The sequence below is a fragment of the Haliotis asinina genome, chromosome 2 (assembly GCF_037392515.1).
Source record: "Haliotis asinina isolate JCU_RB_2024 chromosome 2, JCU_Hal_asi_v2, whole genome shotgun sequence".
Classification (NCBI taxonomy): domain Eukaryota; kingdom Metazoa; phylum Mollusca; class Gastropoda; order Lepetellida; family Haliotidae; genus Haliotis; species Haliotis asinina.
In genome coordinates this window covers 22,644,117-22,788,295 of record NC_090281.1, presented here as the reverse complement: position 1 = coordinate 22,788,295, position 144,179 = coordinate 22,644,117, and the positions used below count along the sequence as shown (strand labels likewise).

Genomic DNA, 144,179 nt, shown 5'->3' with positions numbered 1-144,179 from the left:
CCAGTTCGGCAAACACCGACAACATCGAGTACGACGGTTTTCGAAGTAATTGTTCACATTCCATACATGGTGTTCTCTGTTTGGAAGCGGTTCACCGCGAAGTTTCAATTATCGCAAGTCATAAGGGATAGTACCTCTTTTACTGCATCAACAGGAAGCTAAAGAGAGTGCATATGACCCAATATGTATAATATAGTCACAATATTGTCGAAAGGTGAGAAATTGTGGGGAATTCGTGGGGACGTTTTTAGCAGAAATCCTATCAACGCTTCACCTATAATTTACACTTCGTGTTCAATTTTTTTTGTTTTTTAGAGGTTCTAAACCGTACACTGTCAGACCTATAAAGAACCTGCAAATTGGGTTTTCTATTTGAAAGATAGTAAAGCATGACCTATCTAATTACGTATTCGTGCAGAGATTGAGAGTGTCATTGTCTAATGGTACAAGGTCAAGGTCATATCGTTCGTCTCATGTAGGTGCGCCGTTTGTATAAACTGCTGATAAGGTGGCACGTAGTTAAAATGGGTTTTTTTCCCATTTTTTCATATTTATTTTATTTATGATTTGTGTCGACATGGGAGGCGTGTGTTCCTGGACTTCGTAACTGACTGTCTTGAGTTGCGTCCCTTAGCTGTCAGCATACACGAGTTCCGCACATGCTCAAGTCTGGACTATCTTCGGTTTCCTACGAGTGACATAATATCCACGTGATATCATACAATCATCAGGTTCACAAAAGAAAAGGGCGTTGGGGTAGCCTAATAGGTAAAGTGTTCGCTCGTCAAGCTGGAAACCTGAGTTCTATTCCACATATGATTAAAATGTATGATGACAGGTGTCCCTGTATAATACGTCTTGAACTATTGCTAAATTAGGTTAATTCCACATTCACGCACTCATGGACTCTGTAAATCAGGAATATTTTGCGTCGTGACATTTATGGGACTTGCCTAATTCTCAAAATGAGATTGCAAGTGAAAGTTCTACCTAATGGAAATCCACTTACATATTACAGGTTGTCGCTAAACTGACCTCAGTAGAGTACTTCCTTGTGTATGCAATCAGTGATCGAAAGCATATTCTACATGAGTGAGATCAAGCAATGTTTCCTAAACATATCAATCTGCATCATGTTTTTTGTTGTTGTTGTTGTTGTTTCATGCGGCATTAGCGTTATCACCGCGGTTTGGACCAGACGATCTAGTGACTGACATCGAGAGCACCGATCCTTGTAATTTGGATGCGGTGGGTACAGGGGTACTATGTGTGAAGGCCATTTCTAGTGTCAATCACCGTGGTTTTGCTGAAATATTGCTAAAAGCGGCGTAAAAACCAAACTCACAGTGAGTGCGGCAAACAAACATGTATCTTTGTAGCCATATTTTATTCATTACTTCTGTTGAGCAGTTGTTACTTCAAGTGTCCACCTGATTTAGTGGTGGTGACCCAAGTGAAGGCCGTGGCCGTGAAGGTGAGCTGTCTCCGTCAAAATCTGAAATATAAAAATGCCCCATCACTTCTATGTATGTGTACAAACATAATGAACTTGGTGTAGAGCAGCGAATATGTCAGTATTTCCGCTGAATGCCGGTGATATAGGAATTGGATTCTAGTGATTGATACAATGACAATGAACAAATATCTACCCAGTCTGGAGTATCTAATCACAGTAGTTTTGTTAGTTTTTAGTTGAGAATCGTTTCTGTGACAAACATCACTAATCCGTCTCGATGAATGTGATGTGACACTGAAGCGATATATTTCAGTCATTTTCGTTTTGCAGGATGTTTGTTCATGAAGATACTGGAAAATACTGGTTTTCTGCAATCTGTGCAATTGGGACTAACGGAATCGGGTGGTCAGGCCTGCCGACTTGGTTCACACGTCATGGTATCCCAAATGCGTATATCGATGCTCATGATGTTGATCACTGGATTGCTATTCACTGATCCTGATTTGATTGTTTACAAACCGCCGCCATAGAGCTGGAATATAGCTGAATGATGTTTGAAACAACAAACAAACAAACAAACAAACACGCATAATAAACGTTTCGAAATATGATACCAGCCTGCAAGTACTCATGTAGTTACAGGCCAACCAGTGATGGATATTAACAGCAAGAAATGTGATTCTGGTTTAACACCGAACTCGGCAATAATCGGTATAGGTACAGCAACGCGCAAGTAAGGAAATCAACCTGTCTGACCACCCGGTATTTATATTAATCCGCATTAATAGACATGCCTTGGCTGCTAGGATCGTATCGTAATCTCTAAGTGGGTTCCGGAAAGAAAATGGCAACTTACAAAACGAAAGAGAGAGAGAGAGAGAGAATTAGGCAGATAGATAGATTACCCGCATCTTAGATCAGACACGCTCACTTCGTAACTGAATCTGTGAGCACACTTACTTTCATCCAAAACGCTGTAAATTCCGCCTTTGAGACTTCTTTGTTACCTGAAAGAAAACAAACACTGAAATGACATATTCAGTGGAAGCTGCCTAAACTGACACTCACAGGGACTGAAGAAATTATCCAGTTTAGACAATGTGCCGGATTGTAGAGCTGGTGATAAATGTACAAGTCACAGACTTACGGGACTTTTACGCCGGGCGTGGACAACTTGCCGGATTGGACAGATGTCGGTTTTGACAGCTTCTACTTTATTCTGGACCCTACGAGGGGTTTAGTTTCTGTATTCCATAGGAGTGTACAGGGGGTTGAAAAAGTGTTTCTTACTTTATCCGTTTGCGTCACCTTGGAGTGGGAGATGAGCTCCAACTTATGTATGTTTTCTACATTCCACATTACCAGCTAACAACTCCTGTTCAAAATCCTCTGCCTGACACCTTTTCAAAATCCTCTGTTTGACATGTAAATCTATGCACGAGCTATTTCCTTCATACAAACAGAGCGCATATCAGCCTATGTCCCGGCACGGGAACTAAGATCTCAACACCACAATTTACTGACAGTACCCTAATACAAACTCTAGAGCTTTGGTCAGAGATCTTGTGAACATTATTTCCCAAAATGTGGAACAGAAGCGGCATTGAGTTCACGTGTATTGAACCTGCTTAATCCCCATTCTACCTCATGTGTATTCGTCTACATTCCCTGTCACGCCTACTTGTCACAGACGCGTTTACTGCGCAGGGTCATCTAATGTGAAGAAGCAGTTCTTTGAATCATAACAACTTTGACGTTTCATCGGTTTGGGGGATCTGTGGAATCTTAAGATGTTTTTAATGTATTCCGTTTCAATATATCAGTCGTCTGTTCAGACTGAGTTAGACAAAGTATTGATTGATCAAGGTCAGGATACAAGGACCCACCATGAGTATTTTAAAATAACGATATCTAAAACAGAATTACTTCACATTTATTCCCAAGACTAACTTCCATCTGCCAAATAATGATTGATCACCCTGGGCATATTATTGATCTGACACAAAGGTTTGCTCTTGTGGAATAGTGGTTGTGGTGCAACCTAGTGGTTAAAGTGTTCGCTCGTCACGCCGAAGACCCGGGTTCTGTTCCCCACATAGTTAGAATGTGTCAAACCCATATCTGATGTCCTTGCCGTGATATTGCTGGAATATTGCTAAAATCGGAGTGAAACTATATTCACTCACTCACTTACTCGAACACACTCACTGTGTTGCTGTAGAAGCCAGTGTTAAATGAAGGGGAAGGGAGGGATATTCAGCATTATATGAATATTTCATCGAAGCACGTCATAGTTGACGAGGGTTAACGTGTGTTTTACCGTCGCTATCCATTTTGTTGAAGACGAGATCGATGTCTGGTGAGTCTAGCAGATCGTCGTCGTTGGCATCGAACTCCTTGAAGACGGCATGACTGAAGTCCCTGAGGGGTGAGTGGGGAGGGACGGAGTCCATGTATTCGTGGTAGGTGATGATGTTGTTACCTGGTGATAAATACAGAAGAGATTACACTGTACACCCTGACCCACACATTAATGCTCTTGTCAAAAGGAGATATATCTTTCATGTCTGCTCCCGAAACGATTCTTTTCGTTTGAAGGAGCATTATCCCACGAAATACTGCATGCGCTTTTCTTGAAGCTGGCACAACACATTTTTCCAGTTATATATAAAAAAAGACACATGTTGATATTTTCCGCATTCGGGACAGACTATCCAGTGATTGTCGTTAAGAACACTGTACCACCAACTCAAAAACGCATCACATGCGCGGGCTGCGTGTCGGTGTACAAGACAACCTTAGCACTAAGCCTACCTTAGGTCTATGTTACGGTATGTGAGTTACGGTCACCTTAGCGCTAAAATATCCCGCACACACACACATTCATTCATTCATTCATTCATTCAATTGTTTTATTCAGCACGTGGGGCCTCCAGCCCATATTAACAATGAGTGAGTTAATATTTAACGTCACGTCGGCAATATTTCAGCCATATTGTGACGAGAACATTTAATACTGGAGTGAAATGTCTGCCCCATATAAAGATGAAGCAGGTTGGTCTTAGTATGTTACAGACGTGGACCTCTCAAAAGTGCGTAGTAAACATGATGTTGTAGTTTAATAATACCGTTCGTGTTAGATTGATGATCATAGATCATACGCTTTCATTAACTTGACATTTCAACTTGTCGTCATCGATATCATAACGTAATGAGAACACTGCGACTGTGGAAAATGTGTAACTTATCCAGGATTGGAAATGAATTTCTCTCTCTCTCTCTCTCTCTCTCACACACACACACACACACTCACACACACACACACACTCACTCACACACACACACACACACACTCACACACACACACTCACACACACACTCACACACACACTCACACACACACACTCACACACACACACACTCACACACACACTCACACACACACACTCACACACACACACTCACTCACACACACACACACACACACACACACACTCACACACACACACACACTCACACACACACACACACTCACACACACACACACACACACACACACTCACACACACACACTCACACACACACACTCACACACTCACACACACACACTCACACACACACTCACACACACACTCACACACACACTCACACACACACACACACACTCACTCACACACACACACACACACACACACACACACACACTGATTCTGATTTGATTATTTACAAACCGCCGCCATATAGCTGGAATATAGCTGAATGATGTTTGAAACAACAAACAAACAAACACGCATAATAAACGTTTCGAAATGTGACACCAGTCTGCAAGTACTCATGTAGTCTCCTTTGTCTCCCACTTCCGTGGCATCCACTGTTAGACCAATGACATGCTCTTCATCCATGTCTTACCATTGTCATCGTAGTGAGCAAAGACACCGGTCAACTCATATCTTTCAAAGATGCCGTCGCCATTAGCGTCCGAGCTCAGCCAGACATCTTCAATAACGTTATTGTAGATTTCATGGCTGTTGTGATCATGGTGTTGGCTGGATAATTAGAAATAATATTTTAAAAACATTCCAGTCAAAATGTCAACGCCTGTCTTTCATAAGTTCGAGCAAAAATCAAAAACCTTGTTGAACCTTTCTATTTGTTGCAAGATTCTGAAACAAATAAATACTCTCTTATTAAACTTCATATAGAAACAGTAGTTTCCTTTGATGATCGAGTATTTTTTTTCTGGGTATTCTTTTTAACATAACCGCAGACTAATTGTGAAGATGAGGTCACTGTTTTCAAAACAAACTAGTATTTGAGTGAGTGAGTGAGTTTTACGCCGCACTCAGCAATAATGCAGCTACATGACGACGGTCGGTAAATAACTGATTCTGGACCAAGCAATCCGGTGATCAACAACATGAGCATCGTTCACGCAATTGGGATACGATTATAAGACATCAACGACCATACAGCTGTGTTGTCATTCCTGTCAGCGCAACGACATGCATTCTTATCCCGAATTCCTGAGGGGATGAGCATCACTCCGTGCGGGAAGGGAAATATGTTAGTCGTCTTATTGTCATATTTGCATAATCAGGTGTGTCTGCCTTTAAAGCTGTTACCGCCTAAGCAATTAAGAAATGCAGGCTCACACTGTTAAACAGAACTTTCAGATGCTACATGTTACTGCGATTCAAATTCTCTTACACCTGCAAACCCGTGAAGCTCAAGGTAAGAACTGACCCCTAGTAACCCAAATTGGGTGTAAGGGGCGGCAAACGAGATCCGACTGCAAAAATGTTATACACATCTTCCATATGTACATGTGTTCCTAAAGGCCACTTTTAGCAATATTCCCCAACAATATCACGCGGGAGGCACTAGAAACGGACTTTACCCATTGTTTCCATGTGGGGAATCGAACCTGGGTCTTCAGTGTAACCAGAGACCATATAATAGATTATATGGTCTCTGGTGTAACGAGTGAAAGCTTTAGCCACTAGGCTTCCCCACAGCCACCGGTAACCATATTTTAATGCCAGCCTTCTTTTATTGTTACATAAGGGAGGGAGGCTTTCCAGACATTTGCACATTGGAGTGAAACATTTAAAAGTGAGATATATATCAACACGGAGGCATGTAGTAACTTACCCTGAAACACCAACAAGAAGGACCGCGGCAATGAAAAAGGAAGACATTTTGAAAGCCTTCTGTACTCGGAATTCACGGCAAGGAGTAGGACAGGGTAATCTTATCTCCCATGTCCTGCTGATTAACACCTGTTATGTTATACTTGCCTGAATCATCACCGTTGGCATAGCGTTGTTACCCTCCGCATCCAACAATCGTCCATGATTTGAGACCCGTGATGATCAGGGCTAGAACATCTTGTCATCGTATCACAATGGTGTACATCGATGCTCAGGAAGCCAGCCATTAACTTGTACATTACATATTGTATTTAATGACCGGCGGAATATTGCCGAGTGAAATCAAAAATCGGATCAAACCAAATAATGAGTGAGTAAGGGAGTGCGTATATATTTTTTATAGCAAGCATCGAAGCCATTGCGACTCTGAAACAAAGACTTATAATAATACGGACTGTCAGAAGGTTTGTTTGATTATAAAGAATGTTCATTATATCTATTGAGTCATGATGGCATATGTATCTTAAGGTAACGAAGCTATGTGCTAATTGCAAATCGTCAGTGAGTGAGCTATAATTTACCGTCTGTCATACGACACACACACACACACACAGACATATATATATACACACACACACACACACACACACACACACACATACGCCGCACTCGTATATATATATTAGAGAGAGGGGGGGGGGAGAAAAAAGAGAAAGATGAATATTATTATCAATATCAAACGGGTTGGTGGGGTTGGCTAATATTTGAACCGACCGTTCGTGGCGCCAAAGGCTCAGGTTCGATTTTCCACACGCGTAAAACCCATTTCTGGCGTCCCCTCCGTTAGATTGCTGAAAGTGCCGTAAACCCATACTCACTAACTCCCTACAGTATGAAATAAGCTACATCAAGCAATTAGTCATACATTATACACAAAAGCATCAATTAAGCACTACCTGAAAGCAAAGGCATCTATTAGAATTTTGGTCCAAACAAACCCTTGAATATTGGAAAGCACTTGCTTCGCGCACAGTCTCAAAAGCAATGGGTCGGATGTTCGCGTGCTGCCAAGAATGAGTGAGTTTGAAGTCGCTTTTAGACAACAGAATGAGGCTTCACACATTGTACCCAGGTTAGGAAACGGTGGGCCTTCAGACAGGTGACCATGCTTTCTAGCAGTGTTGATATTCAGATCTTTGTCATTTACTCTCAGATTGCAAGTGAATTGTTACCAAACTTCTGTTTCAGTTTATGTGACGTAATATATGTAAAGCACTTTATTAAAATAAAACATCGTAAACCCATTCTTCAAACTTTATTAAAATGTAAAACTGCGTTGAAGTTGTTTCTTGTCCAAGAAAGTGGTTCTATATTAATGGACAAGAGTATACCTGCAGTTTATGACGCAGACCAGTTTCTTTCAAGTAATTTAGAAGATACAAGCTCACACGTGTGAACAGATCTTTAATTTAGATTGCTTCTTGGTACTGTGTTTCCCGTACAACTGCAAACCCGTGAAGATCCAGGTTAGAACTGATCTCCAGTGCCAAAGCTAGTAATAAGAGGCGATTAACGGGATCGGTGGTCAGGCTTGTAGACTCGGTTAACACATCCTCATTGCATAGACCTATGCTCATGTTGTTAATCACTGGATTGCCTGGTGCAGACTCAATTATTTACAGACCGCCCTATATAGCTCGAATATTGGTGAGTGTGGCGTTGATTAACAAACAAAGAAACTTTCACAGTTGCAAAGGCCACATGATGAAACTAACTATATCAAACTAACATTCCGTAATATGTCTTTTAGAACACTAAGGGCGAAAGTCTCATTGACGGTGCGACACACTGCCGTCTCGCAGACACTTAACAAACATTACTGACACCATGATGGGCAGCATTGCAAAAGTTAACAGCTGATCGGGAAAAGGTATGTGGCATTGAGCGTTTCTCTTCAGTTTGTCGACTTGGGATCAGTTAGAAAGTGCTGATAGGCAGCGGACGTGTCAAACTACCAATGTAAGTAAACCCATTCTTCAAACAATAAATTATTATATGATAATGTGCCTCAGCGAGTGCAAAATATTTAGTATGACATCAGTTGAGGTAACCGATGACGAATAGCTCTGTTATTGGTTGCAACCATCCTAATCAGGGGCATAGTCTAAGAATGGTAACACAAGTGTATATAAGGCATCAAATTCGTCTCGTCAAACCTTTAGACTCCGTAACCTGTGTTTTTTGTCTGCAGCTGGAAAACTGCTGAGTGTGACGCAACACAACCAGCAATCAGAACAGAAAGTGATTGACAGGCGCAGCGAGTCTGACGAACCAATGCCGTTAGTCGCATGGTTCCAATAGATCACTTCTGAGTCTGTCTTATTTACAAAGAGCTGGAAGCTTGCTGCGAACTGCGTTAACAGCCTGGAATTAACCATCAACAAAATTATTAACCATAAACAACTAACTAAGCAACTCTACCGTATTGATTACCGAGTGAAAGTATTTATCCAACCACAAATATCTAAATAAAACACCCTTAACATTTAAATAATCACTTTTTCACTGAGGAGGAAAATTGTTTAATTTTTCAGACATACGGTAAATTAACGTTGTCATGGTAAACCGTGACTGATATGATGTTTATTAATGACTGCAAAGTGCTGTTATTGTTGTTAAAACATTATTAATGTTTCACAATCATCTGAACATATGTTACCGGATGTATAAGTAGCCAGCTGTCGACCAATAACATCCAATAAGTTGTTTTATACAACCAGGGTCAAATGTTAGCTGTAGGACATGAAGGGCACGCTTCCCTTTCTCTAAATATACGCATTTGCTTTGTCGATGCTTAACTACTTACATGTACGACTCCGTACACATGCAAACATGAAAAATTATTGCAAACCAAAACACAGAGGAAAATGAACAGGTTATTGAGACAACCCGATGGTGGATTAACGGAGGTAGGGTAACGTCGCACTCGGCAATGTTCCAGTTTTATGGCGGCGGTCAGTAAGTAATCAAGGCTTGACAAGACACCCCGGTGCACAACAGCATGAGCATCGATCAACGCCATTGAGATATGTGGCATATGCCAACCAGCCGATCCCCTTAGGCGCCTCTTAGACAAGCACAGGTTGCTGAAGACTTGTGACACGAGCTGTCATGACTATTTAACTTGTTTCGGCATTTTGGGAAACCTTACTATTGTCCTTCGCGTTATTTTGACAAAAACCGCGAAAAGGGACTGTCTTTGATGGCGGACTCATGTGCAGCAACTGTTAAACCGTTAACGTGGAAAATTTTCTAAAACAAACATGTCAACAACTGCGCTTGGAAGACCACTGCTTATAAAATGGAAAAAAAAGCATTTCTCTAACGGATGGTTGGTTGCGTGTCCAAGATTCGATTCATTTCTACCAGAAGATGTTGTTGGGGAACCGGACAATGTCTTTCTAAAAAGTGCTCTTTTTTAAAATCACACGTGAAATTTAGATAAAATTTAAATCCCAAATTTCCGGCTTATAGAATCAACTTTCAAAAGTGGTTACTCGGAAATAACAAAAATGCCAAAAATCTGTAAGTAGCAACACGCACCAGGCTCTGTTTCATATATGTAACAATGTCTGTTGAAAACTATTGAATGGGTTTTAAGATTTTTGTTATGCTCCGGGGATGAAAGGATTAGACAGACAGACGAAACATTGACTATGTTCCTCCGCATGATTTTGAAGGCATAAAAAGTAATGGAGGAGTATATAATGAAAGTAACGAAAATAATTTGAACAGAAAAAAAACAGTAAACGTATTTTCGATATAAACGTGGCACAATTAGATGTTTGTCGTACTTGTTGATGGACGATAATGTCCTATTTTGTCAAATCAGATGGTTCTGATTGTGCCAAGCTTCACTAACCTGTACATAACCACATTTCATTACACGATGAATATATAGTATTGGAGAAAGACTGAGTAAATGTAATTAAACGCACTCTTCAACATTCTAATTTAATAGTGTGCCTGGGTACTTGGTTTATACGAAATTAATGGCTGTTATTCAATGTTGTTGGTTTGTTTTTCTGAATAGTGCGAATTTTCTCAATGACTGATTTCCTATTACCTTACTGTTTTAACCTGGAAATACCACGTAGCAGGTTCTGATTAATTATTCATCAAGAAATGATAATATTGTTAAAAATAGTTCAAAGTTTACAAATCAGAATGAGTATATTGCAATGCCGTGGTTAGGCGAGGACGATTATTGACATTCTCTGTTCACCGCTAATGCGGCACATATGTTGCTGAAAGCTATTTATATTAATAACATGCAATGTAATTGTGGTATGAATGATGGAGTTAAAATTTCGTATCACCTGAACATGAACAGAGACCATGTTTATAAACTGACGTGCAAAAGAAACTTCCTCATGCGTTTTCAAACCATAAGTAACAAATACCTGAACACCTTCCAATGCCAACGTTTTATCATGAAAATATTGTATATTTAACATGTGGAAAGAATTTGTAAAACATAATTACACTTTGGGACAGTTTTACAAGATGATCTGTGGAGTAGGGATGTAAAGTCCAGTATCCGATCGTCCGTCAAAATATGAACCACACTCGTGGGTGATGAAAACGGCCTAATGTCGGGTGTGACCACCTCGTGATGCAACAAGGGACCTAACACGACGTCGGACAGAGGTTGTAAGTCTAGTCACATGAACAGGGATCTGGCGCTATTCTTCCTACAAAGAAAGATTCAAGCCCTGAACCGTCAATGGAGGCTGTTGACGTTGTCGAATACGACGCCCGAGGTAGTCCCACAGATGCTCTATCGGGGACATATCCGGTGATCTTGCTGGCCATGGCAATACATGCACACTATTAGCGTGTAGAACGTTCCCGGTTATGACAGCAGTGTGAGGGGTGGCGTTGTCTTGTTCATCGTTCTGGGATTCTGCCGAAGGAAAGGAACAACGACGGGTTGCAGAACCTCATCAATATACCGACGTGCTGTCAGATTACCAGCTATAGTAATGAGATCAGTCTTCCTGCTCCCACCAAATCACCGAAAGCAGAGGTAATAAAGGGCTTTTATTAAAAATAAGTATGTCATGCCGAAGTTTAAAAATAATGGATAAATATGTAGCCTAGCCTGTCATTTTCAGGTTGTACTGGCAATTCAATTAATACTCTACTGTAGTTTTGATTATAAATCCAAAAACCCTCTTCGCGCTATATCTATCGGTAGTAAAATGTATGAAAACAACTGAACACTAAAAGTGGTTATCAACTCATCTGAGAGATCGGTTTTCGCTATTTGGGTACTGCAGGGAACGGTCCTTGTGTCCCCTACATTTTACAACATATATACATATAATATATGATACGGATGGGAGTGAAACTGATCTCAAATTTCACTTTGAGCAAGAAAATTAGGACGCTTTCAATCCAAATAAGAGACAGTCAATGTTATAAAATATACACATGAGCATTAATTAAGCAAAAATAATTGTCGATTGTAACAAAAGAGATCAAAACAGAGAAGGCAACCAGTTATATCTAAATACACATAGAGTTAGCATAAAATTCACGTACTGATTCAAATGCTTGCTTTTCATGCTAACTTTCTGTCGTGGTACGAGCGACTAAGGGGTATAAGAAGGTGAAATGAAGTATTCTCATTGCTTTCTTATCGACGCATCAATAAGCGAACAGTGCTGAAATTGAACATGTTTGGACATGCCGATGTGAGGGTTTCTGAAAATACCAGATGGCAGATTACTGGTATGCATGAAGCTGGTTTGTCCTGTCGCAGCATTGGGTCCAGACTGAATATCAATCGCACTGTCATTTGTCGCCTTGTAAGGAAACATGTGGCCACTGGTTACGTCAAGGATCGTCCACGATCTGGAACGTCGAGAAAGACCACTCCCCGTGATGACCATGCCCTAGTTCGCCTAGTGAGAGGCAGGCCCATGACCCGTGACAAAGATCTCAGAGAGCAATGGAGAGTGGATGTTCGTCGGTCAACTAGCACAATCCGAAGGAGGCTCAGGCCCACTGGACTGCGTGCACGTCGTCCAATCAGACGCCCCTTACTCATTGATAGACACAAGACTGAACGTTTGGCGTGGTGTAATCAACGGCAAAACCACAATCTGAGGACATGGCGCTGGATTCATTGGTCCTATGAAAGCCGTTTATTCTTCGTGTTACTGATGGCCGTTGACGAGTTTGGTGAAGGGGTAATGAGGCTTATCAACAGCGGATGATCCATGCAGATGAACCCTTTGTCGGTGACTCTGTAATGGTGTGGGAGTGTATCTCCTATGACTGTAAGCTGAATTGTATCACCATTCTAGGGACGCTCAATGGTCAGAGATACCAACAGGAACTACTGGAAGCTGCTGTTGTCCCGCATTTAGATACTCACCCCCAGGCCAGTCGGCCAGTATAATGCTAGGCTCCATCGTTCCAGAGCTGTTATCGCATACTTGCAGGACAACGCAGTGGACAGATTACCTTGGCCTGTGAGAAACCCTGATCTCAACCCAACTGAGCATTTATGGGATCATCTGGGGCTTGAAGTTCAAGTAAGGGATCCGCCTGTTCAAAATCTACGGGAATTAGCCTTGGCTCTTCGTGAGGAATGGCAGAGGATTCCAATGATGCGCATTCGGCGTTTGATTTCCATCCTGAGGTGGAGGGTCGCAGCAGTTGTCCGCGGAGGATACACCAAATACTGATGTCACCATTACTGTTGGCTTAGGACTGAAAAGTGAACGTTTTTTCGAGAACTTTGTGTACCTTGGTCTGTGCGACCATAGTTTTGGACATGATGACGTTAACGTTTCTAGTGCCCCCATATGACCGTCAATAAATTACAGCCGAAAGTAGCAGCAGTGTTGGTAGTTGATGGCTTGACACTTTTGATGGTTCAGTTAACGAAATTATAACTATGTGTTTGATTTCCATATCATGAATGACCAGTGTGTTGTGTTAAACACAATCTTATAGCATGAAAATGGGTGCTGCTTAATTAACGCTCGTGTGTATACATTTTATGTATATAATTTACAGTCAAATATGGCAATATTTCAGCCATATTTTGACTTGAAAGTTATAATTTTATATTTTTCTATAGAGGAAATTGTTCCTGCTACGATCATATTTGACTGCAGAGTTAACAAGTGTTCAACTGTCAAAGTTAGTTTTAATGTACAATGTATGTTTTAGGCCAGTAGAAATCGACGCCAATGTAGAATAAACTAGACATTTGTCGTAGCAATCTAATTATTGCAGAAAAAAAGTTCACATTGTTCTGGTTAAAAATTTGCAGGTGACAAAAGGTATAAGAAATCCCATCTGAACCAGCAAAATATAACACAGACAAGTCTAAAATATTCAATATCCTTGTATTGAGTAGAGAACACGATACAAAGATTTACAACAGCGGTTTCATGTACAATACAACTGAGTCAAAACTAAAGTAAAGAGTTACAAATAAAATACCAATCACCAAAGTCTTGGTGTGAGAGTGAGAAACAGTTATACTGAATGTAACACGGTGAGCGGTCGGGCAGCGGTCATGTAGGTCAAGCGTTCACAAAGGCAGGCAGTTTGATGTACTCCAGTTATCCGTGTGTGTTTCCGTGTGTCAGCACAATAACCAGCCTAACTCTAAAGAACTACCTCAAAGACCTGCCGCTAACATCTTAATAGCATTGAACATTTATGATACGAAATGTGACCCATAATAACTATCACACAAAACTTTAAACATTGTGACACAATAATAATTATCAATTAATCAATAATACTGTCAACGGATATTATGTGATCGGCTCGGGGCGAATTATCTCATGATTTTAATGAACATTACGTTAACGGAGACAAATGCATACGTTGATGAAAACGAAGGCATAGTTTAGTTAATCAAACTTCTTTAGTTGGTTTCACAAGACATGACAAACAAGTATACATGAATGAGGTGAGCTCAACAACAGGGCCTTTCCTGCGAGCGGCATAATCCTGCTCGCGGTCGTCCCTACAAAGACAGTCGGGATGCCGGCCTCCACACTCACATCTCACATCTAACGTCTCACGTCCAGCATAGATGTGAGCATACATATATATAGTTTTTAACAACAATAGAGGCAAAGATTCAACAATGGACAGATAACGAAACTAATAACACTTCCTTCTACAGTTGATGTGATGACAGACACAGCCAAGGGGGGTGACCAATAAAGGCCATAAATGTCATTTACAGTAATTAATGGAAGTGACAAAGAGGAACAAGGTAGCTGACAACACAATGCACTCTGCGGTAGTGATAAAGATCAAGATTGCAGATTGAATAATATTAACTAAATATCATATAGCCTGGCCACATAGGTTTTTGTCTGTAGAAATATTTGGACATGGCTGTCCTGAAGTAGACACTGTAACAATACATCTTACAGAAAGTACACTCTCGTAACAACATGTGTTAATTTATCATTTATTTATTTTACCTGCATTTCATTATTGTGGCCATGTCTGGGAGAATTACACAAAATGGCTATCCCACCTCCGAGAAATTTTCCATCTTGATACTTTGATAAGCCCTCCCTTGGAACAAGACATTATATAGCATATGAACGAACAACTTTTATGATAAAAGAATTGTGCCTTGTCAAATTACCAACAATGTTAAGCCTGACTACCTTACTAGTCTTAACAGTCGTTGAATCCAGTATGTATAACTATAGGAATCAATCCCCTAAACAAACTACTTTCCCACCAGTATACCACCTCTTTTTTCAAAGAACAATCAAAATGAAAACCAAACCTTGAATAGGTTTCTGATTAATATGCGGATGTCATGTCTGCCAAATCCCGATTCCCAACCACGACTCGGGTGTCGTGATCAAAACGCCCATACGTCTGGAAGATATGTTTCCGGGATTCCAACCTGCTCCTGATGTTATCAAAAGGGAGATGTTTCTGAGATTCCAACCTGCTCCTGATGTTATCAAAAGGGAGATGTTTCTGAGATTCCAACCTGCTCCTGATGTTATCAAAAGGGAGATGTTTCTGAGATTCCAACCTGCTCCTGATGTTATCAAAAGGGACATTGCTGTTATTGCTTTCTTCATTTGTCCCAATTTTACTGAATTCAGAAATGACATGTACATCTTATATGGTCACTTAACAGTATTCTTTGGGCAGTATATTTATATATCCTACATTTCTTCCACTTTTCCACCTCATTAACGTGCAGTACAAATACACATCATATGTATAATTCGTTTTCATCCAATGAATAAAACGTATGCTTAAATCAAGTGTGAACGTACAAAGATGACACAGCTTATAGAATGTTTCACAGATGATCGATTGTGCTGTTATTTTGTACTAACATAAGCAACATGTTCATGTCGTATAGTGCTTGCAACATTTAATTCTCATTTGTATGAACAATTTTTGGATTATTAGTTGTTTTGAGAAATGATTTGGTTTCATTATTGTGATCAGTGCGTGTGAGATAATATTTATCATAATTTTCCTTTTTGTCAGTACACATTTAGAATAATAAGCTTTAATTATTTTGGTCACGTGTTCTTATCCAAATACGATGTGTATTAAAGGAACATGTAGAGTCATAATTCATCAGATGAATGACCAGTGTAATCCAGCTTTCTGCATCGAGCAAGAACGTAGGCTGTCACTGTCAGTTCCTGATACAAGTCGACACCAGCAGAACCAAGGTACAAAATACTGAAGGGTTTGGACTAACCACTATCGTTTAACTCACTCCATTGTTTCTTTTTTAAGCCTCACTCTACAATATAAGTAAAACTATGAGGGCGTTCTGTGAATAATTAGACCGTATCAGATTACCCTGTGATTAAGGTTATCAGCATCTGTTACCTGCTCGTGTATTATCAATGGTTATGTAAAACATAAACGTTTAAACACCTGAAAACACCAAAGAGAGGAAATGAAGATAATAACTTCATCTGTTTAGATTGGTGCTAATGGCATTGTTAGGATGTTTTTTCTTTATCCTACCTTTCGACTTTCCTAAAAGAAATACCTTAAATTTTGAATCCAGTGACAGGTGTGTTTAAGCCTTGCCACCAGCTTATAATCTGTCTGTATAATCCCAACTATTTTATAAAATAACACATTTCCATGTTGTGTCGTTTGGATTTCCTGGGACAAAAGAGACAGACATGTGCTTAATATTGTTTGAATATAGCATGATTAACAAAAGGTTCAAAACGTACGAAATAATCAAGTCTCAAAGTTTCCGGAAACTGTACTCATTGTGTGTTTGTCAGTACATGTAGGATGGTCCGCAGTTATTTGTCTTCAAACAAACATTGACTGGTCGCTTCAAAGTATGCATTCTATGCTATTGTAAACACAGCAGGACAATAAAATTGCTCGATATCTTTGAGGACCAGTGTGACCTTGTCTAGCTAGCTTATAATATGGTCCGGACATACGCTGATTAGGTTATAATATGGTCTTACGCTGATTTTCAAGAACACAGTGACACTGTGACTCTCAGTCAGATAAGTATACATCTCCTTCAGTCACGGCCAGGCAGGTTTACACAAATTTTCGGCACAACTCTGACAACTGCAAAAAGATCTTTCTCGGAAATTCAAAGAGGCAGTTCTACACATATCATTTAAATTTGTCAGAAATTTGTCTCCATAGATCGATAGGAACCGATGGTGATGTATGAGATCTTTCCTTCAGCGATTTCACCTGACAGTGTGAAAACCAGGAGTGAAAAATAGCAGTGTTAAGATTAATTGTTCATGAATTAATGAAGAGTACAAACAATGGTCAATTACTGTTGCAGATCAATGTCTCAGATAAATGTCTCCTTCGACTATTTACGACTAACTATCTGTGATATATCTGGAAAGTCCAGAGGAAGGGTTGTTCATTGCCGCCATGCCGAGCACACCTGTAGAACTGGAGTCACAGTAGGAGTAGGTATGTTTTGTCATCTGTAACGTTATCCGTTCTGTGTTGAAACTGTAAGAGGTTTGGCCCTCGGTAACCGATGGAGGTCTATACATATTGGATTTAGGGGAAAGACTCAATAGTATGATGAGTAATATCATTGCCCGTTCCAGACATTTTGTTATATCTTCATTATATAGCTGGATTATTCCGTTAAACAAAAGAGAATGCTTAGTTTAGTTGCTCGGCGCATAAATGAGTATCTTGTCGAACTTGGAATTTTTTTAACCTATGGTATTCTATGGCAACAACCAACTGGCAATGAGCATCATAACCATGAATGTTTGAAAAAGCTGTATTGAAATAAAGATACTCATGAGTCAATAATCAATATCCATCATTCTTGCAGGCGTTCCTAGGGCACTGCGAAAGGGTTATGGCTTTGTAATAAGTCCCGACCTCAGCACAATGAAGAATATTGCCTGGGATGGGGGTGAACAGTACAAGGTGGCTGAAGTCATATGCGATGCATATTGGTTGAAAGACAAGGCACCTGTTACGTTTTTTCCGAGGTATGCTGCTCAACAACAGCTTCAACGATTGGCAGACAATGGATACGCAATGTTATCGGGATTTGAGATGGAATATATGTTGTATTATAAAGGCGAACCTGCATCGATGAAACACCGAATGTATCATTTGGACCACACTCAACACAGCGAATTCCTCTTTGCCTTAGACAAAGGCATGCGCAACGCAGGTGTTGATGTTGAGAACTTCCATACAGAGTGGGATGCTGGACTCTACGAAAGCGTTTTGAAGGCATCCAAAGGCATCACCGCCGCTGACCAGGCTTTTACTTTTCGAAATGGAGCCCTTCAAGTAGCGAGTAAGCATGCAGATTATGAAGTTAGCTTTAACGCAAGACAAGAATCGGGTGAAGTCGGAATGCATTACAATCATTCATTATTGTCGATGGAAAGTGGTGAAAATATTTTCAGTGATTCAAGCAAGCCCGATGGTATATCAAATTTGGGAAGATGTTGGCTTGCTGGACTGCTGAAACACTCACGGGCTCTTTCAGCCTTTTGGTGTCCGACTGTCAATTGTTATGATCGACTCCACCGCCCAAGGAGACCAGGGAATATCAACTGGGCGTGTGAAAATCGTCTTACATGTTTCCGCGTTAAAGCTGATACTGATAAAATAGGCGTCTATTTTGAGAATCGGATTCCAAGCGGTATCAGCAATCCATATCTGACTGTAGCTGCCACGATAGCTGCAGGTTTAGACGGGATATTCAATAACTTGGATTGTCCTCCTGAATGTCCAGACACAGAAGAGACATCTTCCAACTCCATGGCACCTGATACTCTCCCAGCCTCCCTCCCCGAGGCTCTGTCTGCCCTCCAGGCAGATACTGACATGGTGAATGTTCTCGGGAAGGAGCTGGTGCATTGGTTTGTTGCAGTTGCAAATAAAGACATTGCATCAAACAGCTGAGCTGATACTTTACGTCTAGAAGTAGCAGATAAGTGTTTTCAGTGGTTGCTAATATTGGCTGAGTTAGGATAATTGGTTAGTGTATCCTTGGTTCATTCAAACCGTTTACAATTAGCATAGCCTTTCTTAGGTACATTCTGTATATGACGTGTATCCTATTTTGTCCACTCGTATGCTACCATTAGACCCCCATATAGCGATGTCTGTCTCCAAATAACCCGATAACATTACTAACAACAAATCGGCAGTAGAATTAGTGAGTGAGTTTAGTTTTACGCCGCTTTTAGCAATATTCCAGCAATATCACGGCGGGGGACACCATAAAATGGGCTTCACACATTGTACCCATGTGAGGAATCGAATCCGGGTCTTCTGCGTGACGAGCGAACGCTTTAAACAGCTAGGCTACCCCACCGCCCCTGGCAGTAGAATTAGAAGACTGACGATGAATATATACAATTTCATACAAACAATGGATTGCTTACATGTATAATATATATGGAAGACAATACTTCCCATGTGTAGACTATGTATAAACCTTTTTGTATAAACAAACGACGATATCATAATAAACAGACTTTGAACTAAATGTGTCTGAATCCTGTTTTATCATCTACTTTTGGAGACTACATTAACCATTCTGACAAGAGAATATTGAAACCTCCCCCAGACTGCGACACGATCAAAGAACTGATAAATCTACTGTGACGCCATTTTTCTCATATGGTGTTAGAAAATCAACGTTATACATGCAACCGGACAATGGAGACAATGGATGAAAGCATGATTTATGCTCAAAAGCATAAACAAGAATACAAATGCCAATGTGACACCCTATGTGAACATTCCTATCATTTTTTATTGGATGTCCATTTCTAATTCCGCTAGGAAAAGGAGTGTATATGCATGTATGTTGAAATCAACGCGTTTTAGTGAGCAATGCACTTGTACACGTTTCCTTCCTGTCGTTAGATATATTGATTGAATATTAAACATTGATTGAAACTGTTGGAAAGAGAGTTCTAAGTTATGATTAAATGTATTCAATCTTAATGTTTTGCGTTACTACACAAAAGATTGTGCATGCGGTGTTTTCACATTTCATTGATTCGTCAACGTGAGCCAGTATCTCTATTGATTTTCAATTTTCTAGTAGAAGTGTGACTTCTCTAATGCACTGTGTGTAATCAGACTGAGAATGTGTATTCCACAACGGTAAACGGTGAATGACATATTTCACTATAATTGAGTGAAAAGAGATAGCCCTAATATTCATAGTCTGTGAGTGAGTGAGTGAGTGAGTTTAGTTTTCTGCCGCACTCAACTATATGGCGGCGGTCTGTAAATAATCCAGTGATCAACAGCATGATCATCGATCTGCATAACTGGGAACCGATGGCATGGGTCAGTGAAGTCAGCGAACCAGACCACCCGATCCGGCTAGTCACCTTTTACGATAAGCATACTATAAGTGATTTGTGGACTTCTGACACACGTCTTTCTGCAGTGATAAGCTGATTGTCCCCGGAAGGGCAATCAAGAACACAAGTCCACGCTCCAGTTGTAGACATAAATACAGGTTTACAAGTGTGGATCAGAATTGTTCCCGAGCGACTGAAGATCGTCCGAAGAAGCCACCCAATATTTCCTGTGGTCAGGTGCAGTCATCTTGGCCATTTCAAAGTACCCCGTATGTTCAAACATTGTTCCTGGACTGTATGGTTTAGAATCCATTACTTACAGGTTGAAATCCTGTCGCTTGAATATTGGATGCAAAATATACGTTTTTCTGTATATGAAGGATATGAAAATATATATTTCCAAAATATGAAGGAGCGTGATGTTTCTACAATGACCTCCTTATTTACCTCCCAGAGTAATTCCAGACAGTCTCTTCATCATTGCAGAACTCTTGAAAGAACGTCGGGGAGAACTACCGCACTAAAGTAATGAGATACTTCCTGCTTGCCAAGATTGGTTAGAAAGTGGTAAACCACGCGATTCCACCTCTCATGTATCTGAATCCTGTTCAATATGTGCTCTTTCTTCACACACCTGTGAAAGTCCAGATTTCAGGTTATGTTCCTTAAACACATAACTGCCGCAAGAGGCAGCTAGTCCTAGTTGGCACTCTCCTTTTTTTTTAAGCACAAAACTTCAGTAAACTATAAACACACTGGGATATTCTGCTGAGTTACTGTTCCTGCGGCGATCATATTGCTAACACTGACGCTACGGTTAACCCAGTGCATTCTGTTATGGTTATGTTGATATCGTCTAAACCGTAAAAGGTTCTAAACAATGTACGAAAATTATATTTTACCAGTATTTGATTGTTCTTCACATCTGGGACAATTGTACTAAACGACAGAAAAAATTATGAATAAATAGACAAATTATGTCGTGATGCCCAAACCAGACTTAAAGCAGTCCGTCTCACAAGTCATGAAATAATAAACAATGTATGAGGACATATGAAGAACTTTATGATAAGATACACTTTGTTTTATAAAATTACCAAATCATTAATTATCTTAATCTACCTTCAGTGGTATAATCCACTTTGTATATCCTATAGACCAGTTCACTGCACAAATTATACATTGCAAAGAAACTATCATTAAAAGTCATAGGAAATCTTGGCATGATTGTGTGCATCGAACTTCATAATGAATGTACTAGCTGTCCTTTGTTCATGGGTTTGAGATAATGTCAAAATGAATGTATATGGCGTTGTATTGTATTTACATGGCCAAGAGTCCATGAAACATGACATATAAATTTTGCTCGTGTTAAATACACGATAGCATCAGAAAGTCTCAGTTTTGTTGCATAAAGATGAGATGTCTTCAGCTCATACAGCGTATAACAGATGGGCGATTGTGCTGTTATATTGTAACATATGCACCTTGTTTGGTATTATAGTGCTTGTAAAATATTCATTTGTGAGAATAGTTATTGGGTTGTTAGCAATTTTGTGGAATGATTTCATTATCGTCATCAATGCGTGTAATGATAATATTTGTCATAATTTTCCTTTTTGTCAGTTTACATTTAGAGTAAGCTTTAATTAGTTTGGTCACATGTTTTACCCAAATACGTTGTGTATTAAACGAACATGTCCAGTCATGACTCTTCAGCAGAACGACCAGAGTAATCCAACTTTCAGAGCCGAACGAGAAGGTAGGCTGTTTACTCTCTGCTCCATACAAATCGACACCAGCAGAACCAGGGCACAAAATACTGAAGTCGGGGCTTGGTTGTCACCAAGCTACTTCGTACCTAGAATTGGGGAATTAGCCGGTGGGATCTCCACACCTTGATACAAACAGAAGTGTTCCAGGGTCAGACTGATGTATGTTTCAGACCCTGGTGCTTATATAGCTGAACCCTCTGCTTGTACGGTATAACCAGTTTCCCTAAAATGGAGACGACGCTTTGTCTATCTTTTGAGAAGTTATGGCATCGAGATATTAGTCAATTTTGGCAGATAGCTTTCGAGATTTTAATTGCTTTGGCCGTGTGTTGTCGGAAAAGTTAAGTAATAACCAGTAATGTACGTGGTTAAGCCTCCACATCTACATCTGTCTAATTTGACAGCGTGTACATTCGTGAATATTTGACCATTAAGCTGTGGTCGGAGCGGTCAGTACAAACACTGGAGTGTATACTCAATCAGGCTTTTAGCGGCATGGGGTGATGCCAGTAGCATAGACAGCTGTCAGTTACGCAAGTTACCGATAACAAGTCTGCTACAACGTGAATACTTTAACAAAATGTACGAAATATAACATTGACTTTGGTGAGAAATATCTGAATAATTTTAGGTAAAAATATGCACATTTTGCAACTGTTATAATACTGAAGGGTTCGTACTAACCACCATTATTGTTTAACTCACTCAGTTGTTTGTTTTTAAGCCTCACTCTACAATATAAGTAAACTATGAGGGTGTTCTGTGAATAATCAGGCTGTATCAGGTTACCCTGTGATTAACGTTATCAGCATCTGGCACCTGCTTGTGTATTATCAATGGTTATGTAAAACAGAAACGTTTAACTCAACATAGTTTGTTTACACTTTACAATAAATATTACGTCCTCACATAATGATCGGATGTTATGAAACATAAACATGTATGCACCTCTAAACACAAAGTACCTGTAACACCTGGTAAATACGTTTGTGTAGATGTTGCTAAATGCATTCTTAGGCTGTTGCTAGTGTCTTAGCGTACGAGAGAGTACGTGGGTTTAGTTGTACGCCGCACTCAGCAATATTCCTACTATATGGCGGAGGTCTGTAAATAATCCAGTCTGGATCAATCCTGTGATTAACAACATGAGCATTGATCTGCACAACTGGGAACCAATGACATGTGTCAACCAAGTCAGCGAGTCTGACCACCCGATCCCGTCAGTCGCCTCTTAGGCTAGCATAGTCGCCTTTTAGGGCAAGCAGGGGTCTCTTGGCTTATGAGGTTCCTTCCAGAAATACTTTGGAATCCATAGACAGTAGCGCTTACAACTAAGACATCACCATTTAACACTGTGATGACGCCAGTGGCACGAGTAAGGAAGGATTCTAAAAATTAAAATTGTGTATGGCAACTACAATCATTATCTGTTTGTGAGTAAGTGTGTGTGCCTATTTGTCAGTAGTTGTGTTGGAGTGACGGAACAGGGTAAATGTGTCTGTGGGTGTCTTCTTAGAAACACACACAGACTGGTACCTATTAAATTAGCCGTTCATACTCTTGTACCCAATAAGTTCTCAAACAAAAAACGTCAATTCAGAATGTGTTCCTCTTTACGTTCTGTACTGCTAGACCATTGTGATCCTTGCATCGGTTTACCCCAAATGTACCAGTCAGATACACTGTTCTGACTAACGCTACCTTTCTCAGTCATCGCCAGGCAAGTTTACATAAATACCTTTACTCGGTCAACTGAACGAGCCCACGACCTTTCCCGGAAAACCATTAATACTTAAGTCACAGATTTAGATGTATGAAATATACAAAGATTAAATTCATCTCCATTACTCCATAGGAAACAACGGAGAAGTCAAAGATCATTTGCCCTGCGAATTATATTATCTGAATGTGTTCAGGCTTGAAATTTTTTTTCAGAATTAATCAACGTTTCTTGCAGAAGTATGTCTCAGATGAAAGTCTCCTTCGACTATTTACGACTAACTGTCTCCGATATGTATGGAAATTCAAAAGGAAGAATTGTTCCTAGCCACCATGCCGAACAAACTTGTAGAACTGGAGTCACGGTACGAATAGGTGTGTATTGCCATCTGTAATGGGTTTTTTTTCATGTTGAAATCGTACGAATGTGGTCACTGAGCAACTGGTGGAGGTCGAAACTGAGGGGATTGGTTGGGGAAACTCACTGGTAAGGTCAGCAACATCAATGTTCGTGGCTGTTGCCCATTCCAGACACATTCATACAGCTCCATCAGCTTGTATATCACATTAAAGAGAAAATATGCAATGTTTAGTTCTATCGCTCTTAAGCCCATTTTACTAAATGTGGTCATTTTCCTTTGTTGTTTAATGTGGATGTCTTTCTTGTTCTCTTTGTTTCTTTTTGTTTCAACTGGAGGTGGGTTGTTTAACTTCTATTGTTTTTCATCCCGGCTGAATTTGACAAGGTGAAACTCAATGCAATGCCTTTGTTTATTTTCGGTTACTTGCGCAATTCACTTTTCCAACATTTATAATCTTAGAGCGACGAATGAAAGAAAACACACCTTTTTGCTTTGACAAAATGCCGTTTTTGTGGTTAATCAGGAATACAGTTTTTTGGGGGGTCCACAGTATTCTGTGGTGGTAAACTACAAACAATAACAATAACCAGCAATGTTAGGAAAAGCTGCATTGAAATAAAGATACTCGTAAATAAATTCATCTTGTCTATAATTCTTGCAGGCGTTCCTAAGGCACTGCGAAAGGGTTATGGCTTTGTAGTAATTCCCGACCTCAGCACAATGAAGAATATTGCCTGGGATGGGGGTGAACAGTACAAGGTGGCTGAAGTCATATGCGATGCATATTGGTTGAAAGACAAGACACCTGTTACGTTTCTTCCGAGGTATGTTGCTCAACAACAGCTTCAAAGATTGGCAGACAATGGGTACGCAATGTTATCGGGATTTGAGATGGAATATATGTTGTATTATAAAGGCGAACCTGCATCGGGGAAACACCGAATGTATCATTTGGACCACACTCAACACAGCGAATTCCTCTTTGCCTTAGACAAAGGCATGCGCAACGCAGGTGTTGATGTTGAGAACTTCCATACAGAGTGGGATGCTGGACTCTACGAAAGCGTTTTGAAGGCATCCAAAGGCATCACCGCCGCTGACCAAGCTTTTACTTTTCGAAATGGAGCCCTTCAAGTAGCGAGTAAGCATGCAGATTATGAAGTTAGCTTTAACGCAAGACAAGAATCGGGTGAAGTCGGAATGCATTACAATCATTCATTATTGTCGGTAGAAAGTAGTGAAAATATTTTCAGTGATTCAAGCAAGCCCGATGGTATATCAGATTTGGGAAGATGTTGGCTCGCTGGACTGCTGAAACACTCACGGGCTCTTTCAGCCTTTTGGTGTCCGACTGTCAATTGTTATGATCGACTCCACCGCCCAAGGAGACCAGGGAATATCAACTGGGGATGTGAAAATCGTCTTACATGTTTCCGCGTTAAAGCTGATACTGATAAAATAGGCGTCTATTTTGAGAACCGGATTCCAAGCGGCAATAGCAATCCATATCTGGCTGTAGCTGCCACGATAGCTGCAGGTTTAGACGGGATATTCAATAACTTGGATTGTCCTCCTGAATGTCCAGACACAGAAGAGACATCTTCCAACTCCACAGCACCTGATACTCTCCCAGCCTCCCTCCCCGAGGCTCTGTCTGCCCTCCAGGCAGATACTGACATTGTGAATATTCTCGGGAAGGAGCTGGTCCAATGGTTTGCTGTAGCTGCAAACAGAGATATTGAATTAAACAGCTGATAAATACTTCCAGCGAATGCATTCCAAGCATCTTATACACTAATCTCTGAAAAGAAAGGCGGACAGCTGTTTCTAGTGGTTATAATATTGGTTGACCTAAGATAGTTGGTTTGTCCCTTTAGTTCATTTAATAAAGTTGAGTAGAGCCTTTCGTAGGTGCACTACATACGTGGCGTATAATCTATTTTGTACATCGTATGCTACCTTAGGCCCGCCATGCTATTAATCACTGGATTCTCTTGTTCACACTCGATTATTTACAGAGCACCGCCATATAGCTGGAATATTGTTGAGTGTGGCGTAAAACGTTACCTCTGTGCACGAACATATTCTAATAACGTAGAGCATTGGAACTGCTCATAATACACACTACTGGAATAAAGTAATTGTGTATTATTTGATGTTATGGCATTTTTAATGCGAAAAGGTAATAACATGAATGTGTTTTCATTAATAACTGTTAACTGTTGACTATATAATCTGTATGGTTTGACACTCAATTGAAGAGAGTTGTTGTTAAAAGTGACAAATTACTCGCCGGCGTTGATAAGGCTTAACGACGACGACAACGCATAGACGACACTTAGCGAAAGTTTGGGGAATGTCTGAACAAACACTTGTCCCAATTCGGCTAACGTCAAAGGCTGATTCTTGGCGTGACGTAAACATCCCTCCATTTCATCCCAAGGGAACAGGCCCAGAGAAACGGGCCATGGGAGCACAGGAATGTTCTTTAGGAACCATGTCACAACACACGCGACATGTGGACGGGCATTATATTGCTGATTGTCTCTGTCCTTGAATGAACGGCTGCACGAGACTCGGTGATGTAATCCCTGTATCCTAGACCTGTTAGACTGCCACCCTTTGTCCGATCCCTCACGTGTACCATTCTAATCTTATAGGATATTGGATTTATATGATTGATAAAATGGAAAAAATGGAGCGAAGGAGATGATGCAGAGAAATAAAGGGAATAATATAATAATATATATATATACCTGTAAACAAGATTTCTAATGCCAGTGTGATGCACTGCATGAAAATCCATATCATTAATATGTCCATATGTAAATCAGCTGAAGACGTAATAATGTACAGTGTCACTCTATTGCTAATTGTGAAAAATTACGTGTACTGCTAGTTGGAAATGCAGATATACGTGTACCTCCTGTGATCTTTAAGAATTTAGGAAGGTCCATTGATTATAAGTTGTTTACTGGTCGCGAGGGGACCATGGGCTAATGTACACTCGAGGTTTTTTTATGTCCAAACCTCGAAGGCACATGAGCTCATAGCGCCCGAGGGACCAGTGAACAACGTATTTATCTTACCGACGACCTGAATTTTAATTTTGAATTGTTTGAAGCATTTCTGTTGAATGCTCGGCGAATCGCCATTCTGCAGACGACACAAGGTAAACAGATTTAGAGTTATCTCCCTTCCATCGATTTTCAATCGCAAAACATCGGTAATTTCCGTGCTAGATGCGTGATTCAATGTTATTCGAAATAAAACAAAAAATACTTCCATGAAGCACCAGAATTCCCAGCGGTGTACACTGAAAATAATACATCGCCTGTAAGCGGGGTACATTGAAAATAATAGAATAGTGCTTAGCCAGTCAGAAAGTGACATTCATGTGTGAGGTACGATAAGTATAAATGTGCGCACACACATTGATGAAAGCGGTAATGACCACTTTACTATATCTCCGTTTGATCAATAATTCATACCGATACTTGAGTCTCATGAATCTATTCAGACAATCACTTACTTTCTAGCCGATCCGTGAAAGTGAAAATAGACATTACAAACCGCAGGCGCCCACCGCGGGTCCGAAAATCGATAAACTAAGTCCCGGTTTATTATCCAACTCCCTTACTATATACCCCGTAAAGGTGCATCACCAAATCATGGCGGTGTGATCGAAAACCGGATAATCACGCACTCGTCATTGAATATATCGTATTCTAAAAGTCTCACGAGTATCAAAAGCTTCTGTCCACATTTCCGATGTGTGTGGGAGGCATATACACAGGCCTTTCGAGGGGATACACTTGTTGTTTTATATTAAATTGCCAAAGACCGAGTTGCTGTACCGGAAGTATACAAAACTAGGTCGTCAGCGACGGGCTTTCATTGGTTAATAATGCAAACTACAACTTAACCGTGGGTGAAAAAAATTGGAGTATGTTTTGTACACAAAACTGTTGGCCAGTCAGATTGCCGGAGATCACAAACGTAACCTTATTACTGTCACCCATGACAACGCTTTTACGTCTTCCGCACTGTCACTAACTGTAACGTTATACAAATGATGGCGACAAAGCTATTACAGCTGTGCGTCGCCTATGACAACTCTTAGTTTTCATTATCCTCCTTCGCTTATAAACGTTTTCCCATTGGCAAAGCGTCCTTCTATTTTCAATCAGAGTGGTAAACTTCAGTGTACTCCGCTACGTGGTAGTACTAGAATAACATTAAATCACGCGTGATGCACGGAAATTACCGATGTTTTGCGAATGCAAATCGATGGAATGGAGATAACTCAAAATCTGTTTTCTGGTATCGTCTGCAAAATAAAGCGATGGCTACGAAATGATTTGGCAAAGAAAAGATTTTAAAATCTATCCAAAAAGCACCCAATTATACTACCGACAAGAAATAAGGGAACTAATGCTTTAAATATCCACTAAATCAATTTTAGGCGTCAAGTTCAATATCTGGTGTGTCCACCATGTTAGGCAACACATTCACGGCACCTTGATGGCATGCTGTTAATCAATTTCCGGATGGTTGCCCGTGGTATTGCCCGCCATTCCTCTTGGAGAGCTGCACCAAGCTGGGCCAGGTTGGCGGGTCCTGGGTCCCTGGCGTACACCCTTCGACCAAGAACGTCCCAGAGATGTTCAATTGGGGACAGGTCTGGGGACTTAGAGGGCCAGTCCAATGTCTGGATACCTTCTTGTCGGAGATAAGCGGAGACAATTCTTGCCCGATGTGGTCTGGCATTATCATCTTGGAATACAAAATTTCGGCCGATAACTCTAGCCAATGGAGCCACAACAGGACGCAATATTTGGTCAACGTATCGCTGACCAGTCATGGCTCCGTTAACGATGACCAAATCTGATCGTCTGTCATGTGTAATCCCACCCCACACCATGACAGTACCACCTCCATATCGATCATGGTCAAGAATTGCTGCACTGGCATATCGCTCCCCGCTCCGACGCCAACAACGTTTTCTGCCATCTGTGAATGACTCAAAACCTGCAAAACCTTGACTCATCAGAGAACATGGTGTAACGCCAGTGGCGCATAGCCCGTCCCTGATGCTGCCTAGCCCATGCCATTCTTTGTCGCTTATGGTGAGCTGAAAGGGTGACACTCTTAAAAGGCCGTCTTGCTTTCAGACGAGCTTGATAGAGTCGGTTTTTAACGGTTGAGGTTGAAATGCGTCTTCCAGTGAGTGTGCGGAATTCTCTATTGATGGCAGGGGCCGATTTAAACCTATCGCGTAGAGCAATTAACGTAATGAGACGATCCTGTCATGGTGTCGTTGATTTTGGTCTACCACGCCCAGGTCTCGTTGCAACCCCACCCGTTTGACGGTACTTATCCCACAGGCGTGAAATTACACTTTCTGATTTACCCATCTGCCGGGCAACTTCACATAATGATGTCTCCCCCTCTATCATCCCGACAATTCTTCATTTTGTTGCTTCACCGAGATACTACCTCGGAGGCATTTCTGTCAGTAAGTGTCAATCTCTATTGCATTAGTGATTGCGACTTCTCCAGTACATTTACAGGAGTTAACTTCTGTATGCACGTGTAGCACGTGCTGGGCATGCATGATGCGAAATTCCATTGTCATTGGATGTTGCGTTTGGGAGATACGCCGCGATAACCGTGTCACAGTCAAAGTCAACTACATTCAATTTCTTGATTCCCTTATTTTCTGTCGGTAGTATGTTTTCATTGTGTCATTAAGACGTGTACACATTTTGCATTCGGTGTTACTTTCGTGATTTCCACACTTCCACACTGGCACTTTGCTTCTACAGACATAAACTAAACTGTTAATGACTGTCACAGCATAAGTCGCCACAGATCCAGAACACGCGCCCACGCTTCAGTTCCAGAAATATTAAATACAGGTTTTATCAGCCTGGATTAGATCTGGTCCCACCGAAGAGGCCGCTTAATATTTCGTGTGGTCAGGAATGGTCACCTCGGTCAAGGCATTTCAAAATATCCCGTATCTACAAACATGGTTTCTGGACTGTTTGATTTAGACTCCATTATTTACAGGTTGATGTTATGTAGCAAAAGTCATTTTACATCACTGGATCAGTGTGAGAAATAGCCACTGGTCCGCTGTCCCGTGGCTAGTACAAATCCAGTCCGGCCAGTGAATCTTCACACTGACTGGCCAATGAATGTTCATGAAGTCATTGTGTAAATGCATCACTCTTTCAGACTTGTTACGTTATAATAAAATTTTTTAATCATAAAAGATTATGGTTTGAAAAAATGTTCACCGTATTGGCAACTTAATGATGAAATCCGTGTCTACATTCAAATGTTGGACAAGTGGATTGTTTTGTGAGCTAGTAAATTTAGGGCATGGCTAATAAAACGTGGAAAATATTTGGCACACTGCACTGGAATATAGACGCCGCATGCGTCTTATTAAGAAAAACATGTGACAAGTATACTCATGTTCTTGTGTACCATGGCTTTATGACGTCACCCTGAGGTACGTGGGGAATACCCGACAGTATCCATCTTGAACTACACAGAATCACTCATCGTACCACGAGTGCCATGAGATCTGCACACAAACACTTTCCCTTAATACACACCGGGAAAACACCACGAAATCACATGTACACGCATTAGACGTATATAAGCCTTCTATATACTCGACAGACTCAACTGGCAATATTACATGCAGGCACTCTCGTACACTCTCTTTTGTTTGTTTGTTTGGGGGGGGGGGGGGGGGGCATTTTTTTTGTTTGTTTGGGTTTGTTGGGGGGTTTGGGTTTTTGGGTTTTTTTAAGTGTTTAGGGGGTTGTTTTTTTGGGTGGGGGTGGGGGGAGAGGGGTGGGGGGAGGGGTGTGTGGTTTGGTTTGTTTGTTTTTGTTTTTTCTGTCAAGACTGTGTATGTCTTTTATTGAATGCATGTTAGTTTTATTATTTCCCTCTTGCTGATATAATTTAGAATATCATGGATGTAAGTAAAAATATGCATATCATAGCACTGTAGACGTTCATCGCTCGTGAGCGTAAATAAATAATCAGAGTGTTTATAACCCGCCTGCTCAAAGGCACACAACATCTTTTCAGTATTGCCCCTGATAACCCAGACTGTCTGTGAGGCGCGAGTAGGTTATAGTCTCACGACTTATTTCACCGGGTACCCATTTTTTGCCGTGTGAACAGAGGCAATTTTGAACAAACTCACTCGCCACATGGTGAGGCCACCATGTTTATCACATGTATTTCATTACTGGGCATGACTGAAGCCCTAAAAAGTCAAACTGCCGTACATGGTCACCCATCCAAAGACTCACAGCACCCAGCCTTGCTTAACTATACCCGGATGTCACCGGAGCGCTATGCACAGGACCACATATCACTATTAGAGGAACCTGTCTGTGAACAACACTCTACTCAAATACATGACAAATGCAGTCAGTGCTAATCATTGTTTAGTTTAGATGCCACATTCAGGATATGTTACGTTTTCATGCATTTGTATGTGCCCTAAATAACCATTTTCCAGTATAGGTGAACAGACACATATATTCATCGCATTTGGCTTGTGGAATAATCCATATGTATGCAGTCACATACACACATACATATATATTATAGCTCGTAATTTTGGAACTAGTTAGCTGGAGACGACAGCAGTGGCAACAGTAACATGGCGATGACGACAGCTTCATACGACTACGTACGGTTTACATTTCCCGATATTCACGGACGGTCGAGAGGTAGAGTTGTGCCTGGTCGTCATGTGGAGCGTTGTCTGAAGACGGGAGTAACTATTGGAGTTGGTGAGTGTACAAACATCTTTCCTCAATTTTCCTCAGTTCCCCCGTTGCTTTATCAGAGATATAGCTTCATGAGATGTTCTTGGTGTTAACGATACATTCGGCAATCGCCCAGTCGTGTGACGTCGATATGTAAACAACTGACCAGGCAACCCCGTTAGTGATCTTATTGGATTCGATCCACGCATTTGGAACACAATGGTAACACCAACCAGGTCAGTGAGCCTGACCACCGGTATGAGTTACTGATCACCAGTTCTAAACTGGAACCCGTGAAGGCCCGGGTTAAAATAGGTCTTCAGCAACCCTAAAAGGCAACTATGCTTGTCGTAAGAGGCGACTAACGGGGTTGAGTGGTCAGGCGCACTGACTTGCTTGGCACATGTCATCGGTTCCTAATCGCGCAGATCGATGTTCATGCTGTTGAACACTGGATTGTCTGGTCTAGACTCAATTATTCACAGACCACCGCCATATAGCTGGTATATTGCGGTGCGGTAAATCTAAACTCACTCACTGACTCACTTTAAACTGGATCATCATCTCTTGTTAGTAAATTCAGTTCAGCTGTTTAACTGTGAAATACAGATAATACAGATGTAAATAACACTACAATTATTGAAGATGAAGAGAACCAAATACCCACCTAAAATATTTTACACACAAAACATATATTTATAGCAACATTTCCCACCTTCTTCACAGACATGTCGTTTTTTGTCAGTAAGATATTTGAAAGAATATTTAAATAATATGGTGAGAGTGAATGCACTCACGAAATATAAGAAAGATGTAGCCAATAAAGTCAATATTATCTTTAGCAGCTGGTCGCCAACGTATAAACCACCAGTCAAACAGTTCGTGAATCAGCTGGCTCTATATCTATGAAAATATTATTCCGAAGTGTTATGGTATTTCTTCCATGCACGAAATAAGCAAAAACAGCAAACAGGTTAGGCTAGAGATGAACGTCCTTGGACAAGGCCCGTAACAACAAGATGGTTAACGTTCTGTGTTGTTATGGTGCGTTACCAGTGTATTATTCTACTGAGGAGAAAGTGCTAAGTTGATGGGATGTTGTAACGATGGTTACAGTTAACAGGGCTCTATAAAGTACTGATTCTTTACAGTACCTGTTTCAGATGCGCTCATGCTCGGGAAATGGCTTGGAAAGGTGCATACAAACCTGGTCGATAGAAACAAAACATGCATAATCTGTATCCCTGACCTTTCAACTTTGAACGCCGTTACGTGGGATGGTGATGAGAAGATCAAGGTTGCTGAGGTCATCTGTGATGGCTACTGGTTAAAGGACAGAACACCGTTCACTGTTTGTCCTCGGTACGTGGCCAAGAAACAGCTTCAACGCTTGTTGGACCATGGATACAAAATCCTGTCTGGTTTTGAAATGGAATTTATGCTTTATAATGCAAGCAACCGTCCCATATCCAGCATCGACCTTATGAGTCACAGACTTCACTCAAAACACAGCCGCTTTCTCTTTACTCTTGAAAATGGAATGCATCATGCTGACGTGGATATTGAAAACTTTCACTCTGAATGGAATGCTGGTCTCTTTGAGGCAGTCATCAACGCCTCCTTTGGCATCAAAGCTGCAGATTCTGCATTCAAATTTCGAAATTGTATTCACGAAATTGCCGATAAGGAGGATTATCGAGTGGACATGACGTCCAAGCAACCTACAGGAGAAGTTGGAATGCATTTAAACCATTCTGTCTGGTCTGTCCAAAAAGGTGAGAATGCTTTTAGTGAGCCGAATTGCCCAAATGGATTGTCTGATTTTGGAAGGTGTTGGCTTGCTGGACTGATGAAACATGCAAGAGCACTAACTGCCTTTTGGTGCCCTACAGAAAATTGTTACAAGCGGTTACATCTTCCGAGGAAGCCAGGGACCATTGACTGGGATTATGACAACCGTTTGTCTTCTGTGAAAGTCAAGACAGACAATGAAAACCGCGGGGTCTACCTGGAGAACCGCATCCCAAGTGGCATGAGCAATCCTTACCTGACACTCGCAGCCACTATAGCTGCTGGCTTGGACGGCGTCTTCAAAGGACTAGATTGTCCTCCTCCTCGTCCTGAACTAACATTTGACAATCTATCCTCAGGTACACCTCTACCGTCCTCTCTGTCGGAGGCACTGCATGCTCTAGAAGCAGATAATGATATGGTAGACACCTTGGGAAAGGATCTTGTAGATTGGTTTGTTCTCCTTAAATCTAAAGAAGTCAGTATGAATTAATGAATTACTCTATGTCGTGATGAGGCCCCAGGCATTTACACAGAATCTAGCATAGCGAAGTATTACAGAGACACAGGAAGCGCCTGTAAAATCAGAAATGCAGATCCAGTTGACAGGTGGGGCAATGACTGTCAATGGTAGACTTCAACATGCAAAGTAATCATGGTGATAGAAAGTTATTTCACAACTGAAATGCAAGGCCCTTTACGCAGAGTAGAACTTGTCGGAATGGTACAGAGACACAGGGGGCGGCAGTAAGATAAAAAATAAATACAGTGGCAGTTGATGGTAAATGCAAGGTCCTTTACACAGAGTACAGCATGTCGGAATATTACAGAGACACGGGAAGCACGAAGTAAAATCGAAAATACAGACGACAGTTGGCAATAGAGGCAATGACTGACAATGGCTAACTCCAACATACGAAATAATCATGGCGATGCAAACGTATTTCACCATTTACATGTTAGATTAATTGTTATTTCATTATGACATAACATCAGCCGTTTACACTTATCGCGAGATGGAAACTCCCAGAAAAATTTGGAATGAGATGTTTTCTGAGATCATCGTAGAATGAACAACTATCTAGTGGGGAGTGGACCTCAGTTTCTATTACAGGAATAACAAAAAAGGGGGTACAATCTCTGATCTCTTGCAAGTCCTAATTTACGACCTTATTCAATCATGAGACTGTGGCTGGAGCATCTACGAGACCACAACAAATTTCAGTACACTTTCACTGGAATACTTGTGAGATAGCTCTCAAACTGGACGGTATTTTTGATGGCCTTATGAAGTCTTGATTTGGAGAACTTGTTTAGGTTATCACACCATATCTGTTTATGAATATCAATACATCTTTGTTTAATAGTTTGAAGAAAAAACTGATTATTTATAGTGTCCTGGTTGATCCATGCCAAGCCGAAGCCGTAAGAAAAAAAAAACTTGTTTACTTTCAAAGCCCACGACTAAAAGTCTCTTTTCAGGCAAATAAACATGCTTAAAAAAATATTGCTATCCAGATAGAGGAGTCTTACCCAATAGCTGATGTGTTTTTATGTTATGGTTTACTTTTAGAAAGTAACGTCCAAATTCACTCCGTTCAACCAAAGTCGGAGCTGACCTGTTCAAATACAAATGGTTTTATAAAATCTATCAGAGAGGTTTTCAGTGTCTTGTGGAAGACGTGGTATCCGTGGTAACGTCACTTCCGTAAGTCATTATAGGCATATACTTTTCATATAAAAAATGTGGAGCTGAATATGAAGTCAGCTTGTGACAGTATTCAACATTAGATGTGATGCACTGCCGAGCTTCATTAGCTTGGAAAGTAAGTGTTGTGGGAGGTCTTATACTCACGATCCAGAGCTGTATATGTCGACACCAAGGCATTTGTAGGAGGATACTATTTCATGGGTCTCACTTTTGAAATAGATTTTTTTCACATTTTCTTATTTGAAATAAGATTCTGTGAATCAATTTCCATAATGTCGGATTAGAAGAAGCACCAGCGATATGTTTGTAAACGTGTAACAGAACATCAAACTGACAATGTATGCTGTGCATTCCATTAGTTGTGGCCGCCAAGACTCATATTAACTTCCATCCTGAAGGCCATATAATCACTGAAGGCCATATAATCACTGAAGGCCATATAATCACTGAAGGCCATATAATCACTGAAGGCCATATAATCACGGGTGAGTATCTGTTGTTAATCAGAACAGTCTCATGAGATGTTCAAATATTGACCAAAATATTGCAGTACAACTCTGAAATCATTCTGGATGTTTTCGAAACATTTGTCAAAATGGTCCAAAGATCAGACTCATTGTCTTCTTGACCAAAAGTTGTTTAATTAATCATTTCATATGGAGATTCAAAAACACATACAAACAGTATAGTATCAAAAGTGCAATCATCTGATGGATGAGGAATTTGTTCTGTCGAGTATTTGTTATGCATGAACACATACAAGAAATATGGTATACATCCTCGAGTCCTCATGGCTATGGATGATGAAATAGGTTTGTTGTTGATACTATTATGCATGAACACATACAAACAATACAATAAGACTCGTGCCGTCACCTTATGTGTGGGGAAATAGTTGCTTCGTTTATATAATGTATGCATAAATACATATATAAAAATCTTACGGATGATAAAATAGTTTTGTCATTTATAGTTTGGGGGTATTATCACAGAATCCCTCATTTACTCAGGAAACCAGGGACAATAGACTGGCACCATTAGTTTTTGTTGTACACATACAAATACTGTAGTAATCTTATAGATGCGGAAATAGTTTTGTAGTGTGTATTTGTTGGCATCATCACAGGATCGACCAACTTCATGATCAGAGTGACAATACAGCAACTAGCAACAGCAACAGAGATGGGCACCTGTTCTGTTTGTGAAACGGCATCAGTGTCTCTCTGGGGGCGTGTCCATATAGGAAACATGGCTGGATCCTTGTGTGACTGTGGATGCAATGGCTGTGCACGTGTCCATTCAGTCGCCTATAAATAATCCTCAGAATGTTGTGTATATGAAAGTGCACAACTCTTCGAAGAATCCAGTAGCAAGCAATTTTCTTCTCAGTCTGGTCATCTTCCACTATTATGAATTAGCGTCATTTTCACACTGGGAATTACATTTATTTTGCCGTTCTGCCGACATCCTCTTTTTGACTATAAGCGCTACGGGATGCAACCTGTTGCTTAGCTTTCTTGTGAGAATTAATCATGGATCATGACAAACACAATCCCCTTGATATTTCCAACACAGTATTATAGGTTAATCTCCCTTACAAGGTAGATATTTGAATAATAAGGTCTGCGAGGGCTTTGTTTAAGTAACTACCTTAGTGAGGGTGATTAAACGGTCTACACCACGAGTGTATACTTATTTGATACGCTTGTAATGTATAAGGTATGATGAGGTGGGGGGGGGGGGGGAATAATTGCCCTATTTCACTATAATCTGTTATGCTAATATAACACTTCCGAGAACAATGGACATAACTTTCCCTAGTGTTTGAGCTGGAATTACTGGTCAACAACGTCACCCGTCTCAGTAGTGGTTTGCTACTGGTGGACGGTGGCAGGAATCTCTAAATCTTTACTAATTGCCTGATTAGTCATAACTGATAATAGTGAGGTGTCTGTGTCTGTGCATTGTTCTCACCTTGAACACAAACATATGAATACATATCATACGAATCCTAAATTTCTTCTTCTTTTCGATCCCGAATATTAGACATAACCCTGTTCATCTACATACAAATCTTCCAACTAATGCCGTTCGTTTGACTCGGCAAATCGGGTATATTGCATTTCCCTTCTTCTTCTGATATTCAATAATCTGGTCTTCCAAATATGTATGATCAGCTTCCAAAACCATGCATTACCATGGTGATTTCAGCGGACACACCCTGCTGACTTTAACCTACGTGTAAATGGTGATGATTCTGTCACCTATATACAGTCTATATTCCTCCAGGGAGACTATATACAGATGCAGATTATATCTGATTCCTCTTTCGTGGCATAATGCAAAATCCTGGTCGGGACCACACCGATCCAACAGGTAACAGATTAAAAATATCCACTCCCCCACCCACTACCTTAGTGAGTGAGTAACTACCTTAGTGAGGGTGATTAAACGGTCTACACCACGAGTGTATACTTATTTAATACGCTTGTAATGTATAAGGTATGATGAGGTGGGGGGGGGGGGGGGGGAATAATTGCCCTATTTCACTATAATCTGTTATGCTAATATAACACTTCCGAGAACAATGGACATAACTTTCCCTAGTGTTTGAGCTGGAATTACTGGTCAACAACGTCACCCGTCTCAGTAGTGGTTTGCTACTGGTGCACGGTGGCAGGAATCTCTAAATCTTTACTAATTGCCTGATTAGTCATAACTGATAATAGTGAGGTGTCTGTGTCTGTGCATTGTTCTCACCTTGAACACAAACATATGAATACATATCATACGAATCCTAAATTTCTTCTTCTTTTCGATCCCGAATATTAGACATAACCCTGTTCATCTACATACAAATCTTCCAACTAATGCCGTTCGTTTGACTCGGCAAATCGGGTATATTGCATTTCCCTTCTTCTTCTGATATTCAATAATCTGGTCTTCCAAATATGTATGATCAGCTTCCAAAACCATGCATTACCATGGTGATTTCAGCGGACACACCCTGCTGACTTTAACCTACGTGTAAATGGTGATGATTCTGTCACCTATATACAGTCTATATTCCTCCAGGGAGACTATATACAGATGCAGATTATATCTGATTCCTCTTTCGTGGCATAATGCAAAATCCTGGTCGGGACCACACCGATCCAACAGGTAACAGATTAAAAATATCCACTCCCCCACCCACCCCACCCCCACCCCCCACCCGTCTGCTATTACTCTGAAAGCATTAAGCATCTCATTTTTATACATTTAAGGGGTTTTTTTAAAAACACGCAAACAGAATCTATTTCACAACGGCAGGGGACAACGATGTCTCTTTTGGAGGCTTTCGAGACGGGAATCTCAGAGGCCACACTGATAGAAAGGAAAGTGATTTGGGGTCTTTGCGATTTTACTAACACACAATGTAGGCAGAAAATTCTCAGAGGCAGAGTAACCGTGGTTTGATCACGGATAATCAACAACAAACTGTTAGAGTCTCACTGGTTTGATGAGAACATTACAATTAACTAAAATGGCCGTAAAATATTCAAATACGCTTAACATTTCAAGGAGCTGGCAAACTCTCCGAAACAACTAGAATTATTCAAGCTGAGAGTTGAAATTCGGTAGAGAAATGTTGACACGCCAATAAGTTTATATTCAATTTGCTCCAGGCATTTTTATATAACAGATTGTAGTTTTCATTTCCTTAGAGAACCGTAATGCTATTAATGTACTCTTGTAAGGTACAGCAGTATTTGTATGAGTTAACATACCAGTGTATTGAAGATGCGGTAGGGGAACCAGTGGTGGATAATATGAGTAACTGCCTAATCCACTGAAGTGCCGTTAACATACAGTCTGTCCGGTCACACAATCGTCATCCCGGATTCCATTTTCTGACTGTTGTAACAAAGATTGGAATATCGTTTGTGAAGACACCTGGGATAGCATCGGAGATACCTGTGTGTCAGAACAAAGGTAAGAGGCGCATTTGTTGATAAAATCGTTTTTCTTTGTTCGATCACCTACAGCGATACGGCGAAGCATATTCGTCAACAGAAAGCTGCTTGATGATAGCGCACGTATTTATACATAGGTCTGCCCTTTTCATGAATCTTTATTTCTTGTCCTGAAATACGCCATGTCTACAGTTATATAAAGTAAACATGCAGACAAAAATACATTTTTAACAAGGAAGTGAGCTAACTGAGTACTTTGAAGTACATTTATAATCCACTGTTGCTTGCGGTTAATGGTAGTCCGGTTTCCTCTGTGCCTGTTCTGTCCGTGTCTTAAATAACAAGGTCTCGCGAGATTTCATGTTGCCGTGGGGACAGCGGAAGTGTCAATATGGCGCCGATAATTTGTAAACATGAAATGATGCTATAGATGCAGGTTCTCGTTGACATCTTAGACACGTGTTCTTACATAATTGTTAGTGATGTGGATTATTAAAATATGTTAGTGGCCGATTCAAAATATAGGTGTTAAACTGTCCCAAATTCTTATCGGCTGTAGTCGGAGATACTAAACAAGATGCCGACTGATCTGAAGATGGCAGAAACTAGAGCAATTCGCGTTGTGCCAAGCGGAAAGGTTTACCGTCAGATGTTTGATGCTCAGGTAAGATTTGTTTCCCGAACATTTTTTTAGAATAAATTAGCACCGATTAGACTTTTCCAAATAGTTGTACAGGTTTCTACTCTAGTGATACGCTCTACCAAATAATTCGACATATTACCAAGTTCTGCTGAGGTTATTCATTTGGTCTGTTTGTACAAAGATGTGTAAATGGTAAAGGACTTCCAATTATACACAGCTGACATTTGCGTACTTATGGTGTTATGTTCTTAATCCCATCTATAAGATATATTAACCTGACTCACGGAAACATGCTTAAGAAATTCAGTAATAAGCTGAATGATTTGAAGTCAAAGCATGTCTCAGAAAATGGAAAAACATAATGGGCCAAACATAATTAATCTAGATTATTCAAACTGTTGGTAATGAGTATATAGAATGCTGGACGCCTGCATGAGAACTGGATGAATAAAATGAATATTCAACTCAGCTTTATTCAGGAGCATATTAAGATCCAAGTATCTCTCATAAATTTATCAAAGCTGAATTATAGGTGCATTCTCCAGTAATAATACATTGTATTTAAATACTGAGATCTGTATCATAATTTTAAATATGGATGATTTTTCAAATGATCTTGAAGTACTTAAAGTTTGATCATGTTCATGACATAAAAGCCCAGAGAGCATGGCAAATAGTACATAACACAGAGAATAACTTCAAGTTTTAAAGATATCTGAGAATTGTATAACAGCCAATACATTTAACATGCACATCACTATCAGTGGTGTCAAACATATTTATGATGACAAATACCGATATAATACTATCACTGAGTAGATTGTTTACACATTTGTTGAATGCTTGTGGGTTTTCACCCAGTCACCAATATATACAATCTGTGTGATATTCCTTTTCCTATTATAACATGTATTGTATGTAGATCTGGGAAGTCACTAAAGCTGTTAACTTTATTCTAAATTACAGTTACCTCATTTCAGATCAGGTCAGTTTGTACAACAGGGGGTAACTTTCATCATAAATGTCCTGCGAACATTTTCAGGTTTGGAAACATAATACAAATCAAAGAAGAATGTTTCTGTGGACATAAAGAAAATTGGTGATATCATTAAATATTCTTTTTGTAGCAAAATCACTGAAGCCATGATTGCAAGGGCTTCAAGTCTCTCAGATGTACTCTTACACATTAATTACATCATGATGAAAAGTCTCCCATAACTGTTTGCTGTTCCCAGGTACAACTTAACAAGAGTCTGAGCAATGTACAAAGGAAAGAGCGCGTACCACATCCCCCAAGAGAGGGCACAGGGATCCCTACAGTACACTTGAGTCGTGATGAAACACAACATGGAATACTTGCAGATCGGCAGAAAACCTGGGTGGAGAGTTTCCCAAATGATCCTCATATGGAAAACCCTGTTCTTTACAAGTGAGGAAATGACTTTTCTACGTTGAACTGGTGTTTGCTTCAGACATCAAGTAACTGGATAATAGATACATGCTGTCTGAGTCATTGTGATGCTCTGGTAACTGTCAATACTTTGTATATACTTCATTGTTGAAGACTAGTGTTGGGAATTGGTCTAAATCTCATAATTGATGATTTGTTCATTACAACCAATCAATCATCAAAAATATTTGTTGTCATTTATCAAATTTCCCTGTGATGTTTGTTAATGCACAAAAAAATAATGAAAAACATGTAGTTCTTTGGGCTTTGTTTGCAAAATATATTTGCAAATTTGACATCTTTAAAGATTGACTGGTATCTGAAGAACATTCATTTCCTGGATTCGTTAAGATAAATTCAATCATGACTTTGAATGAGACTGTAGTGCTTATGAAATGTAAATTAAAACACCGACAAAACCAACTTTATTGAAAGATATTGTTAATGCAAACAAGTGTTCCGAAGCTATGTTCAGTTATGAAAAAACGTGATCAATTGCTTGGTCTTTTCATCACTGTGACCAATAATTGATTATTTCAAATAATCGGACCACCACTGTTAGATACATTAATTAGTCATATCCAACTAGTCTGCAGATGTTTTTACAGACTCATCCTGTGTAAAAATTCACTAAATCTGGGAATGACACAACCAGTACTTGCTAGCACTTGAAAGTTGTACGGTAAACTCAAATGAATTTGGCATGTTTGTAGGTGTTCAATCTTCTTGTTATGTAGGGGTCATGGGGAAAAGTGTCGTAAAACCTCACTCACTCACTCACTCACTCACTCACTCACTCACTCACTCACTCACTCTTGTCATGTAAATAAAACTTCCTACAATATAAGGAAATATTGTTTCTACTTTCAGACAATTCACCGAGTTCGTAAATGCTCGTCGTAAGGAAACAGAGGGCAGCTTGGCCAGCAAAGAAGTCCGAGGATTACCAGATGTTGTCGGTGAGGTTGCGTCTCTGTAGTATTGTGGTAATACGTAAAGCTGTACTAAATTGGGTACATTTACACTTTCAGCTCTTAGTTCATGTTACACTTAGAAAAAATAACCAGTTAAATCCTTCTTTGAGTGGCATTTAGAATTTGATTTCTGTAAAGATGATGTTTGTTCAAACAGTGCCAGCGAAGGAGGAGTCTGACATCATTGAAAGAATATCGGCCAGCAGGAAGGAGAGGTAAGACTGAAGCCATGCTGTGTGCTGGGGCAAAAGAAAGTTTGATAATACAGTGCAGTTGGCAATTTAATGTTTTGATATACTCTCTCATTAAAACTTTGCTGAAGTTTTATCTTGGTGTATACTGAACCAATGCTTGTATGAACCATACAGGAACATTTTTCAGACACTATAGGTAAATACTGTGGTGTTTTAGTTGGGGTGACTATTGATGGAAAATAAGTATTGCGATAATGACAGTCTATTGCAACATACTGTTGCGATAGTGATAGTCTGTTGAGGCCAACTATTGCAATACTATTGCAGTATTTTTTTCTCACGCAGTTGTCTCATTTGAAGTCATTCCCCAAATGAATGTATGATTTATATGAAATAAAAACAATCTAAAGTAGTTTCATGCTATTCTGATAACTGGCAAGAAACATGAAACCTAGATCAAGTTTGTTTAAGAGGTACCAGGGGCAGATACCTCTTTATCTAAATGAATAAATCTGGTAATTCCATATTTTGCACTGTGCATTTATCAGTTGAAGGCAATTGCAAAACTATCGATGGTCACACATACAATCGATGCATCGGTAGTTTTTTGTTCATCCCATCGATAAATTTCTATTGGAGACTCAACAGTTGCAATTCATCGATAGTTCGATGCATCCTTACAGTCGTATGTTTTAGTGTATAGTTAAATCTGTCCATGAAAGACTCTGTACTTGCTGCAGGTTATGGGTATATTGTAAGTTGTTTGTTCTGATACGCATCAACTGATGTATTGCAGACATGAACCCATGAAGGTCAAGGTTAGAACCGATCTTCAGTAACCCTTGCTTGTATTAAGAGGCACCAAACAGGATCGGGTGTTCAGAATCGCTGACTTGGTCGACACACGTCATCACATCCCGATTACATAGACTGATGCTCATGATGTTAGCCAAGGGGTTGTCTGGTCCAGACTCGATTATTTACAGACCATTACCATATGCTGGAATATTGCTGAGTGTGGTGTAAAACTTAACTCACTCACTCATTATTGCAGACATGAAGCAGCAGTGGAGGACATGCGTCAGGAGCTGAGTGTCATCAGTGCTGTGAGTATCATCACTAGTACTGCAGCAGTATTTCGATAAACCACTTGTCAGTTATAACATGTAGTTATCTGAAGCAAGGTTTTTATTAGTTTTAAGTGTCCTTGCTGGCATTACGTGGGTCTTGTGAAGTAATTGTGTAAAGTCATTGTAGTCTTGTGGAGGAGGACACTGGGAATTTTTTTCTGCATTCTTTACATTGTGCATACTAGGTGCATATTCGAATGTCAGGTAAAACCCTGCAGTAGTCATTTCAAGTGCTGTCTTGGTCTCACTATGCAGTGTGATAATTCTACCTAGCTAGACAATAAATAATCAATCAGAATTGTAAGCCCCACCACAAAACACATGACATCACACAAACATGGCATCATTTAGTACCATAATCAAGAATCCAAATAATTGAGGATACTTCCTGTTGAGATACATACACGTTTTTTGCTCACATTTCAAGCACTAGTGATTTTTCTGTCCAAGTGTGACACATGAGACACTTAGTTGTTGTCCACTTTCCATTGGACCCCCCAATGCATTTACATACTTCTTAAATTATTTGTTGAATGGAAATCAGCTATGTATGTTTGATCCTAGAAAATTAAAATATTTCATTTCACTGTCTCATTTAGCATTAATATATTTTTCAGACTATCATGATTTTACTACTGAGTCTTTCTATCTCCTCTTTTTCACTCACCACGATTTCCTTCTAACAAGGGTTGACCTGTTTTGGGGGGTACATGGCAGAGAACTTACTTTGCATCAGATGATATGGATCATCGCTTGCTGGCATGATATACCTGGCATCTTGCTGATTGCAAACTCTGGTAAACTGCATTCATAAATTAAGTCTGCTGATGAATATTTCATATTTGCAAGGCAGGTTATTATCTCAATGTTTATTCCGTATCAGGAGCTGGAGCCCCGTGTCCTTGAGCTGAGTGAAATAACCTTGGCCAGACTGGAAGAGGATGATGCAGAAGTTGCCAAACTGTTAGCTACCATTGAGAAGGATGAGGTTTGTCATGTGTCCTCATATCACTTCAGCATGAGATAATAATGGGCTATAGTAATTCTGCAGTTGGAAATCTCTACCCTGAAGAGAAATTTGCCAGTACCCCACAATGATTGTCAGTGAGTGAGTCAGTACTTATTTTAGACAGTATTTTACATTGAAAAGAAATTATGGTTCAACAATGTCACCAAATAACCATCCAAGTAGTAATCTCTTTGCAGTAAATCTGAATCAGTGTAAGTGAAAACATTCCGGCGCTGTGACAACATGGCATTGTATTTTTCAGGATTTGAAACTCTTCAGCCTGGAGGACCTGTTCAAGCTGTGGGAGGATGTTCAGCATCACACTCCGATCAGGCAGACCTGGATCACGGAGCTTGACCACAAACTGCAGAAGATAGAGGATGATAGAATGGACATGGTGTGTATCTCATGTTGTAGCTCTGGTTATAGCTCACTTTACATGTAGCAAAGGCTATGGCTTATTTTATATGTAGATATAACTCACTTTATATGTAGCTGTGGTTATAGCTGACTTAATACGTATGTAGCTCTGGTTTTAGTTCACTTTACATGTAGCTCTGGTTATAGGTCACTTTACAGGTGGTTATATTCTTTTTATCTATAGCTGAGGTTATAGTTCACTTCATATGTAAATGAGGTCATAGCTCACTTTACATGTAGCTCAGGTTAATGCCTGCTTTATATGTAGCTCAGGATATATCTCACTTTATATGTAGCTCAGGAAATAGCTCACTTTACATGTAGTTCACTTAGTATGTAGGAGAGGCTATTGCTCACTCTATATGTCCGATTATAGTTCACTTTATATAGCTATAGTTATAACTCACTTTATATGTATCTTAGGACATAAACATTAACATCAAATACCACACTGATTTATTCTTTCATAATTACATCATCATCATGCTGTCATAAAATCTGAACTTTATATGTAGCTTTGGTTATATGCACCTTATATGTAGCTGAGGTTATAGCTCACCATATATGTAGCTGAGGTTATAGCTCACTTCGTATGTAGGTCAGGTTATAGCTCACTTTGTATGTAGCTGAGGCTATAGCCCACAATATATGTAAGTCAGGTTATAGCAGCACCCTGGTCATTATTAAATTAATGAGTTTCTCCTCTAAGCTCTCTATATAGATTGATGCAAGTCAGTTTCCTTTATGTGTGTAAGAAACATCTCGGTGTTTGGTGTGTTATAACTGAACTATGCTGGAATAAAGTTGCATGTCAGACATGTTTGAGATCACAGGGAATGATGAATATACATGTGTGGTACAGCCTGATTCACATTCCACGTAGTCATCTTAATGCTACCACAGTTACTCCTAATTTTAATCCATGATTTTAACTGTTGTATCTCAAAGAGTGCATGTATGCAATAGTCCTGGCTTCTAATATAAGTCATGGTCACATATTGTACCTTGTATTCACAGATTCAGAGTGTGTTCCAATCATATTCCAAGAGTCTGGAAAAAATAGCTCATCTAATGTCTCCGGACCTGCAGAGATTTCTGGACAAGGAGTCACAGGTAATGTCATGTCTCAAGGACCATGTACAAGGCCGAAAAATGCACTTGTTAAAATGAGATCTTTTACTGATATTTCTCTCCTCTCTACATGAGTTAAATTTTCTAATCTGTCTATCAGCATTGATCTAAATCTTTGTAAGAGCGAGTGAATTTAGTTTTATGCTGTTAGCAATATTCGAACAATATCTTAGCAAGGGACACCAGATATGGACTTCACACATTATACCCATGTGGGGAATTGAACCTGGGTCTTTCGTGTGATGAGCGAATGCTTTAACCTTTAGGCTGCCCCACCACTCCTTACTAAATGTGAAGAGTAAGAATGAGTGAAATGTTCCAAGCAGTGAATGTGATATCTGTAGCTTGACAGCAAACAGAAAATGTTGAATGTAAATAGTAGTAAATAAGACAGTCGCTCAATAATATGCTAGATATTATGTACACTGTGTTGTTTCTGAATTTTGTGACCTCACCCAAAAAACATTCCCATCTGTGGTATGTGTGGTTGTCTTTTGTTGAAATCTAAATGTTTGAATCAGTTATAAAGATGAAAAACTAAATGATTTTAGAAATTTACATCTCATCGGCTCAAAAAGCCAAACAGCTTTCATTTTCACTAGGTGATATGGAGGCTATGAAATTCACCTTGGATTTACTAAATACCAACTTCTTTGAAGTGATTTTCATACACATCGAACATAGATTGTTTCAACCAAAGATTCACTTCTAAATCAGTCCGTGGACTATGTAAACAACCCATGATATTAAGCAAAGAACACTTCCTGCACGGCTTCACCATCTTTGTGCTTACATGCTTTGATGCGGTGTTTTTCATCCTGTGTTCATCCCAGTTCACTGACAGAGTGTTTAGTCTCTGAATATTTCCTTCAGACAATCAACCAGACCATGCTGAGCAACAAGCGAGCATACGCCGATCTGAATGTCCGTCTCCTTTCCTCCGACATAGAGCGAGAGAAGATGCAACATTCGACATGGCGGAGACGTGTTGAGGATTGGAAGAGGCTCAACATTGATCTTACTGTCTCCAAGTTTCAGTGAGTTTTATGATGGTATCACAGTCCTGCTTAGTTACACAAAGTGTCAAAATCTGTAAAATGTTAGTTATATTAAATCTGCCTGTAACTCTATCATGATACATGGGGGCCTGTCATCTAAGGGTGCCACAATTCACTGTACAAACCACTCATCCTGGGTTTGAATCCCACTCTCCTGTTTGAATTTGTAGGTTTGTGAATATGATACCCATGACAGTGGGTTTTCTCAAGATGAGAGCATCTGAAAATTGCATCACTTTAGCGTCCCTCTCACCTTAAGCTGATACGCCGAGATATGAGTGGAATATTGTGAAATCTAGGGCCGCAATGATTTATTGCTTTCATCAAAAACTAGTTCCAATTTTCAATAACCATTATGACCATTTTGATTCAATATTTGAATACCTATTTAAAATATTTCCACACAGAACACAGTTTTGGCAAAAGGTGATTGGTTGATTCTTTGCTAATTATCCACTTATAATTGTTGTTGATAGACATCACCAAGTTGACAATGGATTTCATGTTAAAAATGGCAAATCCGAGAGTGAAATGAAATTTAGTGTTTTTCTTTTATGATGAAACTGTCTGTTTCCTTTGATGCCAGTTGTAGTTGGTGCATAAAACCTTGACAGATATAGAACTTGTAAACAAGACTATCATATTGTTTATCTCACCATCACATTCTCTTTATTTCCAATTATATTGACAAGTGCATGTTCGGCATGATCACCAGAGATTGAATACAATATGATTTCCTAGTGAGTTTCTGAAATCCACATCACTTAGTTACTGTACGAGACTCGTACATTGCATGACAGCTGTCTATGTACAACACCTCAGCATGGATCACAACGCATACTGTCACCACCAGGTGAGTGCTTCTTTTTCAACATATTTATCCTGCATAGATTAGAAATACAGATAAAGTCACAATTTATTTTTGATTTCATGAACAGTTTGATTATAAGTTGTTGTGCAGTTGTCTGGGAGAAGTGAGACTGACAATGTGCATGTCATGCATGTTTCAGTTTTCCAGAGATGATTGACAGAGACACGTGGAGACATTCTGAATACAACCATATCCTACAAAACCTGGAGGAGGACTTGGCGGAAGAAAATTATGATGAAGAAGAGGAGGAGGATAAAGAAGAGGACTGGGATAAAGAAGAGGAGGAAGAAAAAGAGGAGGAAGAAGAAGAGACAGATTTTGAAACAGAGAACTAAGAGAAATAACGATCTAGCCTTTGTGATAGCTATACTCTTCATCACAGATGTTGTAGAATAAATCAGATGCACAAATGTCTTTGTGTTCTTTCTCATGCTTCTCATTGTATGCAAATCAACCCCCTTTCTAAATTGGGTCAGTATGTTGGAATGAAGTTCCAGTCACTTGTCTCACTTGCCAGGTTGCTGGATAAACATTAGATTTGATGATAGAATTCATCATTTAAGGAAATATTCTTTTCAGTACATATTTCACTATAAAGAAAAACTTACTTTCTTTGAAATAGGAGAAAGTTGTTCAGTTTATTCAAGATTTCTTGTTAAGTTTGAGCAAATAATGTAGTCTTCAGTGGTCTTCAATAAGAGTTTCATGATGTCAAGATTTGGTCAAGAAATATGCATTATGCAGCCTTTTTTTCTTGGCTTAGAAAAACATGAAAGTTGGAAGATCTCCATCTTCAGCAAAGATAACGGCACTATTATCGATTATAATGTTCATGAGATTGTGATTATGGCTGAAAGCTTTTGATCTTGAAATACGCATTCTATTGTGTTTTCCTGGCCTTAGGAAATTGTGATTTGAAAAGTTGGAATATCTCCATTATCAAAGAAGATAACTAAACTGCAGTGGATTGTTACGTGCATGAGATTAATCATGGCTAAATTCAGCCAGACCACAGGACTGGTTAGATGTAAAACCTGCCACCCCTGACCAAAACCTACCTGCCGACAAAATATCTTCATATGTATACATGACTGTCTAAATTTTAACGAAACCGTCTGGAAGGCAAATTTGAGAATCTGGCAGTCCATGTTGAAAATAAATAGGCAGTCAAACAGGCTGGTATTTTGAATGCTGATAAGTTGGTTTGGTTAAGAAATATGCATTCTCCAGCCATTTCCTTTGACAAAAGAAAAACATGTGATTAGAAAAGTTGGAAGATCTCCATCTTCAAAGCAGATGACTTAACTACAATGGATTTTAATGGGCATGAGACTGATCATGATCATGGCTAAAAACGTTTGGTCAAGAAACATGCAGTCTACAGTCTTTTTACTTGACATGGAAAAATGTGACTGGAAAAAGGAGAAGATCTCTATCTTCAAAGAACATAACTACAATAGATTATAATGAGTATGGGATTTATCAAGGCCGAATATTTCTATTGATGTTTATATGTGTTTCTGTGCTATGCAGTTATATTCCCTACCTGAAGATTGTGCGTACCTCTTGCTTCAGGAACTACATGAACAGTGATGCTGTCACTAATCCACCCGGAGTAGAGAAGGTCTTCGAGTTCATGGTTGCAGAGCAGTCCATCATAAACGCCAAGCGACTTGAACTCATTGAGTCCATCGGGTCAGTGAACACTTCTTGCCCGACTTTCTTCTGCAGTAACGTTCACCTACAAAATGATCCTGGTATTGTTTAATATACAGACATGTCAGCCAATACAATTTTAGTGGGCTCATCACAATATTTTGTACCATGTTTTGTAAATATGAGGTCCAGGTGAGTATATTTTGTGTGAAATTAGCAAACGACTCAGAATGTGCCAGGGCCTATATTGTTAAAGCTGTCGTAGCACTAAGATAGTTGTAAGACAATGTATGGCACTTACAACTATCATACTGCTAAGAGAGTTTAAAAAATCTGGGCCCAGTTATGTTAACTGGTAGTACTTGCAGAGAATGTTTGTTTGGTGAGGTGAGAGGGTGATTTAAGTTTATAATTAAATAATAACTGGTTTCAGCATGAAGATTTAGATGATTTGAGGGTGATATATTTTAATTTCAATTTGGAGTTCAATGAATATGTTTTGATGATGAGACATATTCTTTGATTTATCAGTATTTGAATTGAGTTTCCACAGATATACAACATGGTACAGATGAAATGTATTCCGGACGTTTAAGTTTGTTTACATTACGTCTATTTTCACATTTAAACTTTGTAATTTGTGTGAGCATTGTGGCTAAATTATGGCCCCTGCAATGGCTCCTGGTATGGCTCCTGCTATGGCTCCAGGTATGTCTCCATCCATATCCTTTGGTATGGCCCATGCTATAGCTCCAGCTGTTGCGATTTGTTTCTGTTACAGGAAGGTGATGTAGCCATGTATTGTCTGTTACAGGAAGGTGATGTAGCTATGTATTGTCTGTTACAGGGAGGTGAAATAGTCAAGTTTTGTCTGCTACAGGGCAGTGATATAGTCAAGTTTTGTCTGTTACAGGGAGATGCGACCTCCGGCTTCCACAAAGACAGCTGTGTATAAGTGGAACCAACAGCTGCAGATAGTTACAGCGGAAATAGGTGGGAGTTTCATGTTTGTTCTTTCCAGTGCTGTAGTGGCCTTTCAGTTCCTGCATCCACTGTTGTGTAAAAGTTGCCGTGTTCTCTGGCATCACTTGTCTTGATCAGTTTCAGTTTATGTCTCTTAGCCTGTGGTCGAATGTTCACATGAAATGGATGACTCTGCATTTTATGATTACCATTCCCAGGATGCTGTAACCAGATGTATCTCTTAGTGTATGGTCAGCGTGAAATTGATGACGCAACATTCTATGATTACCATTCCCAGGATGCTGTAACCAGATGTATCTCTTAGTGTATGGTCAGCGTGAAATTGATGACGCAACATTCTATGATTACCATTCCCAGGATGCTGTAACCAGATGTATCTCTTAGTGTATGGTCAGCGTGAAATTGATGACGCAACATTCTATGATTACCATTCCCAGGATGCTGTAACCAGATGTATCTCATAGCCTATGATCAAATGGTCAACATGAATTTTATGTTGTAGATGCTGTGAACCAGATGCACATGAGCAAGCTCCATGAGGAGTATGAGAATGTCTGTCAGGCCTGCCTGGATCATGTGGAGTCAGTCAAGGTATGCTGAAAACTCACTCACTCACTCACTCACTCACTCACTCACTCACTCACTCACTCACTCACTCACTCACTCACTCAAAAAGAGTCCAGAATCATCTGTCATCACACATTTTAATGATTTCAAATTCAGTTATCACTAGACAAGACATGAGAGGCAAAGTGTGCTACTTCTTGAGTACCTTGTGGGGAATCAAACCCATGTCTTAGGCGCGACAAGCCGACACATTAACCACCAGGCTACCCCACCAACCTACAGCTGCTAGAGCTAAATAGGCAATGTTTATAAGACACACTTAGTAGTGTCCCAATAATGTTTCTTGGAGTTTCAGTTGCAGGCAAAATGCAGATATCTCCTAATGGATGAATGTATAACCTCATTCATTTGTCACTTGTATCTAGCTGGTGGATGATAAAGTACATCACTTGTTTGTTTTTCTGGTCAGAAATCCCTGATAGAATCTGGAGTGTGCACTGAAGCCAAGGCAAAGCAGGTGGTCGAGACCAAAATGTTACCGCTGGTGGGCGACCAACAGAGGGTCCTGGAATCAAACCTGGAGACTATGGAGGTATATTGTGCATGTTCAGACATCGCCATGTGAACAGACGATGATATGTTTATTACAAGTTTAGAGCAGCATTTAGAAGTTGGAGAAAGGAAAACAATATGTGGATGAACAACTTCTTTATTACATTGGGAGGTTTGTTTCGGTCACCATTATCAATCACTTTCTTCATGTGTATGTTGTTACCTGCCCTTACAAGTGTGTACATGAGTTGTTTTGACAACTTGTTGTCACAAGTAATTTTCCAAAGTTGAACGTCAAGCAATGACAAAAAATTTTATTTGTTCACTGGTCATCAAGTGAACATGGGTTGTTGTACCACTCGGTGTTTGTTAATGTTCGCCAAGCCCAAGGAAAACATCGAGGGTACATCAATCCAGTCCCTTAGGGACCAGTGAACAATGTATTTATCTCACCGAACACCTCAATGTCAATTTTGAATTGTTTGAGGCACAGGTACAAAACATTTTGTAGCCATGACTAGATTATGCAAATGACAAGAAAAACAGATTTAGAGTTATCTCCCTTCCATCGATTTGCATTCTCTAAACGTCGTTATTTTTCATACATCATATGTGATTCAATGTTATTCACGATAGAGTATTACTACCATGATGTACCAAACGAGTTTGGCATTCCCATCGGGGTACACAGAAATGTCGCTCACTTGTAAACTGGGTACATTGAAAATAATAGAAGTGTGCTCAGACAATAAGAAAACAACATTTATTTGTAAGGTTAGATAAAAGTATTTGACATCTCCTTTGAAATGTGAATAGATTGGTGATGTGAGTTTTGGGAATAAGTAGTTATGGAGATTTTATTCCGTTGGTGTATGCTACTACTTTTAAAGTTAGTGTTGTACTGACAGAAAGCCATTGAGAATCACAACATCAAGCTGGAAGAGAAGACCAAGTCCCTGTTCAAGTTTGCCCAGGGCGCGGCTCACATGTGGGATGTCCACGAGATCGGACTGGCCAAGCAGGAGAGGGCACTGCAAGAGAAACTAGAGGCTTGCCGCCATCAACACGATAACCATAACCAGGTCAGTGGGCAGCAGTATCATACATAGTGCTGGAAATTGGCTGAAATCCCACAACTGATGACTGCGTCATTACCAACAAGCAATCCACAAAAAATAATTGCTTAGCATTGGTGTTGCAGATGTGTATAACGTGTTACAACTTGCTGCTTCAAACTGATAACTAATGTATCATGAACAAAAACTTCGAAGAGTTTTCAAGAAATATTCAGTCTTGACTTTTAAGTAAGGTGAGTTTTCTGAGAACTGAACTCCTTTTCAGGAGCTGCTGAATTTCAAGATATGTTGAATTATCAAATGTTTCAAAGACTAAGACTAAGAATAAGAATAAGTAGTTCAGAAATCATATGTGTTCGGGTATGAAAAAAAGTGATCGATTGCTTGGTGGTTTGGTCTCTGCAACCAATCTTGGATTATTTGAGTTAAGCTGAACACCACTAGTCATAAGCACATTGAAGGCAATAACAGTCCCTACTCTGAGTACACCCATAATACTAATGATCAGAGCCCAGATTGTTTAAGCTCTCTCAGCGCAAAGATATCGTAATTTAATGTTAAAGGCCACTATGCTTGTCGTAGGAGGCGACTTACAGGGTGGGGTGGTCAGGCTTGCTGACTTGGTTGGCACATGTCATCGGTTCCAATTGCGCAGATTGATGCTCATGTCATTGATCACTGGGTTGCCTGGTCCAGACTCGATTATTTACAGACCGCCGCCATATAGCTGGAATGTTGCTGAGTGCGACATAAAACTAAACTCTTTCACTCAGTTACTGTTAATGTATGAGACTTACGACTATCTTTGCGCTAAGAGAGATTCGAAGATGTAGGCACAGGTCACTAGACGCTTTATGTGATGAGAGTTGGAGGTGAGCCCAATGATTGATTTGTTTGCCTATTCATTACAGCAGGGGATAAAAAGACCCTCAAAATTTTCAGCCAGACCACAGGGCTGGTTAGATGTAAAACATGCCTGACCTTACAAAAACATACCTGCCCAGATGTATATCTTCATATACATATCTTAACCCCACCATCAGTCAGGTGAATATATTTGAGAATCTGGTCGATCCCAGTTTAAAAATATCCTCTGCTGGACTGATCACAGACCCAGATGCTCTCTTGTTTATTTTACACCGCCATGTTATGGTTTGAGTGGTCCAACTAGATGACTGGATGATCACCTGCCATCAAGTTTTCATCTTTGGATGTTGCTCATAACATCAACCATTGGTTTGTATAGCCAGGGATCCATCATTTGGCTGGAATATTGCTGACTTTCCTTTTAGCTGCATTTCATGATCGTCATACACTAGATGTAAGGATTCCATGTAACAGATATTCCTTGTAAGTTTGCTTTTCATGGACAGAAGGGATATATACGTCCTGATTGATTGGGGATTGATTTTTGCAAAAGGAAATAACAAAACTTGACAAAGTTATCATGAACAAAAGAATACTCACTGACCAAACCACTGCTGCAGGAGCGAGAAGCAAACTTGGACATCGTCATGGACAGAATGCGTCAAGATTCATCTGAGGACTCTCTCAGAGCCAGCCTGGCAAAAGCCCTTGAAATGCTGGAGAGAATTAGGCTGTCGTAAGTGTAGTTTGGTGTCCATGTCATCGTAGTACCATATCACTGAACTCGTTGTACTTAAGTAACCCATGAACATCTGGGTTACAATTGATCTTGAGTAGTCCATGTTTGTCGCAAGAGGTGACTAACAGGATTGGGTGGTCACGTTCTCTGATGTAGTAGACACATGTCATCAGTGCCCACCTGGACAGGTCAATGCTCATGCTGTTGATCACTGGATTATCTGGTTCAGACTTGATTTTATACAAACTGACACCATATAGCAAATGGGATGCGATGACGTACGTCAACTAAGTCAGCGATCCTGACCACCCAATCTCATTAGTCGCATCTTACGTCAAACCCTGATCTTCACGGATCTGTGGTCTACACACATAACTAACACCACTAGCTGTCGTTCCCACAGTAGAAATCAACTATCTGATTTTTGTGTATACTAAGGCTCTATATGTACTCTAATATGTATGCAACATTCGGCTGAAAATCATGCCATTTTGAATAGTTTTGGGTAAGCAAAGAATGTTATATATTCTTAAAACAAGTAAACTATTTTTGTAAAGCAACATATACTGGTAGTTGTATATAGTGGATTGTTAAACTGATGTAAGTAACATACTGACATATACAAAAATTCAGATATGAGATATTCCACAACCAGCAGACAGACATTGTCAAGTCCTACCCAGAACAGGTGAACACAGAACTGGAGACCTATGACCAGTCTGTCCTCAAGTTCTTTGGTGTGGACAGGTCACATCCAAAGGTAAGCTGTCAGTATATCTGAACCTCCATGGGATTCCAGATAGGACTGTTAACTGAGAAACTTGCAAGAGGCAACTTATCTGATTACCAGACTTGACCTCAGTCATATAACATGAATATTCCCAAACACAATGATGAACAACAACCAACCATTGTAATAAGAGCACAGGATATATGACAATGTAGGGGGCTTTTAATTATTGGTATTATTGCTGCAAGAATTGCAAACCATAAGTAAAATTATATGTTTTGAGCAATGTGATCCATTTGTTGTTGTTTTTTGTTGTTTGTTTATTTGTTTTGTTTTTTTGTTTGTTTTGGGTGTGGGGGGTGTATCTATTTGTTGGTGACTTTAGTTGTGAGAAAACAGACAATAAACGTGCATTATTTGCGTAATGCTAACTATTTCTACATCAATATTTTTTGCCTCTGCAGCTCAGTAGTTCTATGTGTGTCTGTTTCAGGATAAGGATTCCACATCCAGGGAGTCAAGTGTTCTGCAGCCTGATGATAAGAAGGAAGACTCTAACCTGTCCAAGTCCAAGAAGAAGAAGAAGGTTAAAGAGGAAAAGGAAGAAGTGGTGGAGGTAAGTCACCTTGTCTGTTCCATTCATGATCTTTCTCTTCCTTTGTTTGTTTTTTTGAGTGTACTATGTTGTGTGTTTGTGTGTTTTCTTTTGTTTTGCGTAAATAGTGAAGTCTCTGCGTTTTTGGTCAGTGTAAACCCAAGGTCAACTTACAACTCACTTAGTAAGAAGATATTGTACAAATAACTGAAGCCAATGCTGCATTCAAAGCCTAAATGTGTCGTATGGATAACTGAAGTCAGCCTAAATATGCTGTAGAGATAACTGAAGTCAGCCTTTATAGTATTGCATGGATAACTGAAGTCATCCTAAATAGTAATGTATGGATAACTGAGGTTGGTGTAAATAGTAATGTATGGATAACTGAAGTCAGCCTAAATGTATTGTATGGATAACAGAAGTGAGCTTAGCCTGCGACCTCGTTGTATCACGGTACTTGACATATCCGTAATCGGAAATAAAATCCCGAACATATGAGGCCTATTTTATTGAGAAATTGGATTAACATGACATTTGATCAACACATTTGTGAAAAAACTTTTATTTTAACTTGACAGTATTTCAGCTAAAGCCATTAGACGAACGGAGCCAGTTAATATCTACCGATGTTATCGCGGTAAACAAAATACTTCATTCCCCAGGAGATAAATATAGCTCATGACATCAATTCTGCTATATTTTTGGCAATAAGGATATGCAGACGACTTAGTTCAGATGGAGTGGGAAGGGTCATATATGAAACCTAAATGGTATAGCAGGTTTTTCATAAATAGGGGTCAGACAGATTCCAGATTTGAATGTTAATAATTCTGCTGGATAATGCTTTTGGAGATTCGATGCATGCCATCGGTTTCAAAAAAGTAAACAAGCTGCTGACGTTAGGCTGTGGATTTACACACAAAATCACCTCTATGAGCCATGTCTAGCATGGAAAACCGGAAATACAACGAGGTCTGAGTATAAATGTGTTGTATGGATAAGTGAAGTCTGGATATTAAAAATCAATCCAAATGTTTTGAATGGAATGGATAAGGGAAGTGTGCCTAAATGTGTTGAATGGATAACTAGTTATTAAGGCAGATAGTGAGTTTTGTGTGGTTGGATGGATAACAGAAGTCTGCCTAAATGAGTTGATTGGTTAACAATAGTCAACTTAAACCTGTTGAACGGATAACAGAAATCAGCCTAAATGAGTTGATTGGTTAACAATAGTGAACTTAAACCTGTTGAATGGATAACAGAAGTCTGCCTAAATGAGTTGATTGGATAACTAGATATTCAGGCAGATCTTGAGTTTTGTATAATTGCATATGTTCTTGTATGTAAGCACTATGTATAAATCTTCATGAGTAGTGTGCAGATGTGAAAAATGATCAGTTTCCCCAAGAATTTAATCCAGACAGAAATAGACAGGAATATGGAAATTCTTTAGTAAAACTGATTCCAGTGGGAACAAAATCCTATAAAATAGTGAGAGTTCAGGAGTAGCCAGATTTTCCAAAGGTTGAAACTTCATTTAGCACCCATCAGCTCCAGATGATTAAATTTAGCATGTGTTTATTTTGAATTATGTCAATGAAAAATACACTTTGCAATAAAATATCTCAACAAAATTGTATTCTTTGGCATTTGATGCTGAGATATGCTTTTGATTTATGATATGTCACCCTCCGTTTATAATAGTGATACTTGTGAACCAATTCATCATCCATAATATAAAAGGCAGGCGTTGTGGTCATTGACCTGGATTATTATGCTGATATCTCAAGGTCGAATAATGCAACTGGGTTTAGTGGGTGACAACCTTTTGTGATGTCCCACAGTTTATTAGTAGCATGAACCCCTGAAAATTCCTCATGAGGTAATGGGAAAAGATGATGACAAGGGAGACAACTCTTATCATCTTGTCAGCATTAATGCTTTTCATGAGAGAATATATGGCTGAGGATATTTCTACATAGTGTTCATAGTGTATATCATGGAATCACAAATAATAACTTTATCAATAAACCAAATTGTATTTCTGTACTTTTCATATGATTAGTACTTGAAATTGATTTTCCATTTATGTTACTTCAATATATGTGTATTAATCTGAAGTATCATTTACATACATAAGCAAAATGCACAACTGTAGTTAGGTTGTTTTACAGTTTTACTGTGTTTGAAAACAAGTGTATATTAGGGTGATGTTTTTGACAGAAATAACTTTATTTCACACTGACATTAATTAAAAGTTTGAATAATTTCCTTTATTTGTGCATGGAATATATGAATTGATAAACAGCAGCATATTTTGATTTTAACAGTCTATGACTGGGAATGTGTTGGTACTGAACTCATTAATAAAACTTATTATGTCAATGCTCTATAAAAGAGGACAAGTGGCAAGGCAATACATGGATGGTGACCTCCTCAAAAGACGTTATGCATCTTTATATGGTTGAAAACCATAAATTATTGATTGCATGTCTACAACTACCTTATAAGCCCAAACATGGTGATAGAAGGGCCACTTGACTTTTTATGAGTCAAACTTCGTCCTATATAACACCTTACATTAACTTCATGATTAGGCGAGAAACTGACCTGAATCTCAACCACAGATACATGAATAATTCATGTCCTGTCTACTTGCAACTCTGTGTAAGTAATTCTGATGCCTAACTTGCATGTGGAGTTCCTGGCAATCTATTCAATGTGAATATTTCATGGAGATTCCAAGATTAATCTACACTCCTTAATTGCTATGCTTGTGCACTGGTTTACAAGCCACAGTTGTAGTACGACTGTCTTAACCATGCTCTATGTGGATATATAGGGATGTGGTATTGGCTCAGCAGAACAGCATTCCAGAAAGCATGATTCGAATCACAGGTCGTCCTGATTTGTTCACCTTACCACCGTCTGTCATGAGTTTTGTCCACTGTGGTAAATATCCAAAACTGGCACAACTTCAGGCTAGATTTTTCCACAAAGCTGAGAGTCTGTGATGTGCTTGAAATCCTCTTTCAGCGCAGTTTTTCCTTATGAGTGTAAAACAGGAATTGGGAGTCTGAATTTCAGTGTTATTTTTCATCTTGAACATGGTTCCATGAGACACACTCTTATATTATGTTTGTTGTATTCTTCCATGATGGTGAGTGTGGCTTGTAAGACTGTCCCTGAAACAGAAGTGTCCTCAAACTCCTTCCCAAGTCCTGAGTACCAGTACTTGGCACATGAATAGAGTGTCCTTTGGGTTATGTATTATTAGCCAATTTACACACAGCACACTACCGGCATCTCTCCAGTCTCTTTGTCAACACTGGCTCAAAATCTCAATAGGGTCCATGGCATTATGCATTTATCATCAGCTCTACAACCCAGCATGTTGTCTAAAGTAGATAATTCCTTCAGTCCCAATGAGTGCTGGTTTAGACAGCTTCCACTGTGTATATCCACACAGCCACATGCTAAGCAACACCACCACTCCATCAACACATTCCACATCATACACATGCCATATTCACATTGCAGCAGATATCACACTCAACACAACACACACAATGCGACACACAAAACACGGAATGCGCATCACACACTGCACCTTCTACAAGCCATGCAGTACAGAATACACACATGCATGTGCATACACAAGTTCAAGGTTAGTTCACATGCGCACATGCACTTCAAAATTCTTGTCTGCTTATATGTGCTACCATGGTCTGATTCAATCTTACTTGCAGGAACTGCTGTCACATACTCTCCATCTGGATCTCTTTGATCTCACCACAAGCGTCTCTTTACTATTCCAAAGTATGAGACAGTCACATTTGGTAAAAGAACCCTCACCTATACTGTCTGAACCTCATGGAAAGATGCTTTCTACACCCCCCAAAATAGCTTAAACCATGCCTTGCTTACAAAATAATCTTAAGACTTATCTCTTTCCAAAGACATCACTCGTTGTTATGGTTAAAAATTTGCCATGACAAAAGGTATGAGAAATTACCACAGAACCAGTAAAATATAACACTGACAAGTTTAAGATTTTCAATATTTTTGTATTCAGCAAAAACAAAGGCAAGATACAAACGATTCACAAGAGAGGTTTCATGTACAATACAAATGAGTCAAATCTACAGTAATGGGTCACAGATATAATGTCAACTCACCGAAGTCTTGATGTGAGAATGAGAAACAGTTATACAGAATGTAACACAGCCAGTGGTCAGGCAGCAGTTATGTAGATCAAGCGTTAATGGAGATTAGCAGATATGTACTCCAGTTAATCTATATGTGTCCGTGTCGACAACACAGCAACTAGCCTTTATATATGCAGTCATTGATTCCGGAATGTTCGAAATCATACAACCATCGCTATCAACGTAGAATTCTCCAGGCCATCCTCCCAGAAGTGAACAATTAATCAAGGGAGGCAACTCTAGAGCACTTCCTTAAAGGCGTTCATCCAAAAATACGAAACCTACTGAACATATATGATACGGAATGTGACCCATAATAATTATTACTTAATTAATAAATACAATTTACAGAAAATACACTCTCGTAACATCATCTTGTCTGGGCTGTGTGCAGAGTGTACTACAGTGTGATTAGATGTGCTATAAAAATGCACTTGTTATTGTTGGTTTCAGATGGCAATTAAATTTGATGAGACAGCCACTCAGCATGGTGACCCCACTGATGGCATGTCACTGTGCCCATCTGGCTGACTTCAGTCACTGGTTGACCTGGTCTGCCACTCATTATTTATAGACAGCTACTAGGAGTGCATTTTTTTAAGATAATGAATATGGTGTGATCTACCTTACCAGATGATTGCTAAAACATGTTTACATGAAACATTTCAATCAGTACAATGACACACTTAGTGCTGCTGGGGAATTTCATGTTAACAAAACACATTGAACACTTCAAATATTAGACATTTAAACACCCAGCGTGATCTTAACATATGTTGTGGGCCACCTTGTATGAAATTTTGTTCTGTCGCATTGATATGCTTGGTGTCTGCACTGGCACAATCCATAATTAAGCCCAAGGCTTGAATGCAATCATTCCTTCTATGATATTTAACAGAAGTGCAGGCGACTGTAGTGTTTCACAATATTCACCCATTTAATCTGTTCTCAGTCTTGTTACTTACATTACTTGTTAAACATTGCTGCCATTAGATGATTTAACACATGCAGTATTTGGCATGGCTCCTTTGGTCATAACGTAGTCTGAATACACAACCCCTTTCAGGAAGTGGCCCTATGTAACATATGTTTACATTAGGATTTCTCTTTCTCAGTAAAACACATACGCTCCACTTTTTGTGGTTGATTCCAATCCTGGATGGTCAGAGTTCTAACCCATTTGTACCATCAGACCTTCCACAATAATGGAAGTCTGACAAATAGCAGTTTTGATTAAACCACATGCTATGTCTACCGCTCTGACAAGTGTAAATTGGCATGGCTTTGATAGCTAAAGCACAATTGGATAATTGATACGAAAATGTTTCATGGAAAAAAGTATTTGGAGCAATGACAATATGGCTGAATGTGCTGGAAGACCTTCAAGGGCTTTGTAAAGCTGGTCCCGTGAAATCCAGGAACTAGGCTGAAATAACAGTAAACAGTAAATGTGGATGTTACAACCCATGGAATATAGTTTTATTGTAGATTGTTCTCTAGTCATGGATCAGCAAATACCTGCAGGATCAACACAAACAGTAACATGAACCTCCATACGACATAGCCCCAACGTTAGGCCTGTGTCATTAGTGGTGTGTATGGTCACCAAAAACATAATACAGTATCATCTTACTCATTATTTTTCATATCAACTTTAGGTTCCAAAGGTAATTTGTTGGCATCAGATGCCCAATAACACCTTCACACCTGAAACACATCTCGTTAGTCTCTGATGCAGTCTTGTTTTGGAAAAGGTAATCTGTATTGAGTTTCAAATAATTTGACGAGATCTCTCATGATCATTACATGATGCATTAATGTACATTCTATTTTTCGCTGCAAACTCAAGACTACCCACACTATGTCACTCCAAGTTAACAAACACTGACAGTGCTGTCCCTTTGATTTAGTTTTCAAAATGGCTGAAATGTAACATGCAGATATGCAAAGAAGGAATAATGAAATGGATCTGGCCTGATAAAAACATGAGACTGAGCATGTCAAGCTCTTTCCATTAAGAGTCAGAGTCAGCTCAGATCAAGTGTCAGAATCTATTGTGACCTTTTGTGTTTTCATATAGGACCAATTGTTCCAATTGTTAACAAAAAGCATCATTTAACAGAGCTTTCACACATATTTGCTGATGACTTGTAGACATGCAACCTCTTTGCTTGACATCATTGCCTCTGGAAGTGGTCTCTATTTACCTCAGCTTACACCTGCAGTTCACTGACTGCCCCTGCGTGATAATGATAATGATAATGATCCAGATCCTTCTCCAGGATATGAAATAAAACAAAAACCCACCTAGACAACAGGACTGATAACTTCAAACTTTTTTTAGCCCCAAGAGGATTTAACCAGACCAGACACCAAGATACTGTGAATTTACAAATTTACTCAGATATACAGAACATCTAAATCTTTTAGTTTAGACCATCTGTCAGAAAGTCAGATTATTTCATGCACTATATTATCATCAGGAAACAGTGGGTGTTGTGAATGAACTGTATGAACATGGAGCTTAGAAAGTGTAAGCGTATCTTTCATATTTCTGATTCACACTATTAGTGTTATCAGTTTTGTAATGGTCATGAACAAAAACGTGTTGTACATTCCTGTTTGGTGCCCTGTGCAGGAGCATCATATACAGTACCATGGTTACAGGAGACAAACTTGTTTTATTGTGAATAAAGGGATCCAGTATAGATCACTTACGGATGAGGCATATAAATTAAGATCGATTTGAAATTTGTTTACAAGGGGATCACCTTTTGATTATAAGATTATGTAAAACAGTATGTGACATTTGTTAAACATTGTGTTTCCAAAATTCTGGATGATACAAAACATATTTTCAGTTTCTTTAATATCTTTCGTTTCCAAAGGATGATATTTGTAAACAAGAACAAAAGTGGCTGGGAATGAGAATCTAAAATCTGATGACACCAGGGCTATTTCACTATAGACACCATCCCAGTTGAATCAACTGACTGAGTTCTCATTCACTATTAACAAAGTTGAAACTTGTGGACACCTGAACGATAGTCAGTCAGTGCCCTAGAAAAGAATTGTCTGTAGCTCAGACTTCAAAACCAGTAGTCATCACTTTATGTGTCCAATATTTAGACCACACTTGGATTCTTCTTGTATTCTTCCATCACAGTAAGCAGAACAGACTTAACTTGTGTGTATATAAACTTAGCTGTCATAAAACAGTGTAAGGAATGTTCGGTATGTGAATAAACGGAGTTGTCATCTCATCCTTTAGTACATCTTCCTTTGTGTAGTATGTTCTAACATGCTCTACAACACAGCTCAGAGCTAACCAGGACCTGGTTTGAAGTGGGATAATGCACATGACGAGTCCTTTCAACCTTTATATGATGGCCTAATTTGCCTTGGGAACAACGGTCATGTTGGGTGGAGCTGGATGAGAACCATGCTTCAGTGGACTCATTCAGCCACTGACACAGGTATATACAGCAGTCTTGTGATGTCTATCTGCAGCGATATACACTGACATAATCCTGCTGTTGTATTGAGCAATACTCTCAGATGGCTGATCTCAGACAGAGTAGGGGAGTGGGCAATGTCATGTGGTTTCTTGTCAGGGCCCAGAAATTGTAATGCCCTGTGGGATGTCTGGGTGTGATTAGGCCATTTGGTGAGTTTCAGTAACTTTGTTGGATACCAGTACCCCAACAGGCTGAGGTGATGCTCATATCAACAACATACTCCTCTGGCCTAAACTGTATGAACTGTAGTGATATAGGACCTCACATGCCAGCCATGTCCAAATATTAAAGTAATCATGCTTTTTTATAGATAAAAGGGAGGTGGTGGTAGCCTAGTGGTTAAAGCCTTTGCTTGTCACACTGAAGGTCCAGCCAGGTTCAATTCCCTACATGAGTACAATGTTTGAAGTCCATATCTTGTCCCCCGTTGTGATATTGCTGGAATATTGCTAAACGAGGCGTTAAACTGAACTAAACTCACACTCACTCACTCACTCGCTCAACCAACCAACCAACCAACCAACCAACCAACCAACCAACCAACCAACCAATCAATCAATGAATCAATCAATCACTAAGATAAAAAGTTGTGAGACACAATTATTTCTTCTGAAAGATTTACCTTTTTTTATCCACATGGCTACAGAAAGGGAGGATGAATCCGAATCCAAATATGTAAACTGATCTAGCCAAAACTAACACAGTCCCGAACACCTGAATCATCATCAGAGGCAACTCACGATAAGGATGAAACTTTATCCATTCATACCAACTGACGTTGAATATGGGTGCATTAATATTTTTATACTCACAGATAGGAAATATCCTTACCTATTGTAAACCAAAAGTCACAGTGTTCTGTAATCTGATTGGTCGAAAAACATGATCAAATGGTATTAGATTCCCGGAAACTGCAAGACTATTCACTGCGTATTGACACGTAAACAATTGTTTTGTTGCGTCATCAACAGTGGTGACGTCATTCAAATCATATTGTGACATAAAGTCAGAATGACGTCACAAATGAGAAACTCCAGACGTTACCATGGGAACCAGCTGAAACGGTCTGCTGATGACACTTCACTGCTGTACCCGTACTCGATGTAAACGAGTGCAGACAGTAAAACCCTTTGGTTTACTTTTGTGTTTACAATGTCGATAAACATCATGTGTTGGCCAATTTCTGGGTGTTACTGAGTATTTGAAGCACGGGAATGTTTCATTTGAAACCTCCAGCTGACACCGTCGGTCCCAAATGCATTCCCGTGCTTCAAATACTCGATAACACCTTGAAATTGGCCAACACATGATGTTTATCTCCTAATTCAACATTATGAAAATAATAATCAACATTATGAGCAACTCGTGCCTGCCATAAAAGGCGACAATGCTCGTAGTAAGAGGCGGGTGGTCAGACTCGCTGACTTGGTTGACACATGTCATCAGTTTCCAAATGCACAGGTTGATGTTTATGCTGTTCATCACTGGATATAGCTGGAATATTGCGGTGTGCTACTAAACAAGTGAGGTCTTTTTTCCTTTGGGTGTATTAATAAAAAAAAGTAAATATACTGAGGGAAAAAAATAAGGGGTCACATGAAAGAACAAGTGTTCCTATATTTTTTTCAAAGTTTCTACACAAGCTTTGTACTGCATAGCTGTGAAGAAATCTGGAAATAAATAAGGGAACACTTGTGATTTCTTGTGATCCCTTAATTTTTCTCCTTCAGCATATATAGTTCAGGTATGCTGTAATTCTTTTGGGTGACTTTAGCAAAAAGGTTCAAAGCCTGGACAAATTTATTCTTGTGAGATCACGCAATATTAGTCAAGGAACTATGACTAAAATAGATAGAAAATAATTCCTAAACAATTTTTTCAGCCATTGGACTCAAAAAGTATGTAGCCCAGAGGACAACTCGTATTTTTTGGTTGTTAAAATGTATTATTCTTAGTACTCAAAGATCTAGTGAATGTATCGGTTAAGATTTTGAAGTTTAAATCTGAGGCCATTCGCCAAATACCTAAAGACGTTCAGTAATTCGGTGTCACAAGTTCCACAGCCATGCTGGTCAGGTAATTAGTTTGTCCAAGCCCGGGGGAAACAGGCGTACCAGACAAAGTGCCAGGTTTTACTTTCACTTTACATCTAAACATTGACAGAAAGTAAATATGATTAATTGGCCCCCACAATGGGGACTTCTCTAAGACGTAGGCGTAAGTTCTTGTCAGGAGTTTTTTGATCCCTTGAACAAATATATTATTAGAGTAATGAGGGTTAGGGGCTCTTGTTCACAGATTCACGGATGAGATGAATCAAGTAATGTTCAGTACTAGGACTTTGTTAGACAAATTCTTTGTCTAACAAATATATAATTTTGAAAGAAACAAATTTCTTTATTTAGATTGAAAAGGCGACCCAGACGAGATAGAGGAACTTTTTGGCTTGACGTATTGCAGAAATGGCAGGGAGGAAGGGGAAATAATATAATTCAGGGTCTGAGAAACAGACATGACATTCATTTAATGTTTTGATCATTTTATTTGTCAGTGAAAAACCACTCAATACATTGAATGATGATTCTGTTATAATTTTCCGTTTTTGATAAAAATGTAACTGATAGGCAGCATTAAAGTGTTTAACAATGTGTAGACTTCATGAATAGTATGGAAGCAACATTTTGCTAAATAGCTGATTACCACTAATACATATTGATTGAGTTGGCTTGTGAACAATCAGCCATGAATAATCATTGATTTTTTTCAATATCATTAGTAAACCAGATTGTGAAAATGGGGTTAATGACAGATTTGTTCATTGATTATGGTGATGATATATTTGTTAACATCCATTATGGTGTCTGGCCGAGCCAGAATCTCCTGCTTTTTTAAATATAGATTATTCTTCATTCTAACCACCGCAGTGTATTTTAAATATTTAAGAATCATAACAACATTTATACTATCTCAGGCTTTCATTTGTATTGGATATTTAAATTCAGAAATCTCCATTAAGGCTGACATGGGCTATACTCTTTATGATAAGACCAAGAGAAAGCATAGAAATACTTTTCAAGCATCTTTTTTAAACAGAAAAACCAACCAATACCATCAGTCCAACAGTATTGTCAGTTTCATGTCAGTTTCACGTCTATTTCATATCTTGGTAGGTAATGATCAGCAAGCAGGGGTGCATCTACATTGTTTATGAGATAGGTTGAGCTAGGCAAACACCACGCAGGCTACAATATTGATTTTATCTACTAGGGAGCTACACGCCCTAGGGAAGGGAGCTGCTATCTTGTTTCTGGATAAGATAACCTTGTCTGTATCAACGTGTGTGTGTAACCCAGTCCAAGGCATTGACACTCCTGCATCATAATGTCCACTTCAGCTTACTGTGCTGCATACAATTACATTGAAATGTTTCTCTTTGGAATGTGTGTTATGATGTTTTGTGGCATGGTTTGGAAGGAATTGTGTTTATATACTGAGGGAAAGAAATAACAAAACACATGAAAGTATAAGACTTAGTGTTTCTAATGTTTTCAAGGTGTTCGCAAGCTTTGTTGTATTGCACTGAAAATCTAAGAATAAATGCAAGAACACTGCAGTGAAGTAACGTTCCCTTATTTGTGTCCTTCAGTATAGTTCTTTCCCTGCCATGATGCCTTTGTCCATCCGTTATCTTTAACTGCTATGGGAGTGAAACTTCTTTGGTGTCTTCACTGTATAAGATGCAGAATGACTTTTGATTTATATGTTGTTTTTGAAGAGCGGCCATATGAGTGTTTTGTTGATCTGACAACCATACTTTCAGGAAAAGAAAGCACTTCTCACATCTTTGCTTCACCAGCATATCTCACATGTAAAATATTTTTGCTATTATAGAAATTGTTTTTGAAAAAGATCTAGACATTGGATCTGCTCAAAGGATGATAGCAACAGCAAAGTCTCAAATAGGAATGCAAAATTTCTGTACTGCTGTTTTTAAGAAAGATCAAGATATTGGACCTGCTCAAAGGCTGATGTTCAGCCCCAAGTCTACGACCAGTAGCAGAACAAAGTCCCAAACTATAATGAGTAATTTCTGTAATGCTGAAATTATAGTTAGACCCAATGATAACCAGTGGAGCCATTAATCCAACGATAAGGATGAAAGGTTTTCGATGATTAGTTTTACACTGATGCAGTGAATGCATAGTTAAATCACATGCTAGTTTGACAGGATAAAAACCTTTTCAAAAACATTTAAGAAGTTATATTTTCCACTTTACTCGCAAAGGGCAAAATAAATCCCTGAGGTCATCTGCGACACATCGTTCATCAAACACTGAGTCCTCCAGTGTGAACAAAAATGATATCAATCATTTGCTTGTTACAAAGTGATATGGCTGGAGCTGATCCCTTGATTGTCTGCTCCAGACTGGAATACTGCAGAGTATGGCATAAAACCTCACTCACTCAAACACTCACTCACTCACTCATGATATATCTGGAATATTACCTCACCACCCTCATTTATGCAAGGAACAGTCTCATATTCATCATGTGTGTTCATGAAGAAAGTAACTGTCTCTCTATCCCTTCTATATATATTTTAACAGTAGGGATTGTGGAGATGTTGGCCATGTTATAGAGGCCACAAAATCTAGACTCACTACATGCAGAGTAATAAAATTAGTGCATGCAAGGTACAATCATCCAAACAGTCATAGCTGCATGTAAGTTATTAATAACACATTACACCCAGTAGACGATAATAACGGTTTGTAAATTATTACAGAGTATGCATTTCAAAAGCATGTATTATTTAACAGCTACGGTTATGTTGACAGAGACAGATGTGTCATGGATTTGTGCAGTGTTTGATTGTCTCAGGAGAATGTGGTTTGAATGTTTAGATCAGGTTAACTGGCAGAATACTTTTAACACCAAGCTGTAAAGTGTTGTTTGTCAGTTACAAGGAAACCACCTTTCAAGTTTGAAGTAGAAATGTATGTATATAACATTCTGGGTGCTGTTGTAGAAACCAGCCTATTGCTGTGACAAGGTCACCCCGGATTTTATTCCACTGGGTGATCTTTTTTTGAAGATTGTCTAAGGATGCTTATTGATGTCATGGCAAGAAGAATTGTGGCTGTTTTTAATACACACCAGTTGAATATGTAAACCTCACTGAAAACCATGTCATGACTAATTATGATAGTAAAAATCTGCAAAATAAGAAATATAATTTGTCTGTCCTAAATGACATATGACTGGATTGTCGTTATGTGAGGGTTTAAACAGTGAACAACCAAATCATCATTTTGTCAAGATCAAAATCTGCCATTTGAGGAAATGTTATATCCTACCTGGTACCCTTCACTGACTGACCTTGTACAAGACTGACTTAACACACGAGCTGCAGAAACAGATCCTGCTCAAGGAACACATGATCTCTTACCTTGTAGGGACATGGTTTATCATTACATGTTTCACAGTTTCACCAGGAGTGGTATTTCACTTTAATGTCCCTGAACAATCTTTGTACATATTGACAAATATTGAATGGCAAAAATATTTATAACCTGCACATACATAATGGAGGTTAGTTTGTTGTAATATGATCTTTGTTTGCACAGCTTTTACTTTAAAGTACTAGTGACAGGTTGATCGGTTTCCATGATAAACGTTTAGTTTCTCCTTCAGGGGCACCAGGTAAGGTCAAGGATGCCGTTGTACAAAGGCTATGTTAAGGTATGGGAGTTACAGTCATCTTAGTGCTGCGATCACTAAGAGTACAACAGCACCAGTTCACAAAGCTCTCATAAACCTAACACAGCAAAAATAACTTGGTTTCCATTCTTGCGGAAACCTGATGGATACTGGGTAATGTAGGTTTCCGCTAGGTTTCAGTTTCAGGAAACGCGCAATGAGAGTTTCCGCATAGTTTCCACTACTGAAACTAACAAGTCTTGGTTTCCGTCATGTTTCCGTCAACTGAAACTGTAGTTGGAAGTTTCCATTTAGTTTCAGTTTACTGAAACCTTTATAGCTGGAGTGAGTAAGTTTCTGGTCTTGCGGAAACCTTGTGGATCTTGGGTAATGTAGGTTTCCGCTAGGTTTCTGTACAAGGAAGGTGACAATGAGAGTTCGCTTAGTGTAGAAAACTGAAATATGTTGTATTATCTGTTATATTTATTACATATTTATTTGAACAAAAAACAAACTCTGGAAATGTTATGATTCAACTGTTTCATTTCTTACAAAAGCTCACATTTTAATGCAACAGGGCAGCTGCAGTAGTACACAATTCGCTGTATTAAGAAACTGGGGGGCTCAGAGAAGAGTAACAGAATTCTCTCCACACAAGCATTGCTCGGGAGGTAAGCACACTGAAGACGAGCTAGCCACTACACAAAGTGCTTTGTTCTTCTGTAGATGTTTGTTGGTGTATGCTAGTCCTGGTTAATATCTGGCGAAACATCTGAATCCGAATCAATCAGGCTCTCACATTGTGGTGGTCTCACAATAGCTCGCAAACCTTGAATGTGCTGCTAATATCTTGGTCACTGTCAATGTCTGGAAAGGAAAAGGACATTCAGTTTGAATCATCAATTCAACTGAGAGACAATTCACTGAAGAAAAGCTTGTAAAATCTAACATTTCCAATGAATGAAACACAGCAACATATATGATAATGCAGATAATATGTATTACAAATATTAAATACGTATTACCATTTGCTCACTTTCAGTTATTACAGTTACATGTATGACACATACATTAAATATGTTAAACATGGATAGTAAAGTGACAGTGCAAACTCGTTTTTTAGTGAAATCTAAAAATTCTTTGATGACTAACCTGATGAAACATTTGTCATTCTCCCGAAAAATCTTTACAAACTAATAAACATGGGGAGATGGGGATAACGTGTTTTTCTTGAAACAAACGTCAGGCAGTGAGGACAGAAAAGCCTTATTTCTCCCGGAATTTAAAATATATGTACATATTACGCTTGAATCCATGTACAGTTACATTTTGAGTGAGGTCAAAAAGGTTTATTGTATGTATTTACATAGTTTCTGCTTCATTATAAAGCTATATGAATAATATTGTTATAAAAGAGATTCCCTTACCGGGCATATAACAGATAATATAACGTGAATTATAAATACCAATGAAGGCGTCTTGTCATTCTATTTTGGTGGTCCAAAATCCATACCTGTAAATCAAATAACTTTCTTTCAGAAATATGAAATTTGAGGTGTGATGATAATGTCAATGGAATGTAGGGCTAACACACGCAACACGTACTGATGGACAAGGTTTTAATGGTTATAAAACAAATATCAAATCATCAAACTGATTAACTGGTACAACAGGATACACAGAACTGACACAGAACATAAGATACTAGATAATTTGATAAACTAATGAATGTATGATGTGACTTGGTTGAAATATTTCTGTACAGATTGTATGAATAGATATAACGAAGACATATATACGGAATATCTCTGGGTACCCATGTTAAAACAAATATCGTAGAAACCAACCATATTTAAGAAACTTAGTTCTTGTGATTTTAGGCTGTCTTTCTTGACAATTACTTGTCGCAATGTCCGCAAAGAACTGTGTCCCTGCAGCAGAAAGTGCCACGAGTAGTCTACAGAAATTATGAATACTTGCATGTACAATTCATAGCCAAAGGGTCAGTGGGATTGTGCTTCATTCTTCATTCACATTGAGAAATGAATTAAGGTTTGAAAGAAATTGTGACACATCACCAAATTATATTAGCAAAAGTAATAAAGGTATTCCTCAAGTTAACTTAGAGCGTAGATAGGGATAGTAGATCTGGGTGTATAACTGAAAAGAACAAACAATGTTAATATTTCTAATCCCCGTGCATGTTTTGAGCACTGTGCGTAAATTACTTACATGGTACGTGGGGGGTCCATCCAGCAGAAATATATCGGGATACTACCTTCTCCTGACAGGATCTTAGAAAATAACTTATTTGCCACAATAAAGTTTCTGACGAGTGCTAAATCAGTAGGACTCATGACGCTCGGGCCAGTTAAAGTAAGGTGAACATGTTTTCACAATTAATCACTGTTAATAATCGCAAGGCCTACATATTGATGCTTGACACTGAGAAAAAACAGTCAGTGACTATAATGCGATGAAAAGACCGCTAAAACCTTAACTGCCCACTGTTGTCACTTTGAGTACTTACATTCAATCCGCTGAATTCCACTTTTCACACTCCCCTTTGATGTCGGCAATGTAAACAAATAAACGAATGGCGACAGGATCACGTCCACGCGAGACTATCTAATTGTTACAAAAACAACTCACAACAGGGTGTACCTTCCTCTTTTGTTGTAGAACGCGGAAATCTATCGTCAAATGGTCATATTAGATTTATTTTTAAAAAAACAATGACAAAAGGGTGTATTTCCCGTGAGTGTTAGCGAGACGCCATCTTGTTTGGCGGGTAGAAACAAATTTGTTTTCCTAGCAATCATTTTCAAAACTTTAAGCATAAGATGGCTGCGTCGTGTAAACTTTGCCATGGCCACCTCACTTTCCCCAAAAGCACTCGACGAAAGAATTCGCGACTTGGAGAACAAAACAGAGAATGGATGCGGGAACCTGGGAGTTCCTTGGATGTGTCAGGTAAGACCAAGGGTTTTTTAATTGTCAAATAACGGTTAAAGAATTATTGCGTTAATGACAGAAATCCGGATAGATTATAAAGTTTATCCCGCGAATGTATATTTTCGCTCGTATTATTTTTAAATGTTATCGTGAAATCTAAGTAAAATAGGCCTGAAAAATAAGTTTCTTTATATTCCATTTCAATAGATCGACATGGTATAGAATACACCAAGCTTGTATTTGCAACTAACTCTCTTAGTATTAACCACAAGTATTTATTTAAGTTTAAAGGGGCAGACTTTTGATTTTAGTGCTCCTGTTGATAGTTTGCAAATTTTAGCTTTGCAACTCGTACAACACTTGTACAAAAGGTGTGGGAGGGGGGATGAATTACGATCTGCATCACAAAGATCCGCCACATGTAGTGGTTCACTCATGGGTTTACTGGGTATTGCAAGATATATTTCACCAATTTAGATATATTATAAAGAATGATAAAAATGATGGTCTTTTACAATGGCAACATTTTGGTGTAATTTATTAAAGGCAATCCTGGATCTTTAGTGAAATGAAATGATATATATACATATGATTATGCTCAACACATATGTATTAAATTACTGAAAAAAATACATGAAATTTCAAATGTATCCTACGCAAAGCTAACAGTTTCTTACATGAATGTAGTGTTTGTCTCAAATAGTTCAGAAACACATCTGACCCCTCTGAGCGAATTTGGGGGTACACAATTTGTATATACCTGTTATATTTAACGTATTTGATTTAATCTTTTAGGCTGTTGTGAGAAAAATCTTGACACGACTGCTCCTGGAGGATCACCCTTGCCTATGGAAGGTATGTGCTTATGTTACTAAGTAACACAGACATAATTTCATTTTGAATATTTCATTAATTCACTTCCCTACGTACGTTTTCTCAAAAATGAAAAATACACGAAAGTAACATTTGCAAATGGATTTGAATAGCCGGTAAACTAAATCAGTTTAACATTACACCTGTGTGAAATTGCCATCAAACTGACCTCTTGATTTTACAATGCTTAATTGCTGCAAGGTTATGTCATGTGATATAACTAAACTTCTTTTATCATGATCTTTATGTCAGTTGTTCACTTACCGGTTACATAACTTTGGCAAACAGGATGTACATAGAATTTGCACGAAATAACACAAAGGTTGGTTAGCCTTTTTGGAAGTCATTTTAAATCATTTAACTACAAAATGGTGAACTTTCAGAACAATATATGTATTCAAAGTGATAAATCTGCAGTTTACTTGGGTGTATAATTTTCACTGACGATATTTAATTTTAATTAGACATTGCGCTGAATGCATGATTGAATGAAGTGCACGGAAAATGACATTTGTTTTTATTTCAGTAAAGCCGATGACGAGGACTCTATGAATATAGCAGTCAAAGAAACAAGTGACTATATCACGACCAAGGATGGTCAATAGGATCTTGTGAAGGTAATTTCTACTCACCTGCCTGTCATTATAAATACTTAATGATTTAATTAATAGCGTAAAGACAGATTTATGGCTGTTAACTTCAGTAACCAAGCCAGCATGGCTTATATAAATACCTTTGCCTAACAGATGAACTAGAATGTGTGAAGTATGCTGTATTGTACTTTAAACATTTATTTTCAGATGCGCTTTGTAAAGTGTGGCGGAACAGGCGTGATGATCTCAATAGACAAGAAACTGGAAAGAAAGTGTCACACAGAACAGCAGCAGCAAAAAAAAAAAAAAAAAAAGAATGAAATCCGTAAGTATATTTATTCGAATAATGACATGTAACAATTCTTCTCATTACAATGTCTGATGACAGATTCTAAGTTCCGGAAATATACTTTTAAAATGTTTATGGATAATATATGTAACACATGATTCAGATCATAATTTCATAAATCGTAACATAAGAATCAAGTCAGTTAATGATGATATATAAACATGTTACCACACTTCAGTGACTACATGTCACTTCAGAGCAACAGATTGTATGTCCATAAGAAAATGGGATATGTCATTAAATGTGATGAACTGCTTAACTTGTGTTGGGGTGATTAATGAAATAAATGATTTTTCACGAAACTTCCTTTTTAATAATTTGCAATCCATCTTGGCATTATGATTTATCTGTTGATTGATTTTTGTTTAATTTTCAGAAAATTGCACTGCGCATGAAAAGCCTGAAAACTATTGAGTGGCTAGATCGACGAAAGGAAAGGGTTTCAACAAAACTCACCTTGGAAATGACTTCACCAGTTGTGAGTGATGAAGAAGATGCCAATTTATTGCTCTCTTACCCCTTTACCTGGGAATCTAAATAAACTCAAGACGTCTGCACTGGACTCAGCCACAATTTTCAACGCCACCACCAAAGCTAAGGCCAACATGAAGACCAGGATGCGGCATCCAACCAGAATGACAGAGATATCCGCTGAAGGATGCCCAAGTGGGGTGGGTTTTTCTGTGTCAGCGTGATGAGGTGCAGGAGGAGTCAAGGGATGCAACTGTTATACCATGTTTTTAGAAATATTTTTGTCGTAAGATATAAATGTTGATCTGTTATTTAGTGCTATATCTTTTCATTATTTATTAGATATATGTTTGATCCATATTTGTCTGAAAATAAAACAGTGAATCTTATTGTATCTTTTGTTTTCCTTTAAGTATACGTGATGATTGTACACAAACTCCTTATATTGTCTTTGCCAACCAGGAGTAACAAGAATGTTATATGCAATGACACACATTGAATGACTCCTGTGAACCCGAGTAAATGGAATGCTGTGGAAAGTTTTCTGGCAACAGAAACTATGTAGGTCAGATTGTAACTGAAACTCTGCGGAAACCTGATGGAGTCTTGGTGACTGAAACCCTGCGGAAACCTGATGGATCTCTAACTTAACTGAAACTCAACGGAAACTTGTTGGAGCATGGGTAACGGATACCGTGCGGAAACCCTTAGAAAGTGGGTAATTGAAAGTTTCCGTCATTGCGGAAACTCAGTGTAAAAGAACGGAAACTCACTGGATTCTTGGTGGAAACTTAAGTTTCAGTCCACTTTCCGTCAGGTTTCCGCACTGCGGAAACCAGGTTATTTTTGCTGTGTAAGATCTCATATTTTTTCTCGTAGCATTTGTACCTACTGTACATGTACCATAACATAGGAATAAATACTTCAAGAAATGTTACAAGGGCTTAGTGAAAAAGGGCCCAGGCTCCGAACACCTGCATGCAAGGGCTAAAAAATCCCATTGCCCGACGCCTGGGACAAGTCAGTTTTCATTTTGCGCTATCAAATTATGGTATCTTACTTGTCCGTGGGCTACTCGATAATTTTCACATACAGTTTAAAACAGAAAATGAACTTGGATTTCATTTCATATCTTCTCAAAATATAGCAATTTAATTCCAAAATGATAATAAAGTAGAGTTTTTTTTCACTTCTCGATAAATAGTCCAGTAAACATTAACATCAAATACTATATTGATTTAATTATGAATGATTTATTCTTTCATAATTACATCATAATGATTATGTCATAAAAATCAGGGCAAGTGGAAAATTAGTCAGGACAAGTTACTTTCTTAAAGTCACTTACCCTGTGGCCAGTGGCATGTATAACTGACTGCATGATCAGGTGGTCAAGTGGATTTCATGTAATCATGTCCTAATTATATGGATCTGTGGATTATTAAATTTTGTCAGTTAAATGCTTGAAAATGTGAAGTAGGAGAGAATTCATTCTACATGACAACAAACTGTGTTCATACCCAAAAAATGTTTGTAATGAACTGACTGATTTAGGGAACGGTTTTTTGGTCAGGCCATATGCAGTATATTTTAGCTGAGCTAAGAAACTGGAATTAAAAGTCCTTTCAGTACTTTTTAACCATAGTTTACTGAGTTTTTATGTATAAGCAAACCATTATCTGTGAATATTAATAAATGTAACTCACATGGTGCGTGTATGTATGATTATGTATGCCATTCAAAAATTATGGAGATGCCCAGCTTCAAATTATTGCAGTTAATTTGTCATGTTCAGTGATCTGTAACTTCCTTTAGTAATGTTCCAGAATTAAACAACAAATTTTTCCTCATCAGTATTTAACTGATGGTCAACAAATGAGTGTGAGATGGTGTGTTTAGTTGAGGCAAGCAGGGGTGAAAATCTCATAATTAATTCATTTTACCTTTGGGGGGTTATTTAATTTCAATGATTTCATGATTTAACCATGTCAGGTAAGGTTAACCATAAATAAGATGTTTATAACAGAGGGAAATATGTAATACTATCAATAAACCCGTAACTACCCACCGATCGAGACTGTTGATATAGGTGTGTCTCCATTAAGAGGTAACAAAGCATTTGCTTTGAGTAGGACTTGCTGAGAGAACCTGCCTCTCAATGTCAGTCAGTCTAGAGCTAATAAGTTCCCACAACATTTGGAAATACCCTACCACACCCATCTGTGGGACCTTTGTCCTAATGTCATGTCAGATAGGACTGGGTATATGATGTGGGTGGAGTGACTCAAGTTTATCATCCAGCAGTTAAATCTACCTCCCAGGGTTTGCTTTATCACTGTGGACAAGCCTGATTTTGACCACCAGACATGTGATGCCATGGAAAGGGGTCTTCTTGTATAGGTTATACTTTCATGAGACTAGTTTCCTATTTTTAATTTTGCTATTTTGGTTATTTTGGGTATGCCAGAGAGCCATACAGTTTCTTGTTTAAAACCTACATTGTATCACTTCTGGTGATTATTAGTATACTTTGTCAAATGAAAATGTGAAAATAAGAATTACATTTCAGTAGACTTTTACTATTTCAATTGTGCCTTTTGTTTGGACCAGTATGCCACTTGGCAGAAAAGAGATATGAAGACAGAAGAATGTATGTGGGATCTGTCTCATTTCTTTTTTTCAAAAAAAAAATGAACATGTACAGATCTCTGTTTTTTGTTGGGTACAACAATATTTAAAATCTTGTTTTCGTTACACTGGGGAGTTTTTGTTCTTGATGAATGATAACCAAGATTACACTGTGGTTGCTAGAACATCCATGTGTGGTGGTTAAACAGTTCAAGTGTTTGCCAGGTAAGGTCTGAGGTTGATTCCCCCAATGGTTACAAACTGTGAAATAAGGTCTTGGAATTCCCTGACTATAATATTGGTCTTTGGGGATTCCAAGGAAAATCCTGTAACTGATGCTGGTCCTAGCAGATTCCTGATTTGATCATGTGGTCAAAGATGGTTATGAGAGGTAAAAAACTGTAAAAGGTGGTCAAACTAGAAGTCAGCTGGAATAGTGTCATCAGGATCGGTTTTTGCACCAGTCTTTAGATAGGAGTTTATTTCTTGTCTACAGCCTACTGTTTTATAGACAGAATATGGTTTTGTCATTGCGGCTGTTATGTTGCCAGAATCATGCTAAAATGTATCACTCACTTATTCACTCACTCGTTTACTCACCAACTCATTTACTCATTGATTCATTCATTCATTTGTTTACTCACTTGTTTACTCCCTCACTTATTCATTCATTTACTCTCATTTACTCATGTGTTTACTTACTTGTTTATTCACTCACTCATTTAGTCATTCATTTACACATTTACATATTCTATTACTCTTTCATTTATTCACTCACTTACTTATTCATTTACTCATTCCTTTATTCACTCTTTTACTCATTTACTTATTATGTACTCCTTCTTTTATTCACTCATTTACACTTTTACTCATTTACTTATTCATTTATTCATTCCTTTATTCACTCATTTGCTTATTCATTTACTCATTCATTTATTCACTCACTTATTCATTTACTCATTCCTTTATTCACTCTTTTACTCATTTACTTATTATGTACTCCTTCTTTTATTCACTCATTTACACTTTTACTCATTTACTTATTCATTTATTCATTCCTTTATTCACTCATTTGCTTATTCATTTACTCATTCATTTATTCACTCATTTACTCATTTATTCATTCCTTTATTCACTCATTTACTCATTCATTTATTCACTTATTTACTGATTTACTTATTCATTTACCCATTAATTTACTCATTAATTTACTCATGCCTTTATTCACTCATTTACTCATTTACTTATTCGTTTACTCATTCCTTTATTCAGTCATTTACTTATTCATTTACTCATTCATTTACTCACTCACCCACTCATTCACTCACACACTGACTCGATATGACAATGTGGTTCTCTAGGTAATTTCAGTATTGACTGAATCACACTAATAGCATCATTTTTCAGGGTCATTTTGTATAACTGTCCCACACACAAAGTGACATGTGTCCTGGTGGAGCCAACATTCATGCAGGCTTGTCGGATATCGATTCACTTTAATTTAATTTCACATTCCATTCAAGTCCCCTAGCAGCTGGGGCATGTCTGTCAATGATACACTGACACATGCCCAGACACCATAACCTTGGCTTTGGTTGAAATTCATAAGCCCTGCAGAATTTAATGCTTTACAATATTAATGACTGGTCAATTATATAGTGCTTAACTCCACACCGCTTGGACATGATGTAAGCCTATATGACATGCTGGACATATTACCCCCAATAACCCAAGCTGCCTGTCAGGTGCAAGAAGGTGCACACCTGGTACCCTTTTTCTGCTGGGTGAATAGAGGCAATTTTGAACAACAATATTTATTGTTCTGTAAGTTCATCACAACATTCAGCTTTTTCTGTACACCAGACTCAGGAGTTAGTCTTCCTTTTTGGAGGATCAGATTATCCTAACAGGGATAAACCTGGCTCAGAAAACATGTGAGATAAAATCTCACATGGGATCAAAAGCATGAGATTTTTTTAAATCTTATGAGATTTAACTGATCATGATCGTTCAGAAGAAATAGAAAACGAGACAAATAAGACATTGTCAAAATCAATTTCAAGTCAAGCAATCCTGATTTGCAATGAATTAAAAGTCTGTAGATCTACTAGCCTCACCATTGGTGTCTGCATTCTGGTTGTCATCAAGATCAGCGACTCTTTCAACATCAGTCAACCAGAGGCATATACTGCCAACTAGCAACTCTGAGGTCATAGATGAAGTTTATGTTTATCAAGAGAAAATATCAACTTATAAATTATTATTGCTACTGCATATCATACACCAGTTGAAAGGACTAATCTTACTGTTTATAAATATGAAAGTTATTTTCATCATATTTTTCACGTAATACGACTACAACTTAAATAAGTTAATTTGTAATGAAAATGCAGGCATACACATTTATATGTCTAGATGAACCAAAGAAGAAGAAACTGGAGCCTTTTTTTTATTTGTAACAAGTCATGACATCCCCTTCACTTTTTCTTTCATATGTTCATTTATACTCGATCAGAAAATTATTCTAGAAAGATTTCTGAAGTAATATGTATGGTCATGTATTTCCCGATATCAGTGGCAATTCGCTTGGTAACCTTATACAACAGCGTGAAAATCCTCCGTTTTAAAATCGATCGCACAATAAAGATTGAAATAGTAAATTATAATGTTCGTTAGATAATTTTTATGGGTACTGTTGTTGATTTTATTGTTCAGCTTATGTGATTTGTTTACTTATATCCTCTACGCATTGTTGATTTGCTCACTGAGAACTCGGATGTGGACCCGTTGCCGAAGCATGTGTGTGCGAAAAGTTATTTTTCAATAACATTGCGGAAAATGGTTTACAATGCTAATCTTGTCGATAAAAGTTGTCGGTCAAGTTGTTTCTTCGTTTTCTTTCTTAGTCTTTAAGAATTTAAAGATTTTAATATCGAATAAGATGGTTTCGTTAGTAGCCGCCCTTTGTGTGACGCTGCAGAACACAACTTCCGAATGCGAACTCTGTACACCGTCGCACTGTGCATAAACAACACAGTACTGTGAAGTTCAGAGTTTGCCATACTCCTTTCAGCGCAGTTCATTCTGTGCAGCACTGTGTGACGATGTTCGATGTTCCATACCAGAAGTTATGTTTCGAAGATTAAAAATAGGTAGAAAGCAACGGGAATATCTTTGACAGGACACAATAACGACAAACCCTTTCTCAGTAAAACAGATTTATAAACTTCCTATCATACAGGTGAGCAGGGTGCGATTTTAAATCGCTGCAGGTAGATTTGAGTGCGACTTTAAAACAACTAGTGCGATAAAATCGCGATATCGCGGCCCAAGTCAATCCCTGGGTCCTAATGTGACAGTAGCATTGCTCATGCTATCAACCACTGGTCTGCCAAAACAGGACTGTGAGTGAGTGAGTGAGTTGAGTTTATGCGGCACTCAGCAATATTCCAGCTGTATGGTGGTGGTCTGTAAATAACTAAATAACTGAGTCTGGACCAGACAATCCAGTGACCAACAACATGAGCGTCGATCTGCATGTGTCAACCAGGTCAGCGAGCCTGACCACCCCATCCCATTGGCTGCCTCTTACGACAAGCATAGTCGCCTTCTGTGGCAAGCAATTGGGTTGCTGAAGGCCTATTCTATCCCGGGACCTTCATGGGTCTGTGTACAGGTTTACATGATGCATCTGGAATAATTCTAACAGGACGAAAACAATGTCCAGTATTACTTTGTAATGGGCACACCATGATTTTCAGAGTTCAGCTGTTTCAGCTAGTATGGGTGTGTGTTTTTGAATAGATCACATTAACACTAAAGATTATTGTCAGAAATATATTTATTCTGCACATTTATGCTCATCTTAACTGTCATGGACTAAAAGATTAAAAGATGACAAATGCATATTTTCTATTAAGCTGGGATTTGAGACAAGATGTGTTTAGATCAATCTGTCCCTGTTTTAGGTAATCTAGTCTTTGACGGGGAACCCATGTACGTGCAGACAGAGAGAAACTGGAATTTACTTTGTCAATAGCCTAGTATAAATATTGCCGTCAGTCTCACATTACCTGACTGTCTATCAAGTCTATATAACTAGGACAAGCCAGTTCACTATCTGTGGGACATGTGTACATAGTACGTCAATATCACTCCTAGGCTTGTCTGCAGCACATGTAAAGTCGCAGACCATGTACCATATATAACCTACATAGATCTCTGGCTACATCAGATTTGTATTTACTGTCATATCAGTGCAGTGACATTAAGAGACAAAATCTGTCGTTTATTGTTTCATAATGATTGTCATATATATAGTTTTATGTTTCATTTGATGGATAATGAGAATATGAAGGTTCATTTCTTCCTCACAATTGTTTTATGGGTTGTAGATTATTGTTGAAAGGACCGACATCGTGTATCTGATTGTTGTGTTGCCAAAAATAATATTACCAAAATAAACTGACTGTGAGTGAGTGGGTGAGCTTGGGTTAGTCCAACTTTGAGCACTATTTCAGTCTGACCATTGTGTATCAGCTCCAGGTATGTTACTGTCTGGGTGTTTGCCATTTGGTCACAAACCTAAGGAAACAACGAGGTCCTTCTGGCATCCAAACCAAAGGTCACAGAATTATACTGAACCATTGTTCTCCTCAAAAGAGGGACTGTGGGATAGCTGCAGCAGGGATTGGGATAGAGAACTTTCACAATGGGCCATATTCAAGATTATTGGCCACTTTCAAAATTTAGAATGGGCCACAGCCCTTGTATCAATGGTAATCTTCAAAATTTTAAAGGGCCATTTTTATTCTAATATACCATACAATAGCACAATGTGTGAAGCCCATTTCTGGTGATCCATGCCCTGATATTGCTGGAATGCTGCTGAAAGTGACATAAAACCAAACTCACCTTTTCAAAAAGCTGTTATGTGATAAAAACCATGTAGGTAACAAACTGTAGTTCTGAAACATGGTCAGGAAGGTTACTAGCATGTGTATATGCTAATACATGTATAGAAAAACAATTATGATGCCCAAATTTACAATGGGTCAATCTGGACATCAACCTAGACCTGTTATGTTTACATCGAGGATGAATGACGTTTCAAAAATGGTAGCAGTAGCAGTAGCAGGAGGAGCAGCAGCAGCAGTAGTAGTAGCAGTAGCAGTAGCAGTAGCAGTAGCAGTAGCAACAGCAGGAGGAGCAGCAGCAGCAGCAATATATCAATATTTCAGGACACATATTTTTGTTCATGTTGTTTTTGTAAAATGATTGGTTTGGTATGCTGCAGTATGGTATTTTGGAAACATTGTAAAGTTTAATTTGAAACTTGGAATTTTAATGCACTTGATTGTATTTGATTGAACGTATTTATATAAGAATCTCTTTTTTGTCCCCCCAAATATGATAAATACATGACTTGACACAATGTTGAATCCAATCTGCAGGTTTCCACACATTCCTGCAGCCCAAGTCAGGTGTGCTCATCAATCTGAAACCACACAGGGTTTTTCTCTCAAGAAAGGCAGTAATGCTTTTATGAGTTGTTCTTCGTGGATTTTAGAATACATATGATTTTAATCTTATTTCCTTTGAGATGAAGCCCTGCATTTTGCTTTTCTTCATCTTGGCCCTTATTCTAGAAATGTTCATAGCACTAAGAATTCTTAACTTAGATCGTAGCCAATGTGTTAAGAATGGGCTTAGAAAGTTCAGGGATGGCAAGCCAGTTCTGCAGTATAACTCAGCCTCTGAGACAGCAACTCACCCGGAACACCTTATACAATTTACTATGACAACAATGCCTAGTTCAAATTTGGCATTTATTCAAAATATTTTAGATATTAAATGGTTTGTAGCAAATGTTTGCTTAGAAACAACAATTACAAAATAATAGAGGTGTACACATTCTTGTGTGCAACAGCTGAACTGGCTATTGATTTTCATCCATTGTTTTAAGTTAAGTGTGTGTGCTTGTACTTAGGCATTGTCTCACTGGGAGATCACCACAGGTAATTGTGGCAATAACTTTAACACTGTCATAAGTCAATGTGGAAGCCTCTTGAATCTTCATCTTGCCTCCATCAACAACATTAAAGATGGTATCTGAGAGCTTAACATCAGTGTGACATATGGTGTCATGAATGTCATTTTTGTAATTAACAAAATAAAATCAATCATGCACAGCTGTGTAAATGTTAAAGCCAGCACAAATACATATTTAACATTCATGCTAGACTTGCACAAGTCTCTAAGGTAATCAATAATAGTTTAAATGATCATTTCTAATAATATTGATATCCCTCTAACAAACTGAGTGAGTGAGTGGTATGTCTTTTAGCAGTATTCCAGCGATATCATGGCAGGGGACGTATCTAACAAGCTCATATACTGTCATCTTTTCTAAACTTGCCTCTTTAATGGATAGAAATACTATACATCCTGTACTGAGCATTCAGTACAGCCTTGGAGCCAGGCTACTTTGATACAGTTTTGTATGACAGTGTTCCATCTGATCAGCAGAATTGAGTAGAGGTCAGGAATTTTCGCTAATGCAAGAGCATGTCTGATGGTGAAAATCTGCCTCAGGATACAGTGGCCATGATGTGTAATATAATCTGACTGAAGAATGTGTCTAGATGTGCTTTCTTCCATTCTTCATTGCTGTAGGATGTTGGTGCAGAGCTGGAGATAAAAACAAGGTTTCATTGCTCATTAATACCCACGCTCGTCTTCAGAAAGTCCAAATAAACCAAATATTTGTTATATGTTATGTATATGTAAAATCTTGTGCGTGCATTATTGATGTTTATCACATTATATTGTGTCACCAAAAGTTCAGGACCCTGTTTCACAAAACTCTTGTAAACCTAAGATCTTGTAAGTTTTCTTGTAGCCATTTTACCTCCTATACTGTAATACAGCAGCTACAAGACAGTTACGAGATCTTAGGCTTACGGCAGCTTTGTGAAATGGGTCCCTGTTTTATAACAGTTTGATAGTTAGTTTTCCCAGTGTTTCACTTACCCAGAAACCTGATTGATCCAAGTGGTACTATTCCCTGTTAGGTAGTCTGTAAAATTAATTTCTACATTCAGAAATCCTGTCACTTGAATACATATCCTAACACAGCATTAGTATATTCATGGCCTCCAGACTGATGACACAGCTACTTATAATGTGCAGCATTGAGCAGCACAAATTATTTCATTTTTATGTCAACCAACAAAAAAAACACCCAAGTCTTCAAAAAAGTTCATAAGAATACCAGAATTTGACTGTCCTCAGACACAGATTAAATTTAGTTTAAAGGACAAAATAACATAATGTGCATAGACAGCTGAAAATCAGTGATCTCTCAAGGTGTTCATGAATGGGAGCCATACCCTCCCTAGCTGTAGCATCCATTAAATAGAGTATCTGTGGCCTACATGAGTTGATGAAGGACATTACATCAGTTGATGAAGGAAGTTACGCGAGGTGATGGAGGAAGCTGGTATCCAAACATAATCCTACTGTCAGGCTGGTTACTGTCAGCAGCTGAAGCAAAGACCACTCTGTGTCTGACCTGAAGGATACAGTTTACAAGGACTGTCCCTGGTCTGATATTATCTGTTGAAATATGTATTCTAGTTCTGTTCTGAATGCTTAATTGATTACTTTAATGAATTTCAGTATTTTGCCAGGTAAAAAATGCTGAAAGAAAACTGAACTAAACCCCATTATATTGTTTTTATTGTTTCTTGTTTACTTCTTTCTTGTGTTTTGTGGAAGCATGTTTCATCATTTAGATCTGTAATCATGTTTATACTTAAACAGCAAGTTTACACAAAAATTAAGCAGATTTTATTTCAATCTTCAACATTGAAGTGAGTAAACCTGAAAGATGTGAATCTGGAAAATTAAGAAAATAATGTAAATCAAAAGTGTAATAATGTAAAAAGATTTCAGTTTGGAAATATTATCAGTTTCATAAACACATCATACCTTATATGCATGAACTGTGTACAAAGATGCTACATGTGGGCAGTGTGGGAAATAGTTGCCTGAAGCAATGCTGATAACAGTTGATGTCCAATATGCCATTTCTAATCATACAAAGGGGGTGGTGGGGTGATTTCCCACGTGGGTGCAATGTGTGAAGACCAAAATCTGGCACTCCCTGCCTTGATATTGTTGATTATTGCCCAAAGTGGTGTAAAGCCCCACTCACTCACTCACTCACTCACTCACTCACTCACTCACTCACTCACTCACTCACTCACTCACTCACTCACTAATCATGCAAAAAGGCAGCAACATGATAAATTTGTTTTCTTTACTTCAAGACAATAGTGTAAGTTTAATGGCCTATTCAGTGAACATGTATGTTTATATGAACATGTATATGTAACCCCCCTGATTACACAGCAGCACACAGTCCTAGAGAGTGAAACATCAGAATTGTAATATATATTGGCTAAAGTACACATTAAGTTGAATTCTGCACTACAACAGGCTACAAAAAGTGCATTGTGAATAATGGTGCTATAGTCATCAATGTCACCTGCTCCAGTGGACGTAAACAACATGAAATAAGGCACCTGTGTTCTCAGATTGTTCCCACATAGCTCGGTGACGTGTCACCTTACATTAATGACATGCTAGTGGTCACATGCGTACATTGCTGTCAGTCAAGAAACACCACACGTCAATAGCCAACACCAAAACCTGCTTTCTCAACAGATATTGCATAGTTGTGTTGAACTGTGAATTTTTTTTATTTATTTTTTTATTATTATTTTTTTATTTGCCTTTTATATTTTTTTTTATTTGCTTTTTATCCAAATTATGGAAGAAAAGGTCTGTGACATTGAGGTAGAGGCATCTGTTTTGTTCAGCTTCACTGTAAATTGTTGTTGAATTGGTGTATGTATGTACATCCATGTGTGTATGATCAAATATGATCAAAAATACTTTGAGCAATGTTTAAGGGGCCTTGATACAGAATACAAATGGTAATGTGGAATGTATTGTTACATACTGGGAGCTAATCTGTTTGACAGTGACACTAACTCTACATGCAGGTCATATTTCTTACATACAACAATCCTAAACTTTATGTTTTTATTAGACTGGATAGTTTTAAATTCTTCTTTAGACAATTTACAGTATGTAAAGTAGGATGTTTTGCCAAGCAATTGCAAGGGGAAACATCCATTGTTTATGAATTTCAGTGTAGATTTTAACTTAAATCATAGAGATAATCACAAAACTTGTACCAAGATAATGTCACTCTGAATAAATGCTGACTGAGTATCGTATTAAAAGCATATTACAACCTGTGGAGAACTGGGTTAGAATTGATCTTCAGTGACCCATGCTTGTTGTAAGAGGTGGCTAACAGGATCTGGTGGTCAGGCTCACTGACATGGTTGACACATATCAGTGTATCCATACTGCATAGATTGATGTTTATCCTGTTGATCAAGAGATCGTCTGGTCCAGGTTTGATTATTTATGGACTGTTGCCATATAACTGGAATATTTCTGAGAACAATGTTAAACAACAACCAAACCAAGCTAAAAGTACATTACAGTATACCAGTACTGGTGGGAAGGCCTGGGTCTGGAATGAAATATTTTTCAATATCCTGTTTAGAACAGTTGCCTAAAGTAAGTGGCTACATTTACACTTCTGAACTTTTGATGGGTAATATATGTCTATATTGTTGGTAATGGTGTTGATAATCCATTGGGTTCATTACCAAAATATCGACCTTCTACAGCGTGTCAGAACAAAATAGCAAGGAAGGCGCCGACAGACTCTGTGCACCACTGACTGGTTACAATGGGATTAAGTTGGTGTTACAGTCACATGGGTTATACAGGAAACAGAAATGACAAAGAAGCAGATGGAGTATATAGGCATTTATTAACAGTAAAGCACTAAATTGTAAATGGAACTGTAACATTTAAACAGTATCGGCTGTACACATTATAGCGAAATTATAATGTCATTTAGGAACAGTACAGGTCTAAATCGTAAACTAAATAAAAATATTTAAACTCTGCCAATAAGATAAGATAACAAATAATACTGGATCTGCACAGGACAAATCATGGACACTCTGTTATAACTTTAATTTAACTTAAATAAATGCGATGCCGCATCAGTAAATTGCATAGGAGAGAGGTCACAGTAGCCATGCTTTTGCCATGATGGAAATGATGTTTGAAATATATGTCATGCAGCCTTATGTGTGTGATATGATTGGATTAACAGGTGGCGTTGATAGAACAGACTAAATAAATGCCACTGAGTCAAGTCACTAAACAAGAATATTCCAGTAGATGAACAGACTGCATACTAAAATTGGTGATCACTTTTCACACCCAGTTTCAACTTTGGGTGACTCACAGACTTAAATCCCATGAAACAACAATTCTAAAACAACGTATCACATCAAAGGATTTTCACCCTCAACCCTAGGGGTCAACTTTTTGCAAAGACACCATCCATTGACCCACAATTGTGACACTGTACAGTGATGCAGGACAATGCACAGGGATACAATACAATGCACAGTGATGCAGTACAATGCACAGGGATGCAATACAATTCACAGTGATGCAGTACAATGCATAGTGATGCAATACAATGCACAGTCTCATATCTGCCATGGGTAGTGCAAGCTCTTTGGTTGAAAGAAAGAAACAGAATGCACTCTCCCTGTGAGTAATGACCTGACACAGCAAATTGTTCAATACTGATCCAATATATACAGGTTCTGTGAATCTTATGTCCTTCTTGATTCTCTGTTTTTTCGCATTACTGATTTCTTTAAGTGCTACTTCCTTGTTCAGCCAAATCACATCTCATTTCATAAGGTTTTATTTTGCCTATTTTCGACTACTGTTGTCACATCTGGGACAACTGTACCAAACAGCAAGCATTAACACTTGAAAAACTTAATCTTGATGCACTCAGAACTATTTGCGGTGCTGTTCGCGGTACGAGTCATAAGAAAATTTATGATGAGACAAATTTCCAACCACTATGTACTCGTAGACACATCCAAAAACTAACATTTTTCAATAAGATGGTTAATAATTTCACTCCAAAATATTTGAGCAATCTCGTCCCTCCTAAGGTATCTGACACAGCAAACTTCAGTTTTGGAGATCGTTTGAAGCTCCAAACTATCGATAGCAAAAGTGCAATTTATGCTAAGTCATTTCTCCCAGATACTGTAAGATTGTGGAATTCTTTGTCTACTGATCATAGAGAATCAGCTACTCTGGGTAGTTTTAAGAAAAAAATTAGTGTGTCATATAATAATCAAACCTACTTTAATTTAAACTCAGGATCAAGATTCTGTCAGATTATTCATTCGCAGCTCAGGCTCGGTTGCAGTGATTTAAACACACACAAATATGAACAAATATGGATAAGAGCAAAGTTAAATGACATCATAATAATCGGCGATATATTGATGCAATTCTAATTGGTCACTAAACTGTTCTGAAATAGTAGCATAACATGTTCCTACTGATTCCCCACATATGTACAATGTGTGAAGCCCAACACACCCACCCACCCACCCACCCACTCACTCACTCACTCACTCACTCACTGAATGTATATTGAACAGCAAAAGAATTTCAGCTTTGTTTTTTATTTTGTATTTTTATAGGGTTTTTTTTAGGAGGGGTGGAGGGAGGGGTTGTCAAGTAAGTTTTTCAAGTGAAAACACTGTTGATGAATTCATTTTCAGTGTTTTTCATTGTTTCATATGATGGAAAGATGACTCTATACTTACAGCTAAATAAGCAACAATGTGTCACAATGTCCCAGCCTTAGGCGTGACTTCATATCAAAGTACATCAGTCTCGGTACACCGATTGAACTGTTGTCTGACATTCTCATGTTCCATCCAACTAACAAGAGGTTGTTGCTGTCAACCAGTTTGTGTCGAACTGGCCGAACTGGTCTATCCAGCATGGAGTTATGAAATCAGATCTAACATTTGCTTTTGTGATAGGCAGGTATGTAATACAGTGATCAGGTGGTTTATGGCCAATGGGAATATCAATACAGAATTAAATCCTGAATCAATATATGGTGAAACGTGTCATGAAACATTCACAGACTGCTTCAATATGATGTACCATACTGCTTAAATATTTGTTAAGGCCTATTGTTTTATTACCTGGTTTATGGATCTGCCAACCTGAATTGTGAAGAAAGTGGGAAAAAACTAAAAATTGTGTAAACAATTTTTTTGCATTATTTGCCACCAAACTGATAAAAAAAAGTAAAAGAATCACTTGAAAAAATAAAAAATAGCAAATTATACCTTTCAAATATTCCCTGAAACAGAGTGGCTGGCATGCTGGCTCTGGCATACAGTAAACTGTCTCATTTCTGTGCCTTTAAATTTTTGCGAGTGATGGTCACTAAACCTTTTCGCGCCTTCCTATTTTCGCGAGGTGATCTTGTTAGAGGGGCGTCTCTGAATGTTTTTACACAACATGCAGGTGCGTGACTATTGAGCTGTTATAAAATAAACAGATTTGCAAAGTGATCTAACAACAAATTAGTGTAAAAGATTTCAGAATTAATCCTTTTTAATGAGGTGTTAGAGCAATGAAAAGAGAACGTGATTGAGCCGTGTTAATCCAGGTTATCCCAATGGTGACATGTGATTGAGCAATGACACCTGTATTGTTTTTGTATTGTTGACTTACCTGAATAGAGTTGTTGATATATCTATGTTATCGCATGTTTTTATTCTCGTGTCATGAAGTCTGACGTGAAGTTCGTGAAAATTAAAGTCGCGAAAATTTGGCTGTTTACAGTGTATGATATATTCAAGTGTGCAAATTACACCTGCATGTCCCTTTTTTTTACTCCCTACACTGACCTAATATTTTTCTTTTTTTTACAATCAAACCAAAACCAAATAATTAAAATATGGCCAAGTGACAGAGAATTCGTAACAGATGGCAGTATTTGGATTACTGATACTCCATGTTGTGATTTACAGAAAGACAAACAAAATCAGGACACATGGAATTATTATTTCTTCCCAGTCTGAATCCTCACTGAAGCATCAGCTATGTGGCAATTCACATAGTCTAAAGTGATAAAAAAATCAACCTCCAGTAATATCCTTTTACACATCTTTATTTTCTTCTTCAATGTCAATTTTTTTTGTTCAACAAATGAAGTGATTTCAGCATTTGTCACTGACAGAAAATGTGCCACAGTTAAAAAAAAATATTATTACGGATCACTAATGTGAACTTTCAAGCAGCATGGAAACAAAATACTTGACATAGTTGGATCAATGTTTTGGACAGTTTCACATCCACAGTTAGATCCTGTCTGATATAACACGCTATATGTTGCTGATGCAGATACTGAGGAAGTTCGGAAGTAATTGTGGTACAAGTTCTGAACTGAAGAAGAAAAGCTCTATCAATGGCATATTTGTATCATTTCCCACATGCATCTGTTTATGGTCTTATTGACAAATGGAATCATTTGGAGAATGTTTCAAAAATCTTGACAAACCTGCCATAAATCTGAAACTATCATTTGGTATCCAATACATACGCATGTGTGAGGCTCTACCAAACTGAACAACATGTACAGCATGCAAACTTGGAGAGGTCTTGATGTTAAAATTGTTTTTAAAAATTATGGGGTGTACCGTGATATATCTCACAGCCAAGAATTTGCTACAGTATTTATTTCTTTAATTACTTCACTGACGAGATTGAGCAACTGGTTTCCAGCAGCTGATATCTCCATGATAGCTGGAAGTATCAGGTGACAGTTTATACTCAACTTTCAATGGTCTGTTCTGTAAGAATAAAATAGTCCTCGAAAACAGAGTTTTTTCAATGGGCTTGAATGTTTGTGTGACGATCAGTATGGGCTCTGAAGAGTGTCATTGTCATATAACATATCAAATGCTTGAAAACAAAAACAAACTCTGTTTTGTACTTTTCAAATAGCTTTAAAGCTGACAGGTATCAGATAAATGCATGATTACTTGAACATATAATTATCATTTTGTAAAATTCTTTATTGACATTTGATTTCCAATACTGATATGATAAATAGCTGTAAAATAGTATTTATACATATATACTAGCCCCTAATGATACTATAGACAAGCTATGTAAGTATGTCCATTGCACTTGATGGTCACTGGGTAATATATATTCCTGTACACAGGCTAATCCATTTCAGTGATATTTACAACATATACTTGACAGGGAACTGTCAAAGTATGTACATGAAATTGATATGTGATTGTTTCAAGACGCTCATCAATGTCAATGAGGTGTCTGTGATTGACAGGTGCATATTCCTTGTTTATACCAAGAACGTCTTTGTCTTTGTGGATTTCTCTTAGGACGATTCATGGATAAAAATCAATTTGTAAAATTAATTCAAATTATTTGGTAAGTTATTGTTGTAAAATAACAGTAAAACTACAGCTGACATCTTCAATTCTGTAACCACTTTCTATCTACAAATTTGCATAGAATAAATATTTTGACCAGTGGCAACCCCAAACAGGATATACTCATGTATTTACTAGTACTTTCTAGAACTATCTTCATAATTTGGTGTTCTCGATGATCTCGGGTGGTTCCTCTGGAGCATTCCTCATTCCAGCATGACCACCACGATTCATGAAGGAATTATGACGAAACAGAGGATTGTTGATGACGCTCCTGTCATCGCTTCGAAGCTCAGGTGGTACTCCCCCATGCCAGTCATTGACCGTGTCACGTTCGTCAAATCCATTACCAACATTGTCCAGCACAACCCCCTTCATTTTCACTGTCCACTGACTATTGATGTTGTTATTTGGCTTCTCCTGTTTTGGAATTTCCAACCCTGCTGGGTGAGCTCCGATCAGGAGAGGAGCTTCAAGCTTCACCTCAACTCCTCCTGTCAGCTCCACCCGAAACTGGAAAAGATACGACAAGTCGATAATATCGCAATATTCCAAGTTTGATTCAGGGATGTATGGTGGAACGGTGAGACGAACATATGACCACCGTCGTCCATCATTGTACGTTAGGTCGTACTCATCACGTTTCTTGTTGACTATCTGTCGAAAGTTTGTCGTGTACTTCTTGGCATTGTATGAGCTGTGCATGATGATAGATGCCTGGATAGCTGTGATCGTGCGCCGACTTTTGTTTTTCACTTCCGCGTGAACAAACAAATCTTCTCCAGGAACGCCACCTTGTTTGTTGAGTCCTGCTCGAACATAAACATTCCCGAATGTGCACGAAGCCCAGAAACATTGATTCCGTTCTAACTCCAGTGGTATTTCTATGGAATCTGGCAACGGACTCCTCCTTAAACACAGAAATGGCTCACTTGTTATGGCTTGATCAATAGACTTATCTCCCTTTACTGTTGCTTTCAAAAGGTATGTTACACTCCCATATTTTCCGATGTATGAAGATGGGAGATTTTCAGGAAGCTGGTACGCGAAAGGAAAATCGTTGTTGCCAACATGAATTCCTTTTGGTCGTCCTCCCCGAGCATCGATGACAACCTTAGATGCATTGATGTATGTTTCGTTGGCGGTGTACGTCTCTCCAGTACTTTCATCGTCCCAGCCAACTGAGCCTTCCCCAACTATTGTGATGAATATCGTCCTGATGAAGGTGGGTCTGGATGATTTGATACAGATGGAGCCACGCACCACCTCGCCAGGCTGGTACTGATACTGCTCGTCAATGTCATGCTCCAGTGTGATTGACAGCTGCTCAATGGCAGACATGTTTTATGTGTTGGTTTATCCGAATGTGGGATGCGGAGTCAAGCTTGCAGTTTGCCCTGCTTCAACTGCATCACAGCATCAGGCTCCAGATCTGGAATAGATATATCATTATCAAATATTTTGTTGATGAAATGTTCAGGTTTGCTGTTAAATATAAGTCCCAGAAACATTATCATTCATAATATTCTAATGACAGCTTGACAACCTTTTACATTGACATGTTCTTTTTTGTCAAGCCATTACTTGCGATGATAATAATTGAACAAACTTCGATAACAATTTCTTTTATTTCATGAGTACAAAATTTCGATACAGATTCTTGTTCCTCATCAAGCACGAATGACGACATTACAGGAACTTGTGTCAAATGGCCGCACTCATGAAATAAAAGTTGTTATCCATAAATGTTCTTCACTGTTGTATGTCCCAGCTTCTGAAAGTGCCTCTCAAAGAAGTTGCCACCATAAATTTTCAGTTTGCCAGAGGAATGTATTCACTGTTATAGAATCAAAATCAGACTGTTACATTAGTGAGTGATTGCTGAAATTCTCAAATCAAACAGCTGAAAGTGTGTGGCTATGTTCTGACTCTTGTTCAAAACACATGAAAATTCATCCCTCATCCAAAGATTTGATTTATTCTGTACCCTCACAAACAACAAACTGAACATGTTTCGAACCTCTTTCCAGCTGGAAGTCTGTTGAAAGCCAGCTCGTTTACCTGGTATGTTCAGTGTACCTGAAAGTCTGCAGTGATGGACATGAATAATAAATACATTGATCCTTCACTAATTAATACCAACTTTCTCCCTCCCTAGATTAAACGAGACAAAGTAGACTAGGTTACATTGGGGCCTCTCAATCAATAAATGTAATGTAATGACCTCCTAATGGGGACCTCGAGACAGAATTGCATACTAATTTCAATAACAAAGGGACAAAAGTTTCAGTTGCTTTGGTTGCTGATGGTGCTGTTTCTTGTTGTTGACATTTGCTGATGAACAGATAGGTTACTTCATGTATGTGACTGTTTCAATCAATATCGATTGTGTTGTCCTCTATAAACATGTGTGCATTTTTTCGAAGAAATAGCACTTTTAAGTTGATAAAAATAAATACCTTCTTAATTTTGGTTAGTGTTGACCAAAACTAAAAGATTAATACAGGAAAGAAATGAAAAAATTGTCAAACAGTTAAGGCAGAATTACTTCTCACCTTTAAAATGATTAAATATTCAAGTTTTTCTCTTTGGCAAGATGTATTTTAAGAACCATTAGATATAACTGCGTTTGTTGTTGTTATGATGTTTGAAGATAAGAATTAAGGTTAAAAGAGCATGAGAAATATTTCGAAATCATAATACCTTTAGAAAGGCTGTCTATGTAACTAGTAAATCATGACTTGAAGAAGGCTTATTAGTGTTGACCAATTGTGTAGGCTTGTGCACTGTGCTCGGTCTAGTGGGCTCATGACAATAGGTTACAGGTCACCTGGTACTGTTTTCTCAGGTAAACTCAATCAAAAGGTGTTTCAGACTTAACATTGAATATGTAATATCTTCACTTGTATCAACTTTGACAAACTTTATAACATGTCTGCTTTGAATTGAGACACAGTGGAAAGTTGTGACCACATTTACAAAACTTGCCATACAAAACTGTATTTATCTAACTGCCACCGACAAGAAGGGTGGGGATGGAGTTTGCAATATGTGAAAACAGTTTCCTATGAAAATGATAGTGAATAATGATTTGGTCGATTATGGTCACTATTTGTGCGATAGACTGACACAGAACCCATACAATATAGTCCTGCTGTAATAAATCTAAATGAAGCAAGCATCCTCTGGTTCTGAATCTACAATCTTAATGGAGTTCCTTTTTTCTGTTTAAAATAAATTTCAAAATTACATTTATTTAGAGACAAAACATCAGTCTACCATTGTTAGGACTACACCATTACATAAGAAATTTTATATATGTTGCATCAAAACTATGGGCAGAGGTTTGGCGTTTGTCTTCACAGTCATCAGAAATTCTGTTGATTTAATCAAGCCATTTTGTTGTACATTTTATTCAAAATTCATGTTGGGAGTTGTTTTCGCTCTGAAATTAGTGTACTTAATAGATTTCTATCCGGAATTTAGCTTTTGAACTTCTGTTGTATCAAGTAGATCAACAAATATGGCCTCATCTATAACATGTCTTCATTCAAGGTAAGTAAGTGCAACATGAGATTTCTTTTCATGCCCTGGCTGTGTGATAGGAATACAATGTTATCAACACTTCTCATTGTCTGTGAATATCAATTAACACAGGGACAGCCTTAGGGGAAGTGTTGCATCACTGGCGGGTGTTGAAGTATATTGTAATAATCTGGCTGAGATCAGCTCCATCACTTGTCCATCAGGTGTACATTGCACATTGTCAATATCTAGCCACCAGCCATTTACATCTACAATCGATGAGAAGAACGTGAATGTTAGTATTGAAATATAATCATTCATGGTGAAGGAATGGTTCTTTTATTTGCTGCCTGCACCAATTTCAATAAGAAACTTGTCAGTCCTGGTGTTGATTGATGACTATCAAAGTGCTGACTGTCATTCATCTCTATAAAGATTATAGGTACTGGGTGATGACAGTGATGTGATACCGACATTTCTGTTGGTATTTACACTGTAACACATACTTTGCAGCAAACATTGTCATAGCTCCAACATATACTATATAAATGTTTCAACACCTTCCTATTGACATGGTATATTTTACATAATGTTTGGTTGTAAAAATTTCATATGGGGTATTGTGCAGATTGATTAAATTGTGTTTGGGCTGTGCAGCTGGGATGTACATGTGTGTGAAATGTGAACTGTACATCGACACGTCTCAGCTAGGGGCTTGAAGTTGTTAGCCCAGCTGTTCATGGGTCAAGTAAATGGACGGTTTTGCTGGATTTAAGGTTAGGCAAGGCAATAGTTTTATTCAATTCCTCCATCATCATCATCACCATCATCATCATCATCATCATCATCATCATCATCATCATCATCTTCAACTTCAAGCATTGGATATTTTCATGATTTCAGTGCACCTAGGAATCACCTAGGTTCTGGACTAACAAAACATTGTACCCAGACTGTTTAACAAATCAGATCATGGTAGCTTTGTACAATGAATAATGAATGATAGATAACGAACAAGGCATATTATGTTCCAATTCAGCCTGACATTGGTAGTTGTGAATCATTCAGAAACATGCAAGAAAGCGAACATTAAGAAACAAGTCTTTGTCTGCACTGAAGATGGAAGCTCTCTGATTAATTTGTAATGAATTCAGGTCATCTTTACATTTCAGAAAACAATTAGTCTTTCTTAATTTGTCCTGTCGAAAAACCTCTCTGACAGCTGCCACATTATGATGTAGCCAGTTAATTTTGTTGAGGGTATGTTGTAGGGACAAAGAAGAGAGTGAGGTGGTATGCAAATTTAGCAATATTCAAAAAATATAATATCAGGGGACATCAGAAGTGGGCGTGATCTGTTTTAGCAGAGGCCAAAATTCAGATTAGGATGGTTAGTAAATGGACCAGGTTGTGTTATCAGCTGACACATCTTCAAACACAACTTGAGAATGTGTGTTGAAATAGGCCACCGTTACCTATGTCGCATGTCTCAACTCATGCCCTTTGTACACTATATATCTAACAGGTCTGTTGTGTAAATTACATGTATTTTCAAAAGGATTGTTTACCTGACTTGATATTTAAGTTCCTTTAGGCAAGAAAACACAATGCATCATAAAAGGTGCATCATGTAAATATATTGTGACTTGTTTGGGTAATCTAACCTGTTATACGAGTTCCTGAAATGTAAATGATGTCAGGTTTTACTACATCTGTGCCAACATGATTTGCCTTCTGTTTTAACATGTTTGTTAACTATTCCTGTTTGTGGTAAGACTATACCCCCCTAAATTTTAACAATGAAGAAAAATTTCGTATAGTGACATGGTCATGTCTTTGAAAATGTTCAGATACAATTAAAGAAATATGTTAAACCTCATCCTTATCAGATTATGAGTACATATTCAGGATATATGACTGACTGGAATAAAATTTAATGGGGGATACGGAGGGATGGGAGGGAGTCTTTCCCAGTTTTCTTATCTAATAGGTGGGAAGGAGTGCTAATTGTTCCTGACACATTGTTTTATGGGTTGATCTTTTAGGTTTATGATTTAATTCATAGCTAATTCAAATATGTTATTAATTAATAAAAATAACATGATGTTTATTAAGTGGCTGGTATTATCAAATGTCTTAGCAAAACATAATGGGAAAAGTAGAAAATCATTTCATTTGAAGACAAGCCTCCTTCACACTATGGCCCAACAATATCTATAACGGTATAAAAATATACTGAAATGGAATTATTTTTCTAGCTAAAAAATACATTTGGATATTTTCAACTTGTGGAAGGACATTATTCTATTCTAATATCACATTTTTCATAAATATTCATTATTACAATGAATCATGATCAATGTTCCAGAAAATAGACTGATCTGAAATCCTCTATTGTGTTGTACATTAATAAACAGCGGTTAGAAACATTGGATTTGTCATCAAAATGAAGTTGTTGTCATTGAATATATGGTGGAAGAGTTTCCTTTGTGCTTTGCTGAAATGAAATTCACAATATCCAGGTATGGCAACCGACTTTCCTGAGTTGTCTATGTACCTGGTTGTCAACCTTGTTATACCATATATATGAGTACATTTTACTTCAGCAGTAAAACTAATAACATTGTACATTCGTGACATTACGACACATATTTCACTTGATATGAAGTGAAGACTTACCTACCCGACAGTCTCAACCGGCATGTATGAGTACAGCATGAGTTGTCAAGTTTTCTATTCAATAAGGGGTGGGGTGACATCTACCCACTACCTGCCATGTCTTCTGTGAAATAAACACTTGTACCTATCACTCGTCTATTTCACATACACAACGTACCTCAACAAGTGTATTCTCTCCCAGAATCTTGTCTTTGGTGGTGGTTATATTTCACAAGGTGTTGCTCACTACGTGGTAGGGTTCATTCTAATCTCTGATACCCCATCCATACTGGGTCAGCCTGCATTATGAGGACTTGGTCGTCAGTCAAGCAAAGAAGACCGTACAGTCTGCCCACGCTATTTCGGGATCATAAAACCTGTTTTTCCAACTCAGTGAAGAAAGATCTCTGGCTGGATGAATAGCTGTGCACACCTGATCTCGTTAGAGTCTCTAGCCTCGACGCAAGATCAACCAGCATTCACAAGCACTTCAGCTGCTATGACAATGCTGAAAAGCTTCAAACACAAACTATCATTTTCAGACTTGGTGCTTCTGTCATAGCCATTCATTCGTTAGTTGACGTGTTGTCAAGGAACCTACCTGTTTGGCACAAGTGTATCAAGGCTCCTGATTGGAGGAGACTAGACTATATGTGGCTTGTGGAGGAGTGACTCCAAGCCTGACTGATGTTGTAGTCCAAGCTTGGGATATCAGCTGTCTTTCAGGAGGCTTCAATAATGAGGTTACATAATAGTTGCTTAAATTGTTGACTGAGCCATGTTCAGATGTTTGAATGTTTGTCATTAAAGGCTGATGCATTTCAGAAAATATAATAAATTTTGAAGAGTTGTTTAAGGTAGATGAATTATATTTGCAAACTTGTCTGCAAATTTAATTTGTCTCCTTTCAAATATTTATATAACAGTAGGCTGTAATCAGTGGTTTTAATGCAGTAGAATCTGCCTTTAACATCATGGGGTTCCCATCAAATTATTCTTTAAATAACAACAAATATAAATTTCAATTCCTTAGCTTTAATGCAGTGGAATCTGTCTGCATTAATTACACTGGCATAAGGCATAAAATGCACTTCTGTATCAAAGGATATGATATGAAATCAATACCATACTGCCAGTCAAATGGATCTGCTAAAGATAATCTTGAATTATTAGAATCTGTCCATTCTCTTATTGTACTCTCAGGCAGATTTGTGTTGTAAAAGTTAAAACGAAATTGCACTTACGATCAAATATCTTTTGACAGTAATGATTCTAATGTTATTCGTGACTATGTTATCAACTTTTGATTGTTACTTTTTCAGAACGCTATTGTTTATTGTTTATTATTAGCATGCTTTCCTGCTCACAACTGTTATGTCTAAGTCATTTGTACTCCGGAGCAGATTTGCATATGCAATATACTACTTGTTTACCATTCTGATTCCTCGTTTGGAAATAAAAATGTTTAAACCAAATATAAATTTCATTTCCATAGCTTTAGTGCAGTAGGATCTAATATCATCGGTTTTACAAGTTGGCTCACATCAAATTGCATGTTTCTTTAAATAGCAACAAATAAAAATTTCATAAAATCAGCTCATGTTTGATGGATAGTAATTTAACACATTTCTAACTTCTGCAAATAATCCATGTCTTTCTCTGAACCTTGTTGACACTACAAAAAGTTCAAGAAACTTAATATTCAATGCAAGAACATCAAGAGTAATCCTGGATTTCTTCCAGTCTGGTTGTAGTGAAAATACATACATCCCACATATCTTTCAAGTATAGATTGCCACAAATTCTGAAAATAATTAATTGAGTGAATTATGACTTTACGTGGCTTCTAGCAATATTCAAGCACTATCACAACGGGTGACACCAGAAATGGGTTTCACAGATTGTACCCATGTTGGGGATTGAACTCAGGCTTTCCTGCCACCCCTTCTGAAAATGAAGAAAGTCCCTGGGCCTCTTTTCATTACATTTTGTGATAATAATTTAGGAACCAATGTTTCTGTAAAATATGTTCATTTCCAAGACTAGTTGTAAGTCTTGGTTTCTACAGGTGCATCTTTCCTTGACAGCAGGATGTTCGAAGGACTTACACTGCTTTGTAAGCTAATATGACTTGTGATTTATGAGATGCATCTACTGGATCAGACATGTGACTGACTTATCACTTATAATCTGGAGGGAGAAAATAACTTTATATGTTTATTTGTTAGAGTATTTATTATGCATCATCCCCCAGTGGTGTGGAGTCCTGCAAGGTCCTGCCAGGGTTGGAAATTACGGGGTCCTCGAGTCCTTCCAGTCTGATGCAAAAGTTTCTGAATCAAGGGAGGTCTTAAATCTGTACAATTCTATACATTAGGTTAGGATAAGGAGCCGTTGACTTTCTTTCATACTTTTAAACTCTTCCATGGATACATTTTACATTAGACAGACTGACTCAGACGAACAGCCATAAGGTCTGTTTTCTATGCCTTAATTACTGTCTTAGCAAATATTTTGCAATGGCACAAAATATTTGAATTCTAAAATTCACATTTTTTTAGCGCGGGTGATGTGAAAAAAAATCAAACCCTGGACAAGTCATGTGATCTGGCTAAATATAGTAGACATGATGATATGGGTCTGTTTGTAAGTTTTTCTGTAGAAAGCAATTAGTGTTAGATAATTACCTGCCTCCACCCTAGTCTGACTTGGTCTCTAAGCAGTGATGGTATTAGAGGCTGCCTCCACAACTAGCTCACAATCAGTGACGAGTTGTCAGGAGTCCTTGCTGTCAGTAATGATGACATAGTCAAAGACTTCTGGCAGTACCATTGCTGAACGCCAGTAGAGTGAGTGAGGTTAGGTTTATGCCACCCACAGCAATATTCCAGCTATGTAGGGCAGCAGTCTGTAAATGATCAAGCCTAGACCAGACAATCCAGTGATCAAGAGCATGACCATGGATCTTCACAATTGGGGTGCAATGACATGTGGTGACCAGGACAGTGAGCCTAACCACCAGGGGCGGTATTTTCTTAAGAGTTAAGAATTCTTAAATCCACCAAGAATTCTTTGTTTCCATAACATTCTTAACTTAGATAAGTCATTTTGTGCTTAGTTCACTTCTTAACTTTAAGAAACCTCATGAGGACACCTAACTAGAAAGTTCATAGTTATCCAATATAGCGGATCATGTAACCACATTAGGAAGGATGTTAATTAATTAAGTTGTAAGAACATTTTTAGCTAAGATTGTTTCTTAGTTTGGATTAAGAGAGAAAGTAAGAATTTTCCTTTAACTTATTAAGGAAACTTAAGTGAAAAACTAAGAAAATTCTCAGAAGCTTTATGAATACCGCCCCAGATCCTGTTAGTCGCCTCTTACGACAAACATGGTTACTGAATATCTAACCTGGATCTTCACAGGTGACCGCCAATAGAACCCTAATGACCCCTTCATTTCTATACTTCATAATGTAAGGAAAAGTGAAATATTTCAGAAATAGATATGATCAAGCACTATTTGTGGTGTTTAAGAAGAGCGAGTATGGTGTTCTACCACTGTGGCTGTGTTCCAGCAATATCACTGTTAGTGAACAAAAACAGGCTTCACACACTGTATCAGTGTGGGCAGCAAACCCAGACCCTCAGTATCACTGGTGAACTGTCATACTTACATTAAGGAAGTGAAAGTTGCGTGTCTTACATCAGATTCACTTAAATAATAAGTGAGTTGTCACAAATGTGTGTTATATGTAGTAAATGTTAGGTGAATGTGCTATATGTAGTCAAGGGTATGTGTGTTTTATATTATGGTAAACATTAGGTAAGTGGGTTATATGTAGTAAATGGTTGGTGAGTGTGGTAAATGACAGTTGTGTTACATGTAATAAATGATGGTTGTGTTACATGTAATAAATGACAGTTGTGTTACATGTGGTAACTGATAGCTGTGTTACATGTGGTGACTGATAGTTGTGTTACATGTGGTAAATGATAGCTGTGTTACATGTGGTAACTGATAGTTGTGTTACATGTGGTAACTGATAGTTGTGTTACATGTGGTAACTGATAGTTGTGTTACATGTGGTAAATGATAGCTGTGTTATATGTGGTAACTGATAGCTGTGTTACATGTGGTAAATGATAGCTGTGTTACATGTGGTAACTGATAGTTGTGTTACATGTGGTAAATGATAGCTGTGTTGTATGTGGTAAATGATAGTTGTGTTACATGTGGTAACTGATAGTTGTGTTACATGTGGTAAATGATAGTTGTGTTACATGTGGTAACTGATAGTTGTGTTACATGTGGTAACTGATAGTTGTGTTACATGTGGTAAATGATAGCTGTGTTATATGTGGTAACTGATAGCTGTGTTACATGTGGTAAATGATAGCTGTGTTATATGTGGTAACTGATAGCTGTGTTACATGTGGTAAATGATAGCTGTGTTACATGTGGTAACTGATAGTTGTGTTACATGTGGTAAATGATAGCTGTGTTGTATGTGGTAACTGATAGTTGTGTTACATGTGGTAACTGATAGTTGTGTTACATGTGGTAAATGATAGTTGTGTTACATGTGGTAACTGATAGTTGTGTTACATGTGGTAACTGATAGTTGTGTTACATGTGGTAAATGATAGCTGTGTTATATGTGGTAACTGATAGCTGTGTTGTATGTGGTAACTGATAGTTGTGTTACATGTGGTAGGTAAATGATAGTTGTGTTACATGTGGTGTGTTATGACTGTTTGTCTCACAGTAAATGTGTTACAGGTGGTAAATGCTAGGTAGGTATGATACAGGGTAAAGTGCACATAGGTGTGTTATAGGCATTATTGACTGTAAGATATGTGTTGTAAGTCTTTCCTGTTCAGTGCTCCTCAGCAAACATGACTGTGCCACTATCTTGTCATCTGAGAAACCACACTTTGTTTGTTTTATATAACATGTCCTGACTAACGCCTACATGATTTATTCTTCATACTTGCTATGTTAGGAGTGCTGCATGTGTTAGGATTTCTTTTGGCCTCTGGAATTGTGGGTTTTTTGGTTTTGATTTGTCCCTGTTGTATTCATGTGCATGTGATCAACATTAAATACTTCAGGTACACAGATTCTGCAAATAGTTATTGAATTGTCCCACAATATCTCATTATAAGGGTCTCTGCCATCTCACTCAATCACTCAATCACTCAATCACTCACTCATTCACTCAATCACTCAATCACTCAATCACTCACTGTTGTCAAGAAAATATATAGACTCGTAGAGACAAATAATGCAACACTTGACAGTACAAGTGTGCCTGTATATATTTCCAGAATTTCATGCAGGTTGTGAAGAAACCTGGAAACAAATAAAGGAACACTTGTACTTTCATGTGTTCCCTTATTTGTTTCCATGAGTATATTTACAACCAAGACACAATATTACCTAAATGTGGACAGTTTAGTTAACCATATATTTTGCTATGCCACGCTGACAAGAGAGCAATCAGAGAATAACGTCCTAATAAGGACATGTGGGGTCACAATACACCTTGCCCTTGAATGACAGGAGTGGACATGAATGATGTTTGTTCGCCAGCAGGTCAGCCAGAGATTATCAGTTAACCCTGCTTCAGGTTAGCAGATCAAAGGGATTTGCCCAAAAGTTGTAGAAACCAGTCAGTGACTCATGGTTCTCTATAGAGTCAGACATACGTTTGGTCTCTGAATATATTTCTTTTTGATAGAAACAAGCAAACCCATATAAACTGAAAAGGAGCCCAAGGGATACCAAAGATTGAGATCATGAGGAAATCTAGGCTTGCTTCATTCAGGGCTTAAAGGGGCACTGATGCGGAGCGAATAATGCTTCTCGCCAACGGTCTAATTACGAAAGCAGACCGCAAATTGGTCAGCGCCCACTCCTTCGACCGTGACGGACAAAGGAACTGGGCTCCTGTCCATATTAGCAAAATTTCTTCACTTAAACAGTCAGGAGGACGGATGCCCATCATATGCCATTTGTTTAAAAATATCCATGGTATTCCTTGTCTGATCGTAACCATATATCCCAGCAGTGTAGTTCTTTTCGGATGCTTGGATGGTATACTTACTGATCCAATTTGATCCTATTTCTGTGTTTTCAACCTCTATATTTAATCATGTTACTTGAAAATATGATGTCTACAGGCACGTAGCAACCCATTTGTTTCAGTACGGAAGATTGCAAAGCTTTATATTTAGGTAGTTTTTGATGTTGGTTGAGCTGTGATAGCAAATAGCATACGTAAATTTTGGTAGCTATGGTAGCTACAATGGTTTATTATTTATGATAATAAAACACACAGTTGATTTATTTGAATTCGTAAACAAAAAAACGATGACCTTGGCTTTGGTAGAGAAATCTGAAAATTGTCTTACGTAAAAAAAACGTATTTCACTTATTTACCAAAGTACACAGCAAATGCCTGTGTGTATTCCTTATGTAACGAAATTCCGTTGGTATCCTCAAAACAGTTTCGGCCCATAAGTGTTTTCAGGCTGCATGCGACACAGAGATTACATCTTCCTTGCTGTAACTCGCGTTTGATGGTGTAAACCTACACGTGTTATTTGTCATCATTCTCTTGATGGTCAATTCATGAATTTATAACAGGTATAATTAGTAGCAACACCACTTCGGTTACTCAACAAAGGTTCCCATTTGGCATTTCTGCTGCTTGGAGTAAATACTCAACATCATAAATTAAGGTCTGTAATGGCAAATGTATTGTATGTTATGTAATATGTGCATGTAAGTGATGCAAGAGGGTTTATCACCTGAGTTACAAAAACAAACATCGATCAAAGGATTAACCGATAACACACTGATTGATTAATTACTTTTGTTCTTCTAGCGGATTTGTCAAAAGGCAGTGTGTGTAGATGACTACACCCTGTCGTAAAGTGTGAGTGCAAAAACAACATCCTCCCTTCAAAGAATTAACCACCCTTGCGTTGATTGATTGATTGCTCAATATTGGTCAACTAAATTACTTAGAATAGTGGACATCATACAATTAGTTGCCAGGTGTGCTATCTTGGGAGACCAATGAGAGGTTTATCTAGTTTTCACCAACGAAAGACGTGAAACGATGTGTTACTTTTTCGCAAATGAGACAGTTGTAAGACACGCAACACAGAGCAGGATTATTTACCAGCTGCAGATGAATGGAATACGATTTCTTTTACGTGGATATTGATGGATACATTCCTGAACAAGGTAGTAGCCTGACACTGTTGCTATAAAATTAGTCTGTTTTACGTTCATTGTTTGCATTTTGTTTTAATTTATTTGTTGTAGCATTCAGCAGAATCTGTATGACAGAAAACACACACTAGATCGCGTATGTATGTGAAATAGGATCCACGTTGGCAATCTATACAATGTATAAATGTTGCTGTTATGTTAGAAATTTACTATGAGTATAAGCAAATCGTGTGTTCTTTTATTAATTTTCAGAATCATACAAATATGACAATAAACTAATTAGGGTTATGAGACAAAATATAGAGACGTACATTGGCTTCGTTATTTTTCCGTCCTAATAGTTTTTTACCATTTCTACCACTGGCAGATGATTAACCTTCAAAGTGTTTCATTTGTTTTCATAATACATTTGTAATGAAGTACAATTGACTTCACCTCAGTTGATCTGTCTATAATTAAACTATCAATTGCGCTTACGGACTGCGCAGCAGAGGTCACGAACCAGTCACGAATTCTGGGATATCATCCGGGTACTCACGGGAGAAAAACAATAACAAAAGTTTACACCAGTCCACGGAAAATGCTCCGCATCAGTGCCCCTTTAAGCATTGCAGGCAGGGCTTGGCAGTAGAGAAGATAGTGTGGTTCAGGGACTGTGAGACAGGCTATGAGTCTACAGGCACACAACTATAGAAACTCAGTTTGTATAGTCCTCTAGAGCTCAGTTCCTGTGATCACAAATCATCTACACCAATTTTCCATTTTAAACTTATCAAACACTGACATAAGGGATTGCAGCAAAGTTCTTTTTTAAGATTTCAGCTGTCAGTGACATTTTCAATATTGAATTTCTCATAAACTTGTTAATAATCAAGAGGCAGGCTGCCATGCTGTTGATATAGCAAATGCAACACTGACACTGTTTTGAGACTCACATTCTGATTGGTGTCAGTTGTGCAACCAGTCAAACTGGCAAAAGGAAATCAAGGTCAGGTAATTTGAGATTGTTGGAGTTTGTGTAAATCTACCCAGAATGCAAGCACTGGAAATATACAGGGTAGCACTAGTCAAGATTTTGTGATTAGTGATGTTGTATCTGAAACACTGTCCATGAATATAGAGCTTCCATGTATAAACAACCTTCTTTGTTGTACCATATTTATTAAACAAGTTATTGATTTGGTATCAGACATGCAATTTTGATACTAAATCTTTCAAAAGTTTGATAAAAATTGTATTCCAAAGAAACAAATTTAGTATTCTGTTTATTACTCTCCAACATACTTTTAAAGAAACTGCCTACCTTGAGTCTAGCAAGGCCTCATACCATTGTGACAGAGGTATTAGTATTGTGATGTCATAGCAATAGACCATCATAGACGGGATATGTCTAGTGGTATTACACTAGTGTAATATTGTCACAAGAATATAACACTGCAGTATCTTACTCGGGTGAGTAATAAAAGTAAAGTAATGATCAGTAAGTAATCATGGTGTGTGTGGCTCTGTGCATGGAATCCATATCACAAATAAGTGCAGGTTAAGCACTGTTGGTCACAGAGAGTACTTGGATGGGTAAACATGTTTGGAAGCTTGACTCCTGAGTTTTTCAAGGACTTCAGTCCTGCCCTACTTCGAAGAACACTTGACACATGTGGTCTCACCTTAGGCAAGTGAGTTCATTCAAATTTGCCTCTGTTCACCCAGCACTAAATGGGTACCCGGTGGAATAAACGTTATGACTGTTTACCTTTTAGTGCCTACCTGGCAGATTAGGTTATCTGGGATAACATGTTAGTGCTTTGAGCATGCACAAGTACATGGAAGCAGGCGCTTTGTAAATGGCTATTATTATTATACCAGGCAGCATGCCTGTATGATTCCCAGGGAATTGAAAAAGTATTGGAAGGTACGATAGTGTTCTATGACCAGGAATAGTAATGTGCATGGCGCCATGACCCCGTCCGTAAGTGCACATTTATCTTTTCTGGAGCAGGACTCTAAAACCGTTTATTATGTTATCACCAAGCTTGACACCTAGATTTGTCTAGTGGTGTACTGGTGCCTTTTGATAGTTCTGGAATTCTGAATAAAGTACTTTTGGCGTTTCCATGGCAACAAGTTTGACTTCGACTGAAATTGGAGTTAATGCAACTGTGTCATCTTGTTGTTATTAAATCTCACCCTTCCTCCTAAATTCCACTCATCTCACACTAGCAGACACGCTGTTTAGCCCCATGCATGATCCTCTAGATGCCAAGATGTCTGGACAAAGGTTACACTGAGACGTCATCAGTACATGGGAGGTTTCCATACGCTCATCAATCCTATACCCTACACTATTATACGAGTCTGTGTGTAACTTGTGGGATTCAGATGAGCCCTGCAGAATGTGAATTTCATGCTAACCCTACCACTGCCTCACATTGAAGCATTGTACAGATTAGATATCCAAAATGCTGAGAGACATTGTGCAATAATCTTCCTGTTTGTGTGTTGTTAGTTCAGTACTAATTGGTTTGAGGACACATTCATTTCCCTTATGCAGAATCCAAGCCATGGTTTGACATGTTGGTTAAAATTCCAACACTTGCAGGCACTGTTGCATAGTGCATACAAACCTGTTGGGCATTGTGAGCACCAGTTTTACCTTGGAATTAGAATGTTTGATGGCTGATGTTTCATCGATTATGTTGTCAGTGATGTTTGCTATCTTATTGAAAATTAAATATGTATTAAGTCAACACTAGACTTCATGGAGCCTGGGGTAGCTGTCGAGCAGGTTATTGATTGTAAAACTTGGCTTACTTAGTATGAGTAAGTAAAAGTCAACATTGATATGCAACAAAACTGACCCATACTCGTTATGTCAAAACTGAAGATGATTAAAAGGAAACGTTCATTTGACAGGAACAGTTTCATGAGATTAAACTGCATATCAACAAATGCTTAATAAACCAAACATTTGACAGATAGTGATTATCTCCTAAAAGCTGGGATCTATGGGCAGAAACAATCTGGGCACTTCAGTTCATAGTTTGAAATGATTTTAGTCTGCAACCTTAACCACTAGTCTGAAACCAAAGTCAGATTCTATTATGTCCAGCTCGAAATGGTCCAGATAATAACACTAAAATCTGTTGAATATGGTGAGAGCCAGAAATAGTCTAGTTGACAAAGAAGTCTTTTACACAGACTTCTAAAGAATCATTTCAAGGTGTACCACACTTTCATTGCCCAGTTGTGCGAGTTTCTGGATTGTATGGCAAGGCAAATGGCAAGTAATGGAAGGTAACACTTATTCTGTTCTTTCCTTGTATACAATGAAATATTCACATCTAATCCTTTACAGGAATCTGTAATCGAATAACCATGGATGTCAGAATGATTTCACATTTATTCAGTTGAAGCATCTACCTTTAGTTTTATATGATAGCAATTGTTTAGGTAACAAATACAGTCAAAACAGTCAGAGCTGTTCACATAAGCTTCACTGGACCAGGTTATGATAAAATACCTTGTAATGTTTAACCAATGGTAAATCATCAAATATGTATATACAAGGTTACAGGAATTTGTGATGGCCACCGGCTAATGGTCTAGTTTTAAGCTACAACCATACTGTTCAGACTGTCATGTCAGTAGTTTTCATTTTATTACTAAGGATGTTTCAAACAAGCAAATCATCATCAGTTCTACGCCTGAGGCATCACACAAGTTCGTAGTGTATTTCATATGGTGATGGTGGTAACCCTCCACTGTGTCACATAAAGGACCCATGTCCAGTGTTGAATGCCCACAATTGTAAATTTATATACAAACATTGTGCATAATGATTATTATCCCCAGTGACAAAGTGTGAGATAGATATAGGACTGTCCATCTGTCCATCTGTCCGGTCACTGATTACCCTTTGTTGCTTGATCTCAGAGAACATGCTATATTTCTTAATGAAACTTTGTACAGATATCAATCACACCATAAACTCAAGCCATTATCTATAAACAGACCAAGGATTGTGTGGTGAGTAGGAATGAAAGTTCAATGAACATATCATACAGATTTCTGTTCAAACACGAGTACACATATATAATAGACACTTTCTATAAGCACATACAGTACCAGGGACTATAAAAAATTTTAAGCCTGAAATACTTCTGATATGTGGATTATAAAAGTAACTATATAATACTGAAGATTGCTTTATATCATTCACATAGCGTAATATCACAGACCATATAATATGGTCACTGGTAATACTGACATGCACATGACACTAGTTTCTGGTCACATGACATCTAATCACATGTAGTATTGGAACAGCAGAAATGGATAAACTTGAGTACAGAGCAATCACAAAGTTTGGGGTCCTGGCAGCCCATTGAAGAGCAGTTGACAGCAGTATGAACATCTAATGGGACTCAGTTCTCAGACTGCTGTCATTTGCTATCATTATTTTTATCCTGCATATATCAGAAGTATTTTAGGCTCAAAAGTTTTGATAGCCTTTCATACCAACAGTCCGGATTGGCTGGGAGCCGCTATCTGCTGCTGATAATGTCTTTGCAGTGGGAAAAACAAAAATATGAATTACTGAACGAATGTTTTCTGCATCTAAAGAACTATAGCTTTAAGGATACCAAGGAAGATACTTACGTAACAAGAGTTTATTCAAGGCAAAAGTTATGGGGATTGTTTTGGTATAGTGTAGACCATAGGGGTGTTTTGGGGGTGTTTGGGGGTGTTTTGGGGTGTTTGGGAATCATGACCATTAGTTTGGTTCAACTTGCTCAGTTATGGCAAATGGAGCTTGTAGCTGCTGTTATGTTTGTTCTTGTTAACTGATGCAAGGACTTACTTACATGTATATCTTTATGACAGCTGGCAACCCATGACAGTTTCGCTTGGTCATACATACATGTATGTCTTTAAGACCGCTGGGGACCCTTGAAAATCTGGGTTAGAACTGATCTTCAGTAACCCATACTTGTCGTTAAAGGCAACTAACGGGATCGGGTGGTCACACACTGGCTTGGTTGACACACATTATCTCATCCCAGTTGTATAGATCGATGCTTATGCTGTTGATCACTGGGTATCTTTTCATTTTATGTTCATAGCAATTTTTGTTTGTGTTGCCCTCATAACGCATGGTAAACTGTTAGTTCACACATAGAGTTTGTGTATGTTGGCCGATATTGTGTGACTATTTTTTAGGTTATGCACTGTTATTTCCAGAAGTCTTCCAGTCAGCTGCCTCTTGCTGTCAGTGAAGTACTCTCCACAGAGCGAGGAACCACCTTCTACGTGCTGACAGTCGCTGGGGAACATGGGATACCTGTGGACAGTGAGGCCAGCCCAAAGTCAGTGCCGGCCACACCCACTAAGAGGTCGCTGATCCCGGCCTTCATGACAGAGGAACAGTCTGATGATGACAACATGCCTGAGTACATCAAGAGTGTCGACATTTCCTCCTCTCTGCTCATAGAAATTAGAAAAAAGTAAGAACATTTTTGTAATTCACCAGTTCTTAATAAATCAGCTAGCCCATGTATTTGACGCAGAATAATACTCCCAAAATTTAAAACCAGTTTTGGCTGGGTACCTTTTTATCCCTTGACATCCAATCGGGGATCATCTTACACCTCGCTGTGACTCTTTATATCAATCACTCAATTGTCTGGTCTAGACTTGTATATTTTCAGCTGCTGTAATATGATGAGTATAAAGTGAACCAGTCAACCATAAAAGCAAGAACAAATGAACAGACGGCCTGAGACTTGGCTGGGGTCTCCTGTCTTGAGTTTTGTGGATAGATTACTTAAGTTGTTTAGATTTTTATATTTCAAAAATGCGGTTGAGGTAAGAATCCAGCTGTTTCAAAGTGTTAAACTCAGTTTGAGATTTGATTAAAAACTTGTTTGTTTTGAAAAATCGGGCCGCATACCCATTTTTTGCTTGGTGAACAGAGGCAACTTTTAACCTTGTCATTTGACGTTATTGTCAGTAGATTTCTGTGTGAAGATATGGACATGTGGCTGTACTTAGAGACCATAAATCATAGATTAGTATGGTTAGGGAACCAATTCACATGTAGCTTTGCATCATGATTGAAGGGAGACAACTCTTACCACTAATGTTCACTATTTACTGAAGCTGCATAAAAGTCCTGTTTCTAAAATTTTAGTGATCTAGGTTCTTAGAAATTCTAAAGCCTAATCACATTTTCAAACGCTTCAGGAATTGATTCGGGAATTGTACATTGTTTAGCATATTCAAACATGTTTATATTCTTACAATGTTGTTTTGAGGATGCAACAATTGTCTGATACAGCTTTTTTTATTTATACCTTCATTGCATTCTTACTGAAGGACTGTTCTTTTGGTAACTAGAATGAACCTTGTTTGATGAATGATTAAACATGGGCATCTGTCATGTCTGCACAACAGTTTTCCATTGTGTCTTCACTGTGCAGTGGTTTCTTGCAGGATGAGGATGAGCTTCCTCAACCACCTGGAGGACTGGATGACCCAGGCTGCAGAGCGAGCCAGCAGTGTCGTCGTGGCAAAGGTACACTTTGTCACAAAGTTTTCTGTCCTCTGGATCTGTCCAACCATAACAAAGCTTTGTTACCCTCTTAATGTTATGGAATATTGCTTAAAGCAGCGTAAAACACACTCAAGATAGTCAGGATATTTGATTTCATCACTCAGGTTGTAGTGTCTTGCCTTTTGAAGGTTAAAAAATGTTCCCATACCTATGGTTGGCATTAGACTTCATGGAACGTGAATGTATCTTATTATACTCAGTGTCAACAGTTGTTTTTTCTGGTACTGATAATGAACAAAATGCTGTACTTACTGGAATATATCTGAGTGTTGAATCAAAACCTGATGTGCAGCTTTTACTCCTTATATATTGACAGTCTATCCTAATGGGAAGTATCCTAGACCAAAAGGAAGTGACAAACAACAGATCTTTATGAAGGCTTCATCTACTCCTGTTTCACTGTGACCAGTCATGCACATGTTGGGGTACTGTACTCCATTTGTTGGGTATTAAATTGCTGTCTTTGTATCCATCAGTGTGAGGAGCTGAACAGTGAGCTTGATCTCCGCCTCCATCTGCACCAGCCCCGAGCCCGGCGGGCTGAGTTTGATGTCCACAATGTCAGAGCAGGTATATACTGTAGGATACACATATCTGCATTTTAGAATTATGCATTAATGTCAAGGAGTCATTAAAGTCAAGGAGTCTAAGTGTTTAAAAAACAAAGTCTTAGGGTCCCTAGATTCAAATAACGGGCCCACGACTAAACCTTAACACGCTGACTGCCACCACTACTCGTTGTATTAATGCTTGCTTGTATTTTAAAACAAGTTTCAGAAGAATCATTGTTTGTGCAGTTGTCAGAACAATCATTGTTTGTGCAGTCAGAACAAGAATTGTCTTTGTAGTTGTAAGAAGAATCATTGTGTAGTTGTCAGAACAATCATTGTCTTTGTAGTTGTCAGAAGAACTGTTGTTTGTGTATTTGTCAGAACAATCATTGTCTTTGTACTTGCCAGAAGAACTGTTGTTTGTGTATTTGTCAGAACAATCATTGTCTCTGTAGTTGTCAGAAGAACTGTTGTTTGTGTATTTTGACAGAACAATCATTGTCTTTGTAGCTGTCAGAACAATTATTGTCTCCATGACTGTCATGGAAACCCTTTCCATGTAGTTACAGAAGAGTCATCCTCGATCCCTTTATATAGTGCTAGGACGCCATTAGTGACAGTACATACCTTGGCAGTTTTTAGCATGGAAAGCCCCTGTGAGAATAACAGCTTGTTGATCATTGCAGTGAGAGACCTTTTGGTGTAGATACTTAAACCATTATCAGACTAACAGGGTTGTATTTTCGCATATGACATCTATTATCAGTTGGGCGACAAGTAAAATTCTTTTGGGATATGAAAGGAGAGGGTGGTGATGAATACTTTATGCAACATCTCATTCTACGTCTTTGGAAATACCTCTGCATCATTTGTGTTGCCACGTTTAGTCGGTTAGATAAATTAAGAAAAGGAGTTGTGAATGGTACAGTCACCTTCCCAGCATAGACACCTGATGGGATAAAAAGCCAGTCAAGGTGGGTAATAAAATCATCCATAGATGCATCCAGGGTATAGTGAAGATTTATCGGAACATATATCATATCAAGGATGCAGAAGAGTAGGTAGCCAGTGAAGTCATCCCTTCTGTGTTACAGCTGAGCTAGTGATGCACTCAGAACGTGTCACTCGTCACTGTAAGGGCATCCAGCAGGCTCTGTCTGAGCTCCGCCATCGATTCAACGGCATGAGTAATGAACACAACAAGCTTGCTCAGAAGTTCCGTGAGGATATAGAAGCTCTGGAAATCATCTTTATCAATGCAACCAAATCTTCAAGGTAGAATGGAATAATGGAGTATCATCATAGGCTTATATGTTCTCTTTCATTTCTGCAAATGAAATGTCAAATTTGAGCTGGTTGAGGAAAGGTATAGAGATTTTAGGAATAACGGAATATATGTTCCTTAAGGATATTTGGTGTGTAACATCATTAGCTGACTAGCTGGCAGGTAATCTGTATGTGTGTTTTAAATGGTATATGTTTCTGTTTTTAAATGGTAGTGAAATGAAAATATATGTTTTTGAAACAAAACTGTTTTGGACCATGGACTTAGAATACTAATAAATGCAAACTTGATCTCGTCACTATATGTCTGGAATAACGCCAATGTGACGTAAAGCCCAACTCAACTCAACTCAACTCAACTAATCTGTGTGGTTGAGATGTGGCAACAATTACATCATGTATAATAAACAAATCTGTGAAATTTTCTGGAGAAACTCTATGTCACAACTAAATTGGACCTGCTAAACTTACTCTCTCTCTCTTCAGGCTGGTAGCTTTACAGAACCAGCTGAGTGTGGAACTGGACAAGTTTATGGCTGTGATTCGCACATCACTTCGGCAGTTCCGCCAGCACCTTGATGAGACGCTTCAGATGCTCCGCGAGTCTAATGCCAGGTTCATCAAGTCCTTCAAGTGAGTAGAACCAAGTAGACATTGTCAGTGAATGAACTTACAGAATGTAGGGAAGAATAGGAGCGTCCTAGATGTGACATCCTCATTCCTAGATATATGATCAGGTTGTTATTATTTCTTGACCTATGTTTGTGTGTTATTGCAGGGTGTTCTCAGATGGAGGCAACTTCTGCCCAGATGAGATCGAGGAGTATCGGAAGAAACTGGAGAAGATGTCACAGAAGATTGATACATCAGAAGGTTCCATAATGTCTGACTTGGAAGGAATGGAGTCCAAAAGACTGGAGCAGGCCACTAAAGTTGCCATAGAGTTTGAGGACAGGTGGGAACTGCAACAAGCGACTGATGATATGAGCATTTCACCTCACCTGACGACACAGTCTTTTGAGCGACACACATCATCCATTAAACTTGTTGTAAAAAAGTCAGCAAGTCTGACCATATGAGCTAATTAGTCACCTTTTATAATGAATATGGGTTACTGAAGATCAGATCTAGCCATCCCAATATGGACTGCTTCTTGAATGGCAGATAGCGAAGTACTCTCCAGTTGTCCATAGCCACAGTTCATATTCTGATTGATTTATCTTGTACCGATGGTGCATGTGATATCCACAGGTTCAAGAGTCACATGTTTGACCTGATCTTCATGGAGAAGATTGCAAGATGGCTGACAAACACCCAGGTGAAAATCAAGGCTGAAGTGGCTAACAGTAACTCCCAGGCACAGCGACTGATGCAGCACCTGAATGACCTTGACCGCAGGATAGATGCATGTGAGAAACCCAACCTTGACAAGGAGGTGAGTCTGAATTGTATGAATGACCTTGATCTCAGGGAAGATGAATGTAGGTAACCTAACAAAAACAGACATAAAATTTAACCTCACCTGAAGGTTAGCTTGACTGTTCTTAACCTTGACCTTGACCTTGACTTTCACCTACCAGGAATTGCTTCTATTTGAGATGCTGACTCACTGGCCGAAGGATACGTTCATTTGAGATATAAAATGTCAATGACCACTACTGAAAATATATGTTTTTTAAGAATGAATAGAACTGTAAAAATATGTGAAAAAATGACTGTATGAAATCCTGATTATGAAAATGGTCGTTTTTTCTTATCCTGACTCATGCCTACTATGCTTGTCTCCTTCCTCTATATGAATGATAGTAGAATATGTGAATCCCTTGTGGTTTCCTTAGATTTGCGCTGTACAAGAAAATATTACAAATCCATCACCTTTGGAAATTGTCCAAAACGTAAAAATACTTTGACTATCTGACCAAAACCATCCAAAGCTGATGTGAATGATGATATGTGAGCAAACAGTGGGGAAGAGGCAGGAGCCCTGTTAAACTGATCAAGTTTCCATCTTCTGATTTCTGTGGGGCGGTGGGTAGCCTAGTGGGTAAGGGGTTCAATCATCACACTAAAGACCCTGGTTCGACTCCCCACATGGTCACAGTGCGTGAAGCCCATTTTACGGTGTACCCTGCAGTGATACTAACAGAATATTGTATATATGGTGTAAAACTAAACTCACTCACTCTGTTTCCTAGCAAATCACATCCAGTCAGCTGAATGACAGCCTTAAAACCCTCATGGAAGCTTTCCATGCACGCTGTGTGTACTTGAACTGTATGAAGGAGGGGCCAGCCCGACCCCCATCAGCAACACTGCAGGGTAATCCAGCCACAGGTGAGTGTAGAGTGACAAAGGGCTGAGGGTACAGTGGCTTCAGTGATAGATGCATCCATTAGCTGTGGGTGATGTCTTATTAAGAAGGTTGACCTTTACCATAGCAACCTCTGCTTGTTACGAGATAACTTTACTGACTGGATGCACATTGCATGACTGGTTGCATGCCATGTGACCCAATCAGGCAGGGCTGTGGCCATAATATCAATCACTGATTTGTCTGGTTCAGATCTGATTATTTACACACTATCAGTGTAGAGGTTGATTATTGCTGAGTCTTTGGCATGAAACAAACACAGAATGTTACTTTCAATGAAAGCATCCATGAGGATTTATTACGCTTTCGTTCACTTCAATCCAATCCTTTGAAGGTTTCAAATTTTGTACAATGTTCAGTTTACAGTTTAAATATGTATCTTTTGACCAACCAAAATCAAAACCAAAGGTGTGGGTTTTTAAACTTATTTCTGTGAAATTTCTCACTCATTATTTTCTTTGGTTATTTGTGAGCTTGTATTTCCTTTCTTCGTTGATGTCAGGATTTCGCAGAAAAAAACGCCATCCAACTTTTGCCTCTTCAGCTGCAGTAGTACTGATTGGTATATAAGTGTTTTCTGTAACTTTTTGGTTCTTCATATTCTTTTGTTTGATTTTTGTTTATTTGTTTTTCTGTTTTGTTTTGGCAACTGAAGCCAATTTATTTTGTTTTATTTCGTTATATGAACTTAATAGCTCTTGGGATTTTAGATGAGGACATGTCCCATAGGCAGATCCAGAAGGGTGTCCCCAGTAACCTATGGTGGCAGTGGATTAGTGGTCAGTCTTGGGGGTGTAGATTGTTGCTCATGATATCAGTCACTGGATTACAACATCATGTAGCTGTAATGTTGCTGGCTGGGATGTTAAGTAACTAACCAAAGGGACTGATGGTTTTGCAAGGTTTCTGTGGGAGATTCACAGGCATAACTGTTGTGGCTGACTATATCAAGAATCAGTTGGTCATAAATATACCACTTGGGTGATTGTTGTTGATAATCTTGACCTCTGGTTTGTGTGAGCTTCTTGTAGGCTGACATGATTTAGTTCCAAGAGTGCTAACATATTTAACTGCAACAAATATTAAACGATATGCCACAATGTTTTTCATTTACATTTAAGAATAACTTCTCTTTACGTTTATTAGCAATGTACATTTCACTTTGGAACTCAGCTTTCCTTGGTAGGTTAGAATATGTACCCAGCAATGGATATTTGTTGTACTAGGCCATTGATCCTGTGTCAGACTTGGTCACCTTGATGATAACATCTGCTCATGACGTTGATGGTTGCTCATGATTTCGGTCACTAGTTTGTCTGTTGTTGACTTGGTTATCCACTCAGTTTCTACTGTAGAGGAGAATGTTCATGAGTGTTTATTGGTCCTGTTGCAGCTGCTCGAGTAGGCTTCTCATACGATGTGACAGCAGTCAGCAAACCTGGCAAACAGCCATCAGAAGATCCTTCTGTTGGAGTAATCAAGAGCATTCTCAAGTCAGTGCTTTGTTTCAGTTATGTTTGTCGTTTATGTAATAACTATATGGTGTCAGATCACATGATAATGAGCCATGTTTAGGACAGGGCTAAGTACTTGATTATCCAGACACCTTTCATGTCTGACTTGATAACTGACTGTCTGGATGTCTGAATCTGCCTAGATAACTGGCAGTCTGGATATCTGAGTCTGGCTGGACAACTGACCTTCTGGATAACTGACTGTCAGGATATCTGCATCTGGCTGGATAACCAACTGTCTGGATATCTGAGTCTGACTGGATAACTGACTGTCTGGATATCTGAGTCTAGCTGGATAACTGATCTGCATCTGGCTGCAGTGTCCCTGCAGTAACTGATGATGACTTCTTATTGAAGTCCTTTTATGACAGTAAAAATTTAGATCCAGAGCAAGTGTCAAAATATTCTGTGGCTTGTACTGATGAAATGCTGTTGTACAAATGTGTGAACCCAGACAGTCAGTGTCATATATTTTGATTGTCTTTTACTGCCATAATTAATGACTTGAATTATCTCCACATGCCACATTGCCAAACATACCACCTCATATCATTTTATTGTTCCTTTAGAAGAAGAAACGTGTATTTAATTGGGGCCTGAAAACATCTGTGTTTTGTACAGCAAGGAGACCATGTTTCTGAACCAAATTTCATTAAAATTGAACAGTATTGTATATCAAAGTGTTTGATCGTAATGAATATCTGGATATCTGAGTCTGTGAAAGTCAATGTCTATTTATTACCAGAAACAGGTACAGTTGTTGTCACAGAATGAGAGTAATGTGATATTCTTATGTAATAATAACACTCTCTTAATCCATGTGAACTTTTCTTAGCATGAAATATTTCCAAGTTCTAGACATTGGCTGGTACACAATAACATACTGGGTCTCCTTGAGAAAAGAAGTGGAACAAGTTGTAAATGCTTTACTGATGTCTTCAACAGAAGCCAGAAAAGCAAGATGCGTTTTGGAGGGGATGCTGAGCTGGACGGTGACACGATGACGCCTTCCACAACAATGATGCCGCCCACTTCCACAAGCGTCACCCAGGACTTGGCCAGAGATAAGCAGAAGTCATCCATGTCCCAGAGTTCCAACAAGCTCAGCACCATTGGTGAGAAGAAAGCGGGGAGTCGACGTGGAACTCTGGGATCCATCGTCTTGGAGCAGAATATTCCAGTCAAGAGAGTCCACTCAGCGTGAGTCATGTTCACATCGAAACTGTATTGTAGTAGCTGTTAACTCCAGTCTATAATTTGTAATGGACAACATGGATAGATTGTTCATGCACAGAATTACCATGTTGTAAACTCTGTGTTGGGATGAATGTAAATGGCTGTTTTGCAAAATTGCCAAATGTTTTACCAAGTATTTGACCTTCCATAAACATGACTAAAGGTTGCCTTGAAGATATGTTTGTTTTGTCCTCTTTATCAGGATCATGGCAATCCTTCACTAGTTCCCAATCTAGGGAACCATATGAATTAACCGTTCAAGGATCCATTACGGATAGTGGTTTTATATCTATGAAGGATTGATAGATTATAGAATTGATCAGCAATATGAATGGGAAGAACAGGTCTGCAGTATTTCATTGTACTTTGCTGTTGTCAGACTAATATAGTATTCCCAGAAATTATTGAGAATCATGTTGCGTCATGTAACTCATTACGTTCATTAACTTCTGGTGTTTTACTTACATAAACATGTTAAAACATCATCCTTTTACAGTCTCAGTCTTCTTTTGGTACTTTGTTAGACCTCCTTGCTCAGCAATGCATGCCTGAATACGCCTAGGCACACTACCCATCAAAGTTTGTAGGTAATCGTGTGACAGGGTATCCCAATATTGGACCACCTCGGCCTTCATATCTTCAATATTTCTCAGTCCCTTTTGGTTTATTCTGTCCTTCATGACTCCCCACACATTCTCAATTGGGTTTATGTCTGGGCTGTAACTGGGCCAGTCTAAAACTTGAACATTTTCGCCCGACAACCACTGTTTTGTGTAGCGCGCAGTGTGTTTTGGGTCATTTTCATGCTGGAAAATCCAATCATCTTCATACAATGTTTGTGCTGTCGGAAGAAGGTGACCATTTAGAATGTCAACGTATCTTTTTTTTGTCAAGTTTCCCGTGAAAACACACAATGGCGTCACTCTGCGAGCCGATATGCCACCCCACATGTGAAACTTCGGGCTACGTTTTGATCGCTGGTAGATAGGTTTGACAGTATCTTTGGTCCAAATTTTCACACAGTTAGGGAAAAGCCAAACAGAACTTTCATCCTAAAAGAAAACATTATCCCAATCTTGATTTTCATGAGCCCGACACCAGTTTAAACGTTTTTCCTTTTGTGCATCTTTCATCAACGGCGAGGGAATTCCACGTTTTTTTCACCCTATTAAGTCTCTGTAATTCCTGCCTAACTGTTTCATTGCATACCTGAGGACTTCCTCTGCTAATCATTTCATTTCTGATGTTCTCAACACTTTTCAATTTGCCCCTACTCACAATCTGCCCAAGTCTTCGGCGATCCACAACACTGAATTTCCTAGGCCGACCTGCCCCTGCTTTGTGCTCTATCCCGGTTCCTGTTTGAATATTCTTCAAAGTTCTGTATACTGTAGACAGAGGAATACCATGTCTACAAGCTAACACTTTAGCATCAGCCTCACCCCTTTCAAAATCATCTAGAATGAGCTTTCTTTTCTCTCTTGCTGTAAATTCTGCCATGTCAACACAGGAAGCCGTCTGCTCAGACAAGGGAGATAACTCTTGACGTAATGAGCTGCCTTCTAAGCCTTCAAGAGTTGTCTCCCTTATTTAGTATGCTTAGTGCATAGTGAAAGCCCTTTTTCCAATCTTAGCATCATTAGAAAAAAAACAAAGATTTTCTCAATAATTTCTGGGAACACTGTATAAGTTGTATATAGTCCTGCAGTACAGGTTTTCACACATATTTGTGACTGAGCCATGTCAGTTTCCAGTCTGCAGCTGAATATATGTCCTTAGTCCTCCATGGTTATACAGGCCGTGTTGTGGTTTAGAGTCTTTTTCTGCCGCTACATGTAACAGATGACCTTACTGCTCTATGCATGTGCTGCTACAGGTTGAGACGCAGCAGCAAGTCCACCAAGTTTGACAAGAAGTACCTGGTGTTCGGGGAGAAGGAAGAGGAGATAGAGCTCACCAACATCATGGACATCATCAGACACACGTTGAGGGAGGCACTTGATGGGCTGCTCACTACAGCAGAGGTGAGGCCACTGTCGGGTGGGGGGTTGGGGGTGGAGTCAGATGTGAATTTTAATAGCCACATTGCAAACAGAATGTACAGACAATGTGTTTCAACGAGGATCGCCAGATTTATTATTATTAATAGCAAGTCTTAATGCCTACAGCTGGCATTAATGATATTTGGAATACTTGTCTAATCTTAGTTTAGGACCCATCTTGAATTGTTTCTTAAGCTGGTTAGTATTTCATATACAGTTGAAAAGATAGGCAACAGAGTCAGTGAGAGTTCATAGCAGATGACAGAAAGAAGGCCAGGGATCAGCATTGGGTAACATACAACCTTCTGTCCCTGATTGGAAGAGACCCTCCTGCCACTTTAGCTTTGCTTTAGAAGCTTCATCTTTCTCATCATTAAGTTACCACAGGATTTCCTTGCTCATGAGCTTGAGATACCCAAACATCATATCCAAAATGCACGGATCACAGCTCATGTCAGTTATTTTATTGTCTGGTCCCAACTCCATTCGTAGACTACTACCATATAGCTGGAATACTGCCAAGTGTAAAGTTACACAACAAACATATCTGGAAGTTGAATTAATGTTTGTACAGCTAGGATTGTTGCTGTATTGTCCTCTGGGTGTCGTCTATAGTGATGTCCCCACTGGTTTCAGCTGTACTACCGCCAGAAAGGGAACCGGATGGTGACTCGGCCACAGGCGCTGCAGGAGACATTTGAGCAGTGTGCTGACACCCTGGTACAGAAACTCCAGTCTTACTTCAAGCAGACGGCAGAGTACCACAACCAGTGTCTTCAGGGTAGGACACCAGTTGGCTTGGATTCTGGGATATTTAGGTGTTGTTTGAACAAAAGGCTGAACAGATATTTTGTTAATGTTTTAAGTTCAGCAGAAGGACATCACATATATTTTCTGTGGTATTTTTTTAGTGACTTACATGATCTTTTGAACAATACTCGAGACATACCCTTGGTAATGGAGTGTATAGTATAGACAGTAGACAAGTGTAGACAAACAAACATAGACATGTGTTTTTGATTAAACCTGTTTGACATGTTGCCCAGAAATGATAAAGCAACAGAAAGGTATTTTTATTTTCTTCTGATTGTGATGTTCAGAGTTTCGTAGCCAGCTGGAGCAACTGGAAGAGAGTATTTCTCACGTACCAGGACTGGTCATCTCGGACATTGTAAAGGAGGAGATACAGTTGGCTGAGGACGCCCACAAACAAAGGAATGGTCAGTTCCTAGACAAACTAGATGCCTTCAACAAGAGACAGGTAAGTTGTTCTGACATTACTGGTAGTCTCATTTGACATTATGACTCATTCATTGATAGTCAGTCCGGGGTTCACCCACACACAGTGTTACGGTTAAGAATTTGCTGTGACAAATGATGTAAGAAATCCCCTGTGAACCAGCAAAACAGAACAAAGACAAGTCTTAAACATTCAAATTTTGTATGGAACGAGAGCAAGGTATACAAAGTCACAAGTAAATTTCACAATACTGATTTCAAATACAATACAAGTAAGACAAAATGTAAGGCAGTGGGTCACAAAATATAATATAGCAAACTCACCAAAGTCTTAGTGCGAGAGAGAATCAGTTATGCAGAATGTAACACAGTGAGCGGTCTGACGGCGGCTATGATGATCAAGCGCTGGCAGCGATTGTATACTCCAGTTACATGTGCCCATGTCCCTCACAACACAGCAACTAGCCTATACATATTCAGTCATCTCCGAAAAGTTCGAGCACATACAACCATCGCCAATGCCCTGGAATGCCCTCGAATAATGTTTTTATTTAATTTCAAAAGGAGATAAGTCTAAAGTACTGCCTTAGAGGCGTGCAGCTTAAGTAATTCTCTGTAGGAAATGTGACCCATAATAACTAACGCTAAAACCTTGGATATTGTGACCCAGTGATAATTATTACTTTATTAACAACAAAATATACCGAAAATACATACTCATAACAACAGCCACACATGCACACACATTCACACACATGCATGCACACATGCATGCACACATGCAAGCTCACATACAGACACACTTAAAATAACTAAAGACCACTTTGAAGGTAATGTTCTTCATTGGCAGAGCCAAGGGGACTTGAACCTCCTGAACTACCCCCCTTTGAAAATTCCTTGATCTGCCTGTGCTGACTGTTTCATTGTTGGACAGTTTCTTCCAGAGAAATCCTTGACATTCCCACTGTTTCACTGATGGTCAGTTTCGGTCAAGAGTGATCCTTGATATTCTGACTGTTCCACTGATGGTCAGTTTCGGTCAAGAGTGATCCTTGACATTCTGACTTTTTCAATGATGGTCAGTTTTGGCCAGAATGATCCTTGATATTCTCACTGTTCCACCAATGGTCAGCTTTGGCCATAATGATCCTTGACATTCTGACCGTTTCATTGATGGTCAGTTTTGGTCAAGAGTGATCCTTGACATTCTGACTGTTTCACTGATGGTCAATTTCGGTCAAGAGTGATCCTTGACATTCTGACTGTTTCACAGATGGTCAGTATAGGCCAGAATTATCCTTGATATTCTGACTTTTTCAATGATGGTCAGTTTTGGCCAGAATGATCCTTGATATTCTCACTGTTCCACCAATGGTCAGCTTTGGCCAGAATGATGCTTGACATTCTGACCGTTTCATTGATGGTCAGTTTTGGTCAAGAGTGATCCTTGACATTCTGACTGTTTCACTGATGGTCAATTTCGGTCAAGAGTGATCCTTGACATTCTGACTGTTTCACAGATGGTCAGTATAGGCCAGAATTATCCTTGATATTCTGACTTTTTCAATGATGGTCAGTTTTGGCCAGAATGATCCTTGATATTCTCACTGTTCCACCAATGGTCAGCTTTGGCCAGAATGATCCTTGAGATTCTGACTGTTTAACTGATGGTCAGTTTTGGTCAAGAGTGATCCTTGACATTCTGACTGTTTCACTGATGGTCAGTTTTGGCCAGAATGATCCTTGATATTCTCACTGTTCCACCAATGGTCACTATTGACCCGAGTTATCCTTGACATTCTCTCTGTTTCACTGTCAGTTTTGGCCAGAGTGATCCTTGACATTCTGACTTTTTCACCAAAGGTCGGCATTGACCAGAATTATCCTTGATATTCTGACTATTTCATTAATAGTCAGTTTCTTCCAGAGCAATCCTTGGTATTCTGACTGTTTCACTGATGTCAGATTCAAACAGGATGATCCTTGACATTCTGACTGTTCCACTGATGTCACTTTCAACCAGGATGATCCTTGACATTCTGACTGTTTCACTGATGTCACTTTCGGCCAGAGTGATGATTGATATTGTTACTGTTTCACTGATGTCAATTTCAGCCGGAAGGATGCCTCATTTCAACCAGTTGAGCAGAAAAAGATCATTATTGATAGTGATTCTTGATATTCTGTTTCAACTGGTCTTCTGTTTGCTCCTTGATCTCATGGTAGTCAGTGATGTATATGTGGGTTGTAGCATCCTCCTTAGCTGGTCAGCTTGTTGATGAAGCTAACCTCAGTAGTCATGAAGACAAGGTGTCTGACCTCAGCATAGAAGCTCTGTGGTCCAGATCAAATCACCACTACAAAAGTGTGCTCTCCCAACTCCCCTGTCTTATTTACTGAACACTAACATTTGAATATGTGTCATTTTTGTGTAACTTTCACAGCAATTGTCACATGTTTATGCTCTGTGATCATAAGAAAAGTAGCACTGTAATATAGGGTGTGTTGTGTTTTCAGGGCCTTCATCATATAAGTTTTTGTCATAACTGAAAAACCACATCATAACAGCTGAGAAGGGTGTTGTGGTTATTAGAAATGTATGTCCCCAGCAAGCCATGCTTGTCATAAAGGCAACTAATTGGACTGGAGGTCAGAATATTTGAGCAGCATGTCAAGATATCCCAAATGTACTGATAAATGCTCTTGATATCAATCACTAGGTCCTGACTAGAATATTTACAGAGCACTGTCATAGATACTGAGCTGTGAGGCAACATGGTAGGAAAATCCTGATGACACTGATGATCACTCCAATGATTTCAATCCCCTATTGTGTACAATGGATCACACCTAATTCTGGTGTGCCTTCAACACAATATTGCTGGCATATTACTAAAAGCATCATAAAGCCATGCTGACTTAATCATAAAGTTGGAATGGTGTTAACAGCCTTCACCATTCCTGGTGTCCCCCAGCTGTGATGTTAATGAAATTTTGCTAAAGGCGGCGTAAAACCAAACTCAATCCAAACAAAAAGCAAAAATCATAAAGATCAGTTTGGAAATATTCACTGGCCCACTAGCCCATGGCTCTTAAAAATCCAGTTGGGCTAATAAAACTTCACAGTAACTGGCCTGACTGGTCAGTGAAATTTCATAGGGTCCTTTTGCAAATATATCTCTCTCTTCTACTGATAGTGATATTGCACTTTTAAATCACACAAGATTAAGGCCTTATAAAAATGTACATCATATTAGCAGTTTAACAATGAAACATGTCTACTTTCAAATTTCGAACTAGTGAATTGTTTTATTGGCTAGTAGCTTTTCTGGCATAGCAAGACTAACTGGCTTGCAAAATATGGAATTTCTCACACTCATAACGATCAGTTGGCATGGTAACTGAAGCAGCAGTAAAATGTCTCTGTGAGGGCTTCACAACACCCTGTGGAAAATGTCTCCAGATACTGGTTTATCAGTGTCAGCATAGAATCATGAAACATCAAGATTATTATTGAATAAAAATAGCTAATGTGTGCTGATACTACTTTGGAGCGATATTCCGTAAGTATGCATACATTAGAAAAAATGATCATAAAATATGAGTGTGTTTGTACTGCCCTGATTTCCAAATCTCTACAACAAGAAGAAAAAACTAAATATTCATATAATTAGAAACAGTTTTCAGTGTATTAATGGTTAAAATGGCCAGAGATTTAGATTAGATATAATATTTTCTGAACAGGTTGTTTTCAAACATTTTGAAAGCTTTCTGACGGAAAACATGTGACTTCATTAACAGTTTAGAATATAGTTCACCCTGTTTTCCATTTGTACTGTATTTGAAGAAGTTTACATCTTGAAAGTTCTCGTATCCTTAACATTCCCTACACCCATGCAGATTCCACAAATTTAACAAAAACTTGATGGTGCCCTATTAACATGAAGTCTTAGTTGCAAATGCTCATATTGAAATTGATGAAAAATCATAGGCTACTTTCACTCATGAGGTTAGTGTCAAAAGTAGCTGTGTGTTTTTTATCCTTTTAGTTTTCACCTACTTTGCCAAGTATATTTAGTACAGTATTGAGAAACTCAAACACTCATCTGATTTGTGTGTCCCAGCCAAAGCGTCATCCGCCATCAGGAGTTATCTCCCCTTTGACCAGTATTTAAGTTGTTCAGAGCCTTTTGCAGTTTGCTTGATTGTTGTTATCTGGTACCAGGAGGAGCACAAGAACCAGCTACGACCGGCTTTAGGTCACCCCCACCAGGTGGCAGCACTGCAGGCCCTTTGTGAGAAAGAGGCAGCTCGTCATGCTGACTATCTTGCTGCTGTCGAGGAGCAGACTGCAGATCTACAGGTTTGTTAAGTTATATCAAGATTCCTCTCACATATATTTTGTAAAAAGTAGCCTCTTGTACTGTAAAATTTGATCATTATTATTTTGTTACATGTACCTCATATGTAATAAACTGGTCCCATATATCTATAACTAAAATTACAAAGATAATCTCCTAGATAGAATCCTTCAATTGACATAATTAACTCAATGAGAATACGAGAACAAATATGTGCCTGTATAATAACTGTGATATGAAGTTATATTCTTCCACTTAGAGTCACCTCCGACCCATGAAGGTGCAGAGTAGAATAGGCCTTCAGCAACCCATGCTTGCCATAAAAGGTGACTGTGCTTGTTGTAAGAGGTGACTAATGGGATTGTGTGGTCAGGCTCGCTGATTTGGTTGACACATCATTGGTTCCCACTTGCGCAAATTGAAGCTCATACTGTTGATCACTGGATTGTGTGGTCCAGACACAGTTATTTAGTAGGAGTATTGCTCAGTACAGCATACAACTAAACTCACTATCTTACTCATTAGAGTTACCTCCCCCTTGGCCACAGTTTCCATTTGACCGACTCCTGCCTTTCTTGAAAATGCCAAATATACATCCAGTCTAAAGTTAAAACCAGAACAGATGTATCTGGTCTGCATATTGAGCATTTAAGCTCACTATGACAGATATTCATAAAATATTAATGATTTGAGCATAATTTTCCAAATGGCCAATCAAAGGAACAAACTTAAAGCTTACCTATGAAGATCTGGGCTACAGTTGGTCTTCAGCAACCATTGCAGCCAGTTAACTAACAAAATCAAATGGTCAGACTGCCTGTTTTTGTTGCAAGTCATCGTATCCCAGTATCACAGTTTGATGCTCATGATGTCAATCGCTGGATTGTCTGGTCCAGACTTGATTATGTAAATACCACTGAAATAGCTGGAAAATTTGTGAGTGATGCGTTGCACAACAAATAATGATTCAAATTACTCTAGACCTATACACACTTTGCTATGGAAACTGAGTGAGTGAATGAGTTTAGTTTTACGCCGCACTCAGCAATATTCCAGCTATATGGCGGCAGTCTGTAAATAATAGAGTCTGGACCAGACAAACACAAGCATAGATCTGCGCAACTGGGGACCGATGACATATGTCAACGAACCTGACCACCTGATTTATACATATGGAAATTAATTAAGCAACACCAAATTCAAAGACACATAAAAACTTAACAAAGTATAACGAAGTAATTTTGATGATTGATTATTCAATTTTGATGTATTGACATACAGCATGAGCTTTTCATGGGTTGATATGACGCGCGTAAAGCTTGCACAGCGCACGTGCATTGCTTTAACCTCAACTTTCGAAAAATGCACTTTTTCCCTGGGGTGTTTACAAGCGCAGGTTGTCGATTGCATTCGGTTTTTCATTCATTTCAATGTCATGGCACGTAGGAAATTATCAGAGGCCACTCGTTGGCAAATAATCGGCATGAGGAATGCTGGTATGTCTCTAAGACAAATCGGGACTCAAATCGGACGACATCATTCCATAATTTCAAAACTTTTGAAAAAATACCGGGCCACTAATGAAGTTAAAGACCTGCCTAGACCAGGAAGACCCAGGAAGACCACAGTCCGGGAGGACAGAGCTTTACTGAGACTTGTACGGCGCAGGTCCTTCGACTCGAGCTCTCGGTTGAGACAGGAGTGGCTTCCAGGGAGACCCATCTCGAACAGGACTGTTCGAAATCGTCTGAAAGCTGCAGGATACCGGGCAAGGAGGCCAATCAAGCGACCCAGACTGTCTCCAGCCCATAAGGCAGCCCGACTGGCCTGGTGTAATGACCGTTTGCACTGGAACATTGCCTCTTGGAGGAAGGTCCATTTCTCAGATGAGAGCCGGTTCTTGCTGCACATGGTGGACGGTCGTACTCGGGTCTGGAGGCAGAGGAACACAGCAATGGCTCCATGGAACATCCAGGAGACTGTGGCCTTTGGGGGAGGTTCCGTTATGGTATGGGGGTGCATTTCCATGAACTGCAAGTTGGATATCATTACCATCCGTGGCAACCTTAACGGTGTTCGTTACCAACAGGAGGTTCTTGACAGGGCTGTGGTACCTCATTTTGAGAACCATCCTCTGGCAACGAGACCCATATTTATGGACGACAATGCTAGACCTCACAGGGCGCATGCTGTAAATGATTTTTTGCGGCAAAATGCAATTGACAGAATTCCATGGCCTGCCATGAGCCCTGACCTCAACCCCATTGAACATTTGTGGGACTTTATTGGCCGTCGTGTGAGGCAGAGAGACCCACCAGTCCATAATCTCAACGAATTGACGGCTGCCCTGCATGAGGAGTGGAACAGGATCCCCCAGAATCAGATCCGGAGACTCATCCAAGGAATGAGGAGGCGTCTGGAATCGGTGGTGCGTGCGCAGGGAGGACACACTAGATATTGATGAAAGTCGGTGTGCAGACTCTCAGATGACTGTTCTTTCTTTCCATGTGACATTTGTGTTAATACACCTGACAACAACGTCTGTGGATGAATAGTAAATTGTGTCCATTTTTTCATGAATTTAAGACAGTTTTAAGAATTTGGATTTCGTTGCAATAAAGCAAAGTCTTGATACTTTTTCCCTTTAAGTTGTTTGTCAGAGATCGTCTGTTGAATAAAAAAGTGTCAAACTATATCAACCCGGCATATTTTGATTGTCAGAACACTTCAAAGTTGCTCCAATAGAAAAAATTGGGGTGTTGCTTGATTAATTTCCAGGTGTATAGTTGCCTCTCATGACAAGCATTGTCACCTTTCATGGCAAACATGGGTTGCTGAAGGCCTATTCTACCCCCGGGACCTTCACTGGTCCTATGGAAACTGAAAACATAAATAGTATTCAAATTTCATTAATGTTACCACATACTAGAAAAATGTTGATCTTGAAAACAGTAACTCTTAATGATAGAGTTAAATATTTACCATCCCATTTTACAGTTCATCTTGACCTCAGATGGGATGTCACTGAAAGCTTGTGACCATTTTGTCCATGCATGTGTTGTGTTCCAGGCCTGTGCGGTGGAACATGGCCAACAGTTCCTGGAGCGACTGGCTGGCATGGGAGAAGGACAGCTTTTGCAGTTTGATAACCTGCTGGTCGTGGATGATGTGGAGAAAGGAAGTGAGTGCTGTTTTGTTTTTTATATGTTTTATGTGTTTGAGGAGAGAGAGTTGAAAATCAGACTTAGCTGGCCTGAGAGAATGCTGGCTATCTTTGTTGGTGAAATCAGAGACCATATAATAGATCTGGTATATGGTCTCTAGTGAAATAAACAATTTGAAATCACCAGTGGAACCTAAATCATACAGGGAGAAATAAACTTTTAGGTCCTCTTCCCCATACATACCCCTTTAAATTAAATTACACCCTCTGTGCCTAGGTACAAAAACATACTTCATTCTCGGTAATCATCTAGCGTTGATATGACTGAGTGTGTCAGCAAAGAATGGTAAATTTAAATATTGTTTACTCTTATTTCATTTTTACACATCAAGGATTGTCATGTCTTGTTCCCATTCAAATCCTGAGATCTTCTACTACTACAGAGGTAGAAGCTACAAGGCACCCAACAAGTGAACTGATCCGCCGCAAGAATGCTGGACAGAGTCTGTTCGATACAGAGGACAAGAATGCCCTACCCAGAGGAAAAGGAGTCTGGACAGGTTTGACTTCACTATAAGTTCAAGGAGAAAATTTAGTAGCAGAAAAACTGCTGGTATTAATTTTTACAGTTCAGACACTCTGAACATGTCATCTGTTTCAAACCCTTCTGCCATAAGTTTACAAGACCCAAAACATGTTTTACATTATATTCTTTTGCCTCTTTGCCATAGATATCTTTTACCATATGTTTGATCAAAGAGAAGTAAATACTCTTTGTAACCAGTAAGTGTAGCCTTTTTCAACAAATCTTGTGAAAGGCAAGACTTTAAAAAGCAACAGATCTGAAGCGAAGGGTATGCTTCACAGGTATTCCAAGCAATGAGCTTGTTGTGGGCTCCAAACCAGCTAAAGGTGAGAAGACAGCATCTGTTACAACAGCGAAGACCACCCTTGGACACAAGGCTACCATCACTGCTAGAGACCAGGCTTACAAGGTAGGTGTTGCTGCCACCCATCAGCAGGTGCTCTACCACACATGTTCATCCGTGGTAGAGCTTTTGTTACATAAGATGTGATCAGCTATGTCTGTATTCCAGTATATATTGCTCACATGTCTTCTGATCAGGGTTATAGCGTTTGGTAAGATTAGCCATTTGTGTTTCATTGTCCACTCTTTAAAGTATACTTGTCCAAAACAATGTTAATTACAGTAGAATGGACAATGCAGAATAGTTTATGAAACTCAAGAAAAATCCAATGATGATTTCTCTGAAAATGGCTGTAAGGGCACACTAGTCTGTGTAGACTCATTTTGACCAAGATCTTTTCTGGATAAATCTTTTAATTCTTAGACACACGTTTCGGGGTGATTTCAAGTTCACCTGATGAAGGGGTCGGAAATGAACCTGAAACATAGTGTGTCAAACAATTAAAAAAAGATTTATCCATAAAAGATCTTGGTCATATATAACAACTTTTAAATGCTGCTAAAAGTCATCATAGGCTCATTTTATTTGAAAAATTCTGCAAAAAACATAGTTGTTCTTCTTCATGTGAATAGGGACGGAACTAGAGCTGACCTTGGCTTAGTTCTGCAAAGAAAGCATAGTGCTGCAACTTGTGTTAAAATACGGGAGTTTTGATAATGGTGCAAAACTATAGGCCTCCTCCATGCTCAAACTGACATGACTGGACACACAACTATAAGACAGATTCAAATATGGAATAGATATGTTTCAATAGAAGAATTTGCATACAAACTGTATGATCCTCTGTTTAGTGCATGTCATAGAGAAAAACATGCTTTGTGACGTTTACCTTTGTTTCTGAAGTTTTGAGTTTTGGTTTTTTCCCAGGAGTACAAGGCAAAGTTCGAGCACACTTTGGTGTTGATCGAGGCAGAGAAGGCACGACTACTTCGAGCTGAGCAGCGATGGGTGGATAGCTGGAACATGTCTGTGGATAAAGTCAAACAGCTATACTAGACAAGAAGTGACGTGTCAAACACCAGGTTGTAATTGGATGAACACTGATGTTTTTTTCTGTATTCTTTGAGATCATATTTTGTAATCTTACAGCTGCACTGTTTTAGGAGGTCAAAGTTTAAATGAGGAAGGTTATCTGAGTATGGCCACTATGCTTGAGCAGGTGAGAGTTTATATTTGTAACATGTCTTTTGTACAGTTTAACTTTTCCTGAAGGTTTATCACAAGATTGCTGTACATTGATATTTCTTCCATGTATTATTCATTTGGGTTTATTGGTTGAATGAAGTACAACATTGTACAATAGTTTTGATATATTTTGTTGATAAGTTTCTCTATAAATCTGATAGAAATTGGTAAGGGGTGAGTGGAAATTATCAAGCAGACAGAAGTATTTTACTCTCAAATGTTGTTTCATATCTCTGCTTTAGACATGTATTTCTTCCATTAGCCAACTCCAGAGGTTAGACAGCCTACAGTAGTTGTCTCCCCTTGTGATCTCATTTTCCATGTTGTTATTCCATACTCGGAGATTTACTTCAGACATTAAATTACTGAGAAATACAACAGAAATTTTACAGAAATTTCTAGGTCAGAATATACAGAATTGATACATTTGAATAGATGTATTTTCCAGTATATGATGTTTTGTCCAACAAATGCATATTAACTGTGATATATTCCTATATTTGTACATAAACATGTTCCTGAAGCTGATTTCTAATGAACTGCTAGTGTTGATCCGTCCATTCTTGTTTCCTATAAAATACTTCTTTTTAGTTGACAAATGTACATTTTTCTGAAAGCAAATAAGCTTTAAATGTGTGTGACAAGGAACTGTGATATCCATGTTTGACTTGTTGACTGACAATTTACATGAATAAAGAGTCTTGACATTGGACCAAACGATTAGTTTGTTGGTTAGTGGTGTTCCAATCAATTGAAATAATCAATGATTGGTCACAGTGACCAAACAATCAAGCAGTTTATTACGTTTTCTCATAATCAAACACAAACGATTTTGGAACTGTTGTTATTGTCTTTGAAACACTTGATGATGGAACATATCTTTAAAGTTGTCAGGACCAGAAACCTTGTTTATTTCTTAGAAAACTCACTTCACTAACTGAAAAGTCATGACTAAATATTTCTTGAAGACTCCAGGAAGTTTTGTTCAAGATATATCATTCATCACTTTAAAGTAGCAAGTTGCTACACATCTGCAATAACAACCTGAATAGGAAAATCTGAAAAATGATGCTAACCAATTATTTTTATGCCTGTTCATTTGTAATGAAGCCATCATCAATTGTGAGATTTCAGTCAATTCCCAACACTATAGTTGGTAATTTACATGGATGGAGATTGAGGGCCGGTGGAATGGTCATAGTTGAAACAGTCATTCATAAAGACTGATGCTCACATGGGTACATTGTGTGAAGCCCATTTCTAGTGTATCCTGCTGGAAATGTTGCTAAAAGCATGGTAAAACCAAACAAAACTACCTCACTCACTCAGATATTACTGGAATACTGTTCCAAGCAATAATAAACCCGACATGCTAATATGGATACATTTGTGAAAAAAAACAAAACCTTACTTGTGTATCTTGTCATTGTATTGTGGAAACATTAAAATATATTCTAATATCCTTCCCACACTCACAGCCTTCACTGGCGAAATTGTTATTTAACATTTTAGTTCACCTTATTTTGTTCTGATTTTGTCACATTTTCTTAAAACTGACTGGTTTGACTGACTGACTCGAAATATATTTTAGAGTAACAGCCATGCGCAATGGAGTGAAAATTTAAAGGTTCTGATACACATTGTCAAGATCAGGTTCAGACAGACTGAACCAAGAGCAAGGCATAAGATCAAATATTGACAGGACTTCTTCATAAACAAATCCAGTGCAACCAAGGGACTGATCAACTGTCCACAGAAAATGCAGTGTCCACCATGATCACTTGCTGGGATAAATCAGATCACTATGTGTCTCAAATCAAGTACACAAAATCCACAAAAGTCCTGCTTTATCTCCTGCCTTATCCCATGTCATTTCATGGAAAGTAAAGAACTTGCACTAGTGTCCATCACACAGTTTTCTTGAAGCTCAAATGTCATCTCATGCTGATGGGTGTAATACCCTCTTTGTTTATCCATTGGTGGGGTAGCCTAGTGGTAAAGGCATTCGTTCATCACACTGAAGATCCAGGTTCGATTCCCCACATGGGCACAAGGTTTGAAGTCCATTTCTGGTGTCCCCGACTGAAATATTGCAAAAGGCAGCATAAAACTAAACTCACTCACTTACTCTTTGTTGATACGATTAACAAGATTTGTTGTCATCACAATGAAATCTCTGACTCTGAGACATGAGGTGTTCTCACTGTTCGCCTCGGTAGTTAGCAATTTAAATAAAGTAAGGCTGTAGGTAGTATAAAGTGCTCAGTTGTCACACTGAGGACTGGGTTTGATTCCACACATGGGTACAGTGTGTGAAGCCAACTTCTGGTGTCTCCTGTGGTGATGTTGTTGGGATATTGCTAAAAGCAGGTAAAACTAAATTCACAGCATTACAAGTCTATTTCTCTTTTGATCCTGCTTCCACGAGGTTGAATGCTTAAATTCTGAATATTCTGCTTCTGGTCTTCCCTCAGGTGATATTAGTTTGTCATCAGGCCATGTCTGAAGCAAGCCAGTGTGAGCTCACTACATGTCCAGGAAACTATAGAACTGTTGCTTCTCTCTCTTTCCCAAGGGTAACAAGCGACTAATTTTGGAACAACAGGAAACAGGAGTCAGGTGGTCACACTCACTTGGTTAACAGTGTATCCCAGTAGTGTAGATCGATACTTATGCTGTTGATCACTGGATTGTCTAGTCCTAGACAAAAACTAGTCTCTGAAATGAACACATATTACAGGAAAAAAAGCTCACAGTAAAAGAAACATAATAAAAAGGAACCATGAGACTTTCTTCAATTTCAGAAAATGTAGAAATAAAGACTTGCCACATATTCTAGACTTGCATGCGCATGCATAATTTTTTTTTTTCACATTTTTTCTGGGTACAGGTATCATGTTACATGTTGTAATCGACAAAATGGTTGGTAACAGTTGCATGGTCTTAATATTTCCAAGAGAGTATACAGGGCTGAATTCAAAGATTACTATCCTGCTTGCACCAGGTGTAGCCTATGACAAGCACCCAGCTGCATGCACTTTCTTGGGTATATTTGTTTCAGGGTCTGTCTGACAGACTAGTCCAGTCCAAACTGGATTGTTTGTAGACACTACCATATGGCTGGAATATTATGGAGTGAACTGTCATACTAAACTCTCTCACTTTTCTCCCAAGTTTTATGGAAAACATAAGACCCCCCTCACTTCACACAAAAACAACCTATATAATTGATTCCGTTGTTCACACCATTTTGGTAAGACCTGTAACCTTTCTTGTTACAGTAGATGTAGTAAATATGCTGGTTTCTCGTGACCTGTCATGGATACCTGAGCAGTTTCTTGACCGGTAAAGGTCAGGGGTAGAATTGGTCTTCAGCAACCCATGCTTGCCATAAAAGGTGACTATGCTTGTTGTAAGAGGCGACTAACAGAATTGAGTGGTCAGGCTCGCTGACTTGGTTGACACACGTCATCGGGTCCCATATGCCCAGATCGATGCTCGTGTTGTTGATCACTGGACTGTCTGGTCCAGACTCGATTATTTACAGATTGCCGCCATATAGCTGGAATATTGCTGAGTGACGGGGAAACCTAAACTAACCGAGCAGTTTCTTCTTGTCTACAAAATGTGGAGTGGTAAGTCTTAATTATTTTGCAACATACTTGAGGGACAGAACTCAGATCGTTCTTATCAAGGTCAGATCACGTGTGCGTGAATTCGTGTCTGTCCTTTGACCACTGTTGTTTACCTTATATACTGGTTTGAGGATCTATTCAGCCATTATGCCGTCTGCCTGAAACAGATCACTCATGTACAGCAACGTCCCTTGAAGGCGAAGGTGTGAATGACCACCAGCAAACTAACTAAATGACAAAAGGACTGGCATTTTATTAGCTCATGAACAAACTGGGTTAGAGTTAACTGTTGGTGACTCGCCTATTCTGGTAAGTGTTGACGGATTCAAGCCTTTCAGAATAGATCCTGTTACTATGGTGTTAAGGACATGAGACTCTCGGGCATTTAGAAGAACATAGCTAATCTGTGCGTCATTTCTCGACATATGGAGCATCACGTCAGTAGCCAGTAATTCTGCCCGTCTCGACTACTGGGATAGTCTTGTGGCATATAGACCACAGAACCTGCTGACCATGCAACAATGAGAACAGATGCAGGGAGTGAGTGAGTGAGTGAGTTTATTTTTATGTCGCTTTTAACACTATTCCAGCAATATCACGGCTTGGGACACGAGAAATGGACTTCATACACTGTACCCATGTGGGGAGTCCAACTTGGGTCTCCGGCTTGACGAACGAACGTTTTAACCACTAGGCTACCCCACTGTCCCTGCTGATCATCTGATCAACAAACAATCCCACTCCTTGATTCTCATTCCAAGGGCACGGATAAGCTGCTATTTCTGAGTACATTTATCTGAAAACTCAATTCCTATTAAGGCTGTTGTATACATATACGCTTGCATGTTAGCAAATACTCAGTAAATGTGATGATCTTACATACCTGCACATAACAATGTAAACGTTAAGCTTATGTGCTGTAGGATAGATAAAATAACTGAGGCACACTGGGAGATTCTATTTCAACACATGAACATGGCAACTTGCAGTCTTTCTTATAGTTCCCCATACAGATCAAACGTAAATACAAAACATTCTAACATTTAAAGTTTATCATATTTATACAATTAATGGAAAATGGCAAAATACGCAGTTGACTTTGAATGAGATGTGTACAATACATTTGATATTGTAAATTTAGGATACCATTGAGACGAACACAGGCGAGTATACAACAGAAGGACAGAAAAACCTATCTGTAGCTCTGATTTACCGGTTACCCCTCTCCACGAGGCTCTCTTACAGACGGCGTAAAACCATACTCGCTCACTCACTCACTGAATTACATCTTCTGATGTATTAACGGGTCAACTCTATCATACATCGGTTATAATATATAGTACTAGCACCAGTATATAGTATATGATAGGGCTGAGATGGGTTCATATATTCTACCCGGGTACGCCACCCTACGCGAAAACCTAACGTCTTACTTCCTGTCATCAAATTTGTAAGAAATGGCGATATTTTCTTCAGATCGGAGGCTAGAATTTCGAGATTTGCAACATCAAAATCATGTATTATTTTCAAAACAATTCACTGTAAATAATATCTAAGAAACTATGCAACCTTTTAGTCATGAAAGAATAACACAATACATATACACAATACATTTATGTTAACGGGTGGGGGTTCTGAGACGGACACGGGTCCAACTCATTACCCACCTGTCCCGGGTATCCAGTCCCGGCTATCCGAGCTCTATTACTAATATCTTATATTAGTTCTATACTTTTCACTGGTCCCTCGATGCCCATGGGTTGATGTACCTTCCATGTTTTGGGGGGTTGTTTATGTTCCAAATGGGCGAAGGGAACATTTATTTATTCACTATAAGCAAACATAGAGGGTACCTCAACCCATGGGCCCCAACAACGAGGGTACATCAACCCACTGTGCACGAGGGACCATTGAACAAAGTATACGCCTTGGGTTAATTTTGAACTGTTTGAAGCATGGGTACTGGATCATAATAAAGGGTACCAGAGTTTGGCAACAACCCAAACATTACAAAACGAAGTACCAAAGGAATTTCCACAGGTAGGCATTTCCAGCGGGTAACATAGAAAATGATACTCACATGTAATACGAGGGGTACATTGATTGAGTCAACCAATCAACAAACGACATTTATGTGGGAGGTAATATAAAGTATATGGCTACTGGATAACTCATTGCATCTCAATGCACATCTTACGAACGAGGAGGTTGAAATATATTGGCCATAGACTGTTATTCATTCATATCAGCTTCTCTTTGGATGAACTGCCTACCGAAATATAGGCATTTTCAACCGGAAACAGCTTCAGTCAATACAAAAATCATTCTTGTTCCAGAAATACTTGTCCGATTGCTAATTCTATGAATAATGTACTTTCTAGTATACAGTCCGTTTGATTTCATTTGAGACCGATGCATTGCTACTTATGTAAAGGACCCGTGAAGATCCCGGGGTAGAATAGGCCTTCAGCAACCCATGCTTGCCATAAAAGGCGACTCAGCTTGTCGTAAGAGGCGACTAACGGGATCAGCTGGTCAGGCTCGCTGACTTGGTTGACACATGTCATCGGTTCCCAATCACGCAGATCGGTGCTCATGTTGTTGATCACTGGATTTTCTGGTCCAGACTCGATTATTTACAGACCGCCGCCATATAGCTGTGATATTGCTGAGTACGGCGTAAAACTAAACTCACTCACTCACTTATGTAAAGCAAATCATTCATTCGTACTGGATATCGGAGGCACAAGAACACGACGTTAATACAGGAAGTGGGGACAATAACATTTGTATAAACATTCAAATGGTTTCAGGATATTATTTTATTCAGGTGAACATTAACAGTGCAAAAATAGCAATATTTGTTTAGCATCATTTCACCTGCGTGAGTCTTAAAAGTGAATGTTTCTGTTCATTCAGAAACGGTAAACTTCACTTTGACTTTGTCATGATGGACTCATATAGTACATGTAAAGACAAGCATCTGTCAGTTCACAAAGCGTGAGTGTGTGTGTGTGTGCGTGCGCGCGTACGTACTTTGCCGTTTGGTAAAACGTGATTGGTGAGCTCTGGAAAGTCAAACACGAATGAACATAAATAATATTGGTGGTAACAAATAAGCCTATGTAAATTGAAAAGGAGCCCTTGTCAGATGGGACATTCAGAACTTGGGTAAATCTAGACTTGCTGACTTGCTTCATTTAGGCCTTTAGCATAGCTGAAAGGGAAAATAATGTGGTTCAAGGACTGTAGGACAAATTAATATGCTTGACTGAATCTGGCCCCGTGATATTCCCGCTTGTAATGGTTACGTCATGGATCCTGCGGTATGGTTCCGTTCCTAAATAGCATGTCATCACACCAACAGCCTGGATTATCGCCCATTATCCCCATAATATCAATCACTGGTTTGTCATCTGATTTAATGACATTGCTGTTGCTGCGGGGAATGTTCATAGTGTTTCACATCCCAAGTACGTCCCGTTTATTGCAAGACAAGGGGTGTGGGTGTGGTTGAGGGTGTGGTCATGAGTTTTAATACAGTAGCATGAACAATGTGAATGACCACCACCTACCTCCCTAAACTTTACGTTGCAAGTAAATGACCCCTCTGTGAATTTATGGACCACCTACCGCCCCGGAACAAAATGAGTGACGCCCCACCACCCCTACACACCTTGAAATCATCATGACCCCTGTTGCCAGACCCCTCTGTCCGACTTCACCCGGGTGCCGGATAAAATGAAGCGATCTTCCAGTGGGTGATAGGTACGTTCATACTCCAGCCAAATTATTATAAATGCTTAAATGTCGGTCTAGAATGCTTTGACAGTTCATATCCAGATTAAATGGTCTGGGGTTATCGACACACCAACTAACAATCTGTTTGCAAAAATATTGATCAGCATAGAAAGAAGTGCTCTCTTGAAAATCTCATGGATTCTTTTCCTTCTTTAAAGCTGTAGTATCAAAATTCTCAAACTTTTTTGCTTCAGACTACATTTTCCAGGGGTCTCTTCTGGCTGGGTCAAGTATTTGCGGTCCAGATGCATAGGTGTAACTGTGATCATTTACAGAGAGGTTGTATTGGTTCTTGAGGATACTGTTGCAGTTTGGGAAGAATATTTTCCTATTTTGGTGATTTTTGTTCTGTTTTGGCGCATATGAGTTCCGTTTTGATGATTTGTTCACCGTTTGGAAGGCGTGATCTTGATTTGCAAGGATAATGTGTTGTCTCTCACCTTACATCATTGCCTTGTTGGACTGTAGAAACTGTCACAGTGAATCAGCTAACGACTTGCTGTTGATGGTGACAAGTGCTCACTGAATTATGCAGCGAGGTGAATCACAAAGTAACACGGTCAAAGAACGGCTTTCGTTCAAGGAGATCACAGCTGCTTATCATTGGGAGACTTAATTAGGGCGCAAAACCAGAGGAGGTTGTGCTGCAACGGCTGGCCTACACTTACGCTTAGTCTCTGAGTATAGCATTTTGATTGCAACAGATAAACCCATATAAATACTAAAAAGGAGCCCAGAGGAGACAGGCGATTCAGAACCCGAGGAAATCTAGGTTTGTTTCATTCGGCGATTTAGCATCGCAACGACGTCTTGGCAGTAGGGAAAAATAATGTGTTTCATTCACTGTGGCCGTTTTTGATGGAAACCTTGACTTTTTTAACCAAGATCTTTATGGATAAATCTTCTTTTAATTCTTTGACACACAACGTCTGACGGTATACTTTGCTCTCCAAGGTGGACTATTTTAAAAATCGGTCATTCTGGATCTCATGGAACTCTAATCAGTGTGTCAGTCTTTGCTGATCGGTTCTGTGGGGTCAGGGATAAGTAGCTCAATGATTCCTCTAATGGACAGCTAACTTTGAGATGAGCTCCATATCTCTGCCCCGCAAGTCGCTTCTTACGGGATAGGGTGGTCAGGTCCGCTGACTTGGTTGACACATGTCATCGAATCCCAGTTGTGTAGATCGATGCTCATGCTTTTGATCTCCGGATTGTCTGGCCCGGGAGCGATTATTTACGGTTTTAAGCAACACATGAAGCCAAACCAAATCCATACCCATGATATGCAAATACAACATGCCAAAGCAGGAAAAATAATAACGCTGATGCAACAAACCTGCTGTGAAGAGTTACCCCCCTTAGCCGTTCCAGCATCCACCGATCCTGTGTTTGCTTCCATATTTCTCTTGATAGTGGTACTCTGTGGGTTTGTTATAGGTTTCATTAACCTGATAACCATCTGACTTACGAAGACTGACACAATATTCACAGCTGTGTCAAGTAATTTAAAAAATGGTGATTGTGTTTTCAGGTGGAGTTGGTGTTGACCCTTAAAGTGATTTTTTTGTCAAATAAAAACTCGGAGGCAAGTATTTTACTTACATTTTTGTCTCTTTTTCCAGTTTTCTGAAACAATTGACATATCTTTTTGTAGTACGCCCATAAGAACAGAATACCTGTATTAATCCAGACAAACTTCGCGGAATGTTTCATTCCCATTACGTCATTCAAGACAGAGGTCTAAGTAAACTGATTCTCAGTATTATTTGTTACATTCAAGTAGAGGGGTGCAACGAATAATATGAATATAATATAATGATAATATAACAATATGAAGTTTACTGATACTGTTCAAATTAGTGTACAGTAACAAACCTAATTCAAAATAATGTTTGTCGAGTTTGTGTGCAACAATTGACGTGAACGATGTTTTCGTAACAGTTACGTAAATCTGAATTTGACGGAAAACTCGTTAATTCTCATGAGTTACGCGTGTTCAAAACCTTTTCTTTCACCAAACATCGATCACAAGGGACCGGAACATCTCCATGCGATTTGCTCACTCATAAAGGTACCATTTCTTGCAGAGGAAAGTGAGGATTGTTTCAAAAAGATAAAATATCCTTATGAAAGTCCCATTATGAGATAGTTCTTTATTATCTATCTCCTAATTCATGTTGCCAATTACCGAGACGTGGCATATTTGATTAACATGACTGGGACGCACTGTGGCTAGCGGCAAATGACTTTTTAATGACGTATGGGGTTTCGTCTTTTGACATTTCACATTATCCTGCAAATGAGGCGGCTAGTGTGCCACCTAAACAAGACAAGGGCCCCGGTGTCACTGACTAGATTAGCTTCATCAAATAAATGTAGTTCATTCTAGTGGGAGTTCTTTATGTATTGAATGTTTTGAGGGCTTTTTTCATGTAAACAAACTGAATGATTCTTACAAAGCGTTATAAATGGACTATTATTTTAATATATTATGTATCATTGTATTATGAATGTCACGTGAAGCATAGGTTCAAATACACACGGATGTATCCCGTGTGCGAGATAGTTTTCAAATTATGCCTGAAACTTATTAGCCCACAAAGGGCAGAAATCCGAATTAAAACTAAGCAAACGATAGATAAGAATATGATATTTTGTGCATGACACGGATTTCGTCATTAATGTGATGAGCACTTTCACCAGGTCATAATCTTGCATGATTTAAACTATATTTACAACTGTTATAGCTATTATATAATAGCTTAAAAAGAGACAGTGATCTGTTTACAAAACGACCCCATGAAAATCCAATAGCCAGTCGAGATTGTGGAGATTTATTGGCCCGGGTGAATTTTTACTAGCCACTGGCATGCAGGCCAGTGGGTATTTCGCACACTGGTTGTGTCTGCACAATTCACTGTTAGTATAATAATCTGTTTACAGTTAGAGTGCCCGATAACTGTAAGAAACGTAGGCCTGGTGGTTAAAGGCGTTTGCTCGTCACGTTGAAAACCCAGGTTTGAATCCTACATGGCTACAGTGTTTGAAACTCATTTCTTTGTCCCCTGCCATGATATTGCTGCAATATTGCGTAAAACTAAACTGATTCATTCATTAAGAAACGTTAGAATGGTACACTGTAAAGAACTGCAAACCAATATTTTCATTGAAAATATAAATAATCTCAACATTGATTTTCTACCATCGGGATTATTGGCATGATGGTGCTGATTCACTGAGTGACCATTTTCATTCCTGAATAGCAACTGAAACATGTCTCTCACGTACTTGCAAATCACATGTCAGTCAAATTACGCATTCTTTTTTTTCATCATGCAATTTAGTTACTGTGAAGGACAAGTTTCTGGTGCCTGAAGTCTCGGGAAACACGTGCACAAATGGCACGACATGCACGAACTCGTGTTGAACACGTGCACATTGATTGGCGTGTCACTGGAAGCATCCTCTGGGAGAGTAATAATAACAATGTAAATATCGCATATGGTAATGGAAATTTACAAAATAGTGAACCAACGACAATTGCTTCCTTTGAAACCCAGTTCCAGCGCGTGAGACTCGAAATGAATGAAACAGTACATTCATGCACATACAAAATAAAGAATTGATTATTTTTCTTTGTGTCATTTGGAATAATTTTTTCAACAAAATGGGCAAAAAAAGATGATTCAGTTTGGAACAAACATGTCAACGTTGTATAAATTAGAGTTACTTTGACAGAAATATTGTAATGCCTCTATATATTTCAATCAGCCGTCAGTACGACAAGATAATACCACAGGGCATGGTGTAGTCAGGCGACAGTAACTCTTGACAGTTATTCCCTGTTTCTACAGCTGTTCCAGCTATATGAATAAAGATTTGAATAAAGAATAGATTTGAATACCACTAACTATTATTGTCACTATATACTTCGTTCTTTCATGTGATATTCATTTAAGCGGTTATACTTTAGAAAACGTATGGCAGCTGGGGTTTACGACAGTATGAATAATGATGCATTTGTTATATTCTTTAAATCAATTTTTATCAGCCCATTTTTGCTGTTATGTTTTGAATGAATGTCCATAAATCATAAATTCATATAATGTGTAATCGGCGCCCTGTACAGTTTGACAATTCCACATGTACACAATGCATGAGGGAGTTTAGTTTTACGCCGCACTTGGCAACATATTCTAGCAACATCACGGCGGGGGATACCAGAAATGGGAATTCACACATTGTACCCATGTGGGGAATCGAACCAGGGTTTACGGCGTGATGAGCGAACGCTCACCCGGAGTATACAGTGACAGAGTGTCATGGCGTTGTGTCGAGTCCTGTATTGATGTGTCCAACGACCCGTGTAAACCCCATTCAGTGGCGAGTCTGTGAAGGACTTAACGCTGAGGTGTCAATGTAATTGAGCAGGCATGGCATCCGGGGTGACTTAATACATTTGGGATGGAACGTTGTTGGACAATGGCGCCCCTAATAAGCATGATAATTCCGGATATTTGTGACAATGACACCAGTGAATGAGTTTGATTAGTACAAATTCTTCGTAGAAGTGTTGTAATATTTTAGGGTATTTAGAGGTATCAAATTACACTGACAATCGCTAATTGTATGACCTATGAACATAGGGTAGCTTTGTGGTAAAAGCGTATGCTAGTTACTCCGAAGACCTGGGTTCGACTCCCGATATGGGAACAATGCATGAGGCCC

At 38.8% G+C, this 144,179-nt stretch overlaps 6 protein-coding genes across 8 annotated transcripts; 4 read left to right on the top strand and 2 right to left on the bottom strand.

Annotated features, from left to right (window-relative positions):
• Positions 1-1,372: 1,372 nt before the first annotated feature.
• Positions 1,373-6,703, bottom strand: LOC137272354 (uncharacterized). The gene is made up of 5 exons (XM_067804722.1): positions 6,608-6,703; positions 5,366-5,502; positions 3,777-3,938; positions 2,417-2,463; positions 1,373-1,495 (listed from the first exon to the last, which is right to left on the bottom strand). Exons 1-5 carry the CDS (start codon positions 6,652-6,654, stop codon positions 1,436-1,438), a joined length of 453 nt encoding a protein of 150 aa, XP_067660823.1. The 5' UTR covers positions 6,655-6,703; the 3' UTR covers positions 1,373-1,435.
• Positions 6,704-17,483: 10,780 nt separating this feature from the next.
• LOC137272353 (lengsin-like) lies at positions 17,484-19,089 on the top strand. The gene is made up of 2 exons (XM_067804721.1): positions 17,484-17,616; positions 17,996-19,089. Exons 1-2 carry the CDS (start codon positions 17,484-17,486, stop codon positions 19,087-19,089), a joined length of 1,227 nt encoding a protein of 408 aa, XP_067660822.1.
• A 5,157-nt stretch (positions 19,090-24,246) lies between these two features.
• On the top strand, positions 24,247-26,121 carry LOC137272352 (lengsin-like). The gene is made up of 2 exons (XM_067804720.1): positions 24,247-24,379; positions 25,028-26,121. Exons 1-2 carry the CDS (start codon positions 24,247-24,249, stop codon positions 26,119-26,121), a joined length of 1,227 nt encoding a protein of 408 aa, XP_067660821.1.
• A 5,944-nt stretch (positions 26,122-32,065) lies between these two features.
• Positions 32,066-34,458, top strand: LOC137271645 (lengsin-like). The gene is made up of 2 exons (XM_067804080.1): positions 32,066-32,198; positions 33,338-34,458. The coding sequence occupies exons 1-2, from the start codon at positions 32,066-32,068 to the stop codon at positions 34,456-34,458; spliced, it is 1,254 nt and encodes a 417-aa protein (XP_067660181.1).
• A 5,521-nt stretch (positions 34,459-39,979) lies between these two features.
• LOC137273405 (coiled-coil domain-containing protein 180-like) lies at positions 39,980-132,729 on the top strand. The gene is made up of 35 exons (XM_067806065.1): positions 39,980-40,296; positions 41,511-41,704; positions 42,596-42,684; positions 42,857-42,914; positions 43,948-43,999; positions 44,907-45,011; positions 45,295-45,429; positions 46,470-46,565; positions 47,457-47,620; positions 50,088-50,207; positions 51,082-51,161; positions 51,655-51,743; positions 52,189-52,311; positions 53,180-53,353; positions 54,835-54,950; positions 55,587-55,713; positions 56,177-56,299; positions 110,706-110,968; positions 111,957-112,038; positions 112,554-112,647; positions 113,723-113,903; positions 114,399-114,545; positions 114,691-114,867; positions 115,164-115,347; positions 116,108-116,246; positions 117,677-117,776; positions 118,743-118,997; positions 120,910-121,057; positions 121,712-121,856; positions 122,176-122,336; positions 126,540-126,677; positions 129,745-129,856; positions 130,282-130,398; positions 130,706-130,833; positions 131,695-132,729. Exons 1-35 carry the CDS (start codon positions 40,210-40,212, stop codon positions 131,821-131,823), a joined length of 4,632 nt encoding a protein of 1,543 aa, XP_067662166.1. The 5' UTR covers positions 39,980-40,209; the 3' UTR covers positions 131,824-132,729.
• LOC137273409 (arrestin domain-containing protein 4-like) lies at positions 90,491-98,811 on the bottom strand. Of its 3 annotated transcripts, none has more exons than XM_067806076.1 (2): positions 98,400-98,811; positions 90,491-93,470 (listed from the first exon to the last, which is right to left on the bottom strand). In XM_067806076.1, exon 2 carries the CDS (start codon positions 93,377-93,379, stop codon positions 92,195-92,197), a length of 1,185 nt encoding a protein of 394 aa, XP_067662177.1. In that variant the 5' UTR covers positions 93,380-93,470; positions 98,400-98,811; the 3' UTR covers positions 90,491-92,194. The 3 variants fall into 3 exon arrangements, with proteins under 3 accessions (XP_067662177.1, XP_067662178.1, XP_067662179.1); XM_067806077.1 differs by having other exon boundaries at positions 98,247-98,808; XM_067806078.1 differs by having other exon boundaries at positions 98,243-98,435.
• Positions 132,730-144,179: the final 11,450 nt, after the last annotated feature.

Coding starts and splice junctions, on each gene's coding strand:
- LOC137273405 (XM_067806065.1), top strand. CDS start 40,210: ATGCCGACTGATCTGAAGATGGCAGAAACTAGAGCAATTCGCGTTGTG. Junction 42,915..43,947: donor TCGGCCAGCAGGAAGGAGAG/GTAAGACTGAAG, acceptor TCATTATTGCAG/ACATGAAGCAGCAGTGGAGG. Junction 51,162..51,654: donor GATAGTTACAGCGGAAATAG/GTGGGAGTTTCA, acceptor TTTATGTTGTAG/ATGCTGTGAACCAGATGCAC.
- LOC137272354 (XM_067804722.1), bottom strand. CDS start 6,654: ATGTCTTCCTTTTTCATTGCCGCGGTCCTTCTTGTTGGTGTTTCAGG. Junction 5,503..6,607: donor CTTCTTGTTGGTGTTTCAGG/GTAAGTTACTAC, acceptor CTAATTATCCAG/CCAACACCATGATCACAACA. Junction 3,939..5,365: donor TGCTCACTACGATGACAATG/GTAAGACATGGA, acceptor ATTTATCACCAG/GTAACAACATCATCACCTAC.
- LOC137272352 (XM_067804720.1), top strand. CDS start 24,247: ATGTCTCAGATGAAAGTCTCCTTCGACTATTTACGACTAACTGTCTCC. Junction 24,380..25,027: donor TGGAGTCACGGTACGAATAG/GTGTGTATTGCC, acceptor TAATTCTTGCAG/GCGTTCCTAAGGCACTGCGA.
- LOC137272353 (XM_067804721.1), top strand. CDS start 17,484: ATGTCTCAGATAAATGTCTCCTTCGACTATTTACGACTAACTATCTGT. Junction 17,617..17,995: donor TGGAGTCACAGTAGGAGTAG/GTATGTTTTGTC, acceptor TCATTCTTGCAG/GCGTTCCTAGGGCACTGCGA.
- LOC137273409 (XM_067806076.1), bottom strand. CDS start 93,379: ATGTCTGCCATTGAGCAGCTGTCAATCACACTGGAGCATGACATTGAC.
- LOC137271645 (XM_067804080.1), top strand. CDS start 32,066: ATGGCGATGACGACAGCTTCATACGACTACGTACGGTTTACATTTCCC. Junction 32,199..33,337: donor GGGAGTAACTATTGGAGTTG/GTGAGTGTACAA, acceptor TACCTGTTTCAG/ATGCGCTCATGCTCGGGAAA.